Source organism: Chanos chanos, chromosome 5 (assembly GCF_902362185.1).
Source record: "Chanos chanos chromosome 5, fChaCha1.1, whole genome shotgun sequence".
Classification (NCBI taxonomy): Eukaryota; Metazoa; Chordata; class Actinopteri; order Gonorynchiformes; family Chanidae; genus Chanos; species Chanos chanos.
The window spans coordinates 44737233-44853314 of record NC_044499.1 but is presented as its reverse complement, the minus strand read 5'-3'; the positions used below and the strand labels follow the sequence as shown (position 1 = coordinate 44853314).

General features: G+C 39.1%; 4 protein-coding genes across 4 annotated transcripts in view; 1 reads left to right on the top strand and 3 right to left on the bottom strand.

Moving 5' to 3' along the window:
• Nucleotides 1-19309: 19309 nt before the first annotated feature.
• On the bottom strand, nt 19310-83843 carry arid5b (AT-rich interaction domain 5B). The gene is made up of 10 exons (XM_030775236.1): nt 83823-83843; nt 83238-83492; nt 77301-77535; nt 63479-63709; nt 42036-42157; nt 40677-40878; nt 38380-38432; nt 36362-36459; nt 25402-25597; nt 19310-22982 (listed from the first exon to the last, which is right to left on the bottom strand). Exons 1-10 carry the CDS (start codon nt 83841-83843, stop codon nt 20850-20852), a joined length of 3546 nt encoding a protein of 1181 aa, XP_030631096.1. The 3' UTR covers nt 19310-20849.
• Nucleotides 83844-93862: 10019 nt separating this feature from the next.
• On the bottom strand, nt 93863-100695 carry cabcoco1 (ciliary associated calcium binding coiled-coil 1). The gene is made up of 8 exons (XM_030775085.1): nt 100687-100695; nt 100473-100570; nt 100036-100193; nt 99710-99857; nt 98839-98911; nt 96609-96725; nt 95480-95623; nt 93863-93946 (listed from the first exon to the last, which is right to left on the bottom strand). The coding sequence occupies exons 1-8, from the start codon at nt 100693-100695 to the stop codon at nt 93863-93865; spliced, it is 831 nt and encodes a 276-aa protein (XP_030630945.1).
• Nucleotides 100696-101831: 1136 nt separating this feature from the next.
• tmem26b (transmembrane protein 26b) lies at nt 101832-105110 on the top strand. The gene is made up of 6 exons (XM_030775084.1): nt 101832-102022; nt 102269-102365; nt 102672-102755; nt 103202-103410; nt 104461-104540; nt 104860-105110. Exons 1-6 carry the CDS (start codon nt 101832-101834, stop codon nt 105108-105110), a joined length of 912 nt encoding a protein of 303 aa, XP_030630944.1.
• Nucleotides 105111-111220: 6110 nt separating this feature from the next.
• rhobtb1 (Rho related BTB domain containing 1) overlaps nt 111221-116082 on the bottom strand; it is an 8821-nt gene continuing 3959 nt past the window's right edge. Inside the window, exons 3-9 of the mRNA XM_030773889.1 lie at nt 115979-116082; nt 114816-115774; nt 114462-114580; nt 112553-112703; nt 111896-111984; nt 111688-111793; nt 111221-111532 (exon numbers count right to left, since the gene is read on the bottom strand). The exon at nt 115979-116082 is cut by the window's right edge and continues 82 nt beyond it. Of these exons, the coding sequence (XP_030629749.1) occupies nt 111363-111532; nt 111688-111793; nt 111896-111984; nt 112553-112703; nt 114462-114580; nt 114816-115774; nt 115979-116082 (1698 nt within the window). The 3' untranslated portion in view covers nt 111221-111362. The remainder of the gene's footprint in view (nt 111533-111687; nt 111794-111895; nt 111985-112552; nt 112704-114461; nt 114581-114815; nt 115775-115978) is intronic.

Genomic DNA, 116082 nt, shown 5'->3' with positions numbered 1-116082 from the left:
CCCTGTCAGCCCTAAGGAGGTTCCCATTGCTATGCTAATTTCCCCCCATGTCAGTGGAAGTTGTCCCTGTCAAGGTGGACAGACATGAAGGGAGGGCCGGTAGGCAGGAAGGAGCCCTTCTCCCCAACAGGGGGTTTTCAAGCTTTGTGAGAAAATGATGTATGAGACAGCGTCTCCTTTGGAACCTGAGAAGAACACGACAGAGTGGGGTAATTCGAGAGAAAACACTGTCTCCATAATGGAGACTGATGGCCTTGTCCTGCCTCCCTATTATTGTCGGGGATCAAGATTGAAATGGGCCCATCATATGAGGAACCTAATCCGGTTGGCAGTTCACGTCTGCTGGGCACACTGTCCTCACCGGTCTCCCTCCAGCCAGGCCTCTGAAAGTGACAGCATCTCAGAGGGCTACTGGCAGTCCTTGATTTCTTTTCTAGCGAAAAGAAGCATTCCTGACATTTTCCCAACATTTCTGTGTCTTCCCAGAATTGAAATCCTGAGAGAGGATGTAGGCAGGACCAGTACTGGCATGTCAATTGGAAATGTCCTAAAAAAAAACAAAACAAAACAAAACAAAAAAAAACAGTTGATAAGGTGACCCTGTGTGTGTAGGTATGGGTACAACAATGTATATGTAATATATGTTGGCATAAGTAACAGTGTGTCTATACAGGGTTTGGAGGAAGAGTAAGTATTAGCCAGTAGCATGTATTTGTAAGGAAACAGACAGTCCCACAAGCCTTTGAGCAATGTGATTTAGTGCTTCGTGACACTTATCAAATGACGCTATGTTTGAAATAATTGTGCAAATATCTTCAGAAGAAAAGGCTTTGGATGATGAATCATATCCTGTTATCTGTGAAGCCAAATACTGTGGTTTTAACATTAGAGGAAGAAATGACTGATAAGCAAGGACATTATCTCAATTATTATACATGGAAGTCACAATAATATGTTTACCCAGCTCTCTGTCCCTTTCAGAGTTTGAAATTTTCTTGTTCCTTAAATGTCCCGTTGTCTATTTTTATATTTCTATATTTTAGTTGCAATGTTGCAATGAACAATGTCTTTATGTTAAAGGGTTTTTTTTATATGTCTCTTATTGCTCTTCAGAATGAAGCTGTCACTCAGGTTCACAATGTTAGAAATCCCAACAGAGTTTTAAGAGTCTTGAACTAGTAATTGATGTGACATGTTTTATTTTTGGATAACTGTAAAAATAGTGTGCATAAACACTCTGTCCACTGCAACAGAATGTACGATTTTTGTTTGTTTTAGATCTTTCAGCTATGCGTTTGTTTACAGGGAAAAAAAAAATCCCCGTTTGTGTCTGTGATATATATATATGTGTGTGTGTGTGTGTGTGTGTGTGTGTATATATATACACACACACACACACACACACACACACACACACACATATATATATATATATATATATATATATATATAAATTTGTGTACATTGGTTTTAGCTATTTATGTTGACTGATATATGCACTTTTAGCACTTCCCTTATTTGCATGTTTAAGCAAACTCCTTGTGGAGCAGATCAAGAGAGTATGTATGAGTAACAGAAAGAGAGAGAGAGAGAGAAAAAGTGAGAGAGAGCAAGAGAGAGAGAGAGAGAGAGAGAGAGAGAAAGAGAAAGATCATGTCACATCAGATTTCCTGGAAAATGAGAAGACCCCATTGTTAATGAAACTGAAGCAAGGATGACGACTGTGGTGGGGGGAGTTTAGCTAAAAAAATGACATATGACATAAGAGTACAAAGACACAGCTGACCATACTCAATTGTCAATAAAAATTTGGCAATGTTTTGGCATTTGGCATTGTTTCCTAGCGCCAAAACGACATGTCCTGCTCATGGGTTTTAGAAGGGAAGAAGAGGAAGTGCACTGGGTGTCTCATGGCGCAGGGACGAGGGGGGGGAGGGAAGAGTGGACATAAGGGGGACTCCAGAAACCTTCAAACAGGGATCTGAAACTCGTCAGTCTAAGAAATGTGTGAAGAGGCAAAGGATGCCCTTTCATGACATTATGTGACCCAGGCCATGTTGCTAAAATTACTTTTTGTGTTATGATTAAGAGCATCATGAGCAATATCAGAAAATACAAACACAAAATGTGGTATGTTACTGTCATGATTACAAAACAGGCAGCATATCATGTGAGAAAAGAATAGAAAAGGGAGTGTTTCCTCATCTGTACAAGCCAGCAGAGAACCGTCAGCTGTTTTAAAGTGGCACACACAACATTTCTCTATACATTTGGACAAAGTTTACAGGAAATATTAGCGCACAATTCTTTACAGCCTAAAGAAGCGCCTAAGACTTCACTTTGATACGATCATGTATCAACCTTAATCTAAGCTTGCAGCGCAGAGGCAGTGATGTGATGAAAGTGTGTGTTAGGAGATATGACGCGATATTCATTTCATAGCAGGCAGTCTGTCTGGTAGAGTCTGGTCATCGTACAGAAATGAGTGATCATTCCACCTAAAACCGTTACTGTAGTGAAAGTGCCTCAATTGATCAAGCTAAGTTACTGCTTTGTGGAGGTGGGTGTAAAGAAAAGGGAGAGGAGGGGGGACAGACTTTCTTTTCCGTGACAAAACCATTTGATCCTCCCCCTCTCTGATGTATGGAGTTTGTTCTCTAACGCAGTGCTTTTCAACTCTGGTCCTGAGGGCCTCCTGTCCTGCGTGTCTTTGGTTTAACTTCATTATCACAGTTAATTGAGCTAATCAAGAGCCTGATGATTAATTGATCAGTGTGATTAATTGATCAGGAATCAGGTGTGTCAGTCCTGAGTTCAGGAGAGTTAAAGCAGAGACATGCAGGACAGGTGGCCTTCAGGACTGGAGTTGAGAACCGCTGCTCTAATGTTCTCCAGGACCTTATGTGATCCTGTCCCCTGTCGCCCTATCACTATAACATCCCAAAACTTCACAAGCTTTACATTCCTCCAACAAGCTACAACAGTACAACACCATGCTTATACATTATAAAAATACTGAAAAGTAATGGAGAATTTTTTTTTGTATAAAGCCATACTTGCAGTTCCCCTAAGTTAAAAATGTAGGCTGTAAATATACATCATATATTACTCATCAGAAAGCATTCTTAGAACTGGCCCCCTGCCCACCACTTTGGGATTACAGTTTTCTAATGCTGCAGTTAGAGAGAGAGAGAGGGAGAGAGAGAGAGAGAGAGAGAGAGAGAGAGAGAGAGAGAGAGAGAGAGAGAGAGAGAGAGTGTGAGAGGCGCAGTGTCCTAGACCCAGACATGTCCTTTTTTAGTCCTTTGGGCATATACAGGAAGCAGGACTTCTTTAGAACCATCACACATATGTTCTTGTTTCCCTGAGGTGATAACATTTCTCAGAAATTCTGCTTTGTTTCAGTCTTCAGTGCTTTGCTTCATTTTAACTCCAGTTTTAGCACTGAGGATATCTTGAGGATATTGCATTCAAGCTTCACGATCATTCATTTTGAAATAGAACGGAGATGGCAGAATAATTTAGAAACCTGACGTGGCAAGTCTTCGATGTCTCTCTCTCTTTTTTTTTTTTTAACGGACACATAACACAACAAAGCCCATGTCTGGAATGGAATTTAAAGCGAATGTCATGCACCAGTCAAAGTAAACTCTTCTCTGCCTACGCTGTTGCAGTCTGAGGTCAAGTCTGTGACTGTGTGTCGTGAATCATTCTGAACAGCATTCTGTATAAGCGAGGCTGACTGACACAGAGAATGAAATAAAGTAAGAGGCTGCTGTGCTACAAAGTGTCAGGTAGCACCAATGCTTGTGAAAACAAAGGAAACCACAACCGGCGTAGAAAAGACCTTCATTCTCTGTTATTAAACAAAGTAGACTGTAGAGCTTTTCTAAAACAGCATACTGTTGTGCTTATGCAGTGGATAGAGTGTGTTAGGGTTATGGTATATTATACAGAGAGAGTGTTGACTCAAGTTCTCAGAAGGCTCTTACACCATAAAAAAAAATTCCCTTTCAAAAATAAAACACAATATCTTGTCTGTGCACCCAAGCATGCTAAACATGAATGAGTAACAGAATCACATGCTAAACACGTTTATCCAGAGCAGAGATTCCCAACACTCCTCCTACAAATCAAGTATAGCTTAACGTACACGTTCTCTTGAAGGCTTTGGTTAACTGTATCAGATATATTGGGTTTGCAACAAGAGGGTACATCTTCAGCGTGAGATGACTGTTTAAGAACTCAGTCCTGATGTAACCTGAAGTACTTTTAGATCTGTGAGTTAGCGCCGTGCAGCCCATCCCACCGATACGGCGTAGCTTTCCGTCGCCTGGCGCTTTCACATCCCTATCTTGCGGTAAAGGCCCGTTTCTAACCTGTTGGCAGAGCGAGAGTAAGCGCCGTGGTCTGCAGAGCGCGGCCGGGTTTGTTCAGACCATGGACGTGTGCCCTATGGCTCTGAGGACAAGGGCAGTTTAGGCCTGACAATTACAGAGTGCTCACTATCTTTGGCCATTTATTTACCTTGGCAAAGTGCCCCGGCCGCAGCCTGCTTGGCTTCTACCCCGCCTGCTTTGAAAGCTTGCCTAATTCCCCAAGTCTGTTTACATGGCTGTTTGTTGAGGATTACTTAGAGGCAAACATTGATGTGCTGTAGTCGCGTTAGATTCTCTGAGTGTTTGTTCAGATATTGGATAGTTAGGATAGGACATAGTGACAGAGTAACAGCTGGACTATTTCATCACGATAAAGGAAAGTCACACTGGCAAACAGCAGAGTTTATGATTATGGAGCCATTGAAGATAAACTGATTTTTCGTACAAAATAAAATAAAATAAAATAAAAAAAAAATACAGGACAGGGTGTTACAAAGGCGCTGGGCTTGGTGCCTGTTCGGGCTTAAAGTGCATTTGCCTGTTACAAGAACGATGTCAATTACTGACAGGACTGAAAAAATTATTCTCCTTTAAAATTAAGTCCACGTGGCTGATCCGAATAATCATCCTTAAGTAATCTCATGGCCCTAGGCATCACTTCACTTTGTACATAGTCACTTGCCTTTTGTATAGTATTAGCCTTAAACTTCAATGTAATCTCAACGTATTTCTTGCTCATCAGAGTAGTTATTCAACAAAATAGGAAAATATGCATAACGTGCATAGCTTCTGTTAATCAAAAACAGTACGGGAACAGTTGAGATGGAGAGATCACGGTATTTAAGGGCTACGGTTCTCTTAGCTGCAGCGTAATTCCCATTCGACAGGAAACAGCAGCGTGTCCACCCCACCCCCATTTCATTCGCAAATTTATGACAGTTTAGGAAAAGATGTGTAGTGTTCTCATTCATCCTGGTTCCCATCTTTGAGAAAGCAAGCACCCATTGTAATTGATTTACAGAACCGAGGATCTACAGATGTCTTAAAACTAACAAATACAAAGTCATTTTTAGTCACTTTTATAACTTCAGGAGACAGTACAACCAACGAATGCTCGTAAAAGAGAAGGCCTCTGTATTTCTGGAGAGAAAACAGTTACGGGAAATCAGAGTGTTTCCTGATATACGGTATCTGGAAAATTCTCTAAGGCCAACATTGAAATAGTGCTCTTATGAGCTGTCATCAACGGTGTTTATGTCTTAACGAAAACCGAGTCAACCACAGCTGTCAAGAAAATGATAAAAATACAAATGAAGTGACTGCTGACTTTAACATCTCCTCGCTATGTTTCCTCATCTGATACATGAATGTATACTTAGTCATAGCACTGGTGATGATGTCCACAGAAGTTGAGTCATTCACACCACAGATTAACCTCAGCAAAAGCATGCAGGTACAAGTTCTGTCAAGGTAGTCATCCAAGATGAAGTGATCCCCTGGCACCTCTGAGTGTATTCATTTAGTAATGCTCTCAGCCAACAACGTGTAATAGAATCTTGCTTTATACCTGACGTTGCTTCCAGGAAAGCATTTGTGACAAGACACTACTGTTACTTATTGTAACTTTAACTTATTGTAAATGTCTAATGTTAGGATGTGCCAAGACTGAGTAAACAGAGTGACAAAGTAAATAGATAATAAACGTACGGAGCATTAAGATGTATTATTTTATGGTTGTGTGGCCAGGGTAAGACAGTTTCAGGCTGGTATTTCACCTCAGTGCTTTACATACGTGCATTTCCAGTCATTTCTGGAGTTTTAATATCAACCACTTCAGGCGCAGCTCACCTTTCATTATCATTTGGTTATGAGAACATCGCATGCCTGATTTTCTCTCTCAGGGTTCAATGGGGAATCAGAAGATCATCTTGGTAACTTGTTGACAAAGAAGCTACCTCATTAGATCTAGATCTTCACTGATTAGCCATGGAAGTGCTAATTATCTGAGAGTCTCTTCAGAGATGATACAAGCTTGTTGTACTTCCTGACAAAAATGTGTACTCACAAAAGGACGCAGTGGGAGTGGATGCTGGCAAAGAGCCCTCATAAGGAGTCAAGGACAGTTCGTAGCTCAGCACTGGAGATTTAGAGTACATTCACAATGGGAAGGTTGTCATACAGCTAATCTGTCTGCTCCCTTGGTCAAATCGTATACAAGTGTGAAAATCTGCCTCTTTAAATGAGGCTAATGGTAAACATGGCTTTCAAGAGATAAGCATTATTAGAATCAGCTTTGTGATCTCTCTGGGGCAGGTTCTACATCTTATTCATTTATTTTCCTTCTCTGGACAGTGCTGATAGTTGACTGACTATATCTGCGTTGCTTTTATTGCATGGCACAAATTTCGCTGTAAGATAAAAAAAAAAAGTGCTTTCAGTCTTGTAAAATATGTGCAAATTACATAGAAGAGACTTGTTCTAACTAATTCCTCACTGACATTGATGATAGCAATGCATTATGTTTCCAGTGTCTAAATTGAGGATTTGGTAAGGTCAGCATTGGTTGACTATCAGTTGTAATATTTATTCAAAAATCACAGATGACCAGCCAGTTTTTTCTTGACAAATGTCATACTTCTGGGTGGACATACACAGTTGTGCTATACAGAGTGCTGTCTGATTTATAATCTCAAATGCTTTTAAAACAAAAACGGTATCATTGTTAACATTGTTAACTTTAATCAGTTCTTATTGGAAATGTCACATTTTTAACATAGCACATCACATGAAACTCAATGTGTTTTGTTTAGTTTTTTGGGGGGGCGGGGGGGGGGGGGGGGGGGGGGGGGGGGGGGGGTATACTAATGAAAACTAACAGACATTACTGTTTGCTGAGGCTTGTGGTTGTCAGATACTGCCATCAAGTGGACATACAGCAATACTGCAAAGCAATCGTTGAGAATGAATATTTGCCACCTTCATTCGCTGTACAATGTATCTCCTGAATCAGTATATTCACAGTGTGGTAAGAGGGTTTTTTTTATTCACTCACTATTGTCTTTTTAGTCTGTCTGGATTCATAAACACACTCACTATGAATCACAGGCATTTTGCTGAGTTATAGAGCAGGGCTATTCAAATGGGCAAGATTTGTAAAACAGGTTTTGTTCATGGGTAAGACGTTTTTGGCAGCCTATTCGCGCATCGACTTTGTGTGGCTGGCAAGATATTTACAGTGCTTTAAAGCGGAGGAGCATACGTATACTGTAAATACTGCATACATCAGCACTCAAGGAATGCCAGTTGTACAATCAAATTACTTGACCAGAACGAATTGTTGTAAAGTGCGAATTTAGCTGTGATCACCGCCGGGCCACTTGATTTCGATTTTGGGCGGAACTTGGCCCGTGGGCCGTCAAGTTGAATAGGCCAGTTATAGAGTTTCAAAAAGTCATCTCAAATGATCACACAGTTCCCGAAACAGCCCAGAGTTCTGAGACCTAACACATTCAGATCCATTACTGTGCGTCCCTGACTGAGACTGACTCAAAGTGCACATGACACCTGCATTGTACAATGCAACGAGAGACCACGGAAAGATCCTATCTGCACAGAATGATGAATTCCCTTCACATCTTTAACCGCCCCATCCACTGACACCATCAGCAAATACAATAAAAAAAAGATTATTGATATTGTTTTACCTGACATCACACTCTCTTCTTTGATTCTTTTTTTTTTTTTTTGGTCTGATTATGAGCCTAAAATTCCCTGTGACACACACACACACACACACACACACACACCTCCCATTCATTATGCATTTCTAATACACCAACAGAGGCACAGATGGTCAGGCCATATGCAGTCTTTTACACAGAAAATAAGCTAAAGGGTGTGTGCTTGGTTTGGCAGGAGTATTCATTATCTTTCTGCCGTCAGCCTTAGGTTTCAGGCCTTTAGTTGTCGCCTGTAACTGTAACACCTATTCCTGGGTAAAGATGTAAGAAATACAAAAGCAGCTGAAATCTTTATTTATTTATTTATTTTTCCACCAGTCATCTTTTAAGGTCCTAACCATTACAGTTGGGTGAATAACTGGCCATCCGTACAAGCACAATAGCTGTCACTACTTCACTATGCCAAAATACATGCAGCAAAACTTAATTATTAGGTCTCTGAAACAGAATTCAAGGAGAACATTAACACCATTGATTACCTCTTAAAATCACGTAAAGTAAGCCTCTCTCAATTTTCACATGAGTGTATTCTGGGTGACATCTAGAGGCTTCTCCAGGAAATGCAATTTACTGTTAAAGGTCAACCTGTTAAGACATTAGAATCTTATAGTAACAGACAAAAAAAAATCTTTATGCTGAATTTTACAACCAATGAAAATGAATGAATCTATGTATGTATGTATGTATGTATGTATGTATGTATCTATCTATCTATCTATCTATCTATCTATCTGTCTATCTATCTATCTATCTATCTATCTATCTATCTATCTATCTATCTATCTATCTATCTATCTATCTATCTATCTATCTGTCTATCAACTAAGTTTAGCATAGCCATAGCCATAGTCATATGCCATATGGCTGTTTATTTACATGTAACACCAGCTACAGAAACCAGCAGGATACTGAGAGTACAATCAGTACACAATATATTATAAAATATATTATTCACATACAGAAGTGTTTTTAATAAACACTTAAAAACATATCTCTGTCCACACCCTCTGTGAAAAGAGCATTTTTGCATTTTTAATGAAGGAACCATGCAAGTGAATCAAATGCCAAACTTCAAGTTCAGAAAGGTCTCTTTATACTAAATGCAAACAAGGCTGAGATACCATACACATGCATGCAGACACACCCTGAAAGAAACATGCATATATGCATACACACACACACACACACACAGAAAATAAACAGTGCAGATACAATCCCTATCCATGAAAGCACACAAACTAGCTTAAAATTAGTCTGGTTTCTACAGTATGGTTAGAGTAATGCTGTGACATTCCTGCGGCTAACACAAATCAGCTCCCTTCTGTACTCTGCTCGGAGTTTAGCTGTATTTAGTGGTTTATTTATCCGCTGTGGAAAGCTGATTGATCCCATAAGGAACAAGCTGAAGCCTGTCTGTAAGCCAAACTGTTCTCCAGAAATGTTCCTAAACAAGCCTAAACCCATAGTCAGGGGTGTGGCTGCGGCCAATAAATCAGATATTTCTGACCACAATATTTAAAACATTTCACGTTTTACATTCTATATTTGGATCCTCTAAGGCAAAATGAAAACCATGGGGATTGAATACATTAAGGTAGAAACCAGACTGTAGCTTTTTTTTTCCTCAGGAAGACATTCACGATTTTCCTCAGTTAGGAAGTCTGAACCGAAGGAGCTTTGATTGTATTCCAAAGGCGTCTACCCGGGCATGGATGAATGTCACAAGAGATTCTCAATGAAGGAACAAGGGTCCACTTTCCCACAAGTCTCTCGCATTATAGCTGCTTCTGGGATGTTATGAATTGTGATAACTTCCATGAAAACAATTAACAATGACAGAAGGATGGGGGGGGGGGGGGGGTGAAAACAGCAGAGGCAGACACAGGAATTGAAGAAGGCCATTACTCCAAGACTCATTTGTTAAAAGTCTGTTGAAGCAAAGGACTCAGATGTTTGCTGTTTTGCAGAAGCCTCAGATGTGTTGCCAAGCCTGTATGAAAGACTACGAATAACAAATGCTCTCATTAAGTCATGACATTTCCAGCCAGTATCGCTCAATACTATTTCTGTTAAGTCAAGTGTACTTTTTTTTTTCCTTCCCCCCTTTTTTCTATCTCTACTTGTCAAAATCACTCCAAAGCTGCAAATCACGGATGTGACATAGTCACTTTGTTGCTTGTGTTCAGAAATCTGAATCTTTGAACGTGACCTTCTTTGAGAGGTATACAACCTTGAGAGAGAGAGAGACAGCAATGTACCTTAACATCTGGAGTGTTCTTTTTTTTCTTTTTCTCTCTCTCTCTCTCTTCTCTCCAATCAAAGGGAGACATTATAAAGGCAGGCATTGTCACATACAGTGTGGGAAAACACTTCATCTCCTCTGCTCCTGCTAAATGAGCAGCTTGTAAAAGAGCCCGGGGGCCGTGACTCACTGTTCCTTCCGCTTCTGCTGCTGTTCACAGTTCGTCACATACAGCCGTGTCCACCTGGCTGTCCGCACAAAGCTCCCCTCTCAAAGCCCACTCACACATCCTTTCACGACTCAGAAAGGATCACAGCTGTGAATATACTCATGTGTGCATGTCCGTGCGCCTGCGTGTATGTGTGCGTGCCCATGTGTGTGTGTGCCCGCGCGTGCGTGGGTGTGTGTGTGTGTGTTGTGTGTGTGTGTGTCCACAACAAACAACGCAACAACCCAGAACATTTACTCATAATCACTTCGAAGAAATCAACAACAAGGCAAAAGGGATACAGAAGAGAAAGGGCTGACAAGAATCAAAGATGTTAAAAAAAACAGAACAACAACACTGAATTAATAAATGATCAAGTATCTGTAAAAGAACTGCTCAGTCACCAAACGAGAAAACCAAGAAAAACAAAGTCAGTAATTCTCTATGGCCACAGTACTTAATAAAGAACATGTCGTTTTTCAGCCCGAGAGATGCTTGGATGAACGTAATAATAAAGAATAAGTGGTTTTGGCTGCCTGACATTTTCCATGAAGGACGGAGCAAATAGAGAAAGCTTTCCAGACCGCACGCATCAGATCCAAGACTCCAAACCAAAGCCCTCGAAAGAATAGTATAAATAGAAATAATTATGTTCAGTTTTCCCACCTAAAACTCTGTAGTGAAGTTAAATAGTGGTTTGAAAAACACAATGATTTTTCTTATGATATTACACTGAATGATATCATGAGTCATAAAACATTCATATAAAAGCAGATAGGTACTGCATAAGTCCATAAGCTGCTTCATAAGTCTATCGTAATATGTGAAAGAATTTCACACATAGAGAGAATTGGTACAATAAACACATACATGCCCAGTCTTGCGCTCAAGGAAAAATTACGCCATCTAGTGGGCAAAAAACAGAACAATATCTAAGAGGTTTTCTCTTCAAAATCACAAATTGACACACGAAAAAAATATTGCAATATATCTTTGATATGATTAATTACAAGACATGATGTGACAAATCCCCCTCGTATGGAACCGCGACCTAAAGCGGTCAAATATATAATGTAATTTAAAAAAAAAAACAAAAAACAGATTTACAGGCCTGAATTCTTTCATAATGAGCCTGTATGGAACATGGACAAGCTGTCAGTAGCTCCCTGAGTGGTGACTCTAATTTCATGATGTCGTCTACATACACCGAACCCGAAAAATGAAATATTGCATAGAGAAAAATTTGGGGTTAAATTTCCATTTCAAAGAAGGTTGGAATGTAACGTTATTTATGTCTTGAAAGCTGTGTGATCCATTGCTACATATTTCACCGTCTAGAATTTCTCCATTTAAGATATGTGGGCTATACAGTCTTTGTTGCAGTGTTTGAGAGCAGAAGCAGTCCCTCCCCAGGGGACCCCCCCCCCCCCTCCCCTCCTGATTAGATCCATATGTCTATGTCCTCACATTGTGTTTGGTAACATGTAGCACTACGTTCATGGAAAACATTACAACATCAGATACACTTCATAAGCATTGTGTTACTTATAAAGAAAACATTGCCTTTATCTGATACGATTGGTGTACCGTAGCCTATAAGGTTGTTTTGAACCCAACGTTTTAACACAAGGTTACAGAGCAGCGTTAGACTTCAAAATGTCACCCACACCCCATTTGTATTTCCATATTATTTCTAAAGTGAAAACAGATGATCAAACAGTGTACTGAAGAGAATCCAATTGCTCCATTTGGTATTTCATTTTACATTCTATCATCCAGTCCAAGGAGGGTTTTTTTTTTAGCCTTTCAGCAACTCATGTGACTTTAATTATGGAGCTGAAATGTATAAAGAAAATGTATATGAGTCTATACTGACCCATTTCACAATGGTGTTTCTGCTAAGAGTACTGTGTGTGCATGAGAGAGACAGAGAGGGAGAGAGAGAAAGAGAGAAAGAGAGAGAGAGAGAGACAGAGAGAGAAAGAGAGAGAGAGAGAGAGAGAGAGAGAGAGAGACAGACAGAGAGAGAGAGAGACAGAGAGAGAGAGAGAGAGGGAGCATGGAGAAGGAAGTCTGGTCCTGTGAGTGCTGTTCATTCTGATCAAATTCAATTCAAGGTTCCGTTTGTAACAGATTTACTACAAACACCGCAGATGATTTAACTGCTGAAATAAAATAGTTCATCAGTTTGCCAGGCAATCTGACTCACCCAAAACCATCCCACATATCACTATTCCAATCTCAACACACAGGCAAACACACAACACACGAGAGAGGGAGAGAGGGAGGGGGAGAAAGAAAGAGAGAATCATTTTTGTTTATTTGCTATTTCTTTCATTTTATTTATGATTTATGTTATCTCTCATGGTCTGTTTGTTAGAGAAAAAAAAAAAAACAACAACCCAGGAACAAAAACAAAAGCCATACCAGAAGTAGATATCTCCAAACAACAAAGGCGCAGTGTTGAATTTATTGCAATACGGATGAGATTTATATGGTTACAGCTCTCTGTGGGGGAATTTGATGTTGAAATGAAATCCATGCCTGGTGCAACACTAAGCCATGCACTCACAGTCACTCACCTCCAGGCAAACAAAAGGGTGTGTCCGCTACATTCGTTTCTTCTTTGTCTGTTGTTCCAGTCTGTGTGAGCGATCAAAAATTCTACGTCGTAGATTACACATTTACAGTCCTTTATCAAAAGTCCTGGTACAGCTTCTTACACTACTGTCTGCTTGATAAGTCATTGATTTCCGCAGCCATGAAAATAGCACTAAAAGACTGTATCAGTTACCACGGCCATTTAACCAGTATGTGTGTTGGTTATAAATTGGATACACACTCTGATGCCTGAGCGATAAATCTTTGAGTATACCTACTGAAGTGCATTCTGTGTGACATAATGGATCAGATAGCCTGAGGATATATTGTAAGTGAGCTGTTGTTTAACACATTTATTTGTACCTCTTATTTTTGTGAGGTTGCAGCGCATCATACATGTACTCGGTGCCATCTGACTCTCCTTTCTCTTGTTTCCCCGCAGGCAGAGTGTGATTGGCAGGTTGCCGTGGCAGCTGATGGCAGTGTCTGGGCAGGTGGGTCTGTAGCAGATGAGATTCGTACTGAATCAGCAGGAACAGCACATGCTGATGAATGCCACCGCTGATCCCAGGAGACGCCGGGCCGCCGCGGTCCCGGTTCCGTGCCTTACCGGGAGAAAGAGGGGGAGCACGTCTCTGGTTCCAGCTTCTGGCTTCTTTTTAATTACCCCTCTCTCTCTCTCCCTCTCGCTCTCTCTCCCTCTCTACCTGAGCTGCCTGAGAGAGGAAGGAGAGGCCATTAATCTACTGCTGCCTAGGAGCCTTTGCTGCCAGCCCTTCACTTAAGTCTCTCCCTGCAGGCTATTCACAGTACCAAAACAGCAATCCCCTGCTTTCTAGTCACGCTGTGAGAAATAGTACTTCTACTTTTCATTTCAGAGCCTTTCAGAATAAAAAAATAAATAAATAAATAAAAAAAGCCAGAAATGATCAGGGATCAGAGTTACTCTATTACGTTTTCATATTAAAATTCAACCGGTCTCTGTTATAATTTATGACGCCAGTTTTTAAGAACTGTGATATGCCTTAGGGTATATCAAACAATATTCCATGTCAAATATAATCATTAATTAACGCCCCCCCCCCCCCCCCGCACCCCAATCCCCACCCCACCTCCACCAAAAAAAAAAAAAAAAAGTCCACAGAGGAGATTTTCAGTCATACTAATTCGTAGTTATCTATTCTAGTCATTTTCAGTCATATCATATTCATTCAGGGGTTGAAACATTTCATATTCTTTATGAAGCCGTCCTTGGTGTGACATGGCAGCGCTAAAAAGGTCTGACAGTCTTGTTCCTCAGAACAAGTGAAAACAAATGTCAATGATAATCTGCCGCATCCTTTAAGTTGTTGTATTTTAAATTCACTGTGTTTAAGCATGGGTGAAGTTCTTTCCCTGTGGCATAGCCTGCTTTTATTCTATTCAGCTTGTGGTGCTTTTTATTCCTCTCACAATGTCGCTTTGTGACACTCTCTCTCTCTCTCTCTCTCTTCCCTCTCTTTCTTTGGTTCTCTTGTGTATTATCCCCGCTTTGCTCAGATGTGTAGATATCTCACCGCAGTTCGTCAATGAGGATTCGCTCGCTGCGCGCCTTGCGATGCCGGTCTCAGATTGGTCGCTCCGACGTGGCAATAAGCTCATGAAGATTGAGGTCGTGTCCCAAAGGAAGCCCCTGTGTTCCTGAGCAAACAGCACAGCTCTATAAACAGCGACCTCGAATCAGAGGGCTTCAGACACACAACCCCCCCCCCGAAGGCAAAGGAGCGAATCAGCAGATGGAAAGACCAGAGAAAGTGTTGACTTTGAGTTTGTTCCAAGGTCAAGTGAGCCAGCTTACTATTGTGCCCGGGCTGTCCTGATTACCGCGTATACAACACATTCTTTTATAAAAGGATTAATATTTTATCAATTATGCTTATAAAGAATTGAAATGATCCCATGGCAGGCTATTATTAAGTGCATTTTGTGTTTTGTTTTGTTTTGCTTTGTTTTTTTCTCTGTTGTTATTTTGGGACAAAGGGAATTTGTAAGACTAACTAAGAATAATTTTTGGCCTTGGTCCATCTCTTCTGAACAAATAATTAGGTCTGTGTAGAAAAAAAATGCATAATTAAGAACAGGGAACCATGAACAGAACTATAGACACATTCTCCACAGCTCAATAAAACTATATTATCAAAAAAGAAAGTTTTAACCAACCAAAGTCAGAAAACACTTAGAATACCCAGAAGATGAGTAAGGCCCAAGAGTTGAAATGAGATAACTGGAAATTTTGAAGTCTTGAACAACTTCTCGATGATTTAATAAATCAGCATTCCAACTCTGAGAAAGCACCAGAAAAAAAATGTGAAATAAAATTTCTTTAGGGGGCATCATTATCAGTATCAACCTCATTTTCCATTCCTTTCCAATCCACCCTTTATGGAATGAATCAGCCAGTTAGTTAGGATTTTTATTTTTGAGCAAAACACATCTGGTAATTCTCATATAAGAATTTTTTTACTGCCCAGTGGTTTTCCTGTGGTTCTCCTGATGCAGTACTCTGAGAATGCCTTCAACACACACACACACACACACACACACACAAATCCCGTCATTAAAAAACATAGCTTTTTCACTATAGATGCCAAACTGTTGTGGTGAAATAACCTTTTAGAGGCATAGTTAGACAGGCAGATAAGTAGATCAAAACCAATTTCAGAATCCTGCTGTGCTAGTATTGAGTCAAGCAGTTCAGTAATAGACTGATACACCATCCAACAATTTCCTCTATGACAACAACAGTATTCCACCATGTTCTGTATCATATTTCATAAACAGCTGTATCACTCAACACAAAGTTTCACAGACATCTACCTGAACCACACATGATGCACCGTAGTTGCTTGTTCTTCTTTTTAGAAACAAACAGCTGGAGAACAGAGAAATCAGTATTTTGATGAAGTGCGCAGCACAAATGAATGTCTTGTTCAGTATTGCACCAGCCAGCAGATTATGAGCACACAGCTGCTGAGTGCAAAAGGAACGCTGGCCGCGGCGAAACAATAGAGCCCAGTCTAAAAATACTGAAGTCATCAGATGGGTGACATGTCTATTCTGGAGGAAAAGTAAATTACTTAACGAGGCAAAACAAGTCCCCTTTGTAATCTCATGGCGTCAGTATAAAAGGAAAATCTGTTAAAATCTGTTCACACTTTACATCTACTAAGACTACTAATAATCATATTGGCTGGGCTACTGTACAATAGAACAAAATGCTAAACGACTTTCAAAGTATCGAAACGGTATGAGAACAACCGTATGTTTTCTTTCCTGCTACTTCTATAATGGCTTTTTAAAACTTACTTACTGTGGAGTTATCTTTGTCACGGCCATTTGTGATTTTTTTTTTTTTTTTTGGTCTGCGCTGTTTATCAAGTATGCTCTAATTGCTTTTCACTTTTCATTCAACTCTTTCTCCCACCCTTCTGCCATATGCTGAGACAATCATCCCTTGCTAATGAATGACTTCACAGGCTAAAAATATTTTTCTTCTGTTTCTGGATGCCTTTCTTTGTGTGTCCACCCTTTTCCAGTGGGGGCAGTATACATTTGCACATTCCCGTTCTCGCGTTGTCGACAGTGGCGCGTTAGAGTCACTAGAGGGAGCCCTCTTCAAACGCTGTTCTGCAGCGCTCTAATCTCCTCGGGCAGTGCAGCAAACATGTCGACTGATTATTCTCTCGGTTTAGCATTCCATTCATACAGACTCCCCGACCGATGTCTGAACGCATGCTTGCCTTTCATTTTTTCGAGGTCGGGGGGTGGGGTAGTAGGGTTAAGAGAGAATATGAGCATGCATACCACTGCTGTCTTCAAAGGAGTGAGAGACGTATACATTATCACATATGCCCTAGTTTGAAATACTTCATTTCCGTTTTAGCGGCTCTGAGAAAGTCTGATGTTGTTGCATGGGCTCAAGTGAGCTGATAGTTTACACAATTTCCACGGCACTTTCGTGAAATAAAGAAAGAGCTCACAGCTCGCTGAAGGTTATTTTTTCTCCCACCGTTCTGACTCAGTGATTCATTTTACACTGATTTTTGGGTCAATAGATTTTACAGGGTCTACAAAGCTTTTCAAATAAGAATTAAGCACATCTCACACAAGACAAACACAGTATTTGCTCTTGTCTCTTTGTCTGTGCACTTCTGACTATAAAGACTGGTTTCCATTTTTTCTGTTGTGATGAATGTAAATAAGTGAATTCAGATGCCCTATGAGGCAAAAACAAAAAAAAAATATTCAGGAAATGTCAGAAGTGTTTCAAAACCAAATGACATTTACAGTAATATTCATAGCTCAGATTGAGATGTTATCTTTGGTATTGATCAAATATGGCTTGACGAATGTGGAAATGGTTTGCCATGCAGTGAGGGAAATAGCATTTTCCGTAGCTCAAACTGCGTATTTATAACAAACAGAGGGAGGAAACAAGTATGGCGTCAGTTATCCTTTCCTTCTGACTCAAGAGTAGTGTTTCTAAGTGATAATGAAAGAAAGCGTATGACCTCATATGACTGTTGGGGTTTTTCACATCTCAGTTTGTTTTCATTTATGTACTCTTGATTTCAGTGGGGTGGTACTTTTTTTTCCACAAATGCACCTGAAGCAAGGCCATCACACAAACATCTGACACACAGCAGCCACAGAGTCTAAATATCATGACTATGTTTTAAGCCCTACCCAAAAAAAATATTTCACCACGCCTTAGCATAGTTTTTAGAAGTATCTGCAAAGCCTCTGTTATGTCTGAGATACAGAGGAATGAGTTAAATCCAAATTTTTACAGAACTGAATGTTAATGATTTCTCATGTGACAGCCAAATTGTTAGAAGCCCAGAGGAGACAACAAATTCTTCAGCAAAGATTTTTTTGTCGGCTTTGTCTACATTTTTTTAATTTATTTTTTTTACGCAAGCTACGTTGTAATGAAGTGTCATTGTTTCAAACTTAGTGACTGTTTCTGTTTTTTTTTTTTTTTTTAATTTCTTACTGTCTAAGGTGTTTAGTTATGGTCGCTGTTCTTGTTCAGTGGTAAACTTAAATATTTGCTCTGAAGCTAAAACATACATGTAAATACAAGTATATGCTTACCAATGCTATTCATTAAAAACACGTCAGAAATAGACAGTAAAATATTTTAATAGCATATATTGTGATTGGTGATATATAGTCATCAAGTACAAAAAAAAAAAATTAAAAAAAATCAAACAGCTAAGTGATTCAGGAAATGAGTGGCACAAAATCATGGATAAGCATAAAGCATAATCTAAAATTATGTGAAAACATCACGTACAAAAACAAAAAAAAAAAAGCTGGAGTGTTTCTAACTGACTCAGTACACTCAGTATACTGTTTCATTATATTTAAGTGTCTCTTAATAAGTTTCAGTGCTACTTTGGTTGCAATACCATACTCACACATACTGCGTCCTTAAAACAGACTAAAAAAGTTGTAAATGAATTGCGGCATGTATCCTTTTACAGCATGATAGCAAGAAAAGACATTCTAGAAGCAGCAGGCAGATTTAGGGCAGGTTTTCTGAGAGCCCGAATAGCAGAGTTTGAACTTTAACCTTCTATGCGCAGCTGGCTGTGACAATCTTACACTGAAAGAGGCTCTTTAAGTGCTCCTGACAAACATTCTAATTATTGGGGCCTCAAAATTCCCAACGCTCATTACAATTATAATGAACATGGTAAACTGGAGCAGATGTGTCCTGGTACAGAGCTCTTTGAAATGAGTGGTTCAGAACAGTACCAAGACAGGTCTGAATTTCTCTTCATGCAGCAACTCTGTAAAAACATAGACCTCTGTTTTTTTATGTTTCAGAGCACATGTGCATTGTGGAGAATGTGGTATGTAAATTGACCCTGTATATTTGCACTTTTTTGCTTACAAATACAAAAGGCACAAAGAACCCCCTTCAAAGAATAGCACGTTGACTGTGATCATGATATATACGGGGCAATATTCAGCATTGTAATTAAAATGAGAATACTTTGTAAGAAACATGCAACCATACCAAATTCTGTGCATAACTAGACAGACAGCACCTTTTTTAAGTTATAAAACTGTTTATTACTCATTTAAAAAATGTTACATAGCAACCTTAAGTGTTACTCCAAACATTGTCGGAGTAAATACAGCTCTTGAACTTGAAGTTTAGTTTCTACCACTATTACATCAGGAAAACTGATTACTCTAGGAAGATTGTGACACTTTGACGTTGTCTTGGTTCGTTTTCAAAATCCTTTGTGCAAACAAATTATGATTTTTTTTTCTACTGACAACTATTTTCCTGCAAGTGTAACACATTTAAAGAGAGAGAATCACTGCCATTACAGACCTTTACAGACCTTTAAGTTGTACAAATTCAAACTTAAATTTGAATGCCAGCCATCTACATGAAGAAACAGTCAGTAGCGGCATGGTCTGTGTGCTTAACTAAGTGCTTAATCTGTATGTAATGTGGCTCCTGAAAAATGGTCTTCCGAGTAAAAAAAAAAGAAAAAAAAAAGGCAATCAGAAGTGTCCAACTGCAGAGAAACACAAGTCAATTTCTGAACCCAAAGTAGTCCTGAACATAAAACCCTTCCGCCGTTCACAATCCACCCGTGCCCGACTTCCTAAGCTGCAGCTGAGAGTAGAATGAAATTACAGTATCCAGTGAATACGATACAAAGTGTTGTAATCAGTTCGTTTAAGTTATGTACAAGCACCTCAGTCCTACATTTGACAAACACATTCCACATCGCTCTGGCAAATGTTAGCAAGCTGCACTGGGTGTGAGAGAGAAGCAGTGGAGGAGACCAGCGGCCTGTTGTGGGAGAAGCATGTGAAACCTACTTACATTTTAGCACTGGCTTTTAAAGATCCCTTCAAGGAAAGCTTCAGTATTTTTATATACATATAACTGTGTAACACACTGAAATATTCAGGGTTTTTTTTTGTGGCGTCTCAAATAACAGCATTCAATATCTTACTAGTAAACCCCTGTAGGTTTGAAATATAAACACACTAAACTATCACACTATTATATTAAAAAAAAATGCACAGTAAAGATTAACATGAAAAGGATCTTTTCTGATGGTAAAGCATGATTACAAAAGTTCACCAAGCAGTGCCCCTTGCTTCATCTTCTCATAGTGTTTCCAACAAGGGTGCTTAGCCTGACTGAAATTGCACTGCTGCATTGTACTGATTTGTCACTTGTCTTGTTATTATTATCGTTTGGATACCCAGCACTATAGATAGAGCTACTGTTGCTCCTCCACAAGACTCTCCAAGCATTCCACTTGTTCCATGGTTCTGCTTATTCATTCCAGACAACAAGCAACACCTGCTACAGCACAGTGAGAGCAAGACACAATCAGCCCTGTTGGCCCATGTTCAAAGAAATGTGCAAATCATAAACTTGAGTGGCAAAAAAAAGAGAAACAAACAACAACATTAACAACAACAAAAGAGAGAGAAAAAAAAATTGTTTGATTGCTCCCAAGTTAAGCATTTACAGAACTCTTTGTCTGTACTTTGTGGGGTCTATAGCATGGTCACGCTTGCAATAATGTGCATTGTCTCTGTAATAATATCTGCCAGGCAACTCCAGTCCAGAAGGAATGTCAGGCTGCTTTCACCTAGGACAGTTTGGTGCTGGGATGCACAGAGGAGAGCTGAGGGGGGCTGAAGGCTGGTTGAGGGTTTAGGGCTGACATAGGATAGAGGCTGTGATGTAGAATGTCCCCATATGAGGCTGCCACTGGGTGTCTGTACATGTGAGCTGGACTGGCCGCCTGGGCCAGGAACTGTCTCTGCATCATAAAGGAATGGATGGCAAAGGGGGGCATTAGTGGAGAGAGGACAGCCTGGTTCTTCAAGTACTGTAAAGGATGGGAGTAACCAGGGGTAACATGGGAGCCCAGGCTGTCACACATGTCCTGTACCTGAGATACGAAGGCCCCCGGGTAAAGTCCCGGGAACATGGGCGAGTGCAGTGGGAACTTGTGGCCCTCTGTGGCATAGCTGTTGATGTGCACAGCGTGTGCCGGCTCAGCCGGCTTCATGGATTCACTGTCAGGTTCAGGTGTCCGCACTTTCCCTGGAGTGTCCTTAGGCGTGGAGCAATGCATGGGTGTCACAGCACGGATCTTTCTCTCTGGAGGCCCGTTCTCCAGCTCCTCGAGGTTCCTCTTGAGTGGACGTGCTGCGCCAATATTCTGCGGGCTGCTTTTGCTGCTCAGGATGGGCCGAGCCATCTCTTCCACCTTGTAGCCGAGTGTCTCCTCCACTCTTCCATTGTGTACTTTTTCCAGACCTCTGGAATGACAGTCAACTGCCTTTTTTGGCGTGGACACAGTCATGGGAGAGACCCGACAGGCTCTGGGGTGGTAGTCCAGGCTAGAACTCTGACTGTTGCCTGTTTGAAAGAGAGGAGTGTTTTTCATGTCCTGCTGCATTATGGGATGTGTGAGGCTGCAGACAGACGGAGTAGAAGAGGTCAGTTTGTGGGGAGAGGGCTTAGGGAGGCTCAAGTCTGTCGGTTGATCTTCCGCCTCTCTGTCTCCGGGAGGTGTCTTTTCTTTCTGGCGGCTGCTATACCCCACATTTTCTGGGTGCTGACTGGGAGGGAAGCCCTGCATACCCTCACAGTCCCGAGGGAAAGCCTCCTTACTCAGATACTTGCTCAACTGCTCCTTGTTTAAATGGTGCTCAGTCTGACGATAGAGGCTATGCAGGTGCGGTGATGAATAGAAGTCGCTCAGGAAGCTAGGGGCTTGGCCGGGACGAGGAGTTTCTATGGACTTTTCCACAGTGCTGTGAAGGTTTGCTCTCAGGAGGTAGGGATCTCCTGTGGGGCTGGACTTGAGTTGATGCAAGGGCTGGTGCTGGGAGATCTCAGAAGAGTAAGGCTCTCTAGACAAGTCTCTCTGTAAGCCCTCTGCTGCTGGCCTTATGTCCTCAGTGCTTCGGGGCTTGAAGCTTTGGGCATGCTGGATGACAGAGGGCCGTTTGATCACCACAGCCTCTGTTGTGGAGGAGGACTGGGAGCTCTGCTGCCCAGTGGCCACATCCTCAGTGCCACCACCAGATGACTTCTTGCTGATCAGTGGGGGAGGTGGGCCATAAGAATAGTTACTAGGCAAGCCGGTACCACTGACCTGAGACAGCATCTTCTTCTTGGCTAAAGGAGACATGATGCCAGGGTTTCCCCTGGGGTAGTGTAGCGGGTTGTAGCTAAAGCAGGTTTCCTCCTTGCTAGGGAGTTCAGCCTTCTCAGTTGGGATCTCTGGAGTTGAGAGGGGCTGCGGTGCTCTCTGCTTCAGGCTAGGCAACACCATGCCAACAAGGTTCTGGCTCTCATTCAAACCAGACTCTTTCATATTTCCTGAAGCGCACAGTGGTGACTTGTACTCGGGCATCCCATGCTGTCGTTGGTCCTGTGTTCGAGAATGTGGGAGGTTATGACGTAGTGGCTTAGGTGCAACAATGGGGAACCCATCAGGGTCTTCTTTATTTAGGGGTGGGTTGTCCTGCGGAAGTGGAGGCAGGGTGTTTCCGTCATCTCGACTGTTTGGGCTGCCATTCCTGGCGACGCTGTGGAGTTGTTGCTTCTCCTCTTCCTGCTTCACAGTCACCTGCAGGTCATTCTCCTCCGTGACGGAACTCTTGGCGTCTCCATCCCCCTGAGGCAGAGTTTGAGGAGGCTGTGTCTCCTGCTTCACCAGCGCTTCCTCTGGGAGTTGTTCCTTGTCCTCTTTGTCCTCTGAGCTCTGCACACACATACATACACACACACACACACATAAGCTAGTTAATCACCGAGTTTGAGACTGTGACAACACTGAGCAGAACATACTGCGCTGTATATGTTAATGCATGCAGGTCCACCCCCACAGCTGAATGCAAACTATCTATCAGCATACTCCATGCAGGAAGAGTGAGCTCAGCAGAAAATCTGCACACATGCGCACTCTCTCGCTCTCTCTCTCTCCCTTTCCTTCTCTCTCCCTTTCTCTCTCTCCCTCTCTCTCTCTGTCAGTCCCAAATGGCCAACATCAAAGCCACTGCTGAAGCACACATAGTGTGCATCATTGATGGCTGACAGATGACCTGACTTTTAAACACACCAGGAGCTAAACTGCAGGCTTGGAAATGACACAACAATTCTTGTCCCTACTGTATATTCACCTTCTTAACTAAAAAAAAGAGGCTAGAACAAAAAAGAGGATAACAAAAAAAAAGAGATGACATGTAGTCACATAAGTGCTGTTGGACTGCCTCTCGCATTTCAGAGTGGAACAAATCACTCCTCAAATCTCTAAAAAAAAAACAAAAAAAAAACCCCTCAGTTCAAAGTGAAACGGGGGAGAAAAAAGTCAGCACGATGCCACAGAAATGACAGCACACATCTGTTGTAGACCTTAAGATACAGCTTGCCATGCTGCAGAGAGCAGCACACGCCAGCTAATCTTCAGATGTCTTTAATGAGCAGACGCATGCTGAAACTTCAGAGGCATGACAGCATTCAGAGAGAAGGCTGGCCCTACCCATCCATTCATTATCAGTGTAAACTGGAAAATACACATATGTTTGACATCAGTTAGTGTCAGACAGAATACCGGCTTGTCTCTTTTGACTCATTTTCCAGTTTAGCTTAAATAAATGTGTAACTACACATGCATAATGATGAGTGGGTATCGAATTACAAAGGACAAAGACAAGTAGCGTGTCCTCTGTGTCTTTGTGCTAGCTTGAAAACTGAATTGATGTTCTTTTCTGGTGAAAATGCATATGTCGCAGTTGATGAACTGTGACCTTTAGGGTCACTGAAGTTCTTTGCCTATAGGACGACGAGAGGAATACATAGATCGTCTAAGGGCTTTTAGTGGCTAGCGAATAGCAGCCAAGTTTACACATTCGTAATGGGGTGTGACAGCCCGCTGGCTACGCGTGTATCATTCAATACCCTTGATTGTCCTCTGTGCCAAAGAAGGACCGAATTAACACTGCTTACAATGCTCTGCTTTTTACCACAATAACATGCCCATATATGTTCATGCTCTGATTATATTACTCTTCCATGGAGACCCTGGGGCAACTCCCAGCGTCTATCTTTCCAAATTTCCTTCCCAGCTGAGATCCATAACATTGGGGGATTTTTTTTTTTTTTCATCTAGTTTGCTTTTCCTTCTCTCTTACATTGGCTCTTCTTCAAACGGAGAATTCCATTTTCATTTTCTCCTTGTACAATGTACAATCAATTATCTGGAGAGGGCTTTCAAATTACAGAACATACCAGACAGATGAGCAAGGCATGCCACTGGAAAAGCAGTCAACTCCTACAACAGCCCTCTTTGTTTCCACACCATTCCCATCACTCATTCCATGCACTGTAGAAATGAATATGCGCTGGGTAGCAGCTCTGAAATGTGTCTAAATTTGACACTTCAAGAGAAAATTCAAACGGCCCTTTCATCTTCTCTGTAATCATTTGGTTATTCATGTGAAAATAATAACTCAATTTTCATTCCCTTCCACAGCAGCGCTCTCCTTTTTCATATTTACGCTTAACTGGAGAGACATTTGCAAATCACCATGGATTTATTGGCTTTCAGGGATAAAAATAAGCCTGCGGTTTACATAAGAACAAAAATATGGCTTCAATTCGCTCTGCACATAATGGACGTTCAAATTTGATGCAAGGCATTTCCACTGTAACCACCACTTTGTCCTGCTCTGCACAAAATAAGCCTTGTCAATAACAGTAACTCCAGTCTGATCTTTTTCACTTGATTTGTGAGGAAACACTAGCAGGCTCACAGAGGGAAAAACCAGAGTTCGCTCTAGTTTGAGTTATTCACTGAGAGAACATAACTGCAGAAGGCAAAGCGTGAAAATCGCCTGGAGTCACAGAGGCAGGGAAATACTGTTTGATTTAGCACGCCGTAGCATACTGGTCAGAGCAACTGATTCAGCTCAAATAATTATGTTAAAACCAGCTGCTCCTGACAGTGCTATTCATACAAGCCTATGACAGCTTATTTGTTAAAAGGGAGAAAGGCAGTTTGCCTGAAGTGGACCATCATGTTTCTCTTTTCTTCATGTTTTTTTTTTTCCCTCTGTGTTGTTGAAAAGGTGGGGTGTTACTCGGCAAATTCTCAGAGAAGAATGGATGAATCAGTGACTGACCGGCTCCAGGACTTTAGTTGAGGCGTCCTTTTCATTATGGGGCCTCCCATTTTGCTCTTCTTTAGAGCGCTTCATTGCCGCAACTTTTGTCTTGCTGGCCCCCTCCTGGGCGCTGCTCTCCTGTTTGCGAGGCTTGATGGGGGGCAATGGCTTGTCCTCCTCTCCTTTCATGTATCTCTCGTATGGTAAGATAAGCCTTGGGAAAAGAAGAGGTGACACAGGTTAGCACTATGCCCTAAATATCATTGCATGACTCGTCAACAGGCTGCTCTATCCCCGAACAAAACTACTAAAAATAATTTACGACAGGAAAGCAAATATTGGATCGCAGACTGTTGGACAATATGTGTTTTCTCACTGTAATGTTTTAGTGTATTTATTTATGGATTATACAGATTTATTTCAGCTTAAAGTTCTAATTAAAATTATTGTTGAAAAACTACTACTATTAGCAACTATTACTACTTCTATTACTACTACTAAAATCAGTAATATTACTATTGAATAATAATAATAATAATAATAATAATAATAATAATAATAATAATAATACAAAAAAGTAAAAAAAAAAAAAAAAAAAAAATTAAAATGTCATAAGAACACCAGCAATAAAAAGTCACTTTTTATTATTAAGAGGATGATCACAATAAACTACCCACTAACTAATTTCACTTGAAGGAGAAAATATTGAAGAGATTTTTCCTTTAATCAGTTTTCTCTCTCTCTCTCTCTCACACACACACACACACACACACACACACACACACACATGCCTCCTCCTCAATGAAGCATGTGGGACAAATGGGGGATAATGCACTTGATCCTAATTAAAAGCATTTCAGTTCCCAGCTGCTGATGACATAAGACTATTTTCCCCTACGTGCCCCTCTGGCTCCCCGTCCACCACACGGGAAACACTAGGACCAGTCCTCTTAGTCAGCCGAGACAACCCGAGCCAAAAGCACAGGGAAACTGTGAGAGCAAAACTGATTTGAGAAATGCCTTGACCCATCTGACTGGTCTTTGCTCGAGACGAGCCGAACACGAGCGGGGCTTTTCAACTCCTTATGGCTTTTGCTCTGCTCCGCTGATGGAGAAGCCTGGTAGAGGACTGGTAATTGGAGGGGAGACACAGCGCTGCAGTCTGACTGTGTACTCAGGCAGTTTGGAAGTTTTTATAACATGCTTTATGTGATTAATGAGTCACACTGGGAACTGTCATGCAAAATTATTAATACCCGCCCTGACACACTAGCTATAATCAAAACATAATTTGCTTCTGATACATCACAATTTGGGAATGCGAAAGAAGCAGAGAAAAAACAGAGCTGTGCTAACCAAAAAAAAAAAAAGAAAAAAGTTTCATCCCAGTTATTGGGCAGTGTTTCTTTCTTCCTTTTTTTTTTGTATCACTACAAAAAATATCCCTCCTCCTACTCACTCTTTCTTGATTTATTTTTCTTTCTTTTCTTGTCTAATAAGCTCTGGAGGCATCTTGAGAGGAATTCATTTCCGCTATTTTGCTTGGCTGTGTGTTTACTCAACACAGAGCTGAGTCCGGCAAGGCAGAGCTTCACTGAGCATGCTCGGGCAAGGACTGTAAAGAGAGGCATGTAGGGAAACTATGCTGGCTGGGATTTGGCAGGCGGCCAATGGTGAAGCTAAGCAGCGGCCCAGAGGGAACATTCATCTTCAGATCCCATTACCAAAAGAGTTTAAACATGTTACAGCTGCTAAAACTGGAAAACGCTCGCTCCATGCAGTCAAATCAAAATAGCAGCTGCCAAATACCTGATTCCCGCCGTAATGTTTCACTTCATGTTTATATAATAGCAGCATAATAATGCACACAATGACTTATCTTGTTCGCAGCTAATCCCCTGAAATCTTCTGGTCTGGAGCTAAGTGGGTGTTTTTTAGACCCCACGAGCATTCTCAGCCTTTCTTTAAGCAGGTCTTATGATTCCTCTTTTTTAGATTGGGTGAAATAGCCAAAACTCCACTGACCTTACATTCCCTCGTTTTGATGTTCCACAAGGAAATTAACATCAGATGTTACCGTTTAATTTGCCTTGTTTTTGCGCAATTATTTACTTATTTTTTTTATTTATGAGTTTTGGTAATAGAGCGGAAATGGCATTCAGTGCAAGGTGAGAAGTCAGAGAGAGAGAGAGAGAGAGAGAGAGAGAAAAAAACAACCCACTTATTCTCTCAACAGTACCATGTATGGACACATAGTGTTAAGTAATGGTTCTCTTCCCTTTTCCCTTTAAGTGGGAGAAAGGGAGGGAGCGAGGGAGGGAGGGAGGGAGGAGGAGGGGGGGGGGGGTGCAGCAAGAAAATGTTTTCTTCACAAACTTGGTAGTGACATATTTCCTGTCAGAGAAAAAGAAAATGCTTTTAAAAGCTTGTGTGGGTTGGTAAGATTTTAATTTTTGTTATTTTTCTTCGAGCTCAGCAGCTGGCAGATCGACAACAGCAGAACTACATTTCATACAGCTGGTAACAGGCACAATGCCAAGAACGGGAAATCTGCAATTAAACGTTCCTTTATGAGAAAGAGTGCGGGAGAGAGTAAGGGAAAGAGAGAACACAACATGAACGGGAAAAGGGAGTGGGTGTAGCAAGAAAAGGGCAAGACCATTAACGGCCTTACCCCCCCCCCCCCCCCACCCCCTCCAAATAAATAATAAATAAATGACCTTCTTGATTGTCAGGAAAAGCCACCTTTTGTTACAAAGAGGGCAGAATGTATTTTACTGGGAAATGTACCAAGAATGTTGTGATGGTTTTAATGTGAACTTGCCTTGGGGTACAAAAGAACAACTTAAAGTGCCCGCACAATGCCTCCCATTTTCTGTATATTTCCGTCGAGTGAAGGGAGAGAGACAAATTCAACCACAGGACAAGAGCCTTATTTACATCTCCTCCTCTGTCAACAGTCAGCACCATCATCACGGTGAATGATTTCATTCCTAAACACCGGTTTAACTTCTCACTGACGCCGGCGGGGTTTTTTTTTTTTTTTTGGATGTCACGCTGAGTGAGCCTTTCACATCAACCTGGAATTGTCAATCTATTTCAATCACTACACAGCCTCAATAAAAAATAAGCTCTCCAAAGCAACAGGCCACTGAATCATATGCTCCTTTCGCCCCCCCCCCCCTCCCCATCCTCCTGCCTGCACATATTTAACTTCAAAATTATGTTCCCTCTCAAGAAAAAAACAGAGTATCAGACTCAACAGGGCAGCTAAAGAATTCTTATTAAGTGGAAAAACTTAATAAGAAATCCGCACTGTACAAAACTGATGAGGCTGCAGCTGCGAAGCCTTCTGCAATCACAAACTCTGTTCAAGTTATTTTAAGTCCTCTATTTCAGCACTCTGACACGGCGGGTTCAGTTTTAGGCTAGATAAACATGTAGCGCTGGCCTCAGCTTGGTTAAGGTGTCTAAAAGGACTGGGCTCAAGCCAGCGCTCTCCGGCAGCAGGAGCGAATGCTTATTTAAAGAAGGTTTTGGCTTTCTCAACATCACCTCTAGCCAGCCCAGCGGCTGCACCTGCAGATGGAGAACAACGCATCACCCCCCCCCCCCCCCCCCGCCCCTACCCCCCGCCCTCCCGCTTTTTACCCCTTTTCTGTCTTCTTCCATCCTAAACCGAGAACCTCAACATCGCCAGCGCAACCTCGCTAGCATTGAGTTCCCCACTGATCGGCATACCTTCATATCCCCGGTCTGTGAAACCACAGCCTACGCTTCAAAGACAGAGAGAGAGAGAGTGAGGCATGTTTTAGGGAGGAGGGAGTGGGGGGGGGGGCTTGTTTGCTATAAAGAGAGCTGTGGCTGATTAAATGGGGCAGGAGTGAGGTCAGCTTAAACAAGGTCTGCTGGTCAGAGATCACTAATGACCACTCAGTGTGAACAAAGAAAAAGACATGCCCACTCACCCGTGCACGCACTGGCAAATAAATCATTCTTTCACTAACGTATGGATAATCTTACGGCATACTCAAATCTTCCAAAATCTTCGCTTAAAGACATAATGTCAGAGCCTGAATTTTTAAAAGGTTGAACTGTGCCATCTATGAGAAACTGATTTGATATTGTTCTCGGTTTAAGAGACAATGTGTTTTAGGCATATGCTAATGTAATAACTCGAATGAGTAAATATATAATATTCTCGGTGATATTAGCATATTTTTCAAATGCATACATATATTAATAACTCTTTGACTGAATGTTATGAATACCTGGATTTGCAGAATTAAAATAAGTTCCCGCTATGAAATTATTTTGCGGTACTTAGCTGTCCCAGTCATTAATTCAAATGTATAATTACTTCAGGAATCCTGTGATGAATAAAGGCCTCTTTCACAGTGACAGATAAGGGCATCACCACAGAATATATCAGCCCAGCCGTGAGTGTGTATGTGTGTGAGTGTGTGTGAGTGTGTGTGTGTGTGTGTGTGTGTGTGTGTCAATCTGGCCTTTATCTGAGCGAGAGCCTGGTTCCGTCTCCGCTGGGAGTGCTGCTGAGTGGGTAATAAGATTCTGTTGCAGCATCTCTGTCCTTCCAGCCTCTAATCCAGCTCTTATATAACGCTCATTTCCATAATAAGCAATTCAGAAAAACAGGCCCTTTCAAATAATCACACTTAAAGAACACAATAATTAGACAAAGTGCTGCATTTATCCTGTGCTTAGGTGTTGTTTATGCCCAGCGTCCTTGCCCAGGGACATGTTCCAAAAAGAAACAGGCACACGAGCACTCTAAAGACCTTCAAAAGAAGTAGGGCACACACTGAACGCAGGTATACCCGATGCCCACTCTCCCCTAACACTGACGTTATGTAATCCTAAACAGAGTCAATGGCAATTATTAGCAGACTGTTACTTCCTATAACACAGTACAGGGGGGGAGAAATGTGTAAAGAGAATAGAGTATAATTACAGCATCTCAAGTTTTGCAATATCCTGCGCAAGCTTCGGCCCTAAAGGGCATAAAACAGGAAGCTGGGCAAAAGGGGGGGGAGCTTCCTGTACACAGAGTAGCAGCAGCATACAGTGGTAAAATTATTGCAACGGTCCAGCTGTAGTCTCTTTCTCGCCTGCAATTTAACGCCAACACTCAACCACAGCCACACGACCGAGGCGGAAGTGTACGTAGTGACACCAGCACCTTGTAGACACAAAATAGTCTACTTGAGGTCACATTCAACAGAACTCAAAGCAGTAAGGGGCATGAATGTATATATATATATATATTTACACACACACACACACACACACACACACATACACACAGAGGCATAGAGAAAACATTAAAACTGTGTTGGCTCTCTTGATTTACGTTGAAGGTGTGAGAAAAATTCAACCTGTCACTCACAGAAGTGAGAGCTATAGTGAGAACTATTTATAATACAGGAACTGAAAGCCTCAGTTCATTTGTCACCTGCAAATGTACAAAATATGTACTAAGGAATGAGTCATTCCAACCAGAAGATATTTTTTTATCACTTGTCTGCATTGCACAAAGAGCAATGTGAGAAAATTAGTCATATTTAGTAGTACAGCGAAGACTGCTGTTAGTAGCACAAAATCCCACAATGTTATGCTACCTTATGTGTATGAAAACACACACACACACACACATGCACATATGCACATACACACATGCACGCACGCGCACACACACACACACACACACACACACACACAAACCCACACACAAATAGCTATGTTAGTTTATATAACAATTACACAATCCAACAGGTTTGCATTTTAAGAAAAATATTTATACAACTACATGTTGCTGTAGTAACAGTAAAACATACTGCACAAATATATCATTGATCAAATGTCATGTTGCATAAACTAATATTGAATTGCACTTGCAAGCAGCTTGACTGAGTCAATAACTGAATAATAAATTTGATGAATTCCATATTTGTTGTAGTTAATGTTTGTCTAGTTTCAGATTTTTTTAAAAAATATTTCATAGGTGTCATAAATAAAAATGATGTTTATGATAGAAATGACCTTTGAGCGCTACAGTTAAATTCTTATCTCTAGGATTTTGACGAGTGCTGATGTAATTCTGCTCCTTCGTCACAAGATGGCGTACTGTACAGTCCTGTGAACTCACAAGGCAGGAAGTAAACACTGTCATAACAATTAGCACATTCTTAAGAGAATAAACACTATTTTTAGGTTGCTCGATCTCTTCGCCCTCTTGCTGGAGAGCAAGATATGCACTTTAAGGAACTGCGAGAGAAGCTTCATCCTCCCTTTATCCGTAGGCACTGATCTCTAATTTTTAAGACAAATGGTTGTTGACATCAACAATTTTATTCTCTCATTCATCTAACTCAACGCCTTTGGCTCCATGAGACGTGACTGGTATCAAACATGACTGCATATTAAAGAAGTCATTTGATCGAGCCCAAGTTCACTTCTTAAATGGGGCTCTACAGAAGAGCCTCTAATGACTGGTTGTTGAAATGCCGCGGACTGTAAATTAATGCTGCAGCCGCAGTAAAAGGGAGACACGGCTAGATGGCAGTTCAGCAGGTTTCCGATGCTAAATGAATGTTAAACAAACAACTGGAGGCCTGTTATTGGACATAATAGAGAGTGCAGCTGAGCTGAGAGCCTACGGCAGTCTACCACAGCACAACACAGCTCAATGCCACACTGCAAAAAAAACAAAAAAAAAAAACCCCAAAAAAACCAAAAAAAAAAAAAAAAAAAAAAAAAAAAAAAAAACCAAGGCGCTGTAATTATCACTTCTATGAATGCTCAGAGCAAATTCCAAGAGGCTGTGCAACTTGATTCAAATACAATACAATACAATACAATACAATGCAATGCAATAAAACAAAATCTTCACACAAAATGTATTCCTCTCAGGCAGGGGAAAATGATATGAAATAATAACAAAGAGAGCAGATGTTATACTCAGTTTATGTGTGTAAGGTTTAAAAGAATTTGAAAGGAGAAAGAGAGAGAGACAGGGAGAGAAAGAGAGAGAGAGAGAGAGAGAGAGAGAGAGAGAGAGAGAGAGAGAGAGAGAGACTTGGAAGACATTGTTCCATATGCTCGGTTGGGCCTCTGAAAGGTTTTGTCAAGAAGTCGACCCTTGAACTAATCCTGATTCACGCACTTTAACAGGGCAGTGAGGGAATGCCAGATCGGGCCTTTTGTCATTCTCTGGCTTTTAGACCTAAAATTACCTCATTCATTCCCCTGGGCTAAGACCCATTAACTTTCAAAAGTGAACTTTAATTATTAAAAGTGTTGAATAATATGTAATGAGTGCTGCGTTCTTCTGCTTGGTTTGTCCTGAGAAATTCTGGGCACATTGTTTTTTATTGTTGGAATTTGCTTTCTGATTCAGTCTAAATGAAAGCCACATTCTTTGGTAATGATCTAAAGACATTAAATTAAAGGCCTCTGCTTTCTCCTTTGAGCTCCTTTGAACATTTTTTTTCTCCCCTCAACCCAATACAAACATGAGCCTGTTTTTTTCCAGAACAATCCGAAATGATAAAGCATAAATAAGCTCTCTGTGAGAATAAAGCAACATCGGTGCTGCAGTTGATAACAGAGAGACTAAATCCCCGTTCCAAAACAAAGGCTTGAAAGGAGCTTTTAATCTGCTAAATATAAATAGCAAAGAGAACCTGACTATGAGGCAAATATTGGACATGCACCTAAGAAAGCAAAGTCTAACCTTTGTAAATGTTTAATACAGGTCAGACATTCTTGAGCTGACAGAAAAGGAAAAAAATCTATTACCACACTGGACAAACTGATATACAACATATCTGTGTAACCTAGGATTCCAGTCAGCATGATCTACTGTTTGATAATGATTGGCAAGGCCTTCCTCTTAAGCAGGCAAGTCAAACACGTCTAAGAGTATTACCTTTACTGAGAAACATCTTTGCTGACACGCAATTAATCATATTCAGGCAAGCGTTATTCAAGGAGTCGCTTTTGTCTTGTTAAAGAATGAAAGTGATGGCATATTGCTAGGGCAAATGAGGCTGTAAATCTAAATGCAAATTGTGATGATAAACTAATTAGATCAATCAAGAATTTAATTAGGTTTTGTCAGCTTTGAACACCCACAATGTCAAGGCAAAGCTCCTCTTCATTACATGATTTTATCAAGAGAATAAACAGAAAAAAAAACATAAGCATTTATATATATATATAGATATATATCAATAATTGGCATTTTCTGATGGCACAGAGATTATCAGTTGACATTTAAATGAACGTACTGTAATCATATTTTTGGATTAAAGAGAAATGCTACATGTATGGGTTCATGAGACATTTGTTTAAGGCTTCTCTGTTGCTATTGTTTACCACAGACAGCAATTTCAAATAATACCCTAATCTCCCCTGGGACAGAAAAACAGCCTATGCAATACTCAGAGGAAACAAGCTCTTTCAAAGACAGATCATTAAAATATACTTAAAGGGTTTGCATTAAAAAAAAAGAACAGTCTGTCATACTTGCTATAGATTCAAGGATGTGCTCTCTGAAGCGTAGCTTGTTTGAATTTTGAGCAAACATTAATTCAGAGGGGGGAATGTAAAAATCAATAGTGCTGTGAGGAACTGACGTGCTCTCTCTCCCTCTCTCTCTCTCTCTCCCAGTGCAACAACACAGTTTGCCATCAACAGGATTATCGCCTCCCGAGGTTGATCCTTTTTAATTTAAATCTAAATAATAAAACAGCATTACATAATAAAGCTTGTATCAGGATAGATATAATGGCTGATACGACTCTCCTTTTTGAGGGATTTACGGTATTGAGAGAGTTGGAGAAATAGTGCATAGCTTTAAAGGGGCAATACAAATTTCCATGATCCAAACAGTCTTCCATATACTGATAGCGTGTTGCTTGATAATGTCTAAGGAATGCTCTTATCTGCAGAGCAGCATTCACGAGCAGAACATTTTCTGGAACAAAGATCTCTCTTTGGGAAGAGGGGGATTAAATAAATAACCAGGTCCTGATTGATCAGTGCCACTGACCTATATAATTAAAAAGCATGGGGGGGTGGGGGGGTGGGGTGGGGGTGCTGTAAAGCAGCAGTTTCTCTCAAGGTTATTGATGTCATTTTTTATGACCTAATTTGTAATCTGTGTTTCTCTTTCCTTTAACACTGCAGCTGATAGCTAATCTTACGATCAAGTTAAATAAATATCATTAGAGAACCAGTTAGAATGTGAAACTGGGAGTGTAGAGGATGTTAAATATTGATTTTCAGCTAGTGTAGGATGACTAAATTTACTGCGCTAAATAACAAGCCATTACTGCAGTCATAGACATGCAGCAAATTGCTAATTTGTCCGGATGACACACTAACCATTTGTTTTTAGTCCATTTTCAACATGTACTCTCTTTTTAACAATCCCCACATGAGGGTTTTTTTTTAGACCACTAATCATAAATTGTGTAAGTTTAAGTACAAGTTCTTCCTAAAAAACCTTAAGCAAGTCTAGATGGTTGCCTTCAAAGAGGCCCTGAATACTAAGCAGCACATTTTTAAGGATTTGGTTTACCCCTTTGTTAAAAAAAAAAGAAAAAGAAGAAGAAGTCAAAAAAAAAAAAGAGTAGAGATCAAGGCATGTTCGGCTTGTTTCACAGAGCTGAGGTCTCTCATAAAAAGCTCAAACATCCACGCTGCCATCTGTGGTCGGCTGCTCTTGGCACCGCTCTGCCAGAGAAGGCCCATGAAAAGCCACTTCACTTTACATCGGTCCCGGGTGTTTCTCGCGGAACAATACGCCCGTCCCAAAAGCATGAAACCGTAGATGCGACGGGGGAGCGCGTGTCGATAATGCCGCGCTTCATCGCGGCCGGAGTGATCTTTCATCCGCGACCGTTTGGTAAGAATAGCTTCATTTGCTGAGTAAATTAATTCGATTAATTACTCTCTCTCTCTCTCTCTCTCTCTCTCTTGCAACTGCATAAGTGAACACGTAAGTGCATGGTGTTTGTTTGGTCAATGATATTGCATCGGCCTTAAAAAGGAAATTGCTCACTTCACAGAGATATTAATGGTCAGTGAGAGGATTAGTACTGATTCAGAACAAGGTATGTTGGTATGGTTGAAGCACAAGCGCTACTAGTGGACTATGCCCTTCCTACCAACACATCTGACCTCTGCGGCCACGCACACACAGTGGGCAAAAGAGGGAAAGGACCTTCTGACATACCTTAAAGGTCACATTAGATTGCTTTTCAAAAACGCCAAAAAAGAGCCTTTGTCTTGCTACAGGATCTTTAAGCATATGCACTGATCCATACCAACAATGTTACCGCGTGCAGAATGTGGTGCACAACATAGACTGACTCATACACATGCGCACACGCACACACACACACACACACACACACACACACACACACGACTGCCGTACATATAATCGACATCTGCATTATTTCAAAATAATTTGAATCGAGTAACTCATAGACGTATTTACAGAGTAATAATCTATTACTTATAAGGTAACAATGCTTGGTGTTTTAGATATTGTTCCCTTCCTGGAATGATTTGTCTTTCTGATACTGTTACTTTATATCTCACATCTACATGCAGGAAACCATTTGCACAAGAGATAAGGGACAGCATAAGCAAATGAAGGAAATGAGAAGTCCTAACAGGGGAGAGAAAAATCGTGAGTTGACGTGCAGGTAGCTCTGGTTATTAGTATTAGGGTTGTAATCTACACCACTCATTACCATGTTCTTACATTATTCATTAAGACCATGCTGTATTAATTAAGTAATGCAGGGAACCAGTTTGCTCTCAGGCACACGGGGAGCCCGTCTCAGCGCTGGATGCCCGTGCCTGTGATCTCACATCGCCTGGCATATCTGCATCTAGCGTGATGACATCACGCGGAGGAAAGATCGGGGACGGGCGGCCGTACCTCTCATAGTGTCTGCGTGTGCATGTGGCTGCGCTGGTGCTGCCTGGATTCCCACCCAGCTCGTCGTATACATTTTTCCACTGTCGGCGGGCTGTGATCTGATGGGAGAGAGGCGCCAATCATGAACGACAGTAAAGAGGTCTCACACACACACACACACACACACACACACACAACACAGCTAAAGCTCAATAATGAACCATTAGTCAATTAACAGATGTTCTGGTTTGGTTAAGTGATACCGCAACAAGGGTAGTAACTACTGCTGCTGTCTCTCTCTCTCTCTCTCTCTCGTGTTTAATTTCTCTCTCTGTCTTTAATTCGAAGACATAACACTACCAGGGCTGGTATGTTAGATAGAGGGTTTTTAATATTTCACTATGCACTATTCACTATTCATATTTTACTATGTATATCACTGTGTAATGACACCACCCATGGCCTCCGGGCAAAACCGAACACTCTTTTGCATAATGTTTGCATATGTGTAATACTTTGTTGAACTAAAAAGTGACCAATGTTAGATTAACATAATTAGGGCACACAGTATTCATATTCACGAGACCTTGAGCGTGTTCAGCGTGAGTGGGGTTAAAACATTTTTAATAGCAGTTTTCAGCCGCTAATGGCTCCTGTTCTCAATAGAAAAATAGTCGATGAAAGAGCCGTCAAGAGACTGGACTGAGCGCAGAGAAATGCACATGCAATTTAGTAATTCAGTTCATTTATCCATTAAAGATATTTACTCGTATAATACAACACAAGGTCACAGAGTGTCCTTTGCCTTTAAGTACAGTAGACAGAAGAAACAGACTGTGTTCAGACAGTCAATTAAAGACCATAATATTCATGCATAGATTACCATGCCCACCTAGTAAAAACTGTATGGTGTACTAAAAAAGTATCTGCTACTTCCTCTTTTTAGAGAGTCTAAAGACTTACTCTGTTTTGACAGAATGTGAACAGAACACCCCCTTTGGCTCCCACTGCACTCTATAAAATTCCTCAGTTGTAATGTTTCTTGACTGCTGTTTGTTTTAACATTGCTATTGTCCATAAGGCAGGTTTTTAGGTCTACATTGGCCTGTGCTTTTATTAAACGCAGTCAAGGAAAGTTCAGTCTCAGCAGAGAAGCTTAATCTGATCATTGTGTGAGCCATGTAAATGTTTCCAGTGACATCACTGTTCCCTGCAAAAAAAAAAAAACTGATTTTCATTACAGATGTCGGATCCATTGAACTGTCTCTGTGGCAGCTAGAGCTTAGCACTCTCAACGGTAAGATAGCTGAACCTTGTAATAGCCGCAGTGAATCATTCCATTAAAGAATTTACTCATACCACTGTACTTCCTGTGCTCAAACGGTGAGGGCTACAGTATCAATACGTCAGATAAAACGGCTAGAGAGAAAAAAAAAAAACAAAAAAACCCAACAGAAAACGTTTGAGTTCACATGAGTAGCTTCCTGTTTGCTCCTTATCTAAACAACTTGGCTCCTATTTCTTTTTCCTCCTTCTTCACCACTGACAAATAAATACATGCCGGCGTCACAGAGCAGATCTTGTCACAGAGAATATCCTTAACTGATTACATGGAGAGGACTCTAATGTTTTCACCATATTATAGCTGAGCAGATGTCAGATGGGCTGCCAAGCAAAATCCCTTTATTGTACCGTTCTCTTGTTGCACAATAATGGTCCCTTAAGAGCCTCAACATGGGTACCGAACAGGCCTAAGCAATTTCCTCTCAAGAAAAAGGGTTACACATGTTTTCCACTTGTAGATTTTACAACAACTTGCAGCGCTCTGGCCAAATTTGGATCTAAGAGAGACTCTGTCCAAGCCCAGTCTAGTAAACACACAATTCATGACTGGTCCAAAAAAAAAAAAAAAAAAGAAAAAAAAAAAAGAAAAAAAAAATCTGAAAATCCTTCTGCCTGTTTTTAGGAATCTCTATGAGCCAAAGGAAAAACTCACTGCCAAATGTACTGTATTTCAAAGTAATTGTGTAAACACTTACCAGATCATATCCTCCCAGTTTCTGAGCAGCTTGAAACATAGTCCAAAGGTTTACTGTTAGAAAGACAATAAGCGTTAGGATCAATAACATGGGGGGGGGGGGGGGGGGGGGCAACAATAAAACAGTCACACATTGTTCAAATTGATCTGACTTCACACGATAACTCAAATAAGACTTGCTACGCTAAGCCAACAATCCGTGTTTGCCACATGAATTTCAAGCAGGATCTTTCAGGAGAGAGAGAGAAAAAAAAGAGAGATAAAAATCAAATAAATTAGTGTCAATTTAATGAAGCATAACTACATAATGTTTATCAATAAGGGAAGCTGAAATTAATGAGGGACTTTGCCTTTGGAAAGAGTAATCAATCAAGATTCAATCACCACAAACATAAGGCCACTGCATTTGTCAGAATAGCGTTCTCCTATCCCCATATTGGGCCATATTGATTTTTTTCCCCACCCAGCAGCCATTTCAGATGGACTGAAGGATTATACAGGGAGTTCCTTTTAGCCCTGTGAACGACATTAGCCCCACAGCTTAAAGCTTTGACTCCTTCCATCCGCAAGGGCTTTTATGCATCAGCAATATTACACGAGGCTCTAGTCCTACGCTCAGACCATAAAGTATAGACCTTCAATTAGCTTTGTGATATATTTGCCCTACAACACATATATCTTACACTCCTGAGAATGTGTATTCTAATAGTGGAAAAAAAATCCAGGCAGGTAATTTCTGGAACTGTACGTATTTGAGATGTCTTAACGACAACAACAATAACAACAACAACAACAACAACAACAACAACAACAATAATAATAATAATAATATGCATGATAAAGAATGCCATCTAATTTGGTATTTCTGAGAGAACTGAGAACACTTTATTTTTAAATAAGGATTGCATGTTTAAACATTCCTTTTCCAGAGACTATTCATAATACAGGCACATCCTCTTTCTGTTTGTTAGCCTTTCTCTTCATAGAACCTAAAGTGCACTCATTAGAAATCTGATTAACTGATTAAGTGTTTTCCCTGTTCTAAAAAAAAGTCATTTCCTGCAATGTTTACAGAGCGGGCATAATTTCCTAAGAGGCAGCGCTAGTCTGATGTGACATGTCTCCCTGAAGCACACAAAAAAAACATGCCTGAGCTCTCTGATGAATGCATACATCTCATATTCTGCTGTTTATCTGTAGTCTGTGCCCCTGAGACACCAGCCAGTACTGCAAACTGAGTGCAGTGGAAAAGGATGTGTCTGAATAGATTCTGATCCAAGGATAACAACTTGGCACAATGCTGCAAAAGTCTACAACGCAAAACAACTTAATGACGAAGGCGCACACTATGCAGATGTTACGTTCATATACATAATGTAAACAGAAAACAAGTTCTCTTTTCGATCTAGCCGTAGAGCGGGGAGGGGGGGGGGGGGAGACCTACTCTTGTCTTTTTACATTTTCAGTTTTAAAAAAGCAAAGGATGACTCAAACAGTTATAATTGGGAGAAGCATAAACTGCTTGTCAATTCAAGTTAGATATGTTGCTCCCATCCATATTCAGAGGCAGAGGGTGTTTTTTTCCACTGATGACGGTGTTGAAAAATCAAGAGTGAAAAAAAAGATGAATATTAAAAATTCTGTTTTCGGCATTTAGAAGGCAGTAAATGCCTTGAACAGCTGTGCTTGGGTCTAACATAAACTACTTGTCTATTCAAGCCATGCACAGCAAGAAACCGGGATACATCAAATTAGAGTCGCAAAGCTGACTAGGAATAATTGTCTCTTCACTTTTCTTAAGTTACACTGACCTACTTTGCAACCCTGCAGAATAGATTACAATTTCTTTTTCTTTTCTTTTTTTTTTTTTTTTTAAGAATACCAAATAAGTTCCAGTTGGGAAAAGTCGCCACTAATGCTGCATGCTTTTTAGTGTAAATTGGAAAGAGAGATAATGTCCCTCTCAAGGTTGAAGATGCAGAACCAGACTTATCTGGACATATGATACTCCCTGCCTGCTTGCCTTTTTTCAATTGAGCCATCAATCCCCCCTGCAATGTCAACTTTCAACGGTGCGTGTCACCAAAATTTTTTTTTTTTTCTCTTTTTTTTTTCTTCTCCCAATTGTGCTTGAGTGCTGCTAGCGTTGCGTTGACAAAGCAGTACTTGACCCCTTGCTTCTGAGAAAGACATCTCCACAGTGTACTGGCCTCAAGGATAGATAGATAGATAGAGACAGAGAGGGAGAGAGAGAGAGAGAGAGAGAGAGAGAGAGTGAAATAATCTTGCCATACTCACTCTGCTTGAAGCCCAGATAGGGTATCCTCTCGATGGGGGTTTTCCTCTCTTTCATGTATTTGTACAAAGCTACGAGGAAGGCCTGCTCGTCGGCGTGGCACTCCTCACCTGCCCCCGTCTGAGATTTATCCTCAGCTGCTACCTTTTTACAGCTAGTGTTACTTTTGGCTTTGGCCGCCATGGTCTTGGATTCTGCTTTCACCTGTAGACCAGACACCACAAAGAGACAGGAGGAGATGTTACACAATGCCAGAGAACGGTTGCATCAGGTGAAAATCATAAACCTGTATCAGGTCTATATCAGACACGCCTGGGAAGTATTCGAAACAAAAATGTCGTATGGTCTAATTTCTGAGACGTCTGGATTAATTTGGACATTAACATGCTTTTAATAGATTTGTTTTAATATTCTTTCAAACATTAATGTAATTTAAGAAGCACTAAAAAAAAACCCCACTCTTAATAGGCGTTTTATCTACGTTTGAATTGAGTAAGGCTTGAGCTACAATAAGAGCCACACAGAGTTTCTGTTCCAGGCATGCTGTCACATACAGCAGTCAACGCTGGCCCACACACGTCTGTTTAGCCATCTGTTAGAGATAATCAAGTGCATTTATTTTCCAAAAGAAGCTATCAAGGCCAGTAGGATATGTGAACGCAAACAAAAAACGGTTGAAATAATAGTTCACATTTGCTTTAAATAAACAAAACCCACAAAATTATGCCATACTCAAGAGCATTTAATGTTACAAGGACGTTTTTAAGTGTTCATATGCACGCTTGTTATCGTATGAGAGCAATTTTAGGATGAACAATGGGGATTTTTTGTTGTTCATCAACAATGTTTATTAGAAAGATGGTATACTTCTGCCTGATGTGTGACCATAATGTGAATTATCTATTGCTAAATATTACAGACTTGAACCAGTCGATCCAGTCTTGAGAGCCTCCTACTCAAATCACACCTCTGCAACCACAACAAATGCCATCTTATACAAAGTTCTTGTGTACAAAGTCCTCATCAAAGCTTGAAGGAATTAGCTGCTAGCCAAAGGCGGATTATGCACAGTTTACACTACATAGAATGTGAGGCCCGATTTAAAATACTGGCTCCACGCTGGCAGCACGACAGCTGCGATATTACTTCTGAGGACAAAGGTTGATACAACAACCACAGAAAAAAAAAGCAATCGTGAATGTTCTGAGAACTAAACAATGAAGAAGTAATTGATCATTTTGGTCATCTAATAAGAACACTGTGCCAAACCTCGAAAGGCAGACAGAGGGATGAACTGAAGGGAGGGAGAGAGGGAGAGGCTCTAGTAAAAAAAGGTCAGGATTAGCTAAAGTCAGCATTACCTTGGCTGGGGCCTTGGCCTCCATGTTGTTGTGCTCCTTGACAGATGCACTTTGGCCCTGTGAGTCTCGTCTCTGGGAGATGGAGGGCTTCTTCTTCCGGGGCCTGCCCTTCAGGTTGGGTGCTATTGAGGCCCAGACACAACTTTTCAGACATATCATACCTCGCATTTTACAATCACTTACAGAGACAAAAAAAATCACTATATCAAATTTAAGCCTAATATAAAAACTGAAAACAAGCTATATGAAATTAGTCAGCTCTGAAGTGAGCAGGCATGATGCAAGTACAATGCTGTTGTTCTCAAATCTGTGAATAATGTGTTTTGTTTGTTCCACTGACAGATTTAATGAGTACACCTTGCCTAAAAATGTGAACTAAGCTCTCATTACATTATGTAACACCTTACCCTTTACACAAAATATCAATAAAAACATTAAGTTCCTTCCAACACCAATGTCAATAAACCCCTTGTACTGTTCTGTCATATCCTGTTTCAGGGTTCATTTCTTTTCCACTTCGATGTTTTTTTTTCTTCCTGCAAGATATATTATTGCTTTGTTGATTTAAGACACAGCAATACAAATGCGAAATTATGTGCCAACAACAGGAAGGTTTGAATAGTTGCCAAATGAAAAATCCCCTGTATATCTGGATTCTGAGTGACTTTTCAGGCCAATGTCAGTTCATGTTAGCACACATCACGAAACTTCTCCTGCACCACCCCACCCCACCCCCTCCCTTTCTGGGTTACACAGTTTCCCTGTTGTGAACTGATAGCATCTCAAACTCCCTTTATTAAAGTGTTTACCTGCCAAGTGGAATGTTTTTTGTTCAAATAAGAAGACAGGGAATCGGGAGCAGATCATATTTCCGGCATTTTCTAAAAAAAAAAAAAAAACCCACAAGGCCACCTCACAGAGGGGTCCTTTGTTCGACGAGTGCTATTACACCATCTCACGCGCATCAAGTCAGAAATGACAGCCACAAGCAACTGTTCAAACAGACACGCCAATGAGATGCAGATAAAGCTTTTCACTCGAGAACAAGAACATCCACACTCTGTAAAGTTAGCAAAGCACACAAGTTCAGCTAGGTGAGTCAAAGAAATATTAGTCTGTGCTAATGATCAAATCATTAGAAAGATTGCTTATGGCCAAAGGCCTGACCTATTTTACAATACTTCACATTAAACTAGACGTTTGGGACTCAAAATAAAACATTATTTATATAGAAAAAAATTTAAAAAGGTTTTAGCAATCAGCGAAGGTTGATTTTTGTTGGGTCTGTGACATTTCTCCTCCTTCTGTTTTTTCCTTCCTTTTACCGGAGGAGAAAAAAAAGCATGCGAAATTAAAACCATTTTCACATGAATAAACATTTATGTAAGGCACTTTTTGTCACCTTGGCAACGGCCAAGTTGTTTGTTTCATACAGCAGTGTGACAAACACATTTTCACAGACATCAGACATAAACCCCACTGTGAATACACCGGAGGTAATAGGGACATTCTGGAAAATAAGAGAGAGTTTCTTTCTCAAATATCAGTTTGTCTTTGTCTGGGAGATTAATGTACTTTCACAGTTCTTTATTTTTCACCCTCTTTTCGTTCCCTATACCACAAGTCTCACAATAATTTGAATTCCAGGCCTATGAGTAATGGATTACTCATGATTGCTGGAGTACATTAGCTGCTATTCTTCACGCTTGTTTTCCTCTCTGAGGTTTTTTAATATGAGGACGTAGCTCCCATGTTTCTTATGTACTTATGGCTGAGAAACCAACTTAAATGTAATATCATGTTTACAGTAAAGCCACAGAAAGAAAGAAAGGAAGAAAGAAAGAGAGAAAGAACGAAAGAAAGAAAAAAAAGGCATCCAAAGGCATTTTAAAAAGCGGCCCAACATCATACGCTAACATCTGCCATCTTTCTACACTGTATCAAATCTCAGTGTGAAATCAGAATAAGATGAGGGAGTAAGAGAGAGAGATTGTATATCTGTGTGAGATGTGTAACGGTATTACCCCTGCTCACCACTGCATTAGTGCTCCAGTCATGTTTCTTGTTGTAGACTAGCACGTGAGCAGTGTCCAGGCAAGGCCTGTTGTCTCAGGCTCTTAGCTGAAAGACTGCTGCTGGGTCTACAGTCTCAGCACTCCATTACTCACTCATAAACAGATTAAGACCTGGCCCACACCATCGGGATGAGCTGCCCAAAGCCTACAACTGCTGCTGCCCCAATTCCAACCTTTATTGCTTTTCCTGAGGACCAACAGAACGTAGCATAACAACTGTTTCTCTCTCTCTCTCTCTCTCTCCCTCTCGCTCTCTCTCAGGCTAACACAATGGCCAGTGCAGAATTGAGTCAGCGTACACAGCAAAAGCATTAAGAACAAAGGGAAAGCTGATGCTCACACTGAGAAAGGACTTAACAGTCGCTCCCAGTAATGTGACCTTAACCTCTTTTCTTCTGTCTTTCTTCTTTTTGATTCATTTCCTAACAGTGACACATAACAAATATCCTTAATGGATTACTGCGAAATAATATCGAGCGTGTGTACAATTTAGGCCCTTCAAAAGCGATACATGTACCCTAATTTACATGAGCCATTAGTGACTCTGGAGAAGGTTAATTTTACGCTGAGGCACGGAGTGCTACACAAGACCTCTGTGCTTCATGACAGTCATTATTGAACGACATGTGGTCTCCAAAATATCAAATATCTGCACGGCATTCCTGTGGTCATGTTGCCTTTAGGGGGGAAAATGTTTGAAGCATATCTGTGGATCCTGAGCCAGTGCTTAGGCTGAGCCATGTAAAACTGGGGGAAGTCTCAAAGGAAACCAAATGCATTGAGCTGCCTAAGAGAACAGCTTCGTTCCCTCTTACAGTATGTGAATACCCCCCCCCCCCTCCCCCTCCCCCTTCATACAAGGAGTCAAACTACTAAATGTAATATATACCATAAACAATGTATCATACAATTATATACGAAACACACACTTCACACACACTACACATCACATTTTTAAAAAAAGCCCATGTGCTTCTCTGGAGTACACTGAACATAGGCAAATTATAGCAATAAAAGTAATACTAATAGAATAATAACACTGTTACAAAAAGACCATGATAGTAGAGAAACTGAATAAAGACTAGAAGGAGAAAATTCGCCTGAGCATTGTGATCTTGCGTTGTTACGTTTTGCACTGCGTGTGTTTGCATAGATTTGTATAGCGTTGCGTGTATTTGCTTTACTTGGGAATTTGGAGCGGAGAGCTTCTTTTTTAGCCCCCTATGGCTGCTGCTTTAGTGGTGCGATAACTAGCATACAAATGCATTCCAGCCTTGATCAATGCAGCACTCCACTGACAACTTCATCTATAATGCAGCCGAACATTCCTCTTATGTCTGACAATGCTTGATCTAATTTTCCTTTTTCATTACAAGCAATTTGTCCACATTATTCAGCAGACCAATTAATTAAAAGGACCACAGAATACATCCAAAAAGCTGTCAGATATTTCATATACAGACTAGGGCTAGGTTTTTTTTTTTTCTTGGTAAGAATTGATTTTGTGATGTTGTTTGACACAGACCCATCAGAGTAGTCAGCCACTAAATTGGAGAGAGGAATAAACAAGTGAAAAAGGTGAGAGCTAGAGAGAGAGAGAGAAAGAGAGAGAAAGAGAGAGAGAGAGAGAGAGAGGGAGAGAGAGAAAGAGAATGAGAAAGCAGTAGGGCTTATGTTACTGTTAATGCATTGATTGCTGTGCTTGGAAATAGACATCCTTCTATAGGAGGAGTGATCATTGGCTGACCCCTAGGTCATGGCACTTGGCCACCTGACAAATTCAGCTGTTCTTTTAACTTGAGGCTTTAATTACCCAGGAAGACGGAGCTGTTTTTCTCAGCTGGTCCAGACTGCCCAACTTTTTCATCATTATCACCACTGCTGTTCATCATCCCATTCATAATGTGTGCGCAAGTGCTCAATGTAAATGGATTATATGAATATATACATGACATAGACATTCATATCAATGTACTCTGGCAGTAAAGAGTGTTCTGTCACTTCATATCTGTTCTCATATCATACAGCTCACCATCTGTAAGAGAGACAGGGGAAATAAATCTTCCCTACTTTCCTCTTCTCTCTGTCTTTCTGTGTTGCACTCTGAATTTGTTCTCTCTCTCTCTCTCTCTCTCTCACAGCGCTATACAGCAGATGGCACTGTGAGGCGCAGAAGGAGGAAAACATACACGATGAATAAATGATATCATCTTCGCTAAATAATGCTGTGTGCTTCTTAATCCCCATCTGAAATAGCAACTGTTCTTGTCTTTTTAATCTTAGATAGTGTTGAAGCTTGTTTAAAAAAAAAAAGAGAGCGACAGAGAGAGAGAGAGAGAAAATCATCAGCGTTCCTCTGTGGGCAATGAACGTTTATGGCTTTACAATACAAACAGATTGGCCGAACAATGACTCAAAGTCACCGAGCGTCCCCACGAGGAGGGATATGCAGCATGAGTGTGCAGATGACGTGGACGTCAAGGTCAGATGCTAATTCAGGAGGGAGCAAGTGGTACAGTCAGAGTACATCGCTAAAGGCTGCAGTGGCACACAAAAATACAAACACACACGCACACACACACACACATACACACACACACATACGCACACAGACGTAGGACTAGCCACGCTTATTTTCACACCATGGAGTAGGTTCGTTATTTATTTATCTGTGCCTTTATTTTGCAGGATACAAAAATGTTAAGTCATTCAGAAATTCAGACTACGCTTTACAGAATGCTGCATTAGCTGTAACTCAGAGCGTTCCTGGAATTCTATGTGGAATTCTCACAATGATTTATTCATTTGCCCTACCTCAATATTTCAAATTTATCATGCTTTTCAGTTGACCCTTGTGCCTTTCTCTTTCTGCAATATTAAATGGGACAGCCTCATCTCCCCCACTACTGTCCCTAGCTACAAATCAAACCCCTCCACATAGATTCTGCTTCCTGCCACGTGCCTACTTGTACGCCCTGTTCAATCTCTCTGTTAAGGACACTTTATCAAACGACTGCAAATGAACTCAGAGACAGAAATACCACAACAATTCAACTGTGTAACAAGAGCAAAAAATAAAACATGACTAATCCAATCATAGACACAGCTTCATTCAGCCTTTGTTCTCGCTCCACAGAAGTGGTTTGTACATCTAGGCGCATCAGGATCTGTGCACATTTTAATGAAAGCTATTAACTCGTGACTAACCATCAATTCATCATCACTTAATATAACTGCAAACTCTCTCTCTCTCTCTCTCTCTCTCTCACCCACACCCTCTCTCTAATACACACACACTCATGTCAAGGTTCATATTTCTGCCACATCCACTTGAGATGGAAGACTCGAATAATTTTTGCGTTCTTATGAGTACAGGCACTGCTATTAAAAAGATTAGACCTGAAAATAAATGCCAGCATGCTGGAGAATTTCACTGAATTATTTATATCTTCCATGTTACAGGGCACATCTCATTGACAGCCAGTTGCCCTCTAGTGTCTCTATGAGGTATTACTCTGCGTGTGAGTAATGATGACCTCACATAACCAGCCAGACACATTTCAGCAGATACATAAAATACATTAAATATAGCATAGTAAAACGAAATAAGATCGACTCTCTTCTGACTTGGGTAAATAAAATATGATATCACTCTCTAATGGGAATACCGTTAGGATATCATCACAAACAGTAACAGATGAAAGAGAATTTCTCGTGCATTTATGATACATGCTCTCACAAACACATGTCTCCTTTTAAAAGCTAATGTGAATGTATTTTTTTTCATGTGAAACAGCTCTAAGAGTCGATAAAGGCAACAATAGTTGAGACATTTATGGTGATTGTAGTAAGGCTATATCCACTCCACTCTAATAGTGATAATGCATGTGACAGCCACTCCTCTGTGACTGCAGGAGTAAGCAGTTCCACCGGAGAAATAAGTGGAGACACCTTAGTCTGCTTAATGACCACACACACAAAGACACACCACTGCCCACCAACCCATAAACACACACACACACGCACACACACACACCACTTACTGGGATTATCATAAATTTCTAAATTTCTACTCTCCCTGCACTTATATTATTTGTCAACACAGTTGTTTCTGAAAATGAGAAATGGGAAGGAAAGAGGAATATGTGCAATTGTGTGTGTGTGTGTGTGTGTGTGTGTGTGTGCGTGTGTGTCTGTATGCTGGAACAGTTATAAAATGAAATAACATACTGCACTTACTGAGATGAATACTCTATATGACATGTCCCCACCAGCCTTTTTTTTTTTCCTTGATAGAGCTACAGACAGAACTATAACAAGAAATGAGACTGAAGCCACCTAAAAGTCTCTATTAATCCAGCTGTCTCCATTTACTGCTGCAGGCGTTCTCCTCCTGAAAGGACTTGGCAATGTGGGGGTCAGCCTTGGCAGCCGCCCGGGCCAGCAAACGTGGAATGGGACACTCCAAGTAGGATTTATAGACATACAAATTAACAGTCCCCCATTGAACAACAGATGCGCTGATACCCGAGCTCGCCACTCAAAGTTTACTTAGTATATCTTCCATACACTGCACTTCATCCTCATTTAGAAATGCCACAATGTAGAAGGCTACTTGCGTGTAAAAGTGTGTGCTTGGCTTTTGTGTGTGTGTGTGTGCGTGTGTTGCTGTGGGAACTATGCCTGTAAGTATATCTCTACTCATAGCCCAAGCCTGCGTAATATCCACCAGACTAATTTCTCATAAATCTCATTTATTTTTATGGCTCCTTTTTCTCTTCCCTTCCCTCTAAATGAAGACACTAATATGCGCCGCAATTTGACGGAGAGCTCGCCATCTGTGTTGACGTTTAATGTACTGGATGGTTAACACTTATGTTCCGACGGATTTAAATGCAGTCAGGGAATGAATTCATGAAATGCACAGTCATTTTGTATACAGGAAAAAAAAAAGGAAAGGATGCATAATGGACTAAAATCACTGACTTAATCGGATATGAAGTACAAAAATGAGCAGGCAGTCAAACACATATCTATATATAACTCTACTCTGTAATTCATAATACATATTCAAAAAAAAAAAAGGAATATTCGTCTTTCACGGTGAGAGCTGTTTGAGACAAGAAGCGCACCCCCCCCCCCCCCCACATCAGAATAACTATGGGAAATAATCTATGGGAAGTAAAAGAAAAAGAAGAAGAAGAAGAAGAAGAAGAAAAAAAAACAGTCATGTCGTCTTGTGGTTAATTCATCAAAATAAATTGCATGATATCCGTTGGGAAAAGAAATGCACAGCGAAAATTTGCATCAGAATTGCTGATGCAACTACATTACCGCCAGCACGGTGCTAGTGCAATCAAGCTGACAGACACGTCCTGTGAGAGAAAATAAAAGGCCAGCATGTGCCGTGGACAGCTATCTCCAGCTCCGAGCTTATGTTTCACCTATCCTCTGTGCGTGTGTGTGCGTGTGCGTGTGTATATAGCTTATATAAGTGGACAGAGTCTGGGTATCCCAGCCTTGCCCTCCATCTTGACTGACCTGATAGGAGGAAGCTGGGGGGGGGGGGGGGGGGGGGGGGGGGGGGTATGAGACGGGGGGGTAAGAGGCGGGGGGTGTGGAGAAGGTTATGGATGACACTGCATATGTTAGCACACGAATTCACTTACAGTGCCAGCTAGGTGGTTGATGTATGAAGCATCATCACACAAAATGTTCAGCGAACAGGTTTTAGAGTGTTATGCTACCATCGCTTTCCTCAGGGCTCCATAATAAGCATTATAACAAAAATAAGATATGAATATTTATGATGAAATTGTGTATAAAATATAAAGAATAAAAAAAACAAAACATGAGGGACTATTTTGAAAGATTTTGAATGAACTGTTATTCATGATTACTCATTTGGAAGATTTACATATGCAGGAGCTGAGACCACACCTGGCATAGAAATCATTCTTTGGAATGACCATGCATATGCCGCATAAAAACAATCGATGTGTGTTAAAAAGGCATTTTTTCCCCTTAACAGTCAAAATCCTCTGACATTGACTATTCTCTTTGCATACATCCAATTTGAGTTGCCATTGTAAAAAAAAAAAAAATAGAGCAAGCGAGACAGAGAGAGAGAGAGAGAGAGAGAGAGAGAGAGAGAGGGAGAGAGAGGGAGAAAGAGAGGGAGAGAGAGAGAGAGAGAGAGAGAGAGAGAGGGAGAGAGAGGGAGAGAGAGGAGGTTTGGGGCTGAATATAACCAGAGCTGTTTGTTCATTCCTGCTGATATAATATGAATTCCACGGTGGCTGTGATTACCAGGGAGATAGGGCAGCATATAAAAGATCTTCTGCCTGGTTCTGAAACTTTGATTTCCAGTGAATATAATTACACAGCACAGCATGTGCTTTTTGTCAGAATCCACACAAAGAGGAAAATCATAAGCCTTCATTGTGTTTCAACCACTAATGATTTTCTTTAGCGCTTAAGTAAGTTTAAGCTGCCTACATATTAAAAAAGATATATATATATATATGTGTGTGTGTGTGTGTGAAGTTGTATCTACTTCACATACACATGTTATATTATATATTATATTATATAATTATATAATTTTATATATATATATATATATATATATACACACACACACACACACACACACGTATGTATGCATATAAGATATTTGATACAGTAGTAAACACTTAAACACTGTAGTGATACTGTTGATGATGTTTAATTCAGTGACTATAATGTATCAAGGAACAAAGGAAGTAAGAGAATTTCCTTTTGTTTATAGAATATATGTAGATATACTTATATGCACATGGCTTACTGTACATCTGCGCTCAAACGGAGCACTCACAGAGTAATCTTAAACTTGAAATCTTTTAGAACTTGAAAGAATGTGCGGGTAAATGAGTGAAAGACCTTTAACAGGATGGAGCTATTATCTGCATGTATGATTTGAGAGCTCTGGCCCAAGGCCAGCTACTAATCATCATTACACTGCCAACCGCAGACCCCATTCCACACCATCCCCATGACAACCAACCAACTGCTGGTGCATGTATATTTTCCAGAAACTTAATATTTCTTTGAAGTCAATGCCCCCTGCTATAGGTGAGCCGTTTGAATTGGCTTGATGGAATTGATTTATTTCACATGCGCACGTCCGCGTAGGATATCAGGAATTAGCAATACAAGCTTAACTGAGTACAGGAGGCAACAGATACATGAGTGATAGTCTTTGAAATCAAGGTATAATTTGAAGACATCTTACATCTCCACGGGTCCCCGGTTATAATTTGCACAGAACAGTTTATCCTCCCTCTCCTCTTTAAATGTCACTCTTTCTGTTTCAATATGGCTTGTCTCAAAAAGACAGGACGTAACTAATATTGTGAATTCTAAGGATCTTATAGTACAGCACTGGAGACGTCCAGGCTGCACGGATACGATATGACCACTAGGGTATTCGGTCTTGGTTGCCCCTAGCACAGATGGACACATGCTCTCTAATGACATGCCAGGTTCTGTCTGCTGGGAAATCTGATAACAACTGAGTTGCTTCAAGCCTCCCTTTAATTCCCCTCTCTGCCCTACACAATGCATGAATCCTTAGCTCCACCTTCTTCTCTCTAACGTCTCAACCAGTCACAATGAGCACATTTGCATATCATTGTCAAAATCTGAATCAGCAAGTTCCTCTCTCCTGGCAAGATGGGTCAACAGAGTTAACCTGCTGTGCCCCTGTAGTTTGGGCGGGCCCTGAGGGAAAAGAGCTTCACTTGTGCTGACAGCCGCCATTTGTCTTATAGGCATGGCGTCTGCTAAGGAATGGATCTGTTCCATTGACCAATAGGAGGATATTTGCATAATTTGTATGTGTTTGCATATACATAAATAAAACATTGTAATGAGGTGTGCAGATACGAATGCATGTGCCGGGTCGATGCATCACATTGCCTTTCAGAAATGACTTTACTTAAAAGGGACTGTATTACGCACTGTGTGTAAGACTTAAAAGTACTAAGACTGTACATCAAAATAAAAAGCCCACTTCAACAACAACAACAACGAAAAACTCTTTCTTGACTTTGCTGCAGTCATTCCACAGAGAAATTCTAGGGCTATATTTTTCATTAATGTGCACAATGAAGGGAAAACACTTAGTAGTTCCAGGAAGTGGTATTTAAACAACTCAAAGAACTATTGTTCAATTTAAGCTAATTCATTCTGGAAGGAACAACAACAGAAAAGCTTGACACACTCATACCACAACACGCCAAATCTCAGCGGGTATTAGCTTCTCTGATATTAAACCCATATATCACGGTTCATATTATGCTAGCCTACACTTTCACCTAAGATAGTGGCCATAAAACGATGCCTCTGCTTAAAATTCTCACTGTTTAAGCTCTGTAATTTGCCTGTGGTGCCAGAGTTGAAGGAACCCCTTCTCTGCTCTGAGGGTCATGAACTCCTGTCTCATAATTACACAATAATTTATAATAATACCACACTATATAGAAATACCACTGCACTGAATGCTTTTACTGTACAGGCTGCGGGCTACAATGCGGAACTGTTGTTTGGAATTCCACGACGGAAATTCTCAATGGATAAGCCATTTAATGACAGTACAAAGGACAAAAAAAAAAAAAAAAAAAAGTAGGGAAGGCCACATTCACATTCAGTGTGAGGATTGTAATGTACGTGGCATAGCTGTAATAGGCCTTTATGGTGTCTCTGTAAAGTGTATTCTTGCAGACCCTTCATCAAGGAGAGAGAGAATATGTCACAAGGTCTCGCCGCTGACCTTTAAAATGAGTAAAGTGTGAAGGGCTGTAAAATAATAGTTTGTCACAGAGGAAAAGCCGCTGCACGTACCGCTAGCAAGCTCTCTAGGAGCGTTTAATCATTACATGTTTGAATAATGAAGTGGTACAGTGGTACTTTTTACCAAATGTAGCTATCCTAGGGGAGAAAATGGAACAAGCATATGGACATACTTACTATTTCTAAAGAATGTGACCAAGCCAGTACCCATAAATGCTTTCACTTCCCAGACTCCCTCTTTCTTTTCTGCACAAATCTGTTGTGTGCTGTTCTGAAGAACTAGAAGTCTTTGATCTGTTGCCCTCGGCATTGCTCTGTCCTGCGATTTTTATACTGCTATCATATTTATTGAAAGTGTGTAGCCAGAGCCAAAAAAAAAAAGAAAAAAAAACCCGTTGTGATATGAAAGAAAGGACATAGTTCAAATACAAACTAGTCTTCTTATCAACACCATCCAATGTGAGCCAATGTTTTTTTTTCTTTTCTTTTCTTTTTTTTTTTTTTTTTTTTTTTTTACAAGAGCTTCCTGCATTGTAATTATTCTTTACATGCTTTGAAATGACCTTGCTGAGAAAAAAAAAAAAAACGCTCTACCCTCATGCTCACTTCTTAAAAATGATATATGATTTGGCTTGGAATTCAGGCCTCATAATACCAAGGGACGCACAATGCACCAACTAATTGTTTAACTGAACTAGAGTGCTATTAAGGCTGCAATTGTACAGTGCTTCAAAATGGTAGTCTATTATTTCTGCATGAATGCCAGTGTGCTATGCGAACTGAAACTGAGGCTCTCCAATCAAAGGAGCACATTCAGCTTCTTGTCATTATAACAAATATGAAATGTATACAATAAAATAAACAGGAGCTGTTTTTAGTCCAAACATAAGGCTATTATCATGTTATTCAGAATGTAGCCTTTTTTAAAAAAAAATTTTTTGAAGCAGCTCAAAGCACTCAGTATAATGACAGTTAATTACAGTGAAATGCAACTCGAAGCAAATTTGTCCCCTGGGTCATTGATATGTCAGTAAGGTATGCAAAACAAACCATATTTGCACCATAAAACCTCTATGGAGTGGGGAGGGGGGGGGGGGGCTGACAACCATATCTGAACCCAGAAATAACACAGCAGCTGTAACACCTATCATAGGCATGGCGTTGTTCATTCCATTGCTTCAGAGCCAAGGTTGACTTTCTGGAACAAAAGATACCACTCATCCTCAGCAGAATGTTGCCAGTTCTGTTTTTTTTTTTTTTTGTTAAAAATTTTGAGTTAATTTCCTGATCAAGATGACCAAACAATATCAATCTGCAGTCCATGCAGGGTAATTACATTGTAATATTTCAAATAATAGTGTTAAATGTAAATTACAGTGATCCAAATCAATGGATCATTGTCATTTACAGTAATAGTGTTAATACAAACACACATGCACACAGACAAAGAGAGCCTGTGAGAGAGAGAGAGAGAGAGGGATAGAGAGAAAGAGAGAGAGAGAGAGAGAGAGAGAGAGAGAGAGAGAGAGAGAGAGAGAGAGAGAGAGAGAGAGACAACGCGCTGCTGTGGTGGTTAGTGTAGCAGAAATGAATATGGATGGATCTATACTCAGAGAACATCTGCAGGGAGTCTGCTACTCTACCTGGGACCCCTAACAGTGAGGGCCACATTTTCAGCAGGATAGGGCCACAAGGACAAATAATTGCAATACATAAAACCCTGTGTGTGTGCATGCGCAAGTGTGCATGCATGTCTGTCTGAGAGAAACAGACAGGGGGAGAGAGAGACAGAGTGACAGAGAGAGAGAGAGAGAGAGAGAGAGAGAGAGAGAGAGAGAGAGAAAGAGAGGGACATGATAATATTTAACCAAAATGCTGGAACAGAGATCAATGGATTAAAAAGTAAACTTTTTATTTTCATGTTCAGTCACCATCTGTAACAAGTATAGAAACACAAGCCATTCATATTGCATCTGAAGCGAATCAACTCTGAGGTTGGAGGAGACATCGAACAGACCGGCAAACACAAGATCCTTCACAGTTAATCTCAGTTCTCTCCTAGGATCCATGAATCATCCATCAGCCGCAGTTATCTCTCCACTTGATTGTAAGTGTCCAGACGGGGTCATTGACAGAGCTCTCCAGCGCTGAATGGAGAGCTTTCTGAGATCTACTTCAACAAACGTATAATGCCTCTGACACAGCATCATCCTTTTCAACATAACACACCACAAAAAAAAAAAACAAAACCCAAAAACCTACGCCTAATGACCACACTTTACCATCTTTATTATGCTTGGTGCATCTTTTTAATAATAGCAATTTAGACTCCAGAGGACAATGGGATTACGTTAGCATCTGCGGGCTAACTTCTTAGCTCCTACTGGCTAACTTCACAACAGAAATACTATGGTTTCAGTGGATAGGTAGGAAGATTGTGAGTCTCCAACCTCTCTCTCTCTCTCTCTCTCTGTAGATGAGCATGTATGGGAACATTAAGGCCTGTCTGGTCTTAGCGATGCATGGCTGCATCTGTGACGAGCTAACAGGCTGCTGCGGAGTGTCACGGCTCCTCATTAATGCAGATCACAGTCAGGAAGCCAGCACCCAGGTCTTTGAACTGGGGCCACAATGAGGTTCGCTGCTAATGCAACCTCGACCTCTGGCCCCAACAACCTCAACCTGTGCTTAACTCTGGAGGGCCCCCTCTGTTTTGACTTAAATACTGCCTCTTCCCTTAAGCCAAATCCAAACTGGTAATTCAAAGTTGCAACTGGTTGGAAGACTCAAAAGCTAAGCTGTGGGATGGTGGGGGGGTGTGGGGTGTGGGGTGTGGTAGTTTAATATATATGTAAAACCACTCCTTTTTTAAAAACATATCTTTTTGAAATATACTGTATTCTTAAATGGATAATGCCTGAGAGATTCTGAAAAAAAAAAAAAAACGTTGAAAAGTACCAACCTCTTCGTGACCACTACAAATGAAACTGAGCAGGAGGGTTGATGAAAGACATGAATCAGTAACTGCTATTACAAATGTGCCCCTAAGTGGTGAGAATATGCTCTTGAACTTCCTCCTTGAAGGACTTTGTCATGGCTGCTCTGTTTATTGACTATTGTTTAGACAGTGAGTAAAGCCTTTTAAGGATTATTTTGATGTAAAAAGCACACGGCTGTTCTAAATAGAGCGCCCAGTGCCACGTTTAAGAACATTACATAAGGATAAAAGACTGCAGAAAATATACAGACATCCAAGCGTTCCAAACGTGTCTGACGCATAGAATGAAACACTGCCGGACAGGCAGGGATTTCCACGTGATTTTCTGCCAGGAAAATGAAAAGTTTAGTATTTAAATTAAATAAAAGACAGTGTGTGATAGCCTACTCAAGCTGCAGTTTTACTAAGCTCCAGTATACAGAGAAGAACTCTGTAAACATGTTTGTATAAGCTCTCTAAATTGTGCATTTCCAGAATGTGATGCAATAAGGACTACTGATTCTGTGTGAACGCGTACTTATTTCTTATTTATATCCATATTTTAAGTAAGAGATTTATAATTGCTTATGACCAGCCAAAAATAACACAGAGGGAAAAAGAAGTTCTCATTGGAAACTAAAGAATGTCAGCAGTGACATGAAGACTTGTTTTAGACGTTGTTTAGATAAAAACAACCCCCCCCCCCCCCCCAAAAAAACCCTGCCGCGATAAAGACCCGCATTATTCAAAATATCAAATTACAATTTCAAATGATTTCACGTAGCCTGTAGCAAGACCGCATAATAACATCTTTCAACATGACACCATCTATCAACATCCACCTCAAACTCAGGGAAAACACTTCTTCAGAGGGTTTAGTCTCTGACCAACCCTCTTCTATTCATCCTGAGTGTGTGTGCGTGAGAGTATAGATGCATACTACAATGCATACCACATGCAATATACTTAGTATTTAGTAAAATAACTAAAATGTATCAAACACCATGTATCTATCTTTTCATCAACTGATAGATAGATAGATAGATAGATAGATAGATAGATAGATAGATAGATAGATAGATAGATAGATAGATAGATAGATAGATAGAGATCAAAAGGAGTCTTGCATTAATGGTGTAGTTCCTTCTCATTAATGTATACACACTCATTAAATGTTTATGGGGAATCAGGCAAAGTATGTCAGCATGGCGATAAATCACCATAAACAGTACACAAAAGCTGCATCTTTCCACTCCCCCAAGAAATCAGGCCACAAAACAGCCAAGTGAAAAATGGGAATTAAACACTGGATCAGAGTTTTTTTTTTTTTTTACTGACATTTGAGCTCAGATCCATGTCTTATATAGCAGAAATTGTTATTGCTATTGCATGAAAAAAAATGACTCCAAGCCCTGAAAGGAAGGTTCCATTTTTGGGCATGAATTATTTATCGTTTCTGTAAGTAGTCTGCTGGGGATACAAGAGACTAAAAATCAAGCTCAATATTTTCTTTCTCTGCACAGCATTCCAAATCAATGCACATCATGAGTACATTTCTCCAGTTACTTAATAACAACTGCAAAGAAGCCATTCAAGTGTTGACACGCAGAGTACATTTTCACAGAGAGAGAGAGAGAGAGAGAGAGAGAGAGAGAGAGAGAGAGAGAGAGAGAGAGAGAGAGAGAGAAAGCAATATGTTTGAGTGTGAAGCGTCGAGTCCGCATCTCCTGAGGATTTATTGCCAAGAATGAGATTTCAGGACTAAAGAGAGGCAGAAGCATAATTAGTCCAAATCACAGAGGAGGACACTAAAAATATCAGTGCAACCTCAAATGTCAGGCCAAGCAGATCATCTACTCCAACTGGGCAAACCTAAATTCTTGCACCCGGTACCAAAAGAAAACAGTGCCATTATGATCAAGGTGTCCTAAATAGTACAGCTGATAGAATCAACCTAGAGGCTTTGCTGAGTTGTTTTGCCTTTTTTGTCACTGGGGCCTATATCCTGTTAATCCTCACACACACACACACACACACACTGGAGGGAATGCATTGCTCTGCTTGCTGGTTTAAGGACAATTTTTTTTATTTTTGCTGCTTACATCATCCATTACTACGAACAGGAAGGAGAAGCCGCTAGAGGAGGTGGTGTGTGGTGTGTGGTGTGTGTGTGTGTGTGTGGGGGGGGTAGTAGGGAGGCATTACCTTGTGGGCTCTCAACACTTTAATAAAGTATTTCATACAACTCATAGCTGTCAGAACACTGAGCAATATTAAAGGGGAAATAATAGCAATTTGCTTTTAATTTGACATGATGCATTACAGGCAGTTTAAATTCTAGAGGGGACCCCCCCCCCCTCCTTGCCTCTCTCTTTCTCTTTCTCTTTCTCTCAGGGAAGCTGTCTACACGCATTTTGTATGCAGGCCATAAATGCATATGCAAGAACTGTAGAGCACAAATAGCCCGTACTTACGGCAGTGCAAAGTTGTTCAGATTGATTTGCACGCCCTTTCAAGAGCAGCTTCGGTGGTCTACAGTGAGGTGGATACCTGAGAGACTTTGAAATGGAGACGTGTAAGGTAAACCTGATCTCCATGTCAAACAACCATTTTCCCCTTTTGTAAAAAACTCAACTCTAACAACATTAACGTCCTTCAAATGGAAGCTGAAAAGTCCTCAAAGTGTCAAATATCAAATTCTCTGCTTCATAAAAAACCTTCTCTTCACGACTGAGAATGAAGAACCAAGCAAGAGAGGAATACTTACAACTGATTTGGCATGAGATAGACTCAGCCTTAGCATTGCAGAACTAATTTGAACCAATAAATAACTGACCATGTGGTCACACTGACATAAACCACAAATTACACCAGTAGCTCCCCTGACCAGCCCACACCCTGTACTTAACCAGTGAATGATATTTTCTCCTGGCTGCATACCGACAGCTTGCAATAATGTGCATCAGAGGGGCTTGCATGTTATTCATTACAAAATAAGGGAATATTGTACCTCACCAAACTATTATGCAAATTCCATTCAGGGTTGAAGCATTTTCAGATTTTACGAGCATTTTTTTAAGTCTTTGCAAGAGATTTCGGGTGTATGGAAAAAGTTTAGCAAAAAAAAAGTACTAAAAAAAGCAAGTCTGCCTTTCAGTTTCTCCTTGAATTCTTAATATGACACACTGATGAACCATATGGGCTGATAAAAAATGCATGACCTTTAGTAATTCAATCCAGACTGTGAAATGAATGGGAAAAAAACTGAATCATCAAACATAATGCAAAAAACAGTGTTTCGACAAATAGAGTGTAGGCTTTTGAACACCAGAGGTATATAGCTGGACAGGAAGACAGAGAGAGAGAGAAAGAGAGAGAGATATATAGATAGATAGATAGAGAGAGAGAGAGAGAGAGAGAGAGAGAGAGAGAGAGAGAGAGAGAGAGAGAGCAGGAAAGAAAGAGACAGACTATGACAAAAAACAAACTTCAATCTAAGCGGTTTTAATGGATTTTAAGAATAGAGCTTAAAGCAAACAAGTAGTGAAACAAGGCTGTGTGTTAGGGTAATTATATGGTTTGCGTATGGAAAACAGTAATCACTTTGCCGTCTGTTTACGTGCCTGTTAAGACAATCCTTCTTGAGTGTATTAACTGATTAAAGTGGATGGTGCCTGTCCCAGCTTGTCCATCCTTTCACTGGGCTGTTGAAACAGATCTGACTACAACATCTGGATGGTATTAATAACCTGCATTAAATCTAACACTGCCAAATACAAGAGAGGTCTTCTGTGGAATTTAGGAAATAGTCTTGCTTTCGCAAACCCTTATGTTCTGGAGAAATTCAAACCAAACAGCCACTTTCAAACAAACAAACCACCACTACAGTGTTTCAGTTTGAGGAAGAGAAGCTAAGACAATTTCATATCCTTTAAGGTTAACAGAAAAGTCCACTATAAATAGTACCAAAACAAAAAGGGAAAGAGAGAGAGAGAACTGCAGCAAATACAGTTGAAACTTACATGCTAAATCAAATTTGAGACATGCTTTGTTTATTTAAGCAGTATGCCTGAGGACTGGATCCAGTTGCAAAGAGAACTGGGTAATAGGTAATTCTGTCTTGCTTTATTTTTTCCTTGATGAACAGAGGGAAGAAAAGAGAGCCTGATGTTTCTCAATACCCCCCTCCAAATTTTACTTGAACACACACTGGATGATAAATCTTTTCCCAGTATCTAATTATTCAAATGTTCCATAAGGCACATACTCTCATCAGAGGCCCTAAGCCACTTCCCCACAATCCCTCCCTGAGCCTTAAACGAAGCACAGTGATCCTCTCTCTCTAAACACTGTTTGCAACTATCAAGATACCCCTAGCGGCATAATTCTCCAAATATTTTGTTAGCTACAACATTTCTGTCTGCCTGTTAAAGCTCTTTCTCTGAATTACACATGCTTACAGCGATGGCAGTTGCTGATATACCGGGACATACACACAGACACTCACACACACACACACACACACACACACACACACACACAGAGCGAGAGAGAGAGAGAGAGAGAGAGAGAGAATGCTCCTTTTCATGGGAAGAAAATAAATGACCCATTTTTATTACTGTGTATGTGGTAAACATACTCTCTAAATGAGGCAGTGGATGAAATCTGAACGCTCCTTACCCAGAACGGCAGAGCAATTCAGAGAGATGATAAAGAAGGAAAATATGGCATTGCAATAATTTGATTTATTTCGGCGCAAATTATCAACACTTGAGAAGAATAGATTTAACAGAGCAGGGCCCTTGATGATAAATAACAAAGCGCTGCTTTGTCTGGCACATCTCTCCATTAGACAACAGGCTATCATTAATTCCTACCTCATTGCTATGCAGCAATCATACTGTAATCATACACAGTACATTCCTGTCACAGTGCCCTAGCCTGGATGGAATAGAAAACATTTGGTTTGTAAAACATTAAAAACCTAGTCATGCTAATTGAAGTGGTTTGTTCATAATCATTCTTTTGCATATCCCTAACTGCCTCACAAATAGATCCCAAGGCATCAGCACAAAGAGATAAAGGCCCCAGAACCACGGGGACCTTATGCGAATTCTCAAGCCTAAACACGTGACTTAACAACAGAACAATGGAAAGGGGGGGGGGGGAAATCAGTCGGTTCTTTCTGACACGTCGAAAGAAACCGTGTAACCCCTCACTTTCTTCTTTTTTTTTTTCTTTTTCAGAACGCACGTTATTATTATTTTAATTATATTATGTAGTTGCTGTCAGTCTGGACTGTGAGTAGCTACACTTCCTTCTCACTGCTATCATTAAGTATATGTTCACATAATAGCAGCAACTTCCTAAAAATACACTCCCTTGAGGCAGGAAATGAATCAGGTAGAGAGAAACGGGCCCTGCCATTATGTTGCATCAACGTACAAATTCTGTTCAATAATTCACAAGGCCCTCCATTACGTCCACCTAAACAGCCTCCTCATCACCCTCTCAAACTCCCCCGGCTGCTGACAGTGGTTGTTACGTTCTTACAAGAGAGGGATCTCCTTCCTTTCTCTCTTTTAAACTCATTAGCATGAATGGAGAGTAGCATCACTTTGCAGAGGGGCTGTTAATATAGAAGATCCTTTTGAAATGTGCGGGGAGAGGAATGCGACCACAGTAAAACGCTTGGTCCGTCATTAACGTTGTGGGTTCCAAAGGTCGGGGTTAGCACCACACTGAGAAGCGTAAACAAAAATTCTCTAGCTGCTACTTCCTCAGTACCATCACCAAATCTCACCTAGCTGGCACAAAGCCAAAGCAGAACAAGTTATTTTATGATTCTGCTCTTTCCTAGAGAGAGACAGAGAGAAATAGAGAAAGAAAGAGAGAAAGAAAGAAAGAAAGAAAGAAAGAAGGAGAGAGAGAGAGAGAGAGAGAGAGAGAGAGAGAGCAAAAGGGAGTGGACAAGAGTAGATATGACCAGAAGAGGAAGTAGGCAAGTCAAACGCTGTAGTTATTTCCATTAAATTGTCCAGGAATGAATGACTAAAAATATGTCATTCATTCCTGAGTAATGGCTAGCATGGCTACACCGTTTCTCCTGTATTTTCCTTAAATAGCCTCCCCTGTACTCCCCCCTAGCTTTTGTACCGTAATGTATTGGACCCCTCTCAAAACTGTTGGACTTCTCTCACAAGTGCAAAGGCTTTAGCAGTAGTTCTTACTCGCCTCAAAAAAGTTAATGGCTACGCTAAATGCTGAAGATTTTCCGCCAAGTAACCATCACTCCGAGCATAAAAAAGAACTTGAGAGTTTTCTCAGATTTTCTCATCTGTATCTGATGTGTTTCAAAACGACCAAAATCAAATCTATCCCCTTGAAACAGTTTCAGTGTGTGGGAACTTGAACATGAACAATGACTTCATATGTTGAGATCAGTCCTTAATAAATAACACACCCGTGTAAGTTAAACAACTTTACAGTACTGGGTTTGTATTACAACTCTTTTCAGTTTAGTTTAAAACATGAGCAGCAATGAATTGATATTACTAAATTCAACATTCTGTAATCTGTCAGTCAGACTGCTTTAACTGTAAAGTCAAAAAAATAAATAAACAAATAAAAGGTTCACAAGAACACTTGTGCCATATATTGGATATTTCCATCTCTGAAAATAATCTTCAAATGTCCCTCCCAAATCTCAGGGTTACCAGATGTAATATGGTACCACTGAATGCATTGTAAACCAATAAAGTAACACTGTCCTTTTGGACTCTACAACCAGTTTTATTGCATTAGAAGGAACATATGTAGTACGCGGAGATACGGATATTTAACTAATAAAATCTGTTGACCAACATTAAAATATGTCGGTTACAGTTACAACCCTTCATATTCAGATTAAGTATTACTTTGAGGTTTGACTGAAAGTCCTCAAAACTGTAAGGAGTAATTTTACTTTCAAAATGACTGAAAGGTGAGAAAGCATTTGGCTACATGGTGTAATTCTGTGAAATGTGGGAGCTCTGAAAACGATCAAACCCTTAGAAGGACAAATGACTCCTCTACTCAAATATCACAGTAGCTCTTTGAAGGACACCGAGGTCCACTGTGTGTTTGCGCCACAACAGAGGCACTGTGCCTTGACCCTCATGTAAAAACACCTAAAACGAAATCTGCCAAGCGTTCCACCCGAGACTTAGGTTCACCATTAACCACACTTTGACCTTCTCTCCGGAGCACTAGTTCATCCAAATCGCGCTACCGGCCAAAGTGACTGTTTCTGTAAGTTGCCCATGATAAAACTCTCTCATTCATTAAAGTTTATATGACAGCGCGGCCATTGACCAGCGCTGGGCAGAGCCAGCGCAATAAGGAAGTAAAGATAAACGTTTCATTAGTCGTTCATTCTTTCATTCTTTCATTTGTTCATTCATAAAATAACTGGATTCATTTACTAAGTTAAACACAGATTTAACAAGTGTCTATAATACAGTCAGAGGTTCCAGTAAAGATTATCAACTGGTGGGGGGTGGGGGGGGGGTGGAACTTACCGAATTCATCGCAGATGCTCTCATTCTCCACAAGCGTGGGGTGCTCAAAGGTGTCCCTGCAGTAGAGTATCTGGGTGTTGTTGGTGAGCGAAGCGATGCCCCCCAGTGCTAGCACCACTTGGTCGGTCAGGAGTGAAGTGGGGCGTTCACGTAGACGCGCGATGATGGAGCGATAGCGGCAGTACTGGGGGTAACTCAACACCAGTGCTTTCTTCTCCTCTTCATCCTCACCTAATCACAGCAAAAGACAAGATCCAATTATCACAACCTTCATTTCCTCAGGTCGTTTTATCAGTTCCACTTATCGTGTGTCAATATACCACGTTAAATGTAATATTTCCACCAAGGCAAAGACCTATTTATGGGTTATTTTTCTTCAAAGTTGAAATATCATGCACGAAAATGGAACGGTATGCAAAAAAAGGAAATAGATTTAACTAGACGCTTTGATCTCTTCCCTATTCAAAAATATGACGGATACGGCAAATTCACCAAGATCTTTCCATCCCACAACAAAAAGTACGCCATTGCACCTTGCGTAATGAGAATAAGTGATAAGGCGAAATTACTCCCAAGTATAAAATACAAAACTGTAGAATATTACGTTTTATTGCAGAGCAAAGTGCTGTGTTAACATGACAGCTCTCTGTTAGGATTGGCAATATATAAAGGACTCTGGGCAGAAAGCCATGTCATTCAGTACAATTACATCAGAGCTTCAACTTTAGTGTGCTTCTCTTTCTCCGAACAGTCTCAGATCTTCTTCCCCTGAATCCCCCCCAAAAAAAAAGAAAAAAAAAAAAAGAAAAATTGATCACACCACTGGGAAAAATCAAACCAAATACCTGTTATCCCAGAATATGGCCTTGCTCATAATTCGCCATGCAACCCACAAAGCCCAAATGTTGGCACTCTTAAAAGACCGAACCACTCTGCAGTTATTCGGACATGCCGGCTATATAAAAATGTTGCCAGGGAATCATAAAACACAATCCACTTGACACAGTCAAAGTGAGTTTACATCTGTCGCCGCAGTCAAAATCTATGCCTGTCCATAAGACATCAAGCAACAGAGCAGAGGAATGCTGACAAATAGCCAAACACAAAGGAGAGTGTTAGAGATTACTCAGTGTTGTGGGAGAGAGGCACAAAAAGGTTTGAGAACAGCAGTCATTTTTGTTGATTAGCTAGAATAAACCTCTTCTCTATACACTTCAGCGGACAGATGTTTGATTTTTCCTCAAATATTTTTTTTTTTTATGAGCCATCAAATTGCACTATTCTGATTACATCTCTCAACGACATGAGAGCTACGCAACATGCTGCAGGCTGTTATGTATTTTGGTCCCCAACTACTGGAGTGCTTCAAACTTCAAATGGACCTGAGAAACTGCAGTCTGAAGCTGATGGATGCAGAGAGAAATCATACAACCTTTGATTTATTGTGCTTATCCTTTTATGGGACGTTTATTGCATATTCCCCAGAGATGCAACGCACATCTTTTTGTTCTCTCTCATCTTACACCCTCAAAACACACACACATACACACACACAGACACACACACACACAAACAAGAAGCATATAAACACACCCATGTCTCTTGCTGTGACATTGATTGAGTGGTGTATTATTCTGACAGAACATTTACTCATTCAGTTGAGATTCTTCAGCACATAATGCTTTTCACATCGTATACATTGGAAAGCAAGAGCTATTCTTTCTTTTCAACGACCGTAACTCTCCACTGCCGTATATACATCAATGAAAAAGAATCTATTTGCAACACTCCCCCTCATACTCCCTACTCCTCCTTTATTTGCAATTAGCACAGTTGAAGTTGATCTCAAAATGTCTGGCCTTTTATGGGCCACACTGGCCCTGCTAATCTCACTGGAATACTACGTACATTTTCCTGATTAGATTTAGCTTTGGGGCACAGAAAAGGCAAGAGCAAAGCCACCAAGCAAAGCTCCTCCTGCAATATAGTCATTTTGTTAATAAAATTTAACCTTTTTTCTAAAGAAAGGAATTCTTATCTTTGCCATTTAATTGGTAAGGTCTGCACTATCATTAGAGAACGCAGAAAATCACATTACACAACTTTCCTTTAATACCCTTGACAAGCAGTCTTTGTCAAGAAGAGAGAGAGAGAGAGAGAGAGAGAGAGAGAGAGAAAAAAACAAGTAAGCACTGATTGGTTACAAAATCAAACCTTAAAATCTGCATGACTAAACCTCACATGTCTTATCAGATCAGCCAGAATGGACTCTGCTTCTTAACTATGTCAATGTTCTCCCGTTTACAGCTCAAGTACTCCACAAAATGTCAAATGGCCCTCAGTGGGAATATATTTTCATAACATTCCCCAACACGCTGCTTGTGCCAAAGAGGGCCAATTATATATAAAATACAGACATATACAGAGGAATACATCTTCCTATTAATAATTCATGTTATGCTATTCTATAAAATAAAAAAAGCATGGCTTCGAGTGCTATCAACCACACACTGAGTCTAAAAGTGGTCATTTTTTGAGGAAAAAATATTGTTAGTTTTGAGGTTTTGATAGAATGAAAAATATGGGTGGATGACTTCATTTCCCAGTGGAACAGAAAGTCATGTTACCAGATAGGAGGGGAAAACAGCTAAACATAGAAGCACATACACATATTCACTAATTACAAGCCAAAAGAGTGATCCTGAAAGAGAGGGTTTCTGACAGTACTTGTTACACTGCAATTATGGCTTGTGACACAAAAATGACCTAGATTACACCTTTTATATTTTCAAAAACGTTTGAAAAAGTACATATTTTTTCAGCCTCACATGGTAAGCTTATTAAGAATCGCAGCATGTTTATTTTAGAGAAGGTGTTTTTTTTTTTTCCTTAGACAATTACAAATATCCGGATAACATGAGATTACCACATCAAAAGCTCCTTTGATTATCTCACAGGGAAACCTGAGTGCTTCACAAGACATTGTTCCATATCAGTCCACCATCTTTTTCAGACGCCAAAGAGGAGTGACTAAGCTTCTACAAAAACAACTAGCAGTGTGTGCGTGTGTTGTGTGTGTGTGTGTGCGTGTGTGTGCATGTGTGTGCGTGTGCTCTTACTAATGTACATTACGCATAACTTTCAAAGCCTCTCCAAATGGGTTTGTGAATTCCCAGAAAGTCAAATAGAGACGCCGAGATACATTCCTGTTCAGCTCCGCCCGAAGAAACAAGTCTTACCCAATATACTCTCTTGTCAGTGACTCAGCCTTGACAAACAGTGTTTAATGGCTACCTGTCTCTTTAAAATGTGCAGGTCAAAATAACAATCCAAGTGTGAAGGGAAAGGGGGGGGGGGGGGGGGGGGGGGGGGGAGGACGCCTGACAGCAGCTGCTTGTGTGTTGTCCTGGTTACTATATTAAAATAAGCAAGCTGATGCTAACATTATTGGCGTTTGTTATTATTAATACTAACGCTGTATGCAGCCACAGAGAGGGATAATGAAGGGAAAATGTGTGTCATTACCTCAGTAACCATTTTAATGGTAGACTACACATCAACAATCTTTACCTAAATATCACTTCGGTTGTAAAGCCACAAATCAAGGTTTTAATGTATGTCTGAGGCATTCTGTGCATATGTTTTTATGTTTGGATGTCTATAACTGTGTTCTGACAGTGCTGCTGTCAAAAAAATCGTTCTTTTTTTTCTCTGTTCAGGGAACATAGGACCTTGAGTTTATATACGAGAAGGCGTTTTTTTTCTCGTTATTGTTGTGACCTCAGATCATTTTTAATCAGCTTTTCCCTCTCATTATCTCTTACAATACTATGAGCTTTAATGAATCTGGTTACTTTTATCTATGAGTTATGAACATTCTTAGAACAAGCATCGCTTTTTGGCCTTTTAGAAGGAGGTATTTCAGGGGCAAGTACACCAAAATAACAAGACAGTATAATCCCAGAAATACTGATTGAAACGGTTCAATGACAGAGTATTTCTATAAACAAATAAATAAATAACTACATTTTAATCAGCCAATGTGGTGGAACGTAGCAATGTCTTCTGTTACCCCTTAAGATGTGGTGCTTGAAAGTTTTTTAACCTTCACAGAAAAAAAAAAACACTGCTAGTGAGAGTGAATTGGCCTCTTTCAGAAACCTCTATAAAAAGCTAGGACACAGAAAGCAGCAGGATAGCAGGCTCTCAAGCTGTTTGTCTTTATTTCAGAGGTATGAGGCTGTCAGCAAATATGTGCAAAGAATACAGAGATACCTAATCACCTGTTATGGTTTAACATTACTTATATATATATATATATATATATATATCAGCCATTTCATATTTAAATGTACTGAATATACCTCCACCAACCTTCATTCTCTTCTCACAACTCTGTTATCTTAAACGTTCTTCAGCTATTCAAATTCCCCTATTCAGGACAATTATGACTCAAACAAGCCTTTCCTTCTCGGAGAAGAGTGGAGACTCTTTAAAGCATATCATATTTTAACAAAACCCCGAGGAAACCTTCAATGGAAACCGTGTGTCTGGAAAAATACAGTATAAGTTTGTTCCCGAGCTCAATTACAGAAACACACTCTTGCCTCTTTTTCTAAATGTGTATGATTGCATATTTGATGCCAAAAGAAACACTTGAAGATCTAAGCTTAATATATCACAACTCACTGAACACGTGGGAAGTGCTGCATACCCCAGTTCTCCCCACACCTCAATAATGTTGGTCTTTATTCGATTCCGTCTTGTCGAAACCCAAATTGCCTTGAGCCACATTTTCCGGAATATGCCCCAATGTCGATGTAAAACACTTTTCCTGATGATTTACGCTACCTGCCGATATTTTATTACTTTTTTACATTCCATTCTATGAGCCCAGTGCTTACCGAGTGGCTCCCTAGCAACAAGACGGAGCTCTAGTTTTATACAATGGGCACAGTTCCAAATTTAAACATATGTGTTATTGGTTGCCTGATTGTCTAATTTTGTATTTAACATCTCTTGTAATGCATGACAGTTTCAAACAAATGTAGTTATGTCATATTTCCCACTCCCTGAACAGACTGCATTAAAAAAATATGACCAGAATCTCTTTTACACAATGCAGATTCATTTAGATCACTCAAAATATCTACACACGCTAAAGCGCCTGAAGAACTACTTTCAACTATTTATGATGGAAAAATTCCATTTGCGCTGCAAGTATACAACAAAAGCAATAATCAATACATGCTGTAGCTGCAATTATTAGCTGAGACGTGAAAGAGGGGTTTGTTTAAAAGAGAAGCCAAAATTGACACTGGTACAAAGAGATGAAATCTACAGAGAAAAATGTGCAACTGACCTCTGCAAAAGGGCTAGCACAGCTTTTTGGGTTACTGTGATGTGAAGCTGTTAGGCTAAGATTATAGAAGAATTTATTCATAAAAATGCTTAACAAAAGCCTTTTGAAGACATTCATTGTTCTCGGAATCCTAAATAGTGAATGAACAGATGCCTTGTATTCCAGAAATCTATCTTTCATGAAACACAATAAGTGCAATTATGCAAGGCTCACAACAAATTTGAAAACTAGTGGTTCATAGGATATGAATGTGAGACACGGGAATTGTATGTTTATTTAATTAACCTTGAACAGAGGTTTACTGCGAACTCTCATGAATTGTTTAAAACCTGATAACGTGAAACAGCATAGTCAGTATTTTCCATCGCAGTCCATTTCCCCCCCCCCCCCCCCATTTTAAGAGACAAATGTGTCACAAAGACAGATTACTTTTCTTTAACATGATCAACATCCAAGACGAGACAAAAACAACGTGTCAATGAATAGCACCCCAGGGAGTCTTAGGAGGTTCATGGAAATTTGCTGCTTTAAATTTAACATAATAACAGAGATAATGATTTTTTTATTGTACACACAACTGTGACTCATTCTTGCAATCAAAAAATAAACATCTAACCGACAAATTATCCTCATTCTAATGCATTGTGTTATTTAGGGAATATCTGTCAGTTCTATATCCTCATACACTGTGAATTACACACAGACCAAGGCTTAACCCCAAAACACTTCGGTAAAAATAAGACTAAATGTAAATTTTCAATTATGGTGCCCAAATCTGTCATTCCACTTCATCCAACAATGCCAACAAAATATTTATTTGTTGTACTTTTAATGAGCAATTTAAATATGTATTAACTCAGGATGCAGATGACAGACAGTCGACAGGGACAAGTGACGCCTACGTCAAAACGATTAACTTCAGCTTGTGTAGAAAAATGGAAATTGAAAGTCTAGCCAGCTCTGCTAAACAATAGTTGTTCTCTCTTTCAGAACATGAGTGGGAGACATTATTACAATTGCCACAGAACATAGGAGACTGAGTGAGAAAAACGGCATTATTCAATGAAACCAATTAAATAGCATTTAAAATCTAACACAAAAGGAGGATTAGATGATGACAGGGATAAGAACACGCTATGTTATCAGTGTGCCATTGTGCTAATTTCTTCATCTGCAGACAAGGCATTTTCAAGACATTTTTATCCAAAGAATAAATCATTCATAATTCTGGAGATACATCAGAAAGAACATGCATATTAAAATTTCCATCCATCTCTCAAACCTGATGTTGATGCTCTCCAGATACCCCTAAGAAAACAAGAAATGTAAACAAGAGAGAGAAATTCCAGGGCCTAATGTTTTTAATTGTTTGGGTTTGGAAGCAGATCAAAGCAGATAAAATAAGTCCTCATTCTGCATTGAAACTAACCCCTAAATGAGAACTATTCATAATTTTTTAAACCATTGCATGTGAGAGAGAAATTGGGAGTATGAACAGAGATCACAGATCTTCCATTGGCCAAAAATTGCAAGACATCATTTAGCAAAGCTGGTTTGAGATGTGTTTTAATGCTGACACAGCCAAACACAATAAGACTACACAAATGCTGATCATTAAGGGCTGCTATTGACCAGGATCAATGCTCACTGAGGGGGTAAAGGTCAATGTGACGACTGCTCGGTGAGGCAGCGGGGCAAGGACTTGCTGCTGATTGGCTAAAGCACACTAAACCACTGCCTGACAACCATTTTTGAAAAAAAAAAAAAAAAACTATGAAAAAGGACAAATCTGAGGCTCTGTCCAGGCAAAGTAGAAACTCACCGCTGATTAGAATCTGTTTCTGAATTTTCAGACTGTGTTTCACCAGGTCACGTAACCATGTTGGAACAGTTTGATTTGTCATCAAATTTGTTATATCAGATATAGGCCTATAGTGATCTAGCAGCTTTCCTCGCAAATAAGGCTTGTCTTGATGTATGTGTACGTGTGTGAGTGTGGTAGGAGGGGTGTTTGAAGCAGTTTCTGTAGAAAATATGGCACCATCTAAAAACAAAAACCAAACCTGAAGAAAAACAGAAACTGTATCTTAGCATACTCTTTCTAAACACATAATGCATCGTAGCATGCACACAGTCAGACACACACTGACACAAAAAAACCCTTTCTTCATCCACAAGCACTTGGCTGAATAATGAATTCCCACTAATTTCAGGATATTGAGATAAGGCTGGGGCAGAGATGAATTTGATTAGTGAATAATTAAATAGTCATGCACACAATATTCATACCACATACTGTTCTATACAACTAAATAAAATGAATTAGTGTTCTGAACGTCATTAGGAAGATGAAGCCAAACATGGGTTTAATTAGCCCCAGAGAAATAAGTGTAAGAATTCCAAGACATGTAATATTTAAGGAAGTCTTCTTGAATTTCACAATCCGCCCCCCCCAACCCCCACTGCTTGCTCGACATGACATGATTGGCTGGCGATAATAACGGATTAGTCATCGTGACTGGTCGGGGCTTGGCACCATACACCATAAAAAGCCACATTGTACTTTTTGACAGACGCAGTGAGTCCCTTAGGTTAGAATGCAGAATTCCTTTATGGCTGCCCGGAGGGGGTGGGAGGGAAAATTTACAAAAGGACACCACATAGCATTAACATTTAATTGAGTCCGCCCCCCCCCCCCCCCTTTAAAAATGCATTTGTTTTTTATTTTTTATTTATTATGATTCTTTTAAAGCAAACAGATAAATGGATTTTTTTTCTCTCTCTTTCTCTCTCCGCTGGTTCACCAGTCAATGTTTTTACTAAGCTTCTGGCTGTTCGGGGGCCTATTTCATGTTATAGGAGAAGTCACATTAATAACTGCACTGTTGTTTCAGACCCAGTAATGGACAGACAATAAAACTATTCATTTCCTCAAAGGTCAAGCCTGGGAGACACGCACATTGTTTGACTGTCTACTGGCACAGCTACTATCTCACTACACATACCACAACTAAGGAACACTGGAAGCTGGAAATTACAGAAACAGGACAAAGTAACAAAAACAAATAACTTCGGACTTGAAACCAAGTGATGATTACAACATGTTTTTTTTTTCCCTTTAGTGCAAAAAAAAAAGAGAAAGGAAGAAAAAAAAATGCTCCATCATTATTAGCAATTCACAGACTTTTTCCACTTTAGCTAACAATTCCCAGCTTACGGATTTAGACACTGGCACAAAGCCACGGTTTAGTCATAGGGGGAATAACGATATGAGCAGATCAGTGAGTTATAATGGACAATAAGCCCAGTAAACTTCCAAACGGCCCTGCCAATAATCAAAACATGATGACCATAAAAAAAAAAAACCTAAAGGCAGTCGGAAACAGCTGCTTTGAATGGGCCCAGAAACATTAAGTACTGTTGCAGAGAACAGAAAAATAAAATAAAACATTTGTTTAAGTTTGTAAATGAGTAGAGAGAGAGTCTATACAAGAATTCTGTGGTTTCTTTTTCACTGATTCAACTGAACTGTGATTATAACCAGTAAATTACAGACAAAAAGAAATGAAAAAAAAAAACCCCAAAACAAAACAATGTGTGTCATTCATGCTGGAACAAGCATCTATCAGCCCTGAGGCTGAAATATCATGCATGTAAATTAAAAAGATTCCAAGCATCTGCATTATCATTTTTGTTATTTGTGTCTTAAGCACAGGTGCAGTTTTCTTCCCACTATCAGCACATAGCAACATAATTTGTGTTTAGCCCAGAAAAAGTTTCCTTTGGCTGTGAGAGCTAATCTGTAACCTTGTGTACTGAGGACATAACAAACTAAAATTTCATGGAACCTTGTTACCAACTAGCAGTGTTGTTAATGTTTCTGCCATCAATTATTTACAATGCACATTTAATTGGAAAAGTCAATCAAAATCCCCGGTATAAAATACAATTCCCACGTCACTGAATTCAAGCGAGACTTAAGAACATCATTAACAGTTACCACAGATGAAGTACTGTTGCTAACTGTTACTTCCCCTGTTTCTGCTCTTGGGCAACCAACTTGCTGACAGCAAACTGGGCCCCTGAAACAAATCAAACTGAAATCTGGGCATGACATAAAATCAAGCACAATAAACAAGCACAATAGCACTGTGATGAGCACCAACAGATGAACACTCATTGCTCAGGCAAGAGATTCATTTCATTCAACCCCCCCCCCCCCCCCCCCCCCCCCAGCCCACTCATGACTGATTTACTGATGGTCGGTTTGTCAAAAGGGAAGGGTTTAAAAACAGGGCTCTACATATGACAACTCAGTGGATGAGATAGATGAATGGATGCATGGATGGATGGATTAGATGGATGGATGGATAAATAGCAAAACACACATACAAACAGACAGACAGACAGATAGATAGATAGATAGATAGATAGATAGATAGATAGATAGATAGATAGATAGATAGATAGATAGATAGATAGATAGATAGATAGATAGATAGATAGATAGATAGATAGATAGATTGGTAGGTAGGTAGGTAGGTAGGTAGGTAGGTAGGCAGGTTTTGAACTAATATAACCATGTTTTTGTAAGTTGTAGTTTACATTACAAAGACTAAATACCTGAATAACTGAGAGTATATGCAGCACTCTACAGTCCGTCAGGCACAGGGTTAAGTGCTATTGCTCACATGATGGTGCAGTAATTCTCTGGGTACTTCACATTTTCAGTGAAAGAAGAGCCAGTTAAGATTATATCACCATCCTCCAGGTGCTGTATTTTAGACTAAATCTAAAGTACGGGTCCTTTTTTTTTGTACACTTTGTGAAAGTTAACTTTCAGTAAGCTTAAAAAACCCTCATCTGGTTTTGAGTTACTTCACTGGCATAGCGTTTCTATTACCCACAGTTGTTACAGAGCCGGGACTGGGTGTGGTTCAAACAACCTATGCAAAATATCAACTCAGAACTATAATAAAAAAGACAAAAACTTTTCTCCAGTCTTAATGAATCATTTCCTATCATAACAGACCACTTCAACTCAGCATGATACAAATCTATAAGTTTACAAGTTACATTATAGATGGAGTTACGAACAGACAGATGACTCCTCATGCTAGATATGTGACCTGAATCATATCCATACTCAGAGTAATGAGCAAAATTAGACAAGGAATCTGTATTATCTTGGGAATTAATGAGGGAAAAAAATATATCCTACAGACAAAACGTTAGCCTCCATCTGAATATAACAAGGCCGGGAGGGAGTTATTTAAATTACAAGATAAGGAATGCATCAAGTCGATTTCCTTCTTTTCAATCACACTGAAAATTATTAATGTGTTCTCTTTTTCTTCCTCAGACACAAAGTTGTCGGCACACACCTGGAAACATAACACATGTGAGCTTGTTATCTTATGTTTGCCATTGGTGATACGTATAGCAACAGCTCAATGTTAGTTAACTAATAGCTTGTGAATGCCCTGAAATAATCATTCACTGGATGTAGGGGTAGTGAAGCAGTGTATCACTGAATGGAGAAAGCTTCAAAAGACTGCCCAAAGAACAGCATGAATACAACAAGGCTTCTGGTGTCTACAGCCATATATGGTACAAAATCTTTATAGCTTTTCTCCTGTCTCCCCTGAGATCAGGCTCAAATTATAGCTATCCCTTCTCACTTTGCAGTTAAAGTCACCAGAAAAGACAGGTCTTTTCAAATCTAATCACCAAAGAGAGACAAATTCTCTAAATTGGGGACATGCAAGATTCCATAATCTTTCAAAAGCACCATTATTTTATTGAACACAAAACGTTCACAAATTTGACTAGAGATAATAAACAATGTGCAGATTGCTCATGAAAGTAAATGAGCTATTTCACCAAACATGGGAGAGTACTTTCCTACGGCTTTCTACAACTTGCATCTTGGCAGTCTATTGCTGGCTGTCATCCACATACAAGATGGTGAGCTGAAAACCTCTCCTTTAATTATTAAAACCCTCCCCCCCCCTGCCCCCCCCCCCCATTTCTTCAGGTGAACAATTGCTTTTTTATTCAGCTGCTTCAATTATGGGCAAGCTCCTTTTCACACTAACACAAGTACCGTGCCATTTCACTTATGACTGAAGCAATTTCCACATCAGTTGTAGACAGCTGCCTTTTTTTCCCTCTCTTTTTTTTTTTTTTTTTTTTTTGACGTGAGAAAAGACACATTAAAATCCTGGACCACGAAAACAAAGTATGAATCATTCTCTTCATCTCAGTCCTCTTCATATGATCTCATATTAAAAGGCAAATCCGTTTATTCCGCGTACTGTAATTTATTCTACTTTAATAAATAGTTTAATGATGAATAGACTCTTACAGACACATTAAGAGGTCAAATCTAAGCTTGAGGTTGACGAAGTTAATTCATGTGGCTGTTTCAATTAGTGGTTTATTTTCATCAGCGATGTTGATTTTTTTTTTTTAAGTCTGCTTTCTGCAATTGAAAGCTCCGCCTTGCTGAATGATCCAATTCTTTCTTTGGATAACAAAAGAAACTAGAATTTAAGCAAGAGAGATGGCCCCTGGTTTTCTGCCAGAATATTTCGCTTAGCAAGCAAATCTGTAGGCACTTTGAGTAACAACATTTAGAATTCTGACAACACAAACAAGCTAATACAGTCATTAAAAAGAAACTTATTAACATTACAAAAACGTACACTCACAATATGTTCAAATAATAAGGTTACCAGACTGACAGTAAATAAATCACACAACTTTTTTTTTTGCCCTCTATTGATTCACATTTGCAGCTGTGGCTTCCATGTAAGCCTCAGTAACAAAGAATCCATTATTGATTCTTCTATCTAATCTAGGCATAGGAATCTAATACATCAGCCAATTCAAGGGCAATTTAACAGTTGGTTCCATGGACTGAAACAAAGTACTATGCAAATTCCAGTCACTGTAGAGTCAAAAGATCTGTGTCCAGCCGTATAATTAGAATATCCGGCAACTATCAAGAGAAACATCTAAATATAATTCATGAAAGGCTTTTCTGCATGACTGAAAACAGCAAATGCTCTATGCTAGAAATTGACACAATTTCAAATTACGCATTTCCATCTCAGTGATCACACGCTACAAAAGACAGTTTACAGATTCTTGGTTATTCTTGAAGGGATATTTTTTGGCTTTGAACAGGTATCTGCTACACAGGAATGCAGCCAAAATGACATATTTATAAGGCCATAAACATTACACTGCAGCGTTTATACCCAACAGTGAAGCACTCTGTGATAACTGAGGCATGTTACAGATGTATAAATGCATGTCATATACTTTAAAACTGTACCCTAAACCACAATAAAGCAAACATAACCACAACCTTTCATTTGACCTCTCCTGTTTTTTTTCTTCTTTTTTTTTTGTGAGAGCAATCAGACTAAAAGCATCAACATGCTGTGTTAAGCCTGTTCCTAAATTAACTGAAATTCAGTCTCTGTGTTGTTTTGAACTAATGACAGATGTAAGCAGAGCACAATACAAAGAGAACAGTGATAAGGTAGTACTCAGTGTCTACTTAAATAACATTGACAGTCTTGAGCAATCATTTCTTCTTTATTGTGGGAAAGCATTTTCTTTTAGCCCTAACCAAAAGCAGGAAATAAAACAGGGGTAATTTTAGAGAAAACGCGGAGTTAGTCAGCTCATGACTAACAACAAAACAACATTTTCTGAATGCGAGCTTAATACCCAAGTGATGTGGGTCACAAATATTTATGCGTCTAAATGGTCGAAATGATAGATTGTGGTACTTGAGAAGGACATTTTTCATCATCATAAAGCAAACAAAAAGTGAAAGGCCCATGTACTCTGTCTTCAATTTTTTCCCCTCCCTCAACCCATCATCTTTTTTTTCTTTTATATAAGAAATGAGATTGCTGTAATAAAACTGTAGAAGTCTGGCCATCTTCTTCAGAGCTGCCTTGAAGTTCAGGCCACTCTTAAGTGCAAACTCATATAATAGTACCATCATATTATCACTATCATCTCAAGAGGGTTTTTCAGAGGGCTCTGACATATTCAAAGAGCAAATAAGAGATGAATAGAGCACATTAGAGAACTGGTGAGAAGTGTTTGTACTGTCAGCTGTGTTTTCCAAAAACCACACATTCTTATGGTTCGTTAACTAATCACGCATAACTTAAAATTAGACATTACAAGTAGAATTTACAAGTGTTGATTATGTCAAATTTTGCACTAGGGTTCTTTTTTTTAGAGTCATTTTTACATCTATTTACACATGTTACAACTGAGAGATGCTACTGTTTTTGAGTGCTTTTGTCATTGCGTTTACCCTGAGTGCAGGACTGTATAAACATTGAAAAGTATTTACGTAATCCCCTAGCTGAACCCATTTAATTTATCATTAGCAAATGTACTGAATATTAAAAAAAACATAACATTTACCCAGCTCGGCCTTCTCCTTTAGGACATCCTTGAAGTTGAGGCCACTGTTAAGAGTGGATTCTCTGTACTTGCAAAGGGCCTCTCTCTGCCCGTTCTTGCCCAGCTCTCTCAGTATTGTGGGCTTCAGTGGAGTGGCCCTCAGACCCTTCTTCCAGCCAGATGGATCCCACACCATCCATTTCACCAAGTCCTCCAACTTCACAATAACTTTCTCAGACACTGCAATGACCTCGTCCTGTGAAAGAAAGATATGGGTTTAGACAGGTGACAGGTGGTGGTGGTGATGGCGATGGGGGTGGGGTGGGGTCAGGTGAGGTGGGGTGGGGATGGAGGTTTACGGAGGGGGGTTGAAGGGAAGGCTCATAAATTCCAAATCAAACGCCAACATCCCTATCAAAAAAGACAGCTTGGCTTTTCTGAGCCATTTAAAATCCACCAAGCAGAACTCACACAGTGATGTAATTACACTGGTGGAACATAATGTAACTCTTTAATTGAAAATAGTGGCAATTCCAAATGTCACATTCTCCAGTGCAATCTCATCATAATATTGACACAGCGCTTAGAACTCCCAGCATCACAACTGCGAAAGTTCTCCAGCAAATCAAATAGTGTAATTCATTTGAAAGGAAACAATGGGAGAGCCATGCTTGTGACCTAGTAAAGAATAACAGAGAGGTGTTCATTACACTGGCAGTCTGGGGAGCAGATGTGTCACTATTTCACTGAGTCCTTGATCGTGCACTTTTGAATGACTCCAAAGCATTCTCTTTTACTGTAGCACACTGCAGACAGAAAGGAACTGCTTTCTTTGCATTTTTTGTTTATATTTTTATGCATGAACCAATAAAAGCAACCACAAACAGTTCAGTCAGGTTCTCTTTTTTTCCTCTTCCCTTCATTAACCTATATCTCTACATCTGCAGGCGGTAACATCTCATGCTGATATAACCAACTTCAAATGGGTTTCTTTAATTTTAAATCCAAAGGGCTGTTTGCTCTAATAAATTAGAGTTCATTTTCTGATTGAATCAATCAACAGTGCTCTTATAAACGATATCAGTTCACATTTGCATAGTTACTCGGTGGAACACTGTGCAGGCAATTATCCTCTTGCATCTCAATTGCCCTTTCCAGTAATCCAAAAAATTAACAACACATTACTTTAAGACAGATGAAAAGTTGAAATTACACAAGCATAATACTCAGTGAGAAGAGAAAAGATATGAACAAATTATCTCTGTTTTCCTTTCTCTTCATTTTTCCTTGGGGATGTATGCATTCCACTTGGTTTACATAAAACCCCTCTACAATGTCACAATATAATTCCAGCCTAAACAATCTTTTTTTTTTTTTTCCCCCCTAAGTCAACACAAATGGAAAAACCTTTCCCAGCTCTCCTGAAGATTACGCACCTTAAGGTTATAGCTGCGCAGAAATGCGTCCAGCTCTGTGTATAATAACCATTAAAGCGCAAAGGCATCTGTTTTCATGCACCTATAAAGCTAAGTGGGTCAAACGCTGTTAATCCTAATGGCGACACAGCAAACTTTACTATGAGATCATGTGCTCCATTCTGCTGCTTTGAAGATCTGACACCACTCATGTGTTTGATTGAAATATTACTCAAACTCTGTTTTATTGGCTGGGCTGGTAGGGAGACGAGAAAAAAAAAAGGGACGATAAAGATCCTGCTGGTTTTGTTTACCTTTGGTTGTAAATGATGTTCTGAGGAAGATCAATTCCATTTGTTAAAGGTTTCCATGCTCTAAGTCTGGGATGTGTAACAATTGGCCCCTTGTAATTAGACATTAGTGGGGAACTGAGGCACTGGCTGCCCAAAGCTACAATACAGAGAAGCCCTACAAATAGTGTCATGCTGAGACTGTCTCACTCCACTGATTCGAGGGGTCAGGGCAAGAATTCCCCAGGTCACCGCAGATTTGTACACCTGCTTGCATGCCTATTGAATTATTGACCCGGTAACATGAAAAATGTGCCTCACAACTCAAAGGAAGTCTTTCTGGCTGAGTTAAAAGTTAGATTAAGTATTTTATCTCCAATAACTGACGTTACCTTTGATTCACATGAACAGTTTTGTCACACTCGGTCAAAAATACACTTGCCCAAAACTACGGGTAACATCGAAAGAGGAAACCAGGTGCTGAAAGAAATACAACCCTATTACATTCTAAGAAACTGTGCTAAATTTGAACTGCCTTCTGAAAAAAAAAAGTATTCTAATAACCAATGCCAAAGTAGCACAACTTCAATAATTCATGTTTTGTTCCATTTTCTTAAAGCATTCAAGTGAAAAAGTTTTGCAATTCACTCAGCATTTTTCAGCTGTTAATTATATATTGCTTACAGTATAAATGTTTGTACTTGAAGCCTGTGGGCTGTAGAAACAATGAGAAACACCCATATAGGAAAACAGAACTTTATCAGTGTAAGGTTAATAGTCAGCCAGGATGACGTTTGATTACAAAGCAGCTGAACATCTCCACCTCCACTCTACAATACATTTAATATGTATGTATAGTACTCGTACATGCAGAAACATATATGGGTTCTGCCCCATGTTCAAAAACTTGAGCTGCTTTGAACTGCTAATATCATGTTGTGGAATGTTACCTCTAGCCAAAAAAAGACAGATGATCTAATTTGAACTATAAATATGTCCCCAGCATTCAAACACACTCGTGGATTTTTGCCAGGCAGCAGGGATGTGTCTGGATCCTTGCCACACATTTGCTCTGCAACACTCCAATGACAGAAGCCTCACTGTATTGTAATTCAAATAACAGCAGAGATAAATAAGTAATTAGATATCCTATTGTTTCTTTGAGCCCATCATAATTTTTATTGTAGAATCTCATGCAGGCTATTAACAAATCTACGGCCTCTACCATTGTGTATAGAGTATCTGTCATTGCACAATGCTGAGGTTATCTGTAGCTATGCAAACGAATACGAATGGAGAAAGTGCATGGTCCTTGCTGGAATCTGATATGGAATCTATTTATAATACACAGACTTCTTTTGGTTCTGTTCTTATGTCACATAAGCACTATTCAAGAGTATTGCAAATGTCAGCATAACTTCTCTGCAGCCAGCATGCTGAAATTATGAGTTACAGAGCTGCAGAACAACTGGGTGCAATTAAATACAAAAAAAAAAAAAAAAAAAGCACAGAGTGGAAAGTCAGTTCCTGTTTTTTCTAAACATTACTGTTATCTTTTGAAATGACATGGGCTCTCCAAAGAGTAACCACAAAGAGAAACAAAAGAACTCAATCTGAAATACAGTGCTACGCATAAGTAGAATTTATGAGTAAAATGTATGCCAAACATGAATCCTAATAATAATAATAATAATAATAATAATAATAATAATAATGACATAATAATTATTTTGAAAGAGTTAAAAAAGAAATGTCTTGCGCAAAGTGCACTTGAAAGAGTGAAGTTAGACATCATGCCTCAATCTATTGGCAGGGATAAGTAGCTGAAGAGGAACACGCAACCAGTTCAACAAAGTCAAAAACTACACATGTTCAAATGAGAGTGTAAGGTTGCCCTCTCTAGGCTCAAGCTCTAAGTTGTGTAGGCTGGCTGCCAGAGTCAGATCACTGCAGGCCTGTTGCTGTTTCAGCCACTGCTCTCCTTCTAATGAATGACTAACTCATGCCAAAGGGGAAATTACATCACCTGGGTGTAGAAACAAAAAAGTCATCTGGAGACTTGAGTGCCCACCCCTCCTCCTTTTATCATAACAATCATAGCCATTTACTGCTAACATGCGCATACACACATGCTAAATATAAGCACTCTGCCTATCAGAGCAGAAACCTATAATCTTCTGAAGCACTCTAACTCTGAAAGTCAAACATAATATGACGTTCATTAAGAAGTTTTAAAGGTATGATAGGATGAATTCATTTACTCCAACTTGGTTGTTAAAACATTGTAACATATCTTTCATAACAAGAGTGAGTTGACACAAAAACAACATGTGAAATGTACACTTTTGTTAAACATACATCTTGTCTATTCCTCTTAAACCTGATTTAAGTGCTAATAGACATTTGGATTATTCAGTTTAAATGTAAATGTAATTCATCTGTTCTACTGGCTGAGTGCATCATCAGTGGAGAGGCAGAAACATTGTTGGATCAAATTACTGCATGTGGTCAGGCTGACACAAAATCACGTTATTTAAATTCAGCATGTTCTCTATTTAAAGCATGAAGACATGAAAGTATGACAAACACATATTTTTGCTAGTCTTAGCAAAAACAGCACTTCTGTTGGCCAATATGATACATGGCTAGATTTCCACACCATGACTAAACTGGTGTCTCTTCCCAAATTAGTGTTTGGTAAGGAATAACAGCTGACAAATAAAAGCTATTACACCACATTCCACCCATCCACCCGTGTATTGTTAAGTATGTCTAAAGTCAAGCATTGTCCTCGGGCTTGTAATCCTATCTCTCTTGCTGATTCTAGATCACCAATCATGTATGCGTAATAAATTTGAAAAGCAAATAATTCACTTTGCTGCTGAGTGGGGGTGGAGCAGGGACAAGTTAGAGAGAGTACAGGGTCTGATCAACTGAATAAACAGAACGTTAAGTGTAATGTTTTTCCTCAATTCCACCTCGTTACATTGTGTAAACACCATGTGCACAAGGTCGATACAGCCGACAGTTTATACCCTTAATATTCATAATCATTTAGCAGCGCAACCTTGACATTTCACTAAGGCAGGGCTACACATAAAACCTGTTGCTTATTATGAAGAGCAAATTTGATACTCGACTCCTCAGGGGGTGATGGGGGAGGGAGTACAATAAAAGTTCAACAGAAAGGAGTTGTCTTTTTGTTTTCAGGCTCACTGATTACACTGGCAGTACAAGATAAAACAGGCATACCCTCATTATATTACCTATGTACGACCGCAGCTGGTGTGCTTTGCTGAAACAGCCATATTCAGTATTGCAACTCAGTGGAAAACGCAGTTGAAAAGAGGCATTTAATCTCGTTTAACGTGTTGCCGAAATACACGAGAACAACAAATGTTCTTGCTTTTTCAAAAACTCTATGAAAGACAGAGCCTCTTAGCTACATGTAATGAGCTGCAGCACTTTGACATAATAACCTTCATAAATGTCACTCGTTCCCTTTAAGGCATCCCAACTGCTTGCTTTATCAGCTTGTCATTATTAATCAATTCCTACTGACCGAAAGCATTTGAGCGCGTACGGGGAAATATCTGGCAACAACACTTCTACTTAAGGGATAGCCTACATAGAAAAAAAATCACCATTAATATCGTTCAGTTTGTTGTTTAAAATATACGTTGACAGATCGCATCGACTCTTTTCAGAGAGAAAGAGCTGTTCAGTCTTGTTGATTTTGTTTAATCACCTATCAGTGGACAAACTGTACTATCACACATTCAACGAGCGATCATACGATACCAAAAGAATAAAGCGTTTGATCTACCTTGCCTTTCGCAATTTCCGCACTATTGTATCAGATGAAACAAACGACAGACTGATGTGACAACTTCACACAACCACATCGTTTACACAGCCAATTGCAAAATTATGTAGGCTACTAAAAACTGATATTCAAATGACCAGGGAGACAATTCAGATAAGGCGTATGGAATGTACGCTATAATTACACAAAATGTGCTCTTTTATTTTGTGTAGCTTACATGGAACTATCGAATGAAAGCCCCTATGAGATGCCCTCAATGAGAGGAAATCATGCTACGCGAAATCGGTCTTAATGTAACAGCCACCAGAAAGCGGAATAGATAGCAACATATGGGTCATATTTCATGTATATCCTTATTAAATTCTGCTGAACACCGTTGAAATAGGTTGACGCGTCATAAAAAGAAGGAAACAAAAATTATAATCACCTCTCCATGACTGACAGTTCTTCCCTGGGGAGTATCTTCTGGGAGAAAATAAAGTTTGGAGCTGGATAAAAGTTGCTTGATTGTCCTTTCTTCCCATAACAGCTGGAGCTCTGCTATGCAAATCGGATCCTCTGGCTTACATCTTACGAAGAAAAAGTCACCAAGGGACAGAATTCTTGGTTTGCCTTCAAGGTGAAATCTAAATGCCTTGTAGAAAATGTACGGTCCGTGCAAACCACAAGGTGAGCCTACCCACTGCGGAAACAGCAATAAGTAATTAATGTCATACATAAGCTTATTTATCCAAAGTAAACAAGCACATTGCAAACATAAACTCACATATATTCAGTAAGGAAATCCACTTTCCATTCATCGCTTTAACTGAACAATATGGAACAGCGAGAACATTATATACAGTGATTACATGAAATGTCACATCTATATTAATCATAAAATATTAGCTCTTGTTGTAAAGTTCCTTGTATTTATTGAATTCATTCTATGTTACAAATAAATATCCATAAAAGCGGCGTTTGCCACTGAAATTACAGCGGAACGAGAAATAAGCGGAGTAGATAATAATACCATGAGTGAGTTGGGCTCCATCTCGACGTTCTGAATTGATTAAACTCAACATTCTCTCCAAACTTGTTGGCTTGAATGGATTGCTGACGGTCCTGGCAGGATACAATATTTGCGCTTCGAGGAGACTGCCAATCGTCAATATGAAATCGTCACAAAAGCAAATTTATCCACAAAAAATGTATGTAATTGTGATGTAATATTTTTTCAAGGCACATTATTTTGTACAACGAAGATTATAATCCTGGGTTTTGTAAAATTCAACATATTAAATTCGAAATTCCAAAAGCACCCACAGCAATCGCATTGATATTTCCAAATGTATAATCCTTAAAAATGTGTAAAAGCGTTATTCTTCAAAGTAATTGCATATGTATTCATAAATTATTATTTTATTACATTTTTGACGTCATTAATATTTTTAGTACAATGTTCTTTATTGTATAATCCTGATATGTATTATTACAGAATTATGTCTCTATTAGGACCTGTGGCGAGGACGTTTGTATGTGTAATAGAAAGAACATTTCCTGCAGACCTGCAGAGATTCAGGGGCGCTCCTCTTCCTATTTCTAGAATGCGTGCACTGTAGCCGAACTACTTTCGTGCGAATGTTAACTTTCACATTATTAATGTGTGGTTTCTCAGCAGTGATATCAGAAAACTGGATCACTCGCACATTACAACATATGTGGAATGTTGTTTTCCTGTAACCTAGTGAACATGTATTGAACGGCAGTACTGCGGAGCAAGGGAGAGGAAGTCACGAGCTAAGGAAACAGTATTCTTTGAATTGCTGCCATTACATTTATGAACATGAACATGATAGGGACGTGAGCACAACCTGATTAAATAAGTATCTTAATCCCAGTCGTTACGTACACAGAAGATAACGAACGGTCGCCAGAAAAGCTTTTCCCCACATTTACCTCGATTCGGAGAGACTGGCACTGACCATTAATTTTAGAGTGAAAACCTGCGGTCATTGTTGCGATCAGGTCTTTTGAACAAGACGAATGATAAAACGAACATTCTGAACAAAGTAGCCTTATGTTAGGCATACAAGACGTCATTTCGGGATCAGTGAAAAACGGCTTAATATGTGCTATCCGATCGTTAAGGAGATGATTTGAGAAGATTAATAGGCTATTGCCTAAAATAGAAGCGCCGAAGTAGTAAACAACTGGGAAATAGAGATAGATAGCTGGTACAAGGTATCCAGCTGATGTTGTCTAAAGTAATAGAATTTGCTTTATTGACGACAAACTCGTGATGCAGTGTACGCTACACAGAAAGTTTGATCTTGTTGTAGCCTATCGCCTAAATTACACCATGCTGCTTTTGCGTCAGCTATTTTTGTACCTTATGCAATAGGCTACTTTATCTGTAGTCACGCGGGAACGGTTCATTATTTGGATTAGATCACTTTCGGAGGCAATATAAAATGTACGAGTTAACCCCTATGAGAATAGAGTGGACGACGGGACGTTTATGAAACCAGTATGAAGTTGTATGTCATTAGGTATATTTAGATTACGATAATTTTGTCCGGGGGTAGAGCTTGTTCCGAATAGATTTTGGGTCGCGTACAATTTTGATCATAAGGGATTCGAAAATTAAGACACAATCTGACTAATGGAATGTCTCATGATTAACCTTAGTCCAGCGCGTTCAGAATGTTACAATCAGGTGACTTATAAATTGCTAAGTTTATAATAGCAAATGTTTTATTTAGTCAGTCAAAGAAATTTGAGAATTGAAGTCGAGACCAAAAGAGTAGTAGGCTACGTATGGGTAATATTCACGGTCACAGCGTCACGTGATTGTACCTCTTTTCTGGAAGGTGATAGTAGCCTATGATGTTTGTGTGAAACGGGTGAGGAATTTGGACGCCATGCTACGCTTAAGCTGCTTTGTTTGAGACAGTGAGCGGTAATAGCAAGTGCATTCAACGACACCATCAATCATCCCTGCAGGCGTGGGGCATTGCGCCGTAATACACTTTAACACAAGAGGTTAGGACTGATCTTACAGCGCTACATCTGCTCGGAAAAGATTAATATCGGTTTGTGAAAGAAACATGTAATATATGTGATATTCATCAGTTGTGGGCAAATGTTGGTTGCTTATTATTGAAATGTCATTTATACAATATGTAACGCAACCGTAACTTTATTGCACTTAAGATCCCCAAAGAGTCGTACTGCATTCAGATTTTGTAATACAATAAAAGCGTAGACTGTTTGTGGTCTGAATAGCTGATGTCGTAAGCACAGAATGTATGTGGCCTGAAAACTTAGCAAGCTTTCATAAATGATTTCTTTCTTTCCTGATTACTTTTCATGTCAAAATTATAATAAATGATCATGACAACACCTATTCAAATAATTTGCTTCACGGGTTGTGTATTTTGGTATCTGCTGTGCAGCATAGATTCCTCGTCGCTGTTGACAATATGAGTAGGACAGATTGATAGCCTAATCTTCCTTTCTGAGCGGCAAGGACCATTTGGAGTTTTAGAGCTTGTGGAAAAATACCTCTCTCTCTCTCCCGTCCCCATACTATATATGTGTGTGTGTGTGTGTGTATATATATATATATGCATGTATGTATATATGTATGTAGTATGTATATGTATACATGTACACACACACACACACATATATATATATGTGTGTGTGTGTGTGTGTGTGTGTGTAAAATGTGTAATCCTATCTGTGCATTATATTTCTCATATTGACCATCCAAACACAGTGCACATCTGACTGACCCAGGATACTGGAGACATGGCTGAGCTAAATTTATACAGCCAGTATTTAAGCAGAAGTCCCATGCAGTTCAATGAAATAATGGGTTATTGGGCCTCTTCACCAAATTCAAAATAATTATAGTTTCTTATTCAGGACTGCGGGCTTGTTTTGGTTCCAAAGTGGTGCCATTTATAGAGATTGCTTGTGGGCATTTGCTGTTCACCTTACTGACAGTAATTCACAAGGCTGGAGCAAAAACAGTGTCAGCATTTCCCCCCCTCCTTTAGAGATAACATAAATTAATGACAAACTCCACACTCCTGCTGGTGCTTTGAACACCCCCTCCCCCCACAATCATATTCACATGTTAAATATACTTCTTGAAGGAATGCAGATGTAGAAAGGATCACTCCTCTCTAGGAATCTATAATGACATTTGGTCCTTCACTTGATACACAACACACATGTCTTAACAAAGTCAAAATATCCATCACGCTATTCAGCCTCATTTAAAAACAAACTGACAAAAAAGTTAGCTCTCGTGTACCTACTCATGAAGTATGTCTACCATTCCTAAAGTAGACCAATATTAACCGATAATAAGTCTCTGATGCACAAGTAGCCACTAACTGATAACAGAAAAGATGAGGGGCAGCGGAACTGAAAAGTTACCAGATCTGAATCAAAACATTTCGGGAATCACTCTAAAGCCATATAAGGGACCAATCGGTTCAGAGCAGATTGGCTGATCTGGATGCAGCCTCACGATGTTTATTTATTTATTAGCTTTGGGAACCATCAGAACGTTTCTGATCTTTCTCTGCACCAATTTTTTAGTCAAAAAGATGACCGAGGAAAACAACTTATCGAGCAAGCACCATCTGTTCCTTTTTTGTTTGGCTGAGATGACATAATGCTGTAAAACAGGATGATATATGAAATTTGTCATAATAATGGAAGCAGCCAGCGAATGCATTTCTCCTGAAATAGTGTGTCATTTGGTTCATCAAAAGACAGACTCAGACAGTTCTTAAACAAAACAAAAAAAAAATGTTTGGCAGTAATAGTTTTGCACCACTGCAAAAAAAATGTAGATGTGGTAGTACCCTTTGAAACATTTAAATGTTTTTATATTGTCAACTCAGTGATTGTGAAATGTCATCTGCCTGGTTTATAAATATCTGCCTGGTCTTCAAAATATGAACCAGACACAATATATTCTAGTAGAAATATTGTTTTCCAACCCCAGATCTGTGTTTTGTTGCAAGTGATAGACTATTACTGTGCACGAAGAATTTAAAATGTGTCTAAAATCCTGCACATTATTTGGGATTCATCAAATACTTCTGGTATTCTTTGCAATGAGGATGCACAAAAATTTCGGGCTTTATAAACTCGAATGGGCTTGGGGTTTGGCAGAGAAATGTACAATAATTATTAAGCATACTTATCAAATATAGTGTTGCTTGAGTATTTACAGAAACTATTTCCATTTTTTCCCAGTAACAGTATCTTTTTGATTGCTTGCTGATATCATTAATATTATATTACTTTGTTTCGTAGCCATTGTGGGATACAACATCTTAGCGCAACAAACAAGAACTTGTCATAATTTATTCACTTGATCCCTGCAGGATTACTTTCGACACATTTTGCTTTGAATCTGAACTGCCACAAATATACAATCATAAGAACTAAAAACAATATCAATGTGGAATATGGAAACTTTTGATATTGTTTTACCTACTACGTTTTCATCCTCTTAACCCCACTAAACTTTCATTTGGCCAACATTTTACTGTCCTATTGACTCTGGTGGTTGAACTGGCATTTGCATTGATTATTGGATTTTTAAGATACAGTGCAACATATTTATATACATTATAGTCCAGGATAATAACACAGATAATGTGTGATCATATTTCAGGATACCCACACTAGATGTGACATCACAGAGAGCATAAAGTGAAGGACAATTTTTTCCAGACAATTGGCACCCTTATAGTTATCATTGCCACACTACATGAGTCAAATGGATATATTTGCTGACATGCATTAGTTCATGCCTTGAGGAACATAGGGCTGAGCTTATAATAATAGATCAATATCTATGTCTATTTCTGAGCCATTACTGAATTGCTTCTCTATCATCTTAGTCACACTCTAGTGCCACCATATCTAACTGCATAAATGTGCTCATTTTCAAACAAGCAAAACAAACAGAAAAAAATCCTGCTACTAGTACATGAATTTTTCTTTGTTTTTATGATACAGTATCTATTGATCTCAGTTTAAAAGGATGTGCTATCTACGCAGAGAAGCCATTGTAAAAACCCATTACCATATAATCCAAGAACCTCTGAAGCTACTGCATAATTCAAACTCTTGCATGCAATAATGACATTCATTACAGTAGAACCCTGCTTTAAGGACTGATATTAAAAATACATTATTGCGGTTGTTATACAACACACTTTTCACTTGTCACTGAGGCAAATACTGCTTTGCATTATATAAAGCTTAACATTATGGCAAACCAATAAGGATTAAGGCAGCACAAGGTGGAACAGAAAAAGAGCTACAAAAAGGCACTGTAGCTAACTGCAGTGTCAAGGCTTGTTACTGTGGGTGGTTTAAAATTTCAATTCAGTTATATTACACACACCTATCATGTTTCGTGCCTATGTCTCCCAGCCTTTTTGAAGTATTGCCATTGCTACATTAGATGAAAGTGCATATTTCTCTCACATTTGAGTCTTAGGTTATGACATGAACAAACACCCCCTCAAACACAAACACACCGAATCTGAACAACAATGATAAAAAGGCTTCAACCATATTCCTGAGTCTCTCTGCTGACAACCAGCAATGTCATTGTGTGGCTGCCACACAGCTGATCAGAGGCCTAGTCAAACATGCCAGCCTTCCTAACACATGCTGCATATTATGAGCACACAATTCAGCATTAATGAAGGCTGACTGATATTGGCCATATACTAACATGTTGTTAGAAAGGATATTAATTCAATTACACAGTGTGTGTCATTACAATTCACTGAAAACCTGAACTTGCATTACTGCAAGCTTCATAAACTTACTAGACACAGCATGATGGAGATTGCTGTTTAAATCCAACAATCATAACCTGTTTTATAAGCTTCAGCTTTACTGTCAGGAACCATAAAATGTTCAGAGAGTTGTGCTTGCCCAGATAAATGTTACATATCTATTGGATACAGTCAAACACAATGTGTGATTTAATCTTATCAAAGTAACCGAGTACATCTTGCAAGATCGTGACCTGAAAAACTCTGACCTTCTCAGAGATATTTGAGTATACAGCAATGTATCAAATCAATGCAATTTGGAGAACAACAGCACTGCCAGGGGGATTTGACATTTCTTAGCACATGTCTTATTATGTATTGTGGAGACAGACCATGTTCTTTTGATATCAATAGAAAAGTGCTGGTATGTCAATAACATCTGACCTTTGCAACCTTTTTCTACTGTTAAAAAACCTGTAGAGGTAAATATACGAGCATATCTTTCCAGATAAGATTAGCTTTAAAACATTTAACGCTGTAAAATGATTCTTTAAAAAATGAAAGCACAGGGTTGACTTGATTTACTACCGCTTGCACTGAGAGAAATTAATGATTTATACAATGAGCCCTACAGACTCAATGAATTTCATTATATAAGCAGCATTAATGGCGCCTAACAGGACTTGAAATGAATATAAACTATCATAGAAGATAATGGGCTGAACTGTAGGCTGTATTTTTTTTTTTTTATTGAATTCTGTTGAAACACACAGGAAGCATATTGTTAGTGTTAAAGTGTCAAGTTTCTAAAGAGGAACTATTTTTATGTAAATGATACTGGAGCTGCAGCTGAAATGACATGAGGCTGATGCAAACAAGGTAAAGTGATCTTTGGCATTTGCATGGATATGAGACCGACAAAACAATCTAGGCAAAACACTGAACCTACACATTTTAAGATGGTTTAACGGCAGCACAGAGCTATCTACCATTTTTATTACCAGCATAGAACAGCAATTTCACTTGGTTTCATCCAACAATGCAAACATTATTTTTGTGTCCTCTAACATGACTGTAACCACACTGAATTGAATGTGGCTCTCCAGTATTTTGCAATGAAAACAAAGTCTTAAATTACATGGTAATTTAGGAATGTGTGGAAAGCCAAAAGGCTACCAGTCAAGCATTTTGGATAACCCCCATAAATTTCCTTCACAAAAGGAAAATCTAACATCTGGCCCCAGAACTGAGACTACGTCCAAATGTTTATCCTTAAATCTTTTTCAACATAACTCATCCTTTTAACATGTTAAATGTTTTATTCTTTCAGGCGTCGGGTTACATTCAACTAAAAGCTGTCCTTATCTCACATCAAATTAAAAGTAAATGTTTTGAAATTCATGACTGACTTTCATGCATACACTATGTATTGCTTTTTGACAGGACAATCATGACCAGTTGGCCAGAGAATATAAATGTTCTTTCCTTTATTAAATCCTGCTGAATTTGTTTGGCAATTCCTTCATATGAATTTCTTGTCTCTAGGAGAAAAATAATCACAATTCAACATGGACTCAGGAATGTATTTGTTCTGTTAAGATTACCAGATGAATGTAGTTAGTCTGGAAAGTTATATCCTTTATATATTCTGCACTGGATTTGATTTGTCATGTGTTGTCACTTACTGACATCAACAACATTGTCCGCATATTTTCAAAGTACTGTGTTTTCAGAGTGACCTCGTTATTATTGCTTAATCGGATACTACTGTGAACTGTCATTGAAATGGACGGATATTTGTGATGGAAGGTTTACCCTTTGAGTTTTAGCATAAAAACAAACAATACAATACCCATGCCAATGACACCATTACAAAAGGTAGGCCATGCAGTTTCAAATGAAGTCATTTATGGTTTAAATATTGGTGGACAGAAATTCCTCTTTAAAGTAAAAAATAAATAAACAAACAAATAAATAAAAAGAAGCAAAACGCTACAATGAGCGTTCACTGATTAAAGGTGCGAATAATGGTTGTATTTTCTGCGATATTATGTTGCTGCAGGAGCTTAAATCACAATACAAACAGATTTTTTTTTTCCCCCTCCTGCTCAAGGCTTATAGTCAGACCTGTTGGATATCTAGAAGGCAGCAGTTTATGAAATAGGACACAGAGGAGGATTTTGCGATTCATGGCACACCCTATGTATAGTCTCCATAACGCCCGCCCCTCTCATCTCATCTTAACAAGGTCTTATTCTGTAGGCAAACCTGAGAGGCAGCTCTAAGCCCATCACGACTGAGTGCTTGAGAAAGGACAGGATTATGTTTCACAGGGCACCGCAGATATGCAGCCATGTGCAAAGAAAGTATTCACAAAGGCATTTGATCTCAATTAATGGTCGCTCACAATAAGAGCAAACAGACAGCATACTGCTCAGCTGGGACACAGGCTGTTCCAGACAAAGTGTTTTAAGTTAAGAGTTGTTATATTGTAAATAGAACATTGCTCTGAGACAATGTGACCTTGTTATGTTCAAGTTTAAAACACTGAAAGCTACATGTGATGAGTTTGGTCTTGTGGGGTCGACAAAAAAGGGCCTTTTAAAAGAAACTGTTTTTGTCAAACTTTTTTATAAAGACACCTTTTCTCAAAACACATACGCCTTCACTGGCAGCAATCTTTTGCATTTATTAAAATCATAAATCCACCTGCTATATAGTATGCAAAAAACATGTTTAGCTACAGGCCAATATACATCACTTCCTTTTAGTGATATTTGTTTCCACTAGTTTTGGTAAAATGAGATGGTTAACCACACACTCTTTCTTACAAGTGACGGTTTACAAATGACTATTCTTCTTTGTCACCCGAATAAGGGTTAATTCCTTTGAAAGTGCCTAAGGGAGCTATGAAAATGAACTAAAGGCATAAACATGTATCCTGTTTCACAAACAGACTATTTAGATTAAAATTTAATCTTTACTAGCATAGCTTTGAGCTGATACATGACAGACTTCAGGATCAAAACTGCCTCTACTAAAAAACGTTCCTTTGTCAGAGCCGAATGTAACATTTTGGAAAACGAGCAGGTAAGTTCATAAATAAATAAGTTCATAACTTCCATGAATAAAGACCTAAGTATCTTCAAGCCCTAAATGTCACTCTAAATAATCTGTAATACCCTTCTACAACCAGAAGAGGGAAGATTTCCAACCTAAGCTCCAAACTAAGAAAGAGGTCATTCAGCACTTGGCTTAGAAATGACTCCATTAATCAGTTTGGGAACAAAACGAACAACTCCAAACAACAAGCTGTATGAACATGTTCTGAAGGAATTCAGGCCGTTGGATCTCAGCTTACCCACACTGAGAAAATGTGACAAAGATAAAAACCACAAAAACTCTAAAAACTTGGCATGAGAGCAGGAAAAAATGTCAACAGAATCTGAGCACTTTTATAAATAAGAAAACAGTTTGTAAATATAAAAGCTGTATTACATTAATACTGTGATGTTGAAGCTATCATTACTTTGTTCTCTGTTGAGACTGTGACATAATTGAAATAATATGTGTTACGCCAGCAAGCCTGGCAGATTGACATGGTAAAAGAAGACAATAACATACAGTAAAGGATACAGGAAAAGGGCCTGGGAGGGGGCGCTTTTTTTTTTTTATCAGCATTCTTTGTGATCTACTGCAGCGTATATTTATAGTATAAGTGTTTTTTCTTTTTCTTTTTTTTTTCCAAAGGCTGTGGAAAAGCCACTATTCAGCTTTAATAATACATCACTTTATATGGCAACTCAGCTATTTAGCCTGTGAGTTACACTGCGTTGCCATAGCGCTGGGGCACTTTCAGATAGCTAATGACTTGTGGGAAAAGCTCCACGCAAACATTATACAAACCACTTAATTAGATATTCCGTTTGCTCGCTGACTGTTAATGGACATTTTACTCTAGTACTTCACCTTGGTAATTCAATAAATTAAGAACAGCCTGGCAATAAACATCTGAAAGATTGATAAACCATTATTGCACATAGCACAAGCAAAGATGATTAAAAAAAAATCCAAATAAATTACAATAATTCCTTTATTATGCGATCCTCCAGCAATATCAGACCTTCCAGCTCTCTTGTAATGAAATGTACTTCTCTCCTCAAAAAGACTGAGAGCACAGATGATTATTTCATATAATGAACAATATTGTTAGTAAAGTTATTTGTAATTCCTCTGAAAACAATGTTTATTTAGATGAGGATTTCTTAAGATGCTCTATCCGTGCAGTATAGATTTCTTCTTGGATCCGTAACTTTTCTGTGAAATTTGCCTGTTAGGATACAAAAGGATGCATACATTCAGAATCAAATACAGAGGCGTTCTTGCATTTTAAGCTGCTGACTTGTCTTGCTGCAATGCAGTTCACTGACCTCAGCTTGTGCTGACTTGAATTTGTGTAAAAGCTTTATAAATAACTGTTTCTTTGGCCCGCTTGTTGCTAAAGTAGGTGAGTATTTTCACAACAGTTAATAAACAAGGCGGTAAAAAAAAAAAAAAAAAAAAAAAAGGTTTCATCAGAAGATAATGTTACTCCATTTTCACATTTTTTCAACCACGGCTCATAAAGCACATGAAGTAAAAGATCTCAATCCACATCTGGAATGGTAACAATATGGCTGGAAGTCACCCACAGTCTTTCCAGCATTAGCTATTCTCAGAGTTTATACCAAATATGGTATGATGAGATCCACATGACTTATGACACTCCTGGGAAATTTTGCAACTAAAATATCCCCAAAGGGAGAAAAAAAACGGATGTTATTAAATTTTACTTTGCAGAAAGGAAGTTTACCAAAACCTTCAAACTAACTAAGAAACCTATATCGCTGGCTTACTAAGACTCCTCAACATCTCCATAAGCTTCCACGAGGAAAAAAAAAACACAGTTTAACATATCTAGGGAAAGAAACAACATTTAGTATGATCTACTTAAGCTGTTTGACATTTCTTACCAATCATCTTGCCTAAGCCTAAATTTAGCACAGTGAAATATGTAATTGACCTTCAGCAGACATTAAAGTGGGAAATGCCTGAGAGAATTGATGGAAATAGCACCAGTTCTACAGCAGATCATTCAAAAATGAAATTCACACACAAGGCTGTGCAAATGGCTCCTCAAATTACAGAGTGCCCAACACATAAAATAAAAGCTTGTCACCATGACTGCAAAGGTCTTCATGAAACATGGAGGAAGGATCAAATATCCTTTTAATCATTAATCCTGTCAAAATAACTGTTTTTCCTTGAGTGATAGAGAAAAGTCTGGACTAGCTATCAGTGCGTGAGACATCCAAAATATTTAACTTGTGAAAACTTGTCATTGGAATGACATCAGAATTCAGCAATCAACTGGGTTGTTTTCTGTAACCACAGCACATAATGTAATTCAATTCAACCTTGAGTCAGCCGTGAAATTAATCAGAATATCTGCCAAGCGCTGTCTGATGTACTTTGTTAAGCAGAGAATACCAATGATATTAAGCTAAGGAAAATTAGTCGTGTTTTAATACAAGGTTTTTGGCTCAGTACCTTTGAGGGGGGACGTGTGTGGAAAGATATGAGCTACATCATAATATTTTGAGTATAATTTCTACAGCCAAAAGCTGTTGAACTCCATTTGGTCTCAAGAGAGTACGTGTTAATGTTATCTGCATAATATTAAGAGCTTTCCATCGGGCAAAATTAATCTTTCGAGAATCAAGGTCATTATTTTATATCTCTCTCTGTTGACAGTGACCCTGAGTTACACCAGACAAATAGAAACCAAACGGGCTACAAATACGAGTTTTACTGCATACTTCACCTGCAGGTTTGCGAACATCTCTTTGGCTATTTCTCCAAGCACTTCTTGCACGTCCTCAGTGCTGTAGCTTTCATAGCCTGGGTCCACCTGCTTTGTAGCTTCTTTTGACTCATTCTCAGTCACCTCATGACTTTCCCTCATCTCCTGTTGTAATTGAAACAAATTTCATACTAAACCTGAAGAAGAGCATAATGTACTGCAGGGACAAGATGAAATCATGCATAAAGACTACAAGATAAATGCAGTTCAGTTAGTCAAATTTATAATTTAACTCCAAGTGGAGTGGCCCTGAACAATTGTTTCATCAGTATGGGAATAGTAATACATTTCATGCTATTGGTACATTAGTTTGAATGACTTTCATAAGATATTCCAATATCGATTTGTCATTTCTTATATAATCAGTCATAATTCACTGCAGGGCAAGATTGCTGAATTATTAAAAAGAAAACTAGGGCATTAAAAGGAGGAAATACTGCATTAAAATAGACCATAATAAAGAGTGCAACAGCTCAGAGAAGCCTGTTAGAGGACAGACAGTGCCTACATGTGGCTTACTCGAAAACTGCAAAATCACTTCATGTATGACACTCACTACCAAGGAATTCTGGTTCTTTTTTTTGTCAAACTGTGACCCTTGTCCAGTCGGCAAGTTTGTTTATTAATATGTTCACTATTCAGTTCTGTTTAAATAGCCAATATTTCAAAGTTGAAAAATGGACCTTTTAGGGAAATAATGGGAATTTCTAATGCAATTTATCTTGGAAGCAAGGCAAATAAATGCTTTATGTTTTAAAAAAAGTGCTTCAGCAAACCAGATTTCCTCTACAAAAGGCTATGTGTTCAGCAGCTAGAGTACAGTGAGAAAGGAACAAAGAGGAAAAAGTTAAAAGGTCCTTGGAGCCAGATCAATGTTTCCTCTTAAAACAAATCATCTGAAACCTCATCCTACGGACAAATGTGAGAACATTTAATACAGAGTTTAAACATATTTATTGCTTAAAATACTTACCCTACAGTTGTTTACAATAATGCACTTTATACTGTGTACTCGTAACATTTACCAGTTACCATGGAACCAAGACCATGGCCTTACAGCAACAACCTCTGCATGACCAGTGAACAGTACCTCTGTTCCATCCTGTTCCAGTGTAGAGGACACCATATACCTATTATACACATCAGCTGGCATGCCCTCCTCCAGAGGAGCAGCAAAAGATGCTGAATTGGCAGTCTCTATGCTTCTCTGAAACACAGGCAAAGATTTGGATCTGCAGTTAAATATGTCAACCATATCCAAATGACAGAAAATGCCTTTCCTCTGCATTGACTGATCACAGCCAAAATTGGACATAAGACGAGAATATTGCCTTCAGACAGTAATCTTTTCTTAGAATACGTTTAAGATCAAGGTTAACAACTGAGTTAAATTTTTTCTTCATTTCGCTGGAATGTTTTAGAGTTCACTTGGCAGGAAACCCTTAATCCTGAATCCAAAACGAGCACATGAAAATAACAGAGACTGTAAGGTTTACATATTTGAACTAAATATGATCTCAACTCCAGGGAGAAAAACAAAATAAATGTATTGTCTTTCATGACTCTTTTGTTTCACAATGCCTCCACCTTTGACATGAGTTATGATTTTTCAGAGGTGAATTTTAATAATGGTAATAATACAACAATCTCTAGGGCTTAATTCATTTTCTGTTATACGTTTATGTAATTCACAAAACATTTTGGCTTTCTTAACTATTTCCATTTGGAAAATCAAAAGAACAAACAACTTAAAAAAAAAAAAACTCTTTGAAGCACTCTTATAAACAAATAAAAGTGGTTTTGTTACATGACATTCGGGGCCTATTATATCTGTGGTGCACAGCTTGACCTAGATTCTATCTCTGATCTTTGCTAACTGCAGGATCCTCAATAGCAAATATCATTAGCCTATATGCTTGCAATCGTTTAAAGCGCTATTCAAATACTAAATAAATCTGAGCTTTGTCTGCCAACAGCCATTTGATGTAATCAGTATCCCAATTTGCGATTCCGCTTTATGCACAAAGACAGTTGTGCTCCGTGTATCCTATATCAAATAATGAAATAAATCAATCTTGGCAAAAATATTAGCTTTTTTTCCCCCCCTTTGTGTCTCGTATTCTTAAAGTGTATGCTATATTTTAGGCGGCATGGCAGAGCTATAGACAGGATGAGTAAATTGGTGCTGTTACAGCTTACAGGCAGATTTATATTGTGCTGAATTTCAGACAGAGTAAAGATGTCAGATCTCTTCAACACTGTTCCACCACCCGGGAAACAGAGTGTGGAAAAACAGGTGCTGACACAAACAACATTCAGTCAAACATTGCCTCCTCAGTAACAAGGGGAAACCAATAGAAACACCGTGCACAAGACTTGGTGCTCACTCAAAGACCCAAGGCAAAAAAAAAAAGTAGTGAAGTATAACCGTAATCATTTTAGGGTAGAGGTTATTTTCAACTAACTGATATGACCTGTCAGAGGCCTAAGACTCAGTTCATATATACGTATGTGTAAAACAGCTGTCATGGCCAGCTGTCATATAATGGACATAATCTGCCCTCTGCATTTATTTTTTTTTAATCTTATGAATCTACATGACATACCTGTCCATTTTATGGAAATAATCAAACCAGGACAATGCTTACCAAAAATAATAGAAAATAAACAACTGATCAAATGATTCAGAAAATTACAACAACTATAATTACAACCGTATTGAAATGTCATTACTTTCTTTGTCTGATATTTGTACTGAATTTGTAGAGGCCTCTCTCTTTAATGTGGAAGTGGCCTGGCCATCTTCTGACTATATTCAGTTTCAAATCTTAACAATGGTCTTTAAAATGGAGCTTTAATTTCAATATTCAACTGGAAAATGAATTAATGATTGACTGAAAACAATTTAAAAATGATATGTGGATAGTCTATTACAAAAATTATAAAATAAAACACTGTAGTACTTCTATTATTAATCTTTTTTTAAAGGATTGCAAATTAGTGTGAATAAAACAATTAACTGACAAATTAATCAGTTTTGATCACATAGATTGATTACACATTTATTATACACATATACATAGTATAGAGAGATGTGAAGAGAGAGGGAGAAAGCAAGGAGGAGAGAGAGAGAGAGAGAGAGAGAACACTGAGGTTTCATCTATTTGCATTACTCCATGCAAGCTTACAGCTTAAATGTTCATTCTACATTCAAATGTGAACTTCTTACTATCATACAATACAACATGATCACATTATCATCACTGAGATCAAAAAGTCACATGATGACATTTCATCACATATGCAATTAAAACCTGTACCTTCATTCCATGGTGCTGCTGATCTCTAGCCTGACTGAAGAGAAACTCATAGAGCCTGTAATGCTGAAAAACACTGTAAAGGCCATGAGATCCAAGCTTAGTGACATATGTCAGAGTAGATTTGCTCAGTCAGGTATGTTCCCCTATCAGCGCTAAAGAGAGAGACATGCTGGAACGCCACACGGTGTCAGGCTTTCTATGCGATGAAATCTCAGTCCTTCAGAACAGCTCATTTGTCCCTTTATCACTGATGCATATCATAGCGTACAAGAAAAAGGAAACTACTCTTGAATGACTAATGACACACAAAGAAATATCCAAAGGAAAGGGCTGACCTGAATTCGAACAAAGTCTGTACTGTATTTTATGTATCTGTCAAAAATATGTCTCTTTATGGAGTATAATGCAGATCAGAGTCATTAGGAATGGTGCATGCACAGAATGAATGAGACTCAGTCAGTAATGAGCACCCCACTGAAAAGCATGATGAAAAATCATGTTACTTAAGCTTGCAAGAAAGAACTAAGAACAATTAGTTTGGGGTTTTTATAGATTATACTGTGTTCTTGATTTTTTTTCTTTCTTTTGCTAGATTAACATAAATGATTTTATGCATATTATTCCTCACTGCATTAGCTAAGATGTTTTGCAGTTCATTGGTTTATGAATTATGCACAGCATTAATTACAGAACATATAAGTGGATCTGCTCTGCTTACCGCTGGATGAAAATGTGAAAATAACCAGCTTAATCCTAAATTGATTAATATTAATCAGCATAAAAATAATTATGTTACAGAAGATGTCCTTGCCATTGAAGGAGAATATTGCCTACATAAAAGAAGAAGAGGACAAGATCAGGCATGCTTTACCTGGTTTTAAAGTATTCAATGACAGGCTTCAACATGTTCTCATCAAACAGCTTACAGTTGGCCTCCATTTTGCATGGCAGAGACTTTGTGCTGTTGAGCAATGTCTGAGAAAATTCCTTGATATTATCAACAAATGACATCTGCTTGTCTGCGATTAAAAGAAAACAGATTTAAGTGACTAAAAATAACAACATACCAGTACTGGGTTCAATGAACACGTCAGAGTTCGTAATAGTTTTGTTGAAGGAATCATCGATACTCGTATGGACAAGTCACCTAAAAGGTCCTTTATAATCGGGTTATGCTGGCAAGGACACATGACGTACCCTTAATGTTGTCAAGTAACAGTTGTAAAACTGCTAAAATGAAGGAGATCTGCTGGCAGGTGAAGTTCATATCTTTTGCCCACCAAAACCCCGCAACAAAGTAGTCCAACAGCGCTTTCTCCTGCAGAAGTTTACATTGAAGAATGTCTTCAAACTGTCTACGGGAATAAAAACAAAAAAAGACGCTTTTCAAACTATGCAGAGGAGACTAACACTGAAAGAAGACAGAAACATGGAGTTTGTGGTGCTCGCAAATTGTTTGGTATGTCAAAAAAACAAAACAAACAAACAAAAAAAAACCCGTAGGCCTGCTGATCGCAGTTCCATTGTACTGCTACTGCTTTGACTAACACTGTTTTGTAGGCTACTTACGGTACACTGTACTATGCTCAAGTTTAAGATAAACAACAGCAGGAAGGTACAAAATAGCTACTTACAGCTGCACCTGGTCGACAGGGAGATCCAACAGCATATTTATTTGCTCATAGGACATGCGTTCCCATTGAAGATGTTCCATCTTCATGGCTTGGTTTTCCTTATGGTTGGATCATATTTGTTGGAACATTAGTTTTAGTTTGCTAAACTGCTGTATTGTAACAACACGTCACTGATCAAGCACATAAACAGTATTATTGAGCAGTGTTAGCAAACCTCCAACATTTTAACATGCCTAAGTAAAAACAATCATTTGGAAAACAAACCTCTTGTAAAGTTATTCTGAAAAGAACCATGGACTCAACATGGCTCAAGTTTAGCAAGCTAGTTTGCGTGCTTTAACGTTGATTTTTCAACTGGCACTTAAAATCAAAATAGAGTCAGCACTGTCTTTAATGACAGTGATAAATTGTAATAAGTGGATTGCAATACCTACATCAAGTGAGTCATCCTTGTTTGAATTATCGGCACGTTTGTTACCCTAGCGGACACTCTCTTTCCCAGACAAGTTGAACGCTTAACAATCACCAGGGCAACCAGTGGGCGGAACACCACCTTGGAGTGCCTGCAGGGTGAAACGGTAATTCTGAGGTGGACTACATGTGTTCATGATAAATTACCAGAATTACCCGTTTTCTTTTTGTTTCTGCATATATATATATATATATATATATATATATATATATATATATATATATGTATATGTATATATATATGTATATATATAAACATACTGGGATTGTTATTTTTGTTATTTTGAAGGTATGAAGGAAGAAGACTGGTTTCTCCCCATCAGTTCTGTTTTTAACTGACACTGGTTACCTGTATCACCTCAGTTTTCAGTGGATTAATAGTCCTGGTTTCTATCCTGAATTAATAACTTTAATTATTTGTAGTTTCTCCAGGTTATATGTGTCTGGTCTTTTTAGTAATTTTATATGTATATATGCATATGTATGTACACACACACACACACACACACACACACACACACACGCACACACACACACACACATATATATATATATATAATCTTGCAGTTGGTCCTTAAATAAACAAAGACTTTGGTGAGAACAATCCATTTTGTGTGTCTCATTTCATGCCAAATGTTACTTTCATTTGTTGAATTAAGTATACTCAGTGTTATAGAAAGATACACTGACATGCTGGGGCATGACTGTCTCCTGTTGTCTAATTTCCCACAAAAAAAAAGCATCCCTGCCAAGGTAGACCCGTATGTTTTCGTATGAGTTACCAAGGCTGAGGGCGGAACCTCTACTTGCTATAACTGAGACCACAGAGTAAAGAGCCACAGAAACAGGTTTTTCACTCTGTTCACACACAAGTCTGAATGAACCATTATGGCATTACTGAAATTTATTTGCGCAGTGGTAACCAGATTACTCTTCATTTTACTTTCCCTCATTGGTGTCTGGAGGGTGACATGGGTGAAAAACAATAACTACTACTGGTTTCTTACAATCTTATATCTGCCGCTGGTGGCTGAAATGATGCTAACTTTGAGGCGCAGAAAGGGGAAAGATTACAAATGGTAAGAGCAGATTTTAATTTGTTTCTATGATTTGAATTGCTTGTGAAAGCTTATTTTTTTTCCATCCCATTACTCAGTTTGTTTTTTCAGTTAGGTAACATGGTTAGGTGACACCTGACTGGATTAGATGACACAGGATAAGATTTGTAGTCTACACATTCTTTTTATTCAGTTGAAGATTCAAATCAATTTTGCTGATATGTTTTAAAGTGACTGTTAAAGTGGCTTTGATTTTGTGCCTCATAGGTTGTCTCCTGCAATTTTGCTGTTCCTAATCAGTATTATCCCAACTATATGGATTCTAGAATTGCATCATCAACAAAACAAAACAAATGATGATCAGGTAAATGGTTAAAAATATGCAAAACTGTATGAAGTGTATGAAATGAATGTTTCAGGAGATGTTTGTAACAGAAACACAATAGTATGTTTTTGTGTGTGTGGTTTATATGTGTTAATGGTTGATAGAACCAGAAAGTTGAGTTGTACACACACGCACACACATGCACGCACACACACACACACACACACAGTCAGAGAGAGAGGCAGACAGACAGACAGAGAGAGATAGAGAGAAAGAGAAAGAGAAAGAGAAAGAGAAAGAGGGAGATAACTCTTATAATATCTCTTTGTTCTTTGTACTTTCTAGTGCCGTAAACTTGATTCGACAGAGAGCATAAAAAGCATGATTGATTTCTTGAGGAACACAACCAGTACAGATGAATCTTTCAAGGTATGCTTTCCCTACTTATTCAAATGTGTTTTTTATTTTCCCAACTTCACATATTTTTCCATAATGAAGTCTAGACAGTGAATTGCCTTACAGCATTTAATTTGGTGCTATAATATGGTTTCAGCTCTAAGACACTTTTGTGAGTAGCGGAGGCAAAGTTTATTTTCCATGTTTTTACCCAAAATTACAGCTGCAGACACGGTTTACTGGTAAAACAAAAAAACAACCCAACCCTTAATGAAAACAAGACCAGAACTCACAGTCACACAAGCCTTTTTATACCCAATCACAGAATGCCATTCTCAGCCTCAAAAGAGCCCATGATGTCTCTACTTTGGAAATGAATGGAGCATTTATAATATTTACCTTACATCTATTTTGTCAATCAGAAAATTCATCCAGACAGAACTTTTACCCTGTGCTTATGTCTCTCTGTGATTTCTTAGGATTCTGTCAGGATCCTGTCATCAGTGTGCGCCAATGACTGGATCTTGGCACTGCACCAGATTGTTCTCATCCTGTTGATTTTAGGAAAGTGGCTGCTGCCTATCGGTGAAGGGATCACCAGAGATGAGCTCTCTCAGCTCCTCCTTATCTTCGTAGGCATAGCAGCGGATATTCTCGAGTTTACCAGCGAAACTATCATTGATGTCAAGTGAGTAGCATCTTGTTCCAAACTTTTCTAACTGACAGATAGCAGTGTCTAGTTTTGATCGTGTTGTGTTGCAATGAGAGTTGAGTATCGGTGGATTAGAAAGAGGATGCATTTAGTTTCCACATAGTGAGACTGACTTTAAACTCCTTCAAGGAACCAACGAATATAACTATATTAAGACCGATTACTTGAAGTCACCTGTATGCAGATCTAACTTGAAATCAGAAAAGACTAAGTATCACAAACCATACCACCACATCGATCTTGTTTAATAAATATGATAAACGTCATATTGTGTCCTTTGACTGCCGCTAGAACCACCAATCAGATTATTGGGCAGGTGAGAGCAGTGATAGGACAAATATTATGTTTTGTTTGTTTCTTTTTGTTTTTTCAGCGATAGCATAAAGATTAGAATCTTCTGAGGAACCAAGTAGGAAATGATGAACTGTAAAGATTATAAGTCACTTAGTTCATTTCTCCACCTGGTTGTCAACCACTGGAACCAATTCAATTCAAGTCATACCAAAGATACACATTATACATTGTTCCACATGGGTTACACCATCATTCCTTTATCAACTGTATTCACAGATAAAGCTCAATGCAAACCTCAGAAGTTATTTACAAAAAGTCATTATTTAGTAGAGCTTTATGCTAACAAGAGACATTTTTTTCTGAATTGATTATTCCCTTGAATTTTGTTCTCCATTAAAATGACTAAATGTTTATTTTTGGGTGTGTTCTTGAATGACTGTAAAACTTGCAGAAGAGAAAGCACACTTAGCTTCAGCTCAAACTGATTTTTTTAACCTCATTACATTCTCTAGATGTCTTCATAATTCATTCTATTCCCTGTGTGTGTGTGTGTGTGTGCCCACAACTACTGTTTTTTTGTCATCCTATAAACACCTCTGAACCCCCTCCCCTCCCCTGTCCACACACACACACACACACACACACACACACACACACACACACACACACACTCACATACACACCCTGTCCAGTTGTTTATGTGTACTTCCATGTGTGTCTGTATTCCTCCAGAGATAAAAGTCCTGAGATGGTTTATGTTATCTTAGCTGTTTGGACTTGGAGTATGCTACAGTTTCCACTTCATCTGTCAGGTTTGTATCTAAACTCTACTTTCTCATCTCCCTCATCACATATCATGATAAGTGAATTAAAGACATTACAAAGCAATATATAAAACTTTACATAAGTAAACATACAGAACATGCAATATGAAAGTATCGTGTTAATATAGTAAAGTTCAGAACAGAAAAAGTTTGCTGTTTTTATTATTATTATTATTATTATTATTATTATTATTATTATTATTATTATTATTATTATTATTAGTTTAATGTTTCTTAAATGTCTTTTATTGTCTGTCTGTCTGTCTGTTTGTCTGTCTGTCTGTTTGTTTGTTTGTTTGTGTCTTAGTGCTCTCATCCAGGTCAGAGGATGCATCTGAAGGCTCTTTCCTGAAAATGCACCGAACGAGTATCTGGGGCATTGTGGAGAGTCTATTCATCCAGGACGGGCCTTTTCTGATAGTCCGAATGACCATAATGTTTCATTTCGATGTTTACCATCAGATGCTTGTTTTCTTTGCCATCAAGAACTTTCTTGTGGTTATACTGAACTTCTACCGCTTATGGGTGATCTGCCAGGACTACAGATCAGATCTCTGAAGGTCTAAGACAGACACACTTTAAAACTGTTCAGCTGATAGAGAAACCAGCATAGTCTGAAGTAGAAGCAGATTGTTAGAAGACAAGGACAAGGATAGATATTCCATTGAAAAGATAAATACCCTTCTGTATAGTAAAATTGTAAAAAGAAATCATGTGATGAATGTGATGCAAAAATAATAGCTTAGTAGAGAAATTCCCCTTTTTCCCTCAAAATGTACCTAAAGGAATATACAAAAGAGAAACTTTTAGTTTTTTTGTATATTGGTTAATTAATTTCTTATCATTTGGTTTCAAATCAAGACAATGGTTGTAAAGGTATCAATCTGTAAAAGAGAGCCTTGCCTTTTTTGCTGCTCTCTAAAGACTCGTTTTTCTAAACGAGAAGGTAGGATTTAAATACAAGGGTTTAGAGGAAAGTAATTCTTCAAAGCCCTCAGTATTACTATCCCAAACAGTAAATGAAAATGGGATATATCAAGGGAGTATCAGTCATTTGAATATTTTTGAGACTTTAAAAGCTATGTTGGCATAGATATGTGTCTGATCAAGAGGTAGCCTTTGAAGAAAAGTAGTCAGAATCTTTTTGTCATTTTTCATGGTATTTAAGAGTTCTCAGTGAGTCAAATGTTGAGAGGTAACCTACTGCTAGATAATTTGTTACTTCCATATAATTGGCATAGCTCTAACATTTTTAGTAATGTTACTGCATATGCATGTATACCTGCCTCAGAGTAAGGCAGTCCTGTTTTACACCAAGGAATGAGTAAAAATTTTGAAGTTTACACAGTTTTAAATCCTTTTGTAAGTGCACATGCTTCTGATTTGGCCATGACTGTAGTGTCATAGAGTGTCCACCAGAGGTCCTCACATCACATCAAAGACATCTTTCTTGTGTCTAACTGCACAAATACAGAGGAAGTTATTCTGAGAAAAAACTAAGAGGTCAGCTCATTGAGATGAATTTTTCATGTTAAGAGGAAATGGCTGCCTGTCTAAAGAAAAAAAATCCTCTTTTTATGCTGTTTGTAATTAGGGCGGAGGCACAGAGACATAGTACATTTCTGAATCTAGTGTACCCACATTGTGTTTACTAGATATCAGCTTCATGTTATCTCAGTCTACACATCAAGATTTCTGTTTGTTCTGTTGTTGGCTTTGTCAGCCACTTTCCCGGAAATGACATCAGATAATCCATAAGTTAATAACTGCTTTTTAATTTAAATGGTAGATTATTGCACTAAAATTCCTCTAAAGTGGAATTATTTTCATGTCAACTCATAGGATTTTCACATGTAAATCTGGTTTGGTTTGTTACATAAGCGAAAAAAAAAAACAAAACAAAAAAAACATACTTATGCAATGTTGCTATGGGAACACTTCAGTGGTCTGACTTTGGCTTTGCTTTGACTTGTTTATTCCTCTTGTATTGTATTGTGTTAATATGAAGAGCCAGTGGGGATGTGCCAGATTAGTGATGGAGGGCCTGTAGCTCTATGGTGGATGCTGCCAATGAAGAAAGAGGCGTCTTTGATAATGCATAGAAAACGGTAGTTTGACCAAAATTCTGTATAGCTGGTATTGTACAAAGATGTTTGGAAAGAACAGATATTGAATACAAAGAAATCCATTAGAATACTAAGGAGACACAGGGGAGATGTGGTTAACACTTGTTCAAACTTATTTCACAAGACTCAGTAATGAACAACGGACAAATCCATTTTCACAATTTCATATTTTCACATCACAGCATCATTTTCACATCTATGTTTCTTCGTGTTATATATACATAAAAAAAGGGTTTTTTTTATGTCTTTGGAAATTGCTTTTCACACATACAAATCTTTCAGATTACCAGAGTGCTAGAGTTGTGCAATACTCATACATGTCAAATATGAAGCATTTTTACAATATCGGAGCAGCATAAAACCAGTGAAAAGTTACAGTAAGTGAAATTGCCAGTATTGCATAAAGTAAAAACACATATAATTATAAAACAAATTGAATCATGGAAATTTAAAATGACAGCATTGTGAGTTGTCTATGGGTAGCCAATATCAACTAACAACTTTGTCCCTGGCTGACTGTAACTGAATATACCAAGATCACAATGTCCACACAATTTTTACACAGTATCAGCCCTGCCGTCTCTCTCTCTCTCTCTCTCTCTCTCTCTCTCTCTCTCTCTCTCTGTCATCATAGGTTGTTGTTACAACACAAAACAGTTATTTTCAGTGCTTCTTTTGATGTTGTTTTGAAGACTCAATGGTGCACAAAAATAGGTAAACGCGCTGTTTACCCTAATGACCAGACAGGGATAAAACAGATTAGCATCCTTGTCAGGACAGTTCTGTTGGTCAAGTTTAGTCTGGTTTGTTCCCTCAGCTCAGTGACCGGTGGGCCCAGGGTCGTCTCATCTTCAGTCTGTATTTAAAGCAGTCACGTCGCCAATCTTAATCTCTGGTTAAGGTGCTTCAGGACACATCACACAACAGAGGCATTACAACACTGTAACCATCCTCGACATTACAGTCTTTGCCAAGTCATTAGGTGGGATATATTTTTTTCACTCTTGGGGTGTTTACAACCTTTTGGACATTAATTTTGCCATTTTGCAAACCAGTGTCATCGTCATTATTGTCAAATTTGATCTCTGCGATTTGGAGATAATTCCGGAACTTGTAATACCTTGTGACTGTTGTGTATTCATTTTCCTATCATGGAGTTGACTGATGAGGATGTGTCCTACCCTGGATGGCTGCTGTTTTAATCGCTCGTCGTTCTAGCTCATGTGACCCGCGCCGCCTGCGAGGCCCGATTCCTTCTGCCTGTGCTATCGCCGTGGCAACCTCCGGCGTGCGATGCCTTGACATAGCTTGCTGGAGAAAGAGATTATCCCCCCCCCTCACAGTTTATCCGCTTCAGCGTCCCGCTCTGTAGCGATCAACCTGCCAGCCAACAGCATTAACGCAATCCTCAGCTGACACAGAAACAACACGCCCCACACGTACGCACACGCCTCTTCACCACAAGTCACGGTCCATACCGAGATCTGTCCGTATTCTTTGCGTCTCACAGAGCTGTGTGACTATGTTATGTGCATGCTAGAGAGCTCCTCTGACTCTGCCATATGTTCCAGAGGGCTTAAGGCCAAAGGCTCACTGAATCACATGCAGTTAGTTGGCATATGTTCACTCACAAGTCATGTGAGTTACCTCCAACAGATAAAGCTGAATGTTAAAAAAAAAGAAAAACAATGAAAAGAGAGAGGAAAAGAAAGAGGGACGGAAAGAAAGAAAAGGAAAAAAAGAAAGAAAGAAAGAAAGAAAGAAAGAAAGGAAAGAAAAAGAACTTTCAAATACAAAACTGGGTGACCACTGTATTGCTATCATTATGTGGCGGATAATAACTATGCAAAAGTAGGCAATTAATTATAACTACCACACACACACTAAACACTAAATTTGGAACCTGTTGTGTTAGACAAAAGGTGTTGGTGGTATGGGAATGGTGTATCTTTGATGATGAAGTATACACAGAACAGTATTTTGTATGAAACTGTCATTACACCCTTTTGGCTCTTACAACTTTTTGTTTGAACTCTTGAACTATTTTGTAATTATGCACTTGTACATATATATATATATATATATATATATATATATATATATATATATATATATAGATAACATGCAAAGAAACACACACACACAAATACACTCATATATATACACTCATATATATACATATATATGTATGTATTTGAAAAGACACTGGTTTTATTGTTCCATCCACAATTCTATAAGTGTATATCTGTACATTAGATATATGTAAATAGATATATGTAAATGTAAATCTATAAATTTGGTGAAATTACAAAAGTGCATTAGAGTATCAGGTGCTTGTCGTAAAATGTTTCATCTGGTCTTCAGGTCAAATGCCAAAATGAGGGAAATACAGAGATGAATCATACTATCATGAAACATTTTACCTAACATCTGTCCCAGAAGGCATCTCGGAACTTATTATGGGCGGACATGTCTGCGTGGGCTTTGTTTGGGAAGATTAAAGGTTTGTTGTGTTATCCACTAAAACACATCATACCAAACAGAGATGATGTAAGAGAATTGCTTGTAATCTGGACCTTGGAATATACAACTCTGCACCGCTGCAACCTACTTATAATCTGTTACTGACGAATAATATCACTCTGGTTTTAGACATGGGGCTTTTAATGTGGACTTGGTAGCTTTCAGCTGTTTGCCTTTGCTTTTATTTGTTTTTTCTTTTGAAACGAGAACTCAAAGAGTTTGTCATGCTTATCCAAGACATATCCGACATATCCTGCATCTGATGTCACTAGGTACCTATACAAGTGAGGGATGGTGTTCAACTATCAGTATTGTGTCATTTGTCTTAGATTTCACTGAGAAAAATTTCAGATGGGAAATATATGATTTCTTTTACAATAATTATTCTGTTGCTATAAACTCATGAGGCTTAATGAATACTTGATGTAAGAATGATAGACAATTAAGCAGACAGTGCACAATACACGAGTAAAATCAATAATTTATTCAACAATATTCCCATTTAAAAAAAATAAATAAACAACAGTAAGGATAATGACAAACAAGATCAAAGGCCTTTTACAGCAAGAACCAAATGAACCAGCCACTTGGTTCTGTTAGTTTGTTTTTTTTCTTTAGCAGCTAACGACAGTCACCAACGATTCTGCGATATCGCTGAAAAGAACAATCACGTGAAATCTAGTCAAAGCTACCTCTTGCTTTGGTTGACTAATGATAACTTACTCTATCAATAACCAAAAAAAAAACCCAAAAACATACTATTGTTTTCAAGTATCAAGTTTCCCATTTACCAACAGGCAAGTTATACCTTCGATCTTGCCTGGTCAGGTTACATTAACATTGACTTGGTGTTTTATACTCAACACCTATGTCTTCATAACAGTACAGTACATAGAGTATACTGACCAACACTTTGACAGCCAGGATAAATCCTTTTTTTTTTTCATCGGAAAGCAAAAGCTGTAGTCCATTAAATATCTACATACATATTTTCATCCAGACACAGCTGGAGAACTACTTTTATGTGTCAGAACAATTACACCAGACATTAGAGTGACTTAAATAAAGTTACCATCTACTATATGTATATGTAAATTCTACAACATTAGTGACGATAATATGTGCCAGTTATGGATTGTATTATTTTGTTTAGTTTGTTAGATAAGGTCCATTTCAAGTAAACCCTGAACTAAGCCATAGTGCTAAGCCCTTCTAATTATAAGAAAGAACTTTTTTTTTTAACCTTTAAGTTCAATACTGTGCTACAATAAAGGAAGATTGTGAATCTGTAGAAAAATACGGTTTCTGCAGATAGACTAGTAAATGACCAGCTAGAGGTGAGTTTTGTTATTCAGTGGCACTGAGATGGTTGTTTCCCACTGTCGGCCTATAGACTGGGTCTGTGTAATTATTGCATTTGTGTACCTGATGGATAAAGTACAACAGGCTGGTAGTTAAGTCACCGCTTAAAACTTTAACAACCTCATTATGCCAGTTCCATCCATTAGATTATTAATTCATAGCCAGAACACACCTCATCATGGTCCTAACTTGCTTAATGTTTGCAGTTTCAAGTGTTAAAATGCCATTTTAATGAAGGTAGGTTTCTAAAGACAGACTCATCTGAATCATGACTTCTAAAAGTGCCCTAAAGACTTGATTAGATACAGATATACGGAGATTATCCTCTTAAGTGGCATAATAGGCATTTAGCATGTGAATGACTTCACTGAAAAGTTGAAATAAAAAAATAAAGCCACTGAAGAGATATAGTTTTTATACACTGTCAAGTAAATAGTTTTCAACTACTGTTTCCACATGTTTGCTCAGCACAGAATGGATCTCGTTATGGGGCAAACACGTCAGAACAGCAGTTTAAAAACAGAACACTACTCTCAAAGAATACTTCTAAACTCTAGCTACTGTTATTTGCAGCCAAGGTGTGGCTAAAAGCATCGTGTTAAATACAATTTGTTGACGTGTGTTATTTGGACATACAGATTGTGCTTCAAAACATTAGGACATTTGGTCAGCTTGACCCGGTTACATTTTAAAAGGGATAAAAACCGACAGCAGGACATTATAGACACCTTCTGAAAGTTAAGACAGGAAATACTAACATTAGTGAAAGGTCAGAGGTGCTCAGCGGGAAAGGGTTCACTCAAGCCACGGCTGGAGAGCTGCTCCAAAAACACCAACGGCGACGAGAGTGGTGCTTATTCAGAACCACGTCCTCCTTCTCTCTCTCCTTCTTCACTCGCTGGTAGTGATCCTCCTCTTTAAGGTACCACACCGGAGGCCAGCGATGCTTCTCAAAGTATTCCTGGTTTTCTGCTCGTATTTCAAAAGATACATACAACATCAGTCAACAGCTCAGATGCCATGAGGTACATTAAGAGGAAACAGTAATTACCGATACACACCGATGCTTTTCCAGTCTGACACATTACGCTATAATTACTCCTTGTCTTTTATAGAGTGTGTACCTGGTGACTTGGATTTGATTTCTTTGCGATAATTGGCACATATACTGTTGTAATGAGTGCAGATGTGGTGTAAGCACCAGGCAGCAAGCTGATTAGCATTATGGAACTGCAATAAAACAAGCAAACAGAGAAAGTTAAATCCAATCCCTATAATATATATATATATAAATATATATATGACATTCTAATGACATTGTTATAGTCCCACCTGAGCAAGTTCCAAGTAAGTGAGAACCTCTCCATCTATGTCTTGTCCTTCTTTAGAGGCTTTTACCAACTCATTCACAGCATACTGCTCTGTAAAAACAGCAGCAGAGGCAAAAAAATCTATTTTAAAAAAGCACAAATGAATCAAAATAGCATGAGCCTGTGAGTGAAAAGAACTTACATCAACATCATCTGACATTAAGTCATTCCAGGCAAGTCATTATAAACCTGGTACTCTAAAAAAAGGAGCTATAAATATGAGTGTTGATAACCCAGGTAAAATTGTTTGAGTATTTTAAGCGTAGAGCCTGCTATCAGAATGACACATGGACAAATGAGGCAAAGCCAGGCTTTTGTTACTGTTATTATCCTGTGTGAACATTTGATGACACTAACAAGACAGACTGTGGTCTGCACTCTAAGAGGCTCTGTTAAGTCACTATTCTTTTTCTTTTTTCTTTCTTTTTTTTTTTCTGAAACATGACGTCTCTTGTTGCTTAGCAACATTAAAGAAAGGAGCTAGCGCCTGTCTGATATGAGTTTGCAATAGCCAAGCTATCTCTGGCCTGTTTTCAGGGAGTGTGTTGCTATAAAAAGGTTTTGCCTCCGGACCCAGTGTGTCACCGCTTTGGGAACGTCAAGCTGATGGAGAGCTCACCTGTCAGAGCTATAAGACGAGGAAGGCACAATCTGTTTGCCAGGGCGATTAACTCCATTGGATCCAGGTCAGCCATGGGTGAGAGCTGACTGGTGTAGAGGTACTCCAGCACAGCCTGCATGCAAACCTTGCTGGTGTTGGGGAAGGAGACCTGGCACGCGCCCACCCACACACACACACACACACACAGGAGATTCATTTCATCCATCACTGCCAGATCACAGTCTCCCACTGTCTATACACACAGTCTTTGCTTCCAGGAGGCATCATACCAAGGCTTTTTTGCTAAAATGTCATATCCATGGTATTAATAACTGAGGAAGCTTATGGGTTTTTCTGTTCTAAAGACGCCTGCTGGGTTTTAGGAACTAAAAACAAAACAAGGTGTGGGATTACAGTTCCACTGAATCATTGATTTGACTGAGTCAAAGTAAACAAGAGGCTGATATATTTAATCCATTTTTCCAAACAAAAGTGACAAATACTGACTCACTGATAAGGTAATGGCAGTTTTTCCACACTTTTTTTTTTTAGCTAAAAAAAAATGTCTTTAGTTAAAGAAAATTTTGAAAAATTTGTGTGTTACAAAGCTATTTCATCATAAAGCAATTGATGCCCAGTCTTGGAAGAATGATTGCAACCGTCAGTCAAGTGAATGTCAGTCTTTTGATGTCTCTGTCTGTCTCTCCCCTGCTGACCTCTAAACTAAAGCCAGTGCTTCTGAGGCATTCTAATCCCTGTGGAATCGATAGCAGTCTGACCTGCGTCCAACATGACCAAAGCGTGGAGAAAAAGGTAGGTAACTCATTACATAATATGCTTCAAGGACAAACTCTGCAGACAGCGCTGTGTAGACAGAATAAATAAATCAAAGGACGGAGAGGGAAAACCATAGAATGAGTCGAATTTGGTGTCTCTGCTGCAGACGTGTGCTCTATACTTATGGCAAAAGTAGGACGCCGCAAATCCTAAAATTAAACCATCCCAACTGCTATACTGGAATGAAATATCAGACTGACAAAGGACTGAGTGATGTAAAGTGCACTGGCTGTCACTGTCTTGTTGTCTTTTTGAAAGCTGCCAAAAAAGAATCACTGAAAAATCTCCCTATGAAACCTACTTTTTCTCATTATTGTGATAAATCTTTCTGTGTCCTCTGCTTGAATTCCACAAGAGCATTAAATTATGAACAATGCTTTGGAGTACCAAGCATGCGTCGGTGGCCCAAAGTTTGGGCTCAGAGCAGTCTAAAATTATATTACCAATACACTATATCCCATACAGGAAGATTCATTTTTCTCAATTCAATTCTGTGAAAGCACATCTTCAGAGTTAATGAATCCAAAAATTTGAATGCAATTGAATTTTGTGGTCAAGTTTAGACATAACATGATGATTAGAGCTTTATTAATGAAAGCACTTTGACAATAATAATTTTTCAAAATGTACTGTCTTCTAAAGGTGTAATGGAGACTAAGCACACTTTAACTCTATACACTGATAGCACAACACTTTTATTAAACGACAAATTATTCTCAGACGTCATTCTCAAAAACAGTTCTGCAGTGGCTTGTCTGATGAGCCAGGATTAGATTATTTTTAATCATTATTGCAAAGGTGTAAAGCAGTTTGGCAGCATGCAACCAAATGACGAATGTTTTTGTATAGGTTTCTGCGGTTTCTGTGTGCATCAGTTTGTGTGTGGATATGTGTGTGTGTGTGTGTTTGTGTGTGTGTGTGTGTGTGCGTGTGTGTGAGTCTGAGAGTCTGTGTATTTGACCTATGTGCCCTTGCACCATCTGCTTTCAGACTGGCAGAATTTCAACATTACTGCTTCAGAAGGTAATAAAATCCCCCATAAACTTGTCCATTTCTATCTGAACCTCATTACCAGTGCGTCTAGACTTACCTCGTTGTTTGCACTCTCCATGAAAGAACCTCCAAACAAAGCAGCCATCCAGTCACAACTGGAGATCAGCAAAGGCTTATGGGCATGGATGGTACCATCATCCAACCTGAATATAACATCTTTCAGAGATGTCAAACAACGTTAAATAACTGCCCTTACACCAGCAATGACAACCACCAGCATCATTTTCATCATATTAAATAAAAAACACCATTATCCCAAATCAACTAGCAGCAGTGTGCATTACAGAGTAACAGATGTTAAAACAGACGCGTCAATTACTTGGAATTGCGTTTATCTCTCATTCAATGTAATGGAAAACAGACACATCTGGGTTGTGTTTTTGACTTTTACCTGTAAATTTGTTCTTGGCAAGACACTCCTTTATCCTATTGGCTTTTCTCACGTGGAACGCTTTTGTAATTTCCTGATTCATGAAGCCCTCTTTGTTCATAATGTTCTCCACCATCATTCTCAGGTCAAACACTTCCAGGATCTCAGCAATTTGAGCAATTTTCATTAAGTCCTTCTCCTTCTCATCCAGCTCGCCCGTGTAAAGGAAACGAAGGACTGCGCTGAAGGGCCCCAGTTGAATGGAATGATCCATCTTTACCACAGTCATGGGGGATGGCATGCCAGTCACAGGGTTGATCACATTCTCCTTGTGGATGCTGTAGAATGCCTTACTCCAGGAGGCCAGGGACAGCTTAGTGCGACGGTGCTTCCCGCTGAAACTCATCATCTTCAGTGTGCCGTCGCTCTTGGAAGCACGGAGTGAACAGGGCGAGAGGTTCGGTAGAACAGCCACATCCTCCTCTGTGTCCAGGCTCAGGGTCCTCATGAGGTGATCCCGTCTGTGACTCTCTGTCACCACCAAACACTGGGATTCGTCAGAAAAATCCATCTGGAATAGGTCATAGAACTTGGAGGACGAGGTAGACAGGTAGATCTTGTGGGCAAACAGGCGGATGTGATCCTGCAGGATGAACATGACGTCAGCACACAGCGGACTCTCCAGCAGCTGTCTAGGGCCATCCCGGTTGTTCAGTGGACACTCTGGGATCTTAATGAGTGGCGGAGGGGCTTTTGGGGGCAGGAAAGGAGCCTGTAGCAAAGGTTTCTGAACCTTCCTCAAATGAGACTTCCAGAACTGAAGGTGTCGTCTAGAGATCAGAGCAGCTCGGATCGCATTGTCAAAGATGTCCTTGATCCCAAACTGGTCAAAGACGCTCGTCTCGTAATAAGGAATGCCAAGCTCCTTAGCCACCTCCCTTCCACTCTCTGGCGGCAGAATGTCTCCAGGCTTTATAGGCCTGTTTGCAAGAAATCATTTAAACATTTACCTTGTCATTGCACCTCTGCCAAATACAACCAATATATTTGGCTTTGCATAAACCACGGTTTGCATAAACCATACATTTGGGGATGTATGAGGAGAAATAACTGATAAAGTTAACAGGCAGGGGTTGAAAGAGGGTATTGTTGTTAGTATTGCCTAGACACAGACGAATTAGTACCTTGCTAATGGCCGTCTGGCTCGATTGACAGCCTCCAAGTCTGCGTAGCGTAGATCCAGCTGGCATCCCACTAAAATAACAGGTGTGCGAGGACAGAAGTGCTT

Excerpts from the sequence above, each read along its gene's own strand:
- arid5b (XM_030775236.1), bottom strand. The coding sequence starts at position 83,843 with ATGGAGCCCAACTCACTCATG. Across the intron at positions 36,460-38,379 it reads AACTGGGAGGATATGATCTG|ATCACAGCCCGCCGACAGTG; the intron begins GTAAGTGTTTAC and ends CTCTCCCATCAG. Across the intron at positions 22,983-25,401 it reads CAACTAAAGTCCTGGAGCCG|AGCTCAGAGGACAAAGAGGA; the intron begins GTCAGTCACTGA and ends ATGTGTGTGCAG.
- tmem26b (XM_030775084.1), top strand. The coding sequence starts at position 101,832 with ATGGCATTACTGAAATTTATTTGCGCAGTGGTAACCAGATTACTCTTC. Across the intron at positions 102,366-102,671 it reads ACAAAACAAATGATGATCAG|TGCCGTAAACTTGATTCGAC; the intron begins GTAAATGGTTAA and ends TGTACTTTCTAG. Across the intron at positions 104,541-104,859 it reads GTTTCCACTTCATCTGTCAG|TGCTCTCATCCAGGTCAGAG; the intron begins GTTTGTATCTAA and ends TTTGTGTCTTAG.
- cabcoco1 (XM_030775085.1), bottom strand. Across the intron at positions 99,858-100,035 it reads GTTACTTGACAACATTAAGG|ACAAGCAGATGTCATTTGTT; the intron begins GTACGTCATGTG and ends TTTTAATCGCAG. Across the intron at positions 96,726-98,838 it reads AGCAGCACCATGGAATGAAG|AGAAGCATAGAGACTGCCAA; the intron begins GTACAGGTTTTA and ends CCTGTGTTTCAG.